Here is a 144179-nt window from a genome sequence, read left to right as displayed (position 1 = left end):
ATTTCTAATCTTAGAGTGCTATGGTCGGAAAAGATGCTTCATATGATTTCAATTTTCTTAAATTTTCCAAGGCTTGATTTGTGAACCAAGATGTGCTCTATCCTGGAGAATGTTCCATGTGCACTTGAGACGAATGTGTATTCTGCTGCTTTCAGGTGGGATGTCCTATAAATATCAATAAAATCTGTCTGGTCTATTGTGTCATTTAAAGCTTGTGTTTCCCTATTTATATTCTGTCTGGATGATCTGTCCATTGGTGTGTTAAAGTCCCCCACTATTATTGTGTTACTGTCGATTTCCCCTTTTATGGCTGTTAGCATTTGCCTTATGTATTGAGGTGCTCCCATGTTAGGTGCATAAGTATTTATAATTGTTATATCTTCTTCTTGGATTGATCCCTTGATCATTATGTAGTGTCCTTCCTTATCTCTTTTTCTTAAACATCTTTATTGGAGTATAATTGCTTTACAATGGTGTGTTAGTTTCTGCTTTATAACAAAGTGAATCAGCTATAAATATACATATGTCCCCATATCTCCTCCCTCTTGCATCTCCCTCCCACCCTCCCTATCCCACCCCTCTAGGTGGACACAAAGCACCGAGCTGATCTCCCTGTGCTATGTGGCTGCTTCTCACTAGCTATCTATTTTACATTTGGTAGTGTATATATGTCCATGCCACTCTCTCACTTCATGCCAGCTTACCCTTCCCCCTCCCCGTGTCCTCAAGTCCATTCTCTACATCTGTGTCTTCCTTATATCTTGTAACAGTCTTTATTTTAAAGTCTATTTTATCTGATATGAGTATTGCTACTCCAGCTTTCTTTTGATTTCCATTTGCATGGAATATCTTTTTCCATCCCCTTACTTTCAGTCTGTGTGTGTCCCTAGATCTGAAGTGGGTCTCTTGTAGACAGCATATATATGGGTCTTATTTTTGTATCCATTCAGCCAGTCTGTGTCTTTTGGTTGGAGCATTTAATCCATTTACATTCAAGGTAATTATCGATATGTATGTTCCTATTACCACTTTCTTAATGGTTTTGGGTTTGTTTTTGTGAGTCTTTTTCTTCTCTTGTGTTTCCCACCAAGAGAAGTTCCTTTAGCATTTGTTGTAAAGCTGGTTTGGTGGTGCTGAATTCTCTTAGCTTTTGCTTGTCTGTAAAGCTTTTGATTTCACCTTCGACTCTGAATGAGTGCTGGGTAGAGTAATCTTGGTTGTAGGTTTTTCCCTTTCATCACTTTAAGTATATCCTGCCACTCCCTTCTGGCCTGCAGAGTTTCTGCTGAAAAATCAGCTGATAACCCTTGTGTGTTATTTGTTGGGGGATTCCCTTGTATGTTATTTGTTGCTTTTCCCTTGCTGCTTTTAATATTTTTTCTTTGAATTTAATTTTTGTTAGTTTGACTAATATGTGTCTTTGTGTGTTTCTCTTAGGGTTTATCCTGTATGGGACTCTCTGTGCTTCTTGGACTTGGGTGGCTATTTCCTTTCCCATGATAGGGAAGTTTTCCACCATAATCTCTTCAAAAATTTTCTCAGACACTTTCTCTTTCTCTTCTTCTTCTGGGACCCCTATAATTTGAACGTTGCTGTGTTTAATGTTGTCCCAGAGGTCTCTGAGACTGTCCTCAATTCTTTTCATTCTTTTTTCTTTATTCTGCTCCTCAGCAGTTATTTCCACCGTTCCATCTTCCAGCTCACTTATTCGTTCTTCTGCCTCAGTTATTCTGCTATTGATTCCTTCTAGTGTATTTTTCATTTCAGTTATTGTGTTGTTCATCACTGTTTGTTTGTTCTTTAGTTCTTCTAGGTGTTTGTTAAACATTTCTTGTATTTTCTCGATCCGTGCCTCCACTCTATTTCTGAGATTTTGGATCATCTTTACTATCACTACTCTAAATTCTTTTTCACGTAGGTTGACTATTTCGTCTTCATTTATTTGGTCTTGTAGGGTTTTACCTTGCTCCTTCATCTGTAACATATTTTTTGTCGTCCTTAAAACTGCAGGGGGACCCAGCCATCAGGGGTCCCCCAGACTTTTGTGGGTTTTACCTCCTGGATCTCTACCAGGTTCTCATAGTGAATGTCAGAGAACAATCCCCTCCTGCTTCCAGCAAGGGGAGGGGAAAAGGAAATACGCTGGAGCATTCTTTTCTCCTTAACAAGCTCTGCCCTCAGGAGAAACTATTTAATAACTAAAGCCTAACTTGCTGGAGTTTTATCAGAGCCTAACTGACCTGGAGAAGGGAAATAAATACAGCCAACTCTAGCCTTCCACCTGGGAAAAGGGAAATACCCAACTCCAGTCCACTCAAGCCATCTTGTCCCACCTAGGGGGGAGGAAGAAAAACCTGAGAAGCACATGTGTAGTTCACAGTCCAGAGGGACAGGTCTCCCTTAAAGTCTGAGATCTGTCAACCCCCAAAAAATGCACAACCTAAAAGGTGAGAATTATGTTTTATTTGGAGGAATTTCTGAGGACTTAAACCCAGAAGACAGCCTCTTAGATAGTTCTGAGGGACTGCTCCAAAGAGGTAAGGGAGGAGCCAGGATATATAGGAGTTTTTGCAGCAAAAACCAGGTAGTTGGAACATCAAAAGATTGCTGTTAATTAAAGAAAACAAGACATCTCAAGTTAATGAATTTAGCACTTTTCTAAGTATAGAAAACTGTAAGAGTCTGGGCTCATTGAAATCATTCCTTTGATACGCACCTTAAGGGCAAGTACCCTGCTTTATTCTATCCTGAATCCCCTCAGGGGACACAGTTGAGGGTGGCTGCAGTGGCTGAAGGCTTGATGGCATCTTTTGTTTACTGATATTGCAGGCAACATTCTTCCACAGATCTAATACAGGACTGTAGAGTCCATCCCCTTCCCCCACACCCTACCACCACACCACTAAAGGCTTATTTACAGCCGTTCCTTTTACACAGTACATCATACCTGCCTATCAAGAAAAAATTACAAGACACTAAAGGGCAAAAAAACACTTTGAAAATATAGAGCAAGAATCATAATCAAACTCAGACATGGCAGGGATGTAGGAATTATCAGGCCAGGAATTTAAAACAACAATGATTAATATGCTAAGAACTCTAATGGATAAAGTAGACAGCATGCAAGAACAGATGGACAATGTAAACAAAGAAAGAACCAAAAAGAAATGCTAGAGATCAAAAACACTAACAAAAATGAAGAATGCTTTTGATGGGCTTATTAGTAGACTAGAAATGGCTGAGAAAAGAATCTCTAAGCTTGAGGATATCTCAATAGAAACCTCCAAAACTGAAAAGCAAGCAGATAAAAGATTGAACCTACCCCCCAATATCCAAGAACTGTGGAACAACTACAAAGGATGTAATATTTGCATAATGAGAATACTGGAAGGAGAAGAAAGAGAGGAAGGAACAGAAGAAATATTTGAAACAATAATTACTGAGAATTTCCCCAAATTCGTATCAGACACCAAACCACAGACCCAGGAAGCTTAGAGAACATCAAACAGGATAAATGCCAAAAAAACTACACCTAAGCATATTATTTTCAAGTTACAGAAAATTAAAGATAAAGAAAAAACTCCTGAAAGAAATCAAAGGGAAAAAAAACACCTTACCCATAAAGGAGCAAAGATAAGATTTATATCCAACTTCTCAGAAACCCTGCAAGCAAGAAGAGAGTGAGTATATTTAAAATGTTGAGTGAAAAAAAAAAAGAAAACCACCAATCTAGAATTCTGTACTCTGCAACAGAATCCTTCAAAAATGAAAGAGAAATAGAGACTTTCTCAAAAAAAAAAAATTGAGGGAATTTGTTGCCAGTACACTTGCCTTGCAAGAAATGTTAAAAGAAGTTCTTTAAAGAAAAGGAAAATTATAGAGGTCAGAAACTCAGATCTATATAAAGAAAGGAAGAGCATCAGAGAAGGAATAATTGAAGGTAAAATTAAAACTTTAATTTTTATTATTCTTAATTGATCTAACATATAATAGTTTGTCCAAAATAATAATAGCAACACTGTATTCAACTATTATGCCTGTGTGTATGTGTGTGTGTGTACAGGCACACCTTGGACATATTGCAGCTTCAATTCCAGACCACAGTAAAGCATATATTGCAATAAAGCTAGTCACACAAATTTTTTGTTTTCCCGGTACATATAAAAGTTATGTTTACACTATAGTGCAGTCTATTAAGTGTGTAATAGCATTATGTCTAAAAAAACAATGTATATACCTTAATTTTAAAATATTTCATTACTAAAAAATGCTAATCATCATCTGAGTCTTCAGCAACTCATTATAGTAACATCAAAGAGTGCTGATCATAGATCATCATAACAAATATAATAACAATGAAAAAACTTGAAATATTTCAAGAATTACCAAAATGTGACACAGAGACACAAAACAAACAAATGCTGTTGAGAAAATGGTGCCATAGACTTGCTCGATGAAGAGTTGCCACAAACCTTCAATTTGTAAAGTACATAATATCTATGAAGTGCAATGAAGTGAGGAGCAATAAAATGAGATATGTATATGCTTATGTATAAGTGAAATAAATGACAGCAATAATACAGAAGACCGGAGGGATGTATTAGGATTATCTTGTTATTATAAGGTATTTGTACTACCTGTGAAGCAGTATAGTCTTATTTTAAAGTGAACTTGGATTCTTCACAAATGTATATTGCAAACTCTAGGGCAACCACTAAAAAAAGTTTTAAAAAAAAGTATAACTGATATGCTTAGAAAGGAGAGAAAATGGAATTATATAAAATGTTCAATTAAAACCATAAAAGGCCAAAAAAGAGGAGAAGACAAAAATAGGAACAAAGAACAAGGATAACAAGTAAAAAACAGTAACAAATATGGTGGATATTAATCCAACTATATCAATAATCACTTTGAATATCAAGAGTCTAAATGCAACAATTAAAAGACAGAGATAGCATGGACTGAAAAAACAAGACCCAACTATATGTTGTCTACAAGAAGCCCACTTTAAATATAAAGACACATATAAATTAAAAGTAAATGGATGGAGAAAGATATACCATGCTAACACTAATCAAAAGAAAGTAGGAGTAGTTATATTAATTTCAGACAGAGCAGACTTCAGACCAAGGAAGGTTATCAGGGATAAAGAAGGGCATTACATAATGATAAAGGGGTTGATTCTCCAAAAAGACATAACAGTCCTTAATGTGTATGTGCTCAAAATCAGAGCATCAAACCAGTGAGGCAAAAACAGATAGAACTGCACAGAGAAATAGATGAACCCATTATCATAGTTGGAGACGTCAACACCCCTGTATCAGAAATAGATCCAGCACGTACATGTAAAAGTATGAAATTAGAACACTCCCTAACACCATACACAAAAATAAACTCAAAATGGATTAAAGACCTATATGTAAGGCCAGACACTATCAAACTCTTAGAGGAAAACATAGGCAGAACCCTCTATGACATAAATCACAGCAAGATCCTTTTTGACCCACCTCCTAGAGAAATGGAAATAAAAACCAAAAAAAAACACATGGGACCTAATGAAACTTAAAAGCTTTTGCACAGCAAAGGAAACCATAAACAAAACGAAAAGACAACCCTCAGAATGGGAGAAAATATTTGCCAGTGAAGCAACTGACAAAGGATTAATCTCCAAAATTTACAAGCAGCTCATACAGCTCAATAACAATAAACAAACAACCCAATCCCAAAATGGGCAGAAGACCTAAATAGACATTTCTCCAAAGAAGATATACAGATTGCCAACAAACACATGAAAGAATGCTCAACATCATTAATCATTAGAGAAATGCAAATCAAAACTACAATGAGATATCATCTCACACTGGTCAGAATGGCCATCATCAAAAAATCTAGAAACAATAAATGCTGGAGAGGGTGTGGAGAAAAGGGAACCCTCTTGCACTGTTGGTGGGAATGTAAATTGATACAGCCACTATGGAGAACAGTATGGAGGTTCCTTAAAAAACTACAAATAGAACTACCATACGACCCAGCAATCCCACTACTGGGCATATACCCAGCGAAAACCGTAATTCAAAAAGAGTCATGTACCACAGTGTTCATTGCAGCTCTATTTACAATAGCCAGGACATGGAAGCAACCTAAGTGTCCATCGACAGATGAATGGATAAAGAAGATGTGGCACGTATATACAATGGAATATTACTCAGCCATCAAAAGAAACGAAATGGAGTTATTTGTAGTGAGGTGGATGGACCTAGAGTCTGTCATACAGAGTGAAGTAAGTCAGAAAGAGAAAAACAAATACCGTATGCTAACACATATATATGGAATCTAAGAAAAAAAAAAAGGTCATGAAGAACCTAGGGGTAAGACGGGAATAAAGACACAGACCTACTAGAGAATGGACTTGAGGTTATGGGGAGGGGGAAGGGTAAGCTGTGACAAAGTGAGAGAGTGGCATGGACATATATACACTACCAAACGTAAAATAGATAGCTAGTGGGAAGCAGCCGCATGGCACAGGGAGATCAGCTAGGTGGTTTGTGACCACCTAGAGGGGTGGGATAGGGAGGGTGGGAGACGCAAGAGGGAAGAGATATGGGAACATATGTATATGTATAACTGATTCACTTTGTTATAAAGCAGAAACTAACACACCATTGTAAAGCAATTATACTCCAATAAAGATGTTTAAAAAAAAAAAGAAATAGATCCAGCAGGCAAAAAATCAGTAAGGACAAAGTTGAACTTAACAACACCATCAACCAGCTAGATATAATGGACATCTATAGACTACTTCATCAAACAACAGCAGAATACACATTATTCCCAAGCTCACATGGAACATTCACCAAGATAGACCACATTCTGGGCCAAAAACCACACCTTAACAAATTTAAAAGAGTAGAAATCATACAATGTATGCGTTCAGACTACAATGGAATTAAGCTAGAAATCAATAACAACAACAACAAAAAGTAGATGGAAAATTCCGAAATACAACCAATTTCCAAATAACACATGGGTCAAAGAAGAAATCTCAATAGAAATTTGAAAATATTTTGAACTAAATTAAAATGAAAACCTAACTTGTCAAAATTTGTAAAGTACAGTAAAAGCAGTGCTTAGAGGGAAAATTACAGCATTGAATGCATATATTAGAAAAGAAAAAAGATGTAAAATCAATAATCTAAGCTTCCACTTTAGCGTACTAGAAAAAGAAAAGCAAATTAAATCCAAAGTTAGCAGAAGGGAAAAAATAATAAGAATTAGAGCAGAGGGACTTCCCTGGTGGCACAGTGGTTAAGAATCAGCCTGCCAATGCAGGGGACACGGGTTCGAGCCCTGGTCTGGGAAGATCCCACGTGCCTTGGAGCAACTAAGCCCATGTGCCACAACTACTGAGCCTGCTCTCTAGAGCCCATGAGCCACAACTACTGAGCTTGCATGCCACAGCTACTGAAGCTTGTGTGCCTAGAGCCTGTACTCCTCAAGAGAAGCCACCGCAATGAGAAGCCCGCACACCACAATGAAGAGTAGCCCCCGCTCGCTGCAACTAGAGAAAGCCCACATGCAGCAACAAAAACCCAACACAGCCAAAAATTAATTAATTAATTAAAAAGTAATTAGAGCAGAAATCAATGAAAATGAAAACAGGAAATCAACAGAGAAAATCACTGAAACCAAAAGCTGGTTCCTTGAAAAGATCAATGAAAGTGATAAGCCTCTAGCCAGGCTAATTTAAAAAAAAGAGAGAAGATGCAAATTACTAATATCTGGAATGAAAGAAAGAACTATAGATCTGATAGTCATTAAAAACGTAACACAGGAAGGCATACCACCAACAACTTTATGCCAACAAATGTGATAACCTAGATGAAGTGAACCAATTCCTTGAAAGATACAATCCACCAAAACTCACGTTAAGAAGAAATAGACGATCTGTGGTGGGAATGTAAATTGATACAGCCACTATGGAGAACAGTATGGAGGTTCCCTAAAAAAACTAAAAATAGAACTATCATATGACCCAGCAATCCCACTACTGGTCATATACCCTGAGAAAACCATAATTCAAAAAGAGTCATGTACCACAGTGTTCATTGCAGCTCTATTTACAATAGCCAGGACATGGAAGCAACCTAAGTGTCCATCGACAGATGAATGGATAAAGAAGATGTGGCACATATATACAATGGAATATTACTCAGCCATAAAAAGAAACAAAATTGAGTTATTTGTAGTGAGGTGGATGGACCTAGAGTCTGTCATACAGAGTGAAGTAAGTCAGAAAGAGAAAAACAAATACCGTATGCTAACACATATATACAGAATCTAAAAAAAAAACAAAAACAACAAGTTTCTGAAGAACCCTAGGGGTAGGACAGGAATAAAGATGCAGACGTAGAGCAAGAAGCAAGAACTATAATCCTGCAGCCTCTTGAACAAAAACCACATTCACAGAAACATAGACAAGACGAAAAGGCAGAGGGCTATGTACCAGATGAAGGAACAAGATAAAACCCCAGAAAAACAACTAAATGAAGTGGAGATAGGCAACCTTCCAGAAAAAGAATTCAGAATAATGATAGTGAAGATGATCCAGGACCTCGGAAAAAGAATGGAGGCAAAGATCGAGAAGATGCAAGAAATATTTAACAAAGACCTAGAAGAATTAAAGAACAAACAAACAGAGATGAACAATACAATAACTGAAATGAAAACTACACTAGAAGGAATCAATAGCAGAATAACTGAGGCAGAAGGGGTGGGGAGGAACAATACAGGGCACGGGGAGCAGGAGGTACAAAGTATTGTAAGATAGGCTCAATATGTATTGTACAACACGGGGAATATAGGGAATATTTTGTAATAATTGTAAATGGAAAGTAACTTTAAAAATTGTAAAAAATAAAATAAACTTTTAATTAAAAAAAAGAAGAAATAGACGATCTGAATAGGCCTATATCTATTAATAAAATTGAACCAATAATTAATAACCTTTCAAAACAGAAAGCACTAGGCCCAGATGAATTCTACCAAATATTTAATACCAATTCTCTACAATCTCTTTCAGAAGATAGAAGCAGAGGAAATACTTCATAATTCATTGTGAGACGAGCGTTACCCTAATACCAAAAGCACACAAAGACATTAGAAGAAAAGTACAGACCAGTATCTCTCATGAGCATAGATGCAAAAATTCTCAACAAAATATTAGCAAATCAAATCCAACAATGCATAAAATGAATTATACACCACAACCAAGTGGGGTTTATCTCAGGTATGCAAAACTGGTTCAACATTCAAAAATCAGTTATTTAACCCATCACATCAATAGGCTAAAGAGGAAAAATCACATGATCATATCAGTAGATGAAGAAAAAGCATTTGACAAAACCCAACACCCATTCATGATAAAAACTCTCAGTAAACTAAGAATAGAGGGGAAATTTCTTCAACTTTTGTAGAAAGCATATCTACAAAAATCTTATAGCTAACATCACACTTAATGGTGAGAAGCTTGGAGCTTTCCCACTAAGAACAGGAACAAGGCAACATGTCCCCCTCACCACTGTTTTTTAACATCATAAACTCTAGCAAATGCAACAAGACAAGAAAAGGAAATAATAGGTATACAGATTGGGAAGGAAGAAATAAATTGTCTTTATTCCAGATGACATGATTGTCTATGTAGAAAATCTGAATGCATAGACTAAAAAAAGAAAAAAAGAACTCCTGGAATTAATAAGCAATTATAGTAGCAAGGTTGCAGGATACAAGGTTAGTATACAAAAGTAGTCAGTTGCTTTCCTATATACCAACAATGAATAAGTGGAATTTAAAATTTAAAATGCAATGTCATTTACATTACCACACCAAAAAATGTAAAACTTAGCTATAAATCTAACAAAATATATACAAGATCTATATAAGGAATACTATAAAACTCTGATGAAAGAAATCAAAGAACTAAATAAATGGAATGATATTCCACGTTCATGTATAGTAAGACTCAATATTGTCAAGATGTCAGTTCTTCCCAAATTGATCTGCAGATTCAATGTAATCCCAATTAAAACCCCAGTAAGTTATTTTGTGGATATCAACAAATTGATTCTAAAGTTTACATGGAGAGGCAAAAGACCCAGAATAGTCAGCACAGTATTGAAGGAGAGAAACAAAGTTAGAGAACTGACAGTACCCAACTTCAAGACTTACTATAAAGTAGTCAAGACAGTGTGGTATTGGTCAAAGAACAGACAAGTAGATCAGTGGAACAGAATAGAGAGCCCAGGAATAGATCCACATAAATATAGTCAGCTGATCTTTGACAAAAGAGCAAAAGGAGTACAATGGAGCAAAAATAGTCTCTTCAACAAATAGTGCTGAAACAAGTGGACATCCACATGCAAAAAAGAAAAAAGAATCTAGACACAGACCTTCAAGAAACTAGCTCAAAATGGATCACAGATCTAAATGTAGAATGTAAAACTATAAAACTCCTAGAATATAACTTAGGAGAAAATCTAGATGATCTTGGATTTGATGGTGACTTTTTAGATACAACACCAAAGGCACAGTTCATAAAAGGAAGGATTAATATACCAGACTTCATTAAAATTAATACTTTTCTGCTCTGCAAAAGACACTGTCAAGAGAATGAAAAGTTGATTCACAGACTCGGAGAAAATATTTGCAAAAGACATATCTGATAAAGGATTGTTATCCAAAATACACAAAGAAGTCTTAAAACTAAATAAGAAAACAAAAAACCTGATTTAAAAAAATGGGCCAAAGACCTTAATAGCCATCTCACCAAAGCAGCTATACAGATAGCAAATAAGCATATGAAAAGATGCAACACATCATATGTCATCAGGGAAATGCAAATTAAAATAATAATGAGATACCGCTACATACCTATTAGAATGGCCAAAATCCAGAACACAGACAACACCAGTTGCTGGCAAGGATGTGGAGCAACAGGCACTCTCAGTCATTGCTGCTGGGAATGCAAAATGGTACAGCCAGTTTGGAAGACAGTTTGGTGGTTTCTTAAAAAACTAAACATACTCTTACCATACAATTCAGCAATCATGCTCCTTGGTATTTACACAAAGAAGCTGAAAACAGGTCCACGTAAAGACCTGCGCACAGATGTTTATAGCAGCTTTATTCATAATTCTGAAAACTTGGAAGCAACCATGATGTCTTTCAGCAGGTAAATAGATAAACTGGTACATTTAGACAATGGGATATTATTTAGTGCTAAAAACAAATAAGCTATCAAGCCATAAGAAGACATGGGAGAATCTTAAATGTATATTACTAAGTGAAAGAAGCCAATCTGAAAAGGCTACATACTGTATGAATCCAACTATACGACATTCCGAAAAAGGCAAAACTATGGAGATGGTAAAAAGATCAGCGGCTGCCTGGGGTTGGGGGTGGGGATGAGGGATGAATAGGTGGACCACAGAGGATTTTTAGGGCAGTGAAAATACTCTTTTTGATACTCTAATGATGGATACATGTCATTATACATTTGTCCAAACCCATGGAATGTACAACACCAAGAGTGAACCCTAATGTAAACTATGGACTTTGGATGATAATCATGTATCAATATAGATTGATTGATTTTAACAAATGTATCACTGTGGTGCAGAGTGTGGATAATGGGGGAGGCTATGCATGTGAGGGGGCAGGAGGTATATAAGAAATCTCTATATCTTCCACTTAGTTTTGCTGTGAACCTGAAACTGCTCTAAAAAATAAAGTCTATTAAAAAATATTCAGAAAATATTTTCTTCAAGCAGTGCACAAAACTGACAGTGCTGAGAAATTAGTGTTCCTGCATCATAATGTCAAAATTTTTTAATGTGAAAAACCTCATTTTTAAACAAAAATTTAAAATAATTTTTCAATAAAATTTTGGATTTACTCTTCTATTGCAGAAGTTTTTTCTACGATAGTGTTATTTAGTTTTGGCCTTAGCTTCAGGAAAATATTGTTGTTGTTTTTTTTTTTTTTTTTTTTTTTTTTTTTTTTTTTTTTTTTGGCTGTGTTGGATCTTCATTGCTGCGCACTGGCTTTCTCTAGTTGCGGTGAGCGGGGGCTACTCTTTGTTACAGTGCACAGGCCTCTCATCGTGGTGGCTTCTCTTATTGTGGAGCACAGGCTCTAGGGTGCGTGGGCTTCAGTAGTTGTGGCACGCGGGCTCAGTAGTTGTGGCTCGCGGGCTCTAGAGCGCAGTCTCAGTAGTTGTGGCGCACGGGCTTAGTTGCTCCGCGGCATGTGGGATCTTCCTGGACCAGGGCTCGAACCCGTGTCCCCTGCGTTGGCAGGCGGATTCGTAACCACTGCGCCACCAGGGAAGGCCCAAAATATTGTTTTTAACATGTGGCCATTTAGCATTTTGCCTAAGTGTATATTCAGTGCACCTCTAGCCACCAAGTAAACAAGAACAGCAGAATCACTAGGAATATTTCACTTAACCCATTGTAAGTTTTCTGATTCATCCAATGGGCACGTATTCTAGCTCCTCCTCAGTTTAGGTGTACCTTCATAACTTAATATCACTTTTAAAAAATCAAAGTCACCATTTTGGGTAGACATTCCCCAACATTTATCAAGTTCAGCACTAACAATCTTATTCAGTAAGTCAATTCATATGGTTACCTGGGCATACCTTCTACAACTAGTTCCTCTTCGGTGGCTGGCTCATCAGGATGTCACACTGTTCAAAGCTAAATCTTTCCTGCTGTTCTTTTTTCATGGCAGATTTGGTTACTGCTTTAAATTTTTTCCAGCCTAAAATTGCTATAGTGTTGCTCTCTACTTTAGAATTTGGGGATCTGATTCATCTGTGTGCTAAAGCAAATCCCAACTTAATTCTCGAGACTTATATTGGCCCTGACAGTGAGTATTCCCTTGGCCTGCCTTCACACTGAAGGGCAGTGGCTTTCTACTCCGGGATGGGTTCTTGTTTGGGTCATCTTTTACTTAGGCTGACTTTTAAAACACATGGCGCTGTACTTTGGCAGACACAGACTAGTTGTGCTCTAAGGACTTGTCAGACCGCATACCCTCAAACCCACAGTTGCTCAACTTATCAAAAGCTCTGCTGAGAGAAATCAAATTTTATGGAGGATTGCCTGAAGGCTATGAAGTCCATCCATTTCTCTGGTCTAAAATTTATCCCTGGATAAAAGTGTACCCCTGAAAACAAGAAAACTGTATCCCTGGACTGAATTGCTTTGGCCCCGACTTAACTGCTTTTTAAAAAATTGAGATATAATTCACATACCATAAAATTCTCCTATTTAAAATGTACAATTTGGGCTTCCCTGGTGGCGCAGTGGTTGACAATCCGCCTGCCAATGCAGGGGACATGGGTTCGAGCCCTGGTCCGGGAAGATCCCACATGCCGCGGAGCAACTAAGCCCGCAAGCCACAACTACTGAGCCTGCACTCTAGAGCCCGTGAGCCACAACTACTGAAGCCCGAGAGCCTAGAGCCCGTGCTCCGCAACAAGAGAAGCCACGGCAATGAGAAGCCCAGGCACCGCAACGAAGAGTAGCCCCCACTCGCCGCAACTAGAGAAATCCCGCGTGCAGCAACAAAGACCCAACAGAGCCAAAAATAAATAAATAAATTTATTATAAAAAATAAAAAATAAATAAAATGTACAATTCAATGTTTTTTTAGTATATTCACAGAGTTGTGTAACCATCACCACAGTTATTCTTTGGAACATTTTCATCACCCCCCTCCAAAAAAAATCCCATACCCATTAGCTGTCACACCCCCTTTCCCCTCACCAACCACCACCATCATCCACTGCAAACCACTTCTCTTTTCTCTTATAGATTTGCCTTTTCTAAATGGTTCATGAATGGAATCATCCAATATGTGGTCTTTTCTGCCTGGAGTCTTTCACTAAGTATATTTTCAAGGTTCATCCATGTTGTAGCATGTATCATTACTTCATTCCTTTTTTTTTTAATAAACCACTTTACTGAGATAATATATCACACAATTCTCTCATTTAAAGTACACAGTTCAATGGTTTATAGTATATCCACAGACTTGTGCAACTTCATTCCTTTTTTATGGATGAATAATATTCCATTTGTGGATATGCCAAATTTTACTCATTCATTCATCAGTTGATGGACACTTGGGTTGCTTCCACTTTCTGACTATTGTGAATAATGCTGCTGTGGAACTACTTTTTTTGGGGGGGGGCCATGCTTTGTGGCTTATGGGATCTTAGTTCCCCTACTAGGGATCGAACCTGGGCCCCTGCAGTGAAAAGAACCAAGTCCTAACCACCGGACAATCAGGGAATTCCCTGGAATTACTTCTAATGAATTGCACTTTAGCATTACACTAGTAGCTTACACTGAGGGATGTCACAAGAAATATACTAGAAATGTGAGATTTTTGACAGTAAGTAAAATTTATTGCCCAGGATCCTATTTATAAGAATTCATAAGAGTTAAGCTTAATCTGAAAAACTGGTTTTGGTTTAGATGCTTAGAGACACTGAATCCTGTAACTATTTTTTCACTCTTGGTGTTCACCTTTAGAAAGCTCGGAAACAAGTTTATGGCCCACTTCTAGCAGGTATAGAGGACCTTGATTTTGTACTTGTAATTGTCTTTTGTCCTGCTTGCTTGCTTATTTTTATATTGTTGTACTATCCTTTTTTGAACAGCATGGGGTATAAACATTAGTGGCCATTTAGCCCCCTCTACAAGTCATGACTGAACAGAAACAAGGCCTTGAATATTGAGAGAAAGCAAACTAGAAGTCATTTGGGCAAGAGGACATTATACACATCCTCTTAAATTTCAATAACTGCCTTCAAGGCAGAGGTGGAAAATCGTAAGTTACAAAGACATAAATTAAAAAATCATTTTACCTTTATCCACATTTTCTAAAATGGGATCCTAGAAATAGTAGAGGTTCTTCAGTTAAATGTTTTCTACCAGAGATTCAAACTACCTACGGAACTCATTTGTTATTTTCATCCATTTCACATATAGGGGTTCCATGTACAATTTCAGTTTACAAAATAGTTCTAAAATGTTTGAAAATCCCTGGGAGTGAGAAAAACAAGAGACAGGGAGTTGGAAAACTTGGGTTTGCCCTTAACTTGCTTTGTTATTCCCTGGGCATGCTTTCTTCTGTGTAGAACGAGGTGAGTTGGATTAGAAATTTCTGAGGTTCTTTCCAGCTCTGCCACTCTATGATAAGTCACAAAAATTAAATAGCTTTCTGAATGCAGCCACACTACCAATTATTTAACAAGGCAAAATCTTATTTAAATAGATTGCATTGATTTAAGTTTGAGGAGTTCTGCCATAGGGGAAGTGAAGAAGCCATCAGTGGTGTTCTTATTGCTTTTTTACTTAAACTCTTGAATTAAAACCGTATGTAGTTTTTAAAACAATGGTAAATTAAGTGGTCTTCCAAAACCGTATACTGTCTGCGTACGATCGGTGAACTACCTAGTCTCTTTATTTTGTACTAGACATATTGTTAACCTTCCTTGTTTCCACGGACCACATAGTCCTAGATTAAAGCTAGGGATAAGTGATTCTTTCTTCCCTCTCCCTCTCATCTTCTCCTCCCCTCCTCCACCCTTCCTCTCTGCTCATTCCTTCCTGTTCAACATTTTGCTATGGAGATTTTCAAACACAGAAGTTGAAAGATTTCTACAATGAACACTCATATACCCACCACCTGGAGACTACAACATTTTAACTACACATATCTATCCATCTAATCCAGCTCATCCATGAATTACTCTTATTTTTGGTACGTTTTGAAATAAGACAGCAGTTCATTTCACACCTAAACACTTCAGTATAAATATTAACTAGAGTTAAATGTTTGTTTATGGTTTTTGTTATTAGGTAAAATATAAATAACGTGAAATGCACAAATCTTAAGTCTAAGCGTTTGAGTCACACAGGACAAAGTTTATCCATCACCACATATTGTTCGCTTGTGTCACTGTCCAGTCAATCCTGGCCTCTACACAGTGGAGACAACCACTGTTACGATTTTTTCCACCATATCTTTTTATTGCTGAGTCATATTTACTGTATAAATATACCTTGGTTTACTTATCCATTTTCCTGTTGATGGAACTTGGGCTATTTCCAGTTTGGGGCTATTATAACTAAAGCTGCTATGAATATTCTTGTTCAAGTCATTTTATAGACATATGCTTTCACTTCTCTTGGGTGAACACCTACGAGTAGAATTGCTGGTTCATAGGGTATGTATGTGTATGTTTAGTTTCCTAAGAAACTGCCAGACTTTTTTCCAAAACAAAATAGCAGTTTCACTTTCTCCACATCCTTGCCAATATTTTATGCCGTCAGTCTTTTTGATTTTGACCATTCTGGTGGGTGTGTAGTGGTATCTCATTCTAATTTGCATTTCCCTCATGACTAATACTATAGAACACGTTTTTCATGGGTTTTTTTTTCCCCACTCGTCTTTCATGGTGAAGTGTGTGTTCAAATTTTTGCCCATTTTTATTGGGTATTTATTTCATTTGAGTTGTCAGGAGTTTTTTTTTTATATATCCTGGATACCAGTCCTTTTTCAGACATATGTTTTGTATTTTCTCCCACTCTATAGCTTGCCTATATATTTTCTTAATGGTGTCATTTCAATAGCACAAATTTTAAATTTTGATGCAGTCTATTTTATCAATTTTTTCTTTGGTAAATATTGTTATCTATGTCCTGAGAAACCTTTGCCTACCACCAAATAACAAAGATATTCCCCTCTGTTTTCTTTCTTTCTTTTTTTTTTTTTAAGATACTGATGATGTATTTTCTTTTTTTTTTTTATAAATTTTATTTATTTATTTATTTTTGGCTGTGTTGGGTCTTTGTTGCCGCGCGCAGGCTTTCTCTAGTTGTGGCAAGCAGGGGTTACTCTTCGTTGTGGTGAGCAGGCTTCTCATTGCGGTGGCTTCTCTTGTTGTGGAGCATGGGCTCTAGGCACACAGGCTTCAGTAGCTGTGGCACACGGGCTCAGTAGTTGTGGCTCGCGGGCTCTAGAGCCCAAGCTCAGTAGTTGTGGTGCATGAGCTTAGTTGCTCCGTAGCATGTGGGATCTTCCTGGACCAGGGATTGAACCTGTGTCCCCTGCACTGGCAGGCGGATTCTTAACCACTTGCCACCAGGGAAGTCCCTCCCCTCTGTCTTCTTTTAGAAGCTTTAGATCTATAATCCATATCAGATTGATTTTGTGCATAGTGTGAGATAAGGGTTGAGGTTAACCAGTTATTCCAACACCATCTTATCCAGTAAGATAGCAGAATATAAAAGTAAGATACAGAAATGAATAGCCTTCATATACACAAGCAATAATAGGGGAGATAATGGTAGAGGAAAACCCCATTCAACTTGCAATAATGAAGATAAAATACTTAGAAATAAACTTAACAAGAAATGTGCAAAACCTATGTGAGGAAAACTTTAAAATGCTCCTGAAAGATACAAAGTAGACTTGAACAAATGGAAAGATACTCCTTGTTCTTGAATAGAACAGCTTAACATTTTAAAGATATCAGTTTTCCTCGTGTTAATTTTTAAATTTAACGCAGTAAAATACTAAAAAGTAGTTGCAAAAAATGACAGAACTTCTCACTGTCAGCCTGGATAACCACATAGGAGTGACATCCTAACCTAGAACAGCTACCCTGGATTATAGAAGAGCAGGAAAAAACCCTCTTATGTAAGCCACTGTATGTAAGCCATTGTTGGATCTTAACAGCAGGGTATCCTGCACCAACTAGTACAGATCAGGTACCTTAAAGCGGCATGCTGCCAAACAAAATAAAGTATTTGGCATTGCCCAATTCAGAGGTGGTCATGGAGAATAAAGAACAAGGAAAAACTTCCAGAAGGAGGATAAGGGAGACAAAGGATAAGGAAATCCCATCCAGAGAGCAGAACGAGAATCTGACCAAAGGACTTCCTCCACTGCCATCCTTCTCTCTTCTGAATGTGGGTCATTGCGGTTATTCTGTCCATGCTGCGCTATTCTATATTGGGTGTTAGAGGATATCCATCTGTATCTGGACCTGATGGAGAAGACTGAGCATAACGCAGAGAAACTAAATTTTGAGTTGCATGTAGTAACTGGATAGGACTTTGGATTGTTTCCCTTGGGGAATGGGGCAAGCACGTCCTAAGAATGGCAAGAGGGATATACACGGATGGCCAGAGGGGAAAGTCTGAGGCAGAGAATGTCAGTGGTCAGCCAAAATCCATTCCTCCCTTCTTCCTGGGCATATGGCTAGGCTACATTTTCCAGCCCCCTTGCAAGTTAGGTGTGGCCATATAACAAAGTTCTCTCCAATGAAATGTGAACAAGAAGTGATGTGTGCGATTTTCAGGCGCACATCCATGATCTTTCCCCACCTCCTGTGGGCTAGAATGGCGATGACCAAACAACCTTGGAAGCCATGTATTAAAGATGTCAGAGTTGCCTGCCATTAGCCTGTGTCTCTCAACAACCACATAGAGAAAAGGCACCTGCCAATTTGGAAGAGCTGTCCTGAATTGCTACCAGCGGGAGAAAATTTATGTATTAAACCAGTGAATTGCTATTGAGTCTCTCCTTGCAACAGCTTAGCCTTCTGAAGTTAATACAGAGGCCACTGGGGCTCTCAGAGCAGACAATTCGTAACAAAAGGCTTTTGAAGGTGCTAAAATCCTAAGAAATGCCAGATAAACCTTTAAATGCTACGGAAGGGCCAGTTAAATGTGTCTACACTTATACTGAAACTTGGTACAAAGGACACTGGTCCCAAGAGATTTAGAATCAGAAAATGAATCTGACCCAAACAGGTTTTGGCAGGCGTGAAATCGAGTGCCACGCTCTGCTCCAAGCTTAATCTGAACACCCCATCCAAACCTCTCTCAACTCACTACCAAAGCCATTTGCAAAGGAGGAGATGATGAAATTGGTTGCTTCACTAACAAGGAAAGCCAGGAAATCACTGGCAAGTTTCCATGTGGCATAAGCCAGACCCTGACAGCTATGGAGGTTGGGGGCTTCACATAACAGTTATAAGTTCAGTTACTATTGCACAGGCTATGGGAAAGCCACATGGGAACACCCTTCTGTCGGTTCCCTGAGAGATGGCTGCCAAAGAAATGCATCCCCAGAACTCCACCAAAAGGGTGCGATTCTCAACCTGCCATCAATGAGTTAGCTTGGGGCACAGAGCAAGAAACTGTGATTTGGAGGAGGAAACAAAGCTCTGTAGATAGGTTAGAGAGAATATTGGTAAGGAAATCCAGCAAAATGAAGGTCACTGGGACATGGAAGAGTTTCATTGGAGTGGTAGGAAGGAAGGCCTGATTGGAGAGCTTTCAAGAGAGAATTGGAGAAGAGGAAGTCCAGACAGCAAAAGGAGAAAAACAGGGCAGTGGCTAAAGGGAGATGTTTAATCCAGGGAATGCTTTTTTCCCTAGTTTTGAAGGTTTGCATGTTGTTAGGAATGATCGAGTTGAGGGGAAAACTGATAACGCAGGGAGGGGAGAGAGGGAAGTCCAGTGTCTTAGATACAGGGACAGTTTATCCACTGTAACAAAAGGAAATGCAGTGTATACAAATAGAGGCAAGTAGCTGGGTACATTTAGTAGCACAAGGATGAAGAGAGGTGGCTTAAGAGCATGCACTGTGGAGTCAGATGATGGGTTCAATCTAAATTCCATCACTTTGGAGTTATGTGCCTTTAGGCAAGTTGATTTAACCTGTGCATCATTTCCTTATCTGTAAAATGTGGATAATATCAACTGGAAATCTGATGCAAGAATTAACTACCAGTGAAGTGCTTTGAATAGTTTGGCATACAGTAAACATCCAACAAATATTGGCTGTTATTTCTTCAAAATTAGTTATAATTTTGCTATAAGTACCGTAAAATTATTTAAAAGCTAACTTGCCAAAGATTCACTAAACTCCTCCCGCCTATCCTGAACTTAAGATGGAAGAGGTAAAATAAAAAGCAAGTAAACTTACTGTAGCTGACCCTCCATTTTATGTTTGCTCGATCAGCCCCAAACTGACTTCTACTGAGGAACCTACTTCTCAGGAATTTAATACAACTACACAACTGAAACTGTAGGAAATGTATTATTTTTCTCAATGGTAGAATAAGGCCTAATGTGACTAATCCATATTAGTATACAAATCAATTTATTACAGCTCATTTAAAGGCACATTACTACTATTATCTTGGATATTTGCCAATTCTGAGAACACTGCATTTAACAATGAAGTGACCAAAGGTACAGCTGTGAATGCCCTTTTTCTTTTTTAAAGCTGATGTGAGGTAGTGGGTGGCCAACTATCTTCCAGTTTTGCCCCACCCACTCCTAAGTGGCTACTAAATAGTTCTTACACCCATGATGGCCACTTTTTAAAAAATTGAAGTACAGGTGACTTACAGTGTTGTCCATGATGGTCATTTATGCTGTCCCCTTTGCCTGGAATTCTTGGCCTTGGTCACCTTGCCCCCATTTCACCTAGCCCACCTTTCAGCTTTTAAAATTCAACTCAAATAGCAGCTTTATTCATAAGTCAAAAAGTGGAAACAACCCAGATGTCCATTAGCTATTGAACAAATAAACTGTTGATACACACAGTATGGATAAACCTCAAAAACAGGCTGAGTGAAAGAAACCTGGCACAAAAGGATATTGTATGATTCCATTCATATCTAGTTCTAGAACAGCCAAATTTTATCTATGGTGGAAAGATAAACAAGAGTTGTTGCAGAGGGGATGAAAGCAGAGATTGATTGTTAAGGAGTACAAATGAACTTTCTGGATTGATGGTAATGTTCAGTATCTTTGATAGGGGTTTGGGTTAAACAGCTGTAAACATTTGTTACAACTCAGCAAATATATACTTACAGTTTGTGTATTTCATCATGTATGAATTTTATACTGAAAGGAAAACATGGTAAATATTAAACTCCTAATGATAAATGCTGGAATATTTAGGGGATAGTGTACCCATGTTTGCAATTTACTTTTAAATTACATGAAAAAGACATATTGATAGATGGATATATGGTAAAGCAAGAATGTAAAATGTGTTCACTGTAAAATTCAGTGTTGCTGCGTGAAATTTTTCATAGTAAACCGCTGAGGGAAAAACTCAAGTGTCAGCCTTATAGGAAGCCTCCCAGAGAACACCCACAGTAAGTGCCCCTCCTCTGGGCTCCCATAACACCCAGTAAAAACACTGAACTTACCCCATTTTATTAGTTCTGCATCTGCACCCCAACGCCCAGCAGAACTGTAATTAACTTGAAAACAAAGTCTGTCTTCTTGGTCTCAGCAGCTAGCACAAGGCTAGGCACACAGTAGACAGTAAGATTTGCTGACCTGAAGTGATGCTTAGTGAACTCATCTCCCAGTTTCCTTATAATCAAAGACCTTGGCTCATTTTCTTTTGCTGAATCATTACAGCTCCCAAAATAATCTATCTGACCTGGAATTCATCCATGTGAATCCTTACAAGTTCCCTTTTTGGCAAGATTTTGAAGACATCCCTTCTGGTTAATCCTACTCCTCTTCCCCAGTCTCTCAACTTAAAAACTATTAACTAGTAACTATCAATGGGCTCAGGGCTCAGATTTAATTTATACTCTTTACAGAAGCCAGCTGGATAGCATATTAAGGACTATGTTGACTCATACTACTCAATTCTATAGCCACCTGGACCCCTTTAAGATGCTCCATTTCCTCACCATGGCACAATGAATATGTGCCATTTTATCTTTATGCAATTATCTATGTAATCCTTATGTATCAAATAGTTTCAATACTGCCAGGACTTAATGCAGCCAGACTGTCTGGGCTTGAGTGCCAACCGCATCACCTACTAGCCATATAACCTTGCCCAAGGTGTTTTAACTTTTTTGTGCTTCATTTTCCTCACTGCCTCCTGATTAAAAAAAAAAAAAAGTCGAGGGGAGGGACAGGGGTGGTGTAGGGGAGGGGGGATGATAATAACATGTTTCACCTGTTGTCATGAGCCTTATTAGTAAGTTACTGCATGTAAACCAAACAGTGCCCAGCTTTTAGCTGTCATTTAGTATGTTCAGTTCCACATCACCAATGGCAGAAGACCGGGCTTATAATATCTACAAAGTAGCCTAAACGACCAGTGTGCCAGTGTTACATTGATATAAATCATTTTTTAAGAGTACAATGCAGGGTGGTGACTATAGTTAATAATACTGTATTGTATATGTGAATGTTGCTAAGAGAGTAGATCTTAAATGTTCTCACCATATACACAAAAAATGGTAATTATATGAGGTGGTAGATGTGTTAACTAATCTTTGTGGTAATAATTTCACAATATATGCATGTATCAAATATTCACGTTGTACACTTTGAACTTACACAATGTTATATGTTAATTACATTTCAATAAAGCTGGGGAAAAAATGGGGAAAAAAAAAGGGTACAATGCAGGGAACTCCCTGGCGGTCCAGTGGTTAGGACTCGGTGCTTTCACTGCCATGGTCTGGGTTCAATCCCTGGCCAGGGAACTAAGACCCCACAAGCTGCGTGGCACGGCCAAAAATTTTTTAAAATATTAAAAAAATTAAAGAGTACAATGCAAATCTTAACACTTTGAAGACTAAGAGTTTTCAATAAGAATTCAATTAGTAAATTCTTTTTCAATTATGGGCTTTCACTCACCTCCAAGCATCAGTCCCTTATCTAAGGGAGGTTTTACACACACACAAACTCTTTCTCTCTCTCACTCTCTAGCTCAGCACACCCTGCTGGTTTCCTTCCTAGCACTTATTACAAGTTTAATTATTTTATTTGATTCTTTCCTTATTTGTTTGCCACACTAGATCTATGAGGGAGGGGCCCTGTCTATCTTGTTCACTACTAGATCTCTAACACATGCCTTAGCATATACCGGGCATACTCAAATGTATCCTGGATGAACAATGCAGATATTTTAAAGAGCGTTTAACTCATACCAGATAAAAATTAAAGTAATAATGGTCACAGGTTTCTATTTTAAAGTAATAACCCAATTAGGGATTTAGTCTCATTTAAAAAAACATACGATTTATTAAAAATATAAAATGGCAATGCTTTCTATAAATTATTCCCACCCAAACATGTTAAAAGATATGATAACAGGTACACTTCCTAAACCATTTATAGCCACCCTCCTCCTTCAATTACAAAAGATAAAACATACAACATACTGTAGGTTTATTTTTATTCAAAAAGTTACTGTCTCAAGACATAAATACAAATCAGAAAACAGTACAATTAGGACAATAGAATGTGGAGGACAACAGGTTAGAGTAATATATAAAACATTTTTAGCTGGTTGAAAACAAAGCTGTAAGAACTGCTTTCACAAAGAAGTACTCCTTTCAAGAGTGAGAAAAAAAATCAACTTAGGTTTAAAATCATATATACAGTCCTCTCAGCAGTTCTAGTAAATGCAGTGGTGTGAAAAACAACATAGGCAATACTTTTTTGCACATAACAATATTTGTTGATGGAAAATCTGTTAGACAAGTCTGATTTCATTTGTTATTAACCATGATTTAATAAAATAATTGTATTTTATCATGATCTTTAGCTAACCTATGGTTTTTGGCTACCACAGCCCAATGCTTGTTGATTTCTGACTCTAAGAACTGGAAGCCTTTTGGTATTCACCCATCTGAAGATATTCTTGTATTGCAAGCATATTAAGGCATGGAATGATTAAAATAATATACCTCAAGAACTGAGAGACGACTGACAAAAGATAGATACACATGTAATATAAGTTAATATTTTGTTTTAAACGATGTCTAGCTGCCTAAGCCTCGCAAAATGAGTTGATGTCAAAATGGCAAGTAGCCACTTTCTGTTTTAAACTAATTTGTGAAAGGACATAAAATGAAGTTTAAAGCTTAGCTTTCAAAGAATATTATGGGTTATGAATTCTATTATCCCATCTAATTTACATACAGAGGAAATGTACTGTAACCTGTTAGAAGTATCTTTAACCTGAAGACTGCTTGCAAAGACAGATAGATAAAACAATATAAAATACAAATTTAAAAATCATTTTAAAGCATGAACACTCATGCTTTTCTATTTTTAAACATTGTTAAACTTTCAATATATTTCTGAAACCTCATAATTTTAAGTTGGAATTTAAAAGTAAGAAAAAACTAAACAAACTGCGCAATTATAAAATCAGCACCAATTTATATATATATATAATTTTATTTAAAATTTAGATCCCTATTCCCACACTCTAATAAGCTGTATAATTTTTGTTTAGAATTTTTCTGCAAACATACTACAATAAGCTTCTTTTATTTGGAGACAAAATACAGTGGCACTACTGGAAGGAATATCACAACATTACATTTTTATCTTAAAGGACAAGCAAACTTTCAGGGTTGATAATGGGATAAGCATGTTTGAGACTGGTTACCTTCTGGCAGTTCACTGCATCTGGGTATTTCTGAAAAGTATAGAGAAGCTCTTGGATTTTAAAAATATCTTAAAATACATTTTAGATGAAAAAATTGTAAAAGTTCTGCTTATAAGTTTACTTTTCTCCACAATTACAATATTTTAAAAGAAAGCTTTGTTGATTGATGTTTCAAGCATTTAAATTTAGAATGCTAAAAACAATTCTATCCTATAATTTCAGGGTAGGGGAATAAATTCATCCTTAACTTTGTTTCTTGGATGTAAACAGAAATCCAGCAGAGGTCATCATTACTTAGTACACCCAGTAAATAAATGTGAGAGGATTCATGTCTGTACCAAATGCCTCTTCAGATTGTTATATTTTCTTTAAAAAAAGCATGAAATAATTGATTCAAAAGCCAACTAACAGCGCATAAATAAAATATTTACTTTCTAAGAAAAACTGTAGCTTATCATCAAATTGTTTACTTGTCCTTTACTTTTTTCAGGCAAACAAAACTGCCCCTCAAATGCACTTGATCTTGGTAAGTATAAGCACGTCATATTCTCCTTAGAGAAAAATCTGTACAGAATTTCACTGTATCTACCACACTTTATTTTAAAATTTCCTCTTCCACTTAGAAAATGACTTCACCACAGATTTAATTGTGTACTGGTATTAAAACATTGACACCCCAAGAACCTAATGAGAGAGAGGAAAAAAAATCTTGTTAAAATTGTCATTCATTTCTTTGTAAAATATATTACATTGATACTTGGTAATATTAAGTTTAATAACATGCTAAAAATCACTTTGAAAAATTCCCCTCTCCTCAGATATATAATTCTAAAATTGTAATTACCATTAACATATAATGAAATAACATCAGGCCTAATCACAATGCTACTTACCTCACGAATATAACTAAAAGCAAAGATCATGTCTCATTTATATGTTTATACACACCCCTAATGCCTAGATAATGCCCTGAACATAGGCACCCGACATCTGTTGAATGAACAAATGAATGTGCTTCTTGACATACACTTCTGGCACAAGATGTATGGCAAACTCAGTCATTTGCACTGTGAAGTGGTTATAGTTTTTAAAAAGGCATTTGAACATGCAGACCAAAAACATCCTAAAACAATATAAATATGTAGAAAACAGGAAGCTTTCTGAGTGAATGAACAGGACTACAAATTTTAAGAAATCAAATAAGTAAGGTAAAATCTGAGCAAACAAAGTTATATTGATGCTTTTCATTACATTTCAGTTGGGAAAAGAATGTTAAGTAAAATCTAATAATTACTTGTCACTAACTTAAAAAAGTAAAAGCAGGTAATAAATGGAGCAACTCCCTCTCGTTCATTAAATAAGATATAACCTTCAGTTGTATATACTAAAAGTTAGGCTCTTCAATTAAAATTCCAGCACTTACTATGACAATTAAGTAATATTTTAAAATACTATAATAAACTAGTATAAAACTGATATTAAAGTCAGAGGTAATGAGCTAAGACTGAGATTACGAAGGGCTATTACTTGTAAATTATTAAACCTCACTTTAACAAAAGTCATAGAACTCATGAATTGTTCTGATCTGAATTGAAGGAATTGTGTATTTTCAGACCAGAAAACAAATATCTATCTCATTGCAGGCTCATTGTAGTAAATTATCAAGTAAAGTGTTTGGAATCCCCAGTAATGAAAGCAATAGAGAATTAATGTACCCCATTTCTTACCTGTCATCCACCAAAACCACCACCACTACTCACCCCTTGCCCGCCCCCACCCAAGTTTCAGGGTTCTCCTTTTTTGGTTAGAGTCAGAATTTGGGTGATTAGAATGTTTCCACCAAAGAGGCCTAGGTGATACGTGATGTTTAAAGATCCCTTCTAGCCATAACTCTGTGACTCTGGGTAAAGGAAGATCTAATGGTGAATGAAAGGATAAAATCTTAATTAGCAATTTTAGTGTAGAGTGTGGCATGAAGATGAACTCAAGTTCTTTCCAAACCAAGTGCCTACCTAGAAATGGCCTAAACAGGTTTTTTTTTGTTTTCTCCTGTGTTTGTACAGACTAGGTTATAAGTAGATTCTTCTATTAGAACAGTTAAATTAGCTCAATTATACCAAACCCTTCTTTTACCAATTTTATACTACAGATAATTCTAATAAGTGTCTCAACACAGAAGAATGATATTAGTGATACTTATTCTCTTTCTGTGCTAACATAAGCTACACCTGTTTCTGGTGTTAACATTAATAACCACTTAATCATATACTTTAAAAGTACCAATAGCAAGCTTTGGTGTGTTGAGACAATACTGGCCCACTAGTAGCAGAAAGCAACCACTGGCACAATGGGATAAACCAATGGTGACACTGTTTCCAAATATGAAACTAAATAAATCATAAATCTAGAATGTTGTATATATGCAACCCCAAACTGATCTGCTCAGAGTTTTCATATTACCACTTCTGAATTACATGGATAACATGTTACAAAAAACACATTTAGGATTTATTTAGTATCTATACTAGGATGCTAGTATCTATAGTAAGATGCTTTGGGTTACTTCACTTAAAATTAGAGAATCTTAGAACTGAGTATAAAAGGATTTAAAGTCCCAATTTTACTATTGTTTTGATGACTCATTTATCATAGGCTTGAGTAAAAACAGACGTAAGCTATTGTAGAAAAGCAAATGCAGATTTTTACATTTAAAAATTTCTATTATTCCACTTCTTAAGTGATTGTTGAGATAATGAGGTAAAGTTTAATGTATACTTTAAAACAAACTAGTATTAACTTAAATATTTATACATGGTCAAAGACAGCTAAAGATACCTGCACTTTTAAAGATATTGAGCACTCAGTTATGTGACTGCTGCCATCATGTGGTAATACTATAAAACTACAGGTACAGACGCATGTGCTCATTTTCCCAATTTTCGGAGAAGCAGCAAAACTATCCTCTTAGTTATAACATATTCAATAAACACAAGAATGCCAAAATTTTTCTATAAATAACAAATAATTATTAGGTCCCTATCTTTGGCCTCACTCAGATTATAGTTTTCCCTAAATGTTAAATGTCAAAAATATACACACATTTACATTGCTGTTCAACAACTGTAGTAACCAGAAGTGAAGAGCACCTTTTTGCAAATCTAGTAAGAGACTAAGGAAACAAATGCCTACAGTTTTCCTGACTTTAGATGAACACATGAAAAAATAAGGAGATCTCTGCCCACATCAATTTTGACTACAGTTAATCATTCCAATTTCTAAAATATTTTTCTTGGTATTTCTTCCACAGTAGAGGCAGCATGAGATTTTTAAATCAAAAGGAAATCAGGTCAAATTACTACTCTGACACTAAAGTTGTATAACTCTGAGCAAGTCACTGAACCACCTCTTCAGTCCAATTTTCTTGAGTGTAAAAGTGGGATCCCACCACCTTTCTTACAAGGTTGCTGATTAGATCAAACTAAATCATGCCTAGCATAGTGTCAGGCACAAAAGTTTTCAAATACTAGCTTCCATCCCTTTTCACCTCAAAGTGATAGTACAGCTGGACTAGAATACAAACCCCTTGAGAGCAGGGGGAGCATCTTATTCATTTTAGTACCAATTTCCAACTCGATAAACTGCGGAATTAATGCATTTCATCATATCTGCTTGAAAAGATCCTCTTTTATTCCTCATCACAATCACTACCTAAATGTTTTATTTAACGAACTGGAAGATACATACTGCTAGATTATAAGGGAAACCACATACTTCAATAGGCACTTAAACTACAGACTTAAGGGTAGGCCTAGGTCACCTAGGTTACTCAAATTACGGTCTTGTTAGAGATGCAGAATGTCAGGCCACACTTCGGACCTACTAAAGCAGAACCTACATTTTAATAAGATCTCCAGATGATTCATATGCACCTTAGAGATTGAGAAACACTGGTTTAAAGGATCCCAAGGTGGCTTGTCCAAAGATTTCTATACCCGCTGATCTATGAAATATTTGTCTTTTAGCTCAAATAGCTGGCCTTATTAATATAAATATGTTAGCATGAGTTAGTTTGTCAAAATTCTTCCAAGAGCTATCTGAAAGCAGATATGAGGCAAGAAGAGGGCAAGGAGAGAATGGCAGAGATAGGGGCACAGAAGGCAGGCCTCAGAGGATGATACAACAGTCACGTGAGGCAGGAGGTGTTAGAAAGAAGGAGCATAAATGGGTAGACACTGAAAAGTGAGATAGAAGGGCACTTAACCGATTTATTAATTTGACAAATAAAACTAAACACCTACTAAGCTAGGCAAAACTCAAAATGAATAAAATCTTCACTGCCTGGAGTTCAGTCTATTGAGTGAAGTGTAATATCTTATTTCACTACACCAATCTGGTAGTTATCAAAATAGAAGTATATACAAAGTGTTATGGGAACTGAGAATAAAGTATCTATCTAAAAAGGTTAGGAAAAACTCCGCAGGTAATGTCCAAACTGACTACTGAAGAAAGAATTCACTACGAGGAAGAGGAAAGGGGCAATTCTGACAGAGAGAAAAGCTTTTACAAGGTCATGGAGTCATGAAAGAGCATAGCGTGTCTGAGAGAAACTATAAGATTTGAACCAAGGCATTCTCAGGGAGAACATGGTAAAAGGGACTGATAGAAGAAACAGAATTGACAATACCTAGCAATAACCAATTATCTCAATCCCCTTATCTTTATTACCAAAGCCTCTGTTCAAGTTCTATTTTTCACCATGCCTTCATATTATGATTATGACTATTATGATTATTTTTCTTCTCATTCATCCTATCCAAGGAAATCTTTCTGAAACACAATTCTGATCATGCCGCTCCCTCATTCAAAATCCTTCAATACGTAACTCAAGCCTACAGGAAAAGTCCAAATTCCTTAACATATCACGTCCCAGTTGGCCAGGGATTCAAAGGCACTTTGAATCTGTTACCACCACTGCATAACCCCTCCCCAACCCTACCCTGAAATCCTTCCTGCCTGCCTCTTTTCCTCCTGTCCAGTTGTTTTTATCCATTCTCAATGTATTGTCCCAGCTCTTCAACCTCAGACTTAGGGACTGCCTATTACTTTTGATTTTATAATCTTGAGGCATATTTAAATTAAACCTACTGATTCATCCATAATTGAAGCTGGATCAAAGAAATCAGGCTTAAGTTCTGTTCTCTCTCGTCTGTTCTTTGATGGTGGCTAAGGGAGAAAAAAGGAAGTTAGTTGACAATTGTCATATCTATAATAAGCCAAACAGTAACTGAAAATATTGAAATTATCATTAAGTGTTCACATGGTCCATGTAATTGCAATTGTACCCTACAATATTTCAAATTCTATATATTCAAACTACAGACTGTTTAAACATGCAAAACCAATTCATTCATGGAAAATTATTCTTAAAGATGAAAACTGGAAAACCAATTTTTTTGTTTTACTTTAAAAATGTCTCTCTCAACTTTCCTTTCAAGATACCGAATTACGCTATTCTGAAGAGAAGCCATATTTAATTATTTCTTCCCTTTAAGGAGAATACACCAAGGTATACTGAGAAATGGAATCAGAAGACCTGGCTTATAATGAATCTCAGCTTTACTGCTTACTAGTTTTGTCTCCTTGGATAGGCTGTCTAAGCTTCAATATCCTCAATGCTTTCAACCTACCTCACAAAGCTGAATGAGCTGTGTGGCAAAATGAAATATGTACAAGCATTCTGTATACAATAAAGCCCTAATTGTATATACGATGTAATTATCAAAGAATATACCCTCATATATATTAAATTTCCAAGTTTAAGTATTTTACTTTATTATCTGATATGGAAGTTGATCTCAATAACAGGGTAGATCATATTAACAATGCATTATTCTGATAATGGTAAAAAGATGGCAAATTATAAGGTGATATTATACTTAGTATACTATTAAGCAAAAAAAATCCTTTAAATCTATGTATTCCTAAATTAATCTGAAAGTTCATCATCTTAAATTAGGTCCTAACACCCCCCACTAACCTCACCCTCTTCCTCAATCCCTTCTCACGTATCTAAACTCCTGGCAACTATTTTATTTAAGAATTTTGCAAAACTTACTTTTCATAGCAAGTATTTCTCTCCTCTAGTAAATATCCAACTTAATTTCCAAAAAATCTAAATAGAAAATCCTACAGAATCATTGTATCTTACCAAGTCTATATCCATGGTGTCGAAATCCATCCCCTCATTAAGATCTTCAATCCTCCCTTCTGAGGACATCATAACATCTTCAACAATTGGCTCCTCATCATCTTCCATTAGGCTTGTACCACGCCGACTAGAGAAATACAAAACAAGGTCAAGATCTGAACCAAAGTTGTGACTATTAATATATTGGCAGCAACTATGTGGCTCTGTCTATTCAAGTGTAATGGAAAATGATGGAATTAAAGGTCAGGGAAAATGATTAGGCATTGATCATGTCATCAATGATGTCAAAACCCCAATGTTCACTTGTCTAAAAATGCTAAGGAGTTATGTTTTTTCGATATTACTTCAATATATTTAGCTTGATAGTTCTGATATCCCATTTAGAAGCTCAATGAGAATTTCCCACATGGGAACAGACAAGATACCTCAAATCCTTTCTGAAAGTAGGCAGGGTACAAATTAATAAACAAGTATAAAACAGAGACCAAAGAAATGGCATTTTCAGAATACATATATTTTCATGAACATATAATGTTAATTTTACCCATCACTCACTCACTCACTCAGTACCTAAAATGTACCAGGCACTCACTCACTCATTCACACAGTGCCTACTATGTGCCAGGCTTCTACTGTGTCCTATGGATGCAAAATAAAAGATGAATAAGACATGGTTCCTGCCCTCAAGGAGCTCACAGTCTACTCTGGGAAACAGAGATAATTAATTATGACAAAGTGTGATAAATATTTCAAGAGAAATATGCCTCTAGTGTTATAAAGATATACTGAAAGAAGAGATTAATTCTCCTTCAGGAAGAAATGAGCAACATTTATGCTGAAACTTGCATTCTGTATCCTATAAAACTCAAAACTGAGACATATATAGAAAAGTAAAATAAAAATTAAGACCAAAAATTCTGTTATCACATTATTAAAAGGAAAAAACTCAAATTTCAAGTTCACAAATTAGCCCAGATCAGCATAAAAGAGTCAACATAATAGTGAAATTGAGGGTGACTTCTTATTCCCCAGTTTGGCTAACATTTCCTTCTTTTCTCACTCATTTAAAGATTCCACCTCAAAAATCAATTATTTATTGAATGCTTGCTTACAATTTACACGATACCATGTTGAGTCTTAAAAGATAAAGATAGCAAGACGTGATGTCTAGTCCAAACTACCTGGACAAATATGTTGACAATGGTCCCTATTTCCCAAGAGTTCTGGATAGTAAGTGACAATTTTACTATATTTGGTGGAGGCAACTGTGAAGGGGATATGTGTGCTTTGGGGACCATATATTATAGAAAAACAGAAATTCATTCAGCACTTCATTTGAAGTATAAGAAAGATATATGTGATACAAACTATGAGAGAGAGAGAGAGAGAGAGAGGGAGGGAGGGAGAATTTGGAAGTGTTTTCAGTTATAGGGCAGATACCATTACAGAACAATTGTTGTAAAACAAAAATATTTTAAAGTCTCAGGCAATAGAACACTTATGGTACAACAACCAAAAGGATCTTCTGGTAATAATTATTTAACTGGGATAATTTCTTAGTCACCTGAGGAAGTTTATCTCTAAGAAGAATTAAAACTAACTACAAACATTGTATCTATATGAGACGATGGATGTTCACTAAACTTATTGTGGTCATCATTTCAGGATGTATGTAAGTTACATCATTATGCTGTGCATCTTAAACTTATACAGTGCTGTATGTCAATTTTATCTCCATAAAACTTGAAGAAAAAAAGTTAATCCATCAATCTACAAACAAAAGAATAATGATAAATGGTACTGAGTAATGAGATGCTGTGGAAGATCTTGGGCACCAGTGGGAAAGTTTTCAGGGGAGACATTAAGGACCAAATGATTGCATGGCAGAATTCTGAAGTGTTTGGACTGGTGACTGGTCAGAAGCTAAGAAATCACTTGTTGAATTCAGCGTGAAATAAGAACATATATTAAAGGGAATGTGGCTATAGAAACAGAATAGGGGACAGAATCAAGGGATAGTATAGAGAATGAACATGTTAGACATACTCGGATCAGAATCTATAGATGTGATAAAGTATACCTTGTCTGTAGAGGTTCTTAACACCACTACAGGTAACTAAAGTGAATTTAAATAGACTACCACTCATGTGGTAAATGATCATTTCTTAAGAAATATAGGTAAAATTCTCATCATTCAAAAACCAATAAAATGAAACAAAATATAAATTTAAAAGAGAAGGTAACAATTATTATCTCCCAGCATTAAAACATATACCACATTATGTTACAAATACAAAGCTTTCAAACTAAAAAACTTAATCAGAATCATCAGATCTTCCCCCTTTGTACCAGTCATCTAAAGACTGCTTATATGCCATTTCTTTTGGAGCCAAAGCTAATAAAGATTTATAAAACTCTCATACAGATTCCAGTAAAAACAAAGTATTTGAAAATTAAACTACAATTTTTTTTTAGCATTGGACATTTACTCATTCAATGAACATTTACTTAGTACTTTTTAATGTGCTGAGCACTAACAGGAAACGAAAGTAGTCCCTATTAAGTGGTACAAACTATTATGTATAAAATAAGCTACAAGGATATATTGTACAACACAGGGAAATGCCAATATTTTATAATAACTATAAATGGAGTATAACCTTAAAACCTGTGAATCACTAAATTGTACACCTGTAACTTATATAATATTGTACATCAACTATACTTCAATTAAAAAAAGAGAAAGAAAGAAAGAGGTCCCTGCCCTTAAGGAGCTCACAGTCTAGAGAAAGGGACAAATTCATAAACAAATTACAATACAATGTGGTAAGTGCTATAAGAAATAGGAGTATACATAGTGTTATGGGAACATAGATGACACCACAGCTTCACATAAGGTGACACCTGAGCTTGTTCTTTTATGATGATTTTACCAGTTGCCAGGGAATAGGATATGATACTAAAATGTAGGCAGGGGCCATATTTAGAAAGATCTTGCATGCCATGAGCTAAGGAGTTTGAACTGTATCTTGCAGGCAATGGGGATCCATGGAAAGGTTTTAAGGAAAAGAGTTACATTATCAGATTTTTATTCTAGAACAGCAATTCTTGATGGCAGTGTGAATGATGGAGTGGTGGTGAGGGGAGTGAGGGAAGGGGTTGGTGAGAGGATAAATGGGAGATTTGAGGGAAGAAAACGAGTTAGAAAGCTAATATAATAGTTCAGGTGAGAGATGAGGGCCTGAACTAAGGTAGGGATCAATTAAGATGCAACAAAACTGAATTTTTAGCTATAGTTCTGTGTACCAAAATAAACAAGGATTCATATTTAAACTTTTCCAACAGATCAACCTACGATCAGTCCTTTAGCTAACTAGTTAATATTTAACTTTAAAAGTTTTTTTTTTCTGTTGGAAAGACCAATTTTTAGTTCCTTGATTATTTCAGCTTAGTTACTCTAGAGAGTTTGCTGAAATTTTTAGATAAGGCACACATTAAAATATGTTAAAATGAATTAGTGAACTTCCTGTACTCAGACAATAAGGCACTCTCACTTACATGGCATGCTGAAGATTAGTTCGCAGTTTAACATAGCTCATTGCTGCTCTCTCCTGCTGTTGCCTTGCTTCCTCTTGTTGTCTTTGAGCTAACATCCATGTTACCTGCGTGCTTCAAGGAGAATTTTATTCTTCTTTTAACTTAACTTTTTTCTATGTAATTAATAAAGTTATAGTACAGAAAATGATCAAATGTACTTACTTATAATCAAGAGGAGTTTGATGATGTTCAGTCTGCATTGGATAGACACTCATGAAACTGTCCTCAGGTCGTAATCTTTTAGGCTCTCTCATAATTGTTGAGGTGAGTTGTGGTGTCTGCATCATAACTGGGGTGTGCAGTGTTTGTTCTCTGCTTAGCCACATACTGTCACTACTACTGCTTTCTTCAGCTGAGAAAGAAAATTAACAGCAATGAAGTTCAGTCACTAATTTTGATTAACCAAGTGTCTGATACAATGTGCTCAGGTCAAAAAACATCTGTTTGCTTTCCACATGCTAGAGCTTGGAACAGAAGGATACAAAGGTATGTAAGGTGCAGTCCCTGCCATGCCTTTACAGCCTAGATGTGGAAAAAGAAAACACAGGCAATTATAACACAGTGTGGTAAGTGCTAAAAGAGAGGGAAGCACAGGTAGAATGGGAACAATGAGAGGGATCAGAGCCAGCTACCCAGAAGTTACTTCTGACTAGAGTAGATACTGTGTGGACTGTGAAGTCTCCTAGGCAGGGGGAAGGACATAAGCAAAAGCACCGAGGCATGAAACAACAATGACTGAACCATACTAATTTGCTGATATTCAGCAATTTTTGACCTGCAAAAATGGTAATTTCATATGGTTCAAACTAAGAGTTTAGTACTCCTGGAGTAGACAGCAAAAGGTAAGGCTGAATAAAGAGACAGGTATCAATTTATGCAAAGTCTTATAAGCTGTGCTAAGGTGACAGGAACTACTGCTGAAGGTTTTACGGGAAGCAATGTGGTGAGTTACATGTTTTAGACAAAGTATGTAGTGGTAGTGTGGAGGGTGGACTTAAGACTATAAAGACTAGTAAGCAAACAGGCCACTTAGGAGGTTAACTGTGTAGACCAGGTGAGTTAGAGGTTCAGAACGTTTTAAAATTTATAGTGGCATGCAGGGAATACATCTTTTAATTCGATAACTTTTCTATTTAAAAAAAGGAAATTTTGGGCTTCCCTGGTGGCGCAATGGTTGAGAATCTGCCTGCCAATGCAGGGGACACGGGTTCGAGCCCTGGTCTGGGAAGATCACACATGCCGCGGAGCAACCAGGCTCGTGAGCCACAACTACTGAGCCTGCGCGTCTGGAGCCTGTGCTCCGCAAGAAGAGAGGCCGCGATAGCGAGTGGCCCCCACTTGCCACAACTAGAGAAAGCCCTAGCACAGAAACGAAGACCCAACACAGCCAAAAATAAAAATAAATAAATAAATTTTAAAAACAAAAACAAACAAACAAACAAAAAACTCCTTTAAAAAAAGGAAATTTTATTTTAACTTGCTATCAAGCCCTAACTATTTTAACTGGTCAGGGACACTGTAAGAGATATTTCTCCACAGACTGGGATGTTGGGACTATATGACCAATCAAGTCCAAATCTAAGTTACAAGTTTAAGTTACAAGTTACAAGTTTACGCATTTATATTATTGGACAAAAAGTACTAAAACCATTAATCCATGTGGCAATTTAACAATATGGCCCCTAAAAAAATAAATAAAATTAAAATATGGCCCCCAAATCTTTGACACTCCTCACATTAACAGGTGGGGGATGATGTCCCATTCCCTTGAATCTGTGCCCTGTGATTGCTTGGTCCATAGAATATGATGGAAGTTATGCTATGCCAATTCCTGGCCTTAAGAAAATGGCAGCTTCCAGAGTTCTTGTCTCTTGAGACAGTTGCTCTTGGAGCCCAGTCACATGCTGTGAGGAAGCCAAATAGCCACATGGAAAGGACATGTTTAAGGTGGTCCTGGCAGACAATCCCGCTGAGGTCCCAGCTGACAGCCAGTATCAGATACATCTGTAAATGCAGATGCCTCCGTATGATTCCAGTCACCAGCCTTTGAGTATTCCTAGTGGAAGCACCAGACATCATGTCCCTGCTATGTCGTAAGTTTTGGGGGTAGTTTGTTACTCAGGAATAACAGCTGGAGCAAATTTTGGCAACTATGCTAATTTGTTTAAAGTTTCCTAAGGAGAGGAAAAAAGTTCCCAGACCCATTGTGAACCAACCCTGGAGTACTAAGAGTCCAAGAGATTCAAGTGTCATAATGTATTCTTAACCCTAAGATTATAGACAGCAACTTGTATTTCTATCAAGTTCTTTATGATTAATGCTCTTCTTCACAGAAATTCAAAAGTTGGGACCTCTCTGAATCTGTTACACCACTTAAACTAGATGATTTGATCTCTTAGGTAATGATTAGCTCTAAAATATTGAGTCCATATCCCTATACATAGAGTATAGTGCAGTGATTTAAAAGCAGGTGCTCTAGGGCTTCCCTGGTGGCGCAGTGGTTGAGAATCTGCCTGCCAATGCAGGGGACACGGGTTCGAGCCCTGGTCTGGGAGGATCCCGCGTGCCGCGGAGTGGCTGGGCCCGTGAGCCACAATTGCTGAGCCTGCGCGTCTGGAGCCTGTGCTCCGCAACGAGAGGCCGCGATGGTGAGAGGCCCGCGCACCGCGATGAAGAGTGGCCCCCGCTTGCCGCAGCTAGAGAGGACCCTCGCACAGAGATGGAGACCCAGCACAGCCATAAATAAATAAATAAAATAAAATAAAATTAAAAAAAAAAAAGCAGGTGCTCTAGAGTGAGACTGCCTGGCTCTGCTACTTAATATCGGTGTGACCTTAGGGAAAAGTTACTTAACTTCTCTGTACCAGCTTTCACATTTGAAAAATGAGTATGTACCTAAAGAGTTGTAAGAACTGCATTTATGTATGTAAAATGCTTAGAACAGTACATGTACACATAATTGGAGGACACATTGTTCAAGATATTATTTAACAACACATATCTCAAATTTAAAAATAAGGTGACCCTTAATGACAATTCAGTCATTAAGGTTTACGGTAATCATAAAGGACAAATATAAAGAGAATAAACTATATTCTTACTGAGTGCAAGCTGCATGCCTTCAACCACTTTCCGTTTTCCTGTAGATGGCTTTGATTTTTTACTCCGCACAGTTGACCCCCGACTGCTGATTCCACTAATGACTGACATGGTGTCATCATCACCACCAGCTAGCAAAGAATTTCGGTATGACATCAGTGGAAGCCACACATCTTCTCTTCGGAGTGACATCTGAAAGGTCATGAACTTTTCCAAGTAAACATACCTTAAAAAGGAGTAGAAACCATTAGCTTTGATACATTAAATTGACATAGCTTTTTTTTTCCTTTTTGTTTATTCCTATAGGCTCACACACTATAATGGAACATACAATGATTTAATGAGAGCTAAATAAAAAGTAAATTAGAATGAAAATAATGGTTGATGGGTCTACATTTCCTCAAAGCATACAGTAACAACTGAAGGATTATTAGTGTTCTCTTTCTCGAGACGTCTCTGTTCTATCCTAACTTTTACAAGTCCTCTGTTAGAAGAACAAACCTGAGTCATATTTCTGGAAAGAGAATTGGATTTAAAAATTACACAACTTGGGTTCTAGTCCCAGTTCTACCAACCCCTAGCTGTGTGAGCACAGGCATATTACTTCACTACTCAATCTAAGACTCATCAGTACATTGATGAACAATTTTGTCTCTATCAAGATTCTCACATTAAATGAAATAATTCATAGCATTTCAGCTTATTACTTGTTGAGCATCTACGTCCCAGGCAATGGGGATAGATACAAAGGTCAATCAGATATGGTCCCTACCTGCACAATATTTTCAGCCTGATGGAAGTCATACATCTACCCTTGGATTCAAGTATCACAAGGATTTTATGACTTATATATAATATAGCAATCAAAAATCAACTAACATTTGTGTGACTACTGTGTGCTAGGCATTTTCCTCTTGGGTTCTTTAACTTTACTCTTACAGTCTTGTGAGGGAGACATTCTCCCCATTTGACAGATAAGGAGAGAAAGGATAAGAAAAGTTAAGTAATATATCCATGGTCATAAAAATGAGAAAGCAGTATAACCATGATTCAAATCCCAGGCTTTTGACACTAAGAGTTCAGTGCTTTATTGTGTAAATTATGCTTCACACAAGTTTCATCAACTAACTGTAAAGTGCAAACCAAATTTTGCTGTCATAATAATGGCTAATTCGAATCAATTCAGAATTACCAGTTTTGAACACCATAAGAGAAAGGATAGGAGAGATGAGTTACAAACATACTGCTTAGTGTTAGTTGTATATATTGTAAATATATTTCAGCTACACACAGTAGTACAGTACTCATCAAAGTGTGGTCTGGAAGTTGGCTATTAGTCTGAGAACTTACCAGCCTGACACAAGATGTGCAGTCTGAGCCAAAATATACTCACTAGTTGAGAGATTTACAACTATGTATCCACCACAAAGCTTAACAGAACATTCCAGATAAGTAGCCTTCCCTGATGCTATTTCCCTTTGTCCTCTTTCCAGCCACAGAGGTTGCCATTAACCTGAACTTGCTATTTTTTGTCCCCATTTGTAATGTTTTAATACCTACTTGTCTGTAAACATCATAGCACCATTTTGTACTTAGCTTTTTGCACTCAACATTATAATTTTAAAATCTAACCATTTTGGAAGAGTGACGTCAGCTAACACTATGGTGGCAATCATTTTCCAATAATGTAAGTGTATCAAATCAACATGTTGTACACCTCAAACTTACATAGTATTATATGTCAACTATATCTCAATGAAGTCAGAAAAAAAAATTTTTTTAAGATGAACGAGACCTGAGGGTCTAATGTATAACATGGTGGCTACAGTTGATGATACTGTGTACTTAAATAGTACCATATAATTGAAATTTGCTAAAAGAGTAGAGCTTAAGTGTTCTGATCAAAAAAATGGTAAATATGTGAGGTGATAAATATGTTAATTAACTTGATTATGGGAATCCTTCCACAATGTATATGAAATCATCATGTTGTACACTTTAAATATATTACAATTTTATGTGTCAATTACAGCTCAATAAACTTGAAAAAATTTTTTAAGATTTTAAAAGCAGATCAATTGGATTGTGTGAATCTTATTTCAATCCCAATTCAATCAAATAAAAGTCATTGATGACATTTGATACTAGAAATTTGAACAATTAAATGGGTTTTTAATGAAATTAAGGAATTGTGTTTACTTTTTAAAAATCTAACCATTTTGACCACTGTATAGTATTCCATTGTATATTAATCTATTGATACCAATTTTCTAGTTGACAGATGTTTAGTCAGTTTTGAGTTTTTCCCTATTCAAACAATGCAACAGTCAAATACTTTAATAGTTATCCTTCTACACATGTGTAAGAGTTCCCCTAGGGTATCTACCTATGAATGGAATTACTGGATCATGAGGTAGGGAGAATCTTAAACTTTACTAGACATTGCCAAATATCTCCAAAGTGGTCTTGTACCAATTTACTCTGCCACCAGCAATGTATAAAAGCCTCTATTGCTCCACATCCTTGGCAATACTTGGTGTTATCAGACGTCTTAAGTTTTGCTAATATGCTAAGTGAGAAATGTTTGTCTTTATTGTTTTAATTTTTATTTCTCTAATTAATAGTGTCAATGCAATTTTGGGGGGGGGCGGGGGGGCGCACTGCACAGCTTGTGGAACCTTAGTCCCCTGACCAGGGATTGAACCCGGACCCTTGGCACTGAAAGCGTGGCGTCCTAACCACTGGACCACCAGGTAATTCCTCAATGCAATTTTTAACTGGGATAAATTTATATATAATAAAATGCACAGAAATTAACAGTAAAGTTGGATCAGTTTTGCAAATGAATGCAGCCATGTAACCCATACACCTATCAAGATACAGGACATTCCCATGACCCTACAGAGTACCCTGTATCCCTTTTCCCATTCAGTCTCCCCAACCCCAAGAAGTTAACCACTATTGTGATTTCTATCACCGTTTTGTCTGCTTTAGAATTTCATATAATATCTATACAATGTTTTCTTTTTAAAGACTTTTTTGACGTGGACCATTTTTAAAGTCTTTATTGAATTTGTTACAATACTGCTTCTTTTTTATGTTTTGGTTTTTTGGCCGCGAGGCATGTGGGATCTTAGCTCCCCAACCAGGGACTGAACCTGCACCCCCGGCAGTGGAAGGTGAAGTCTTAACCACTGGACCACCAGGAAGTCCCCAAGATCTATACAATCTTTAAAAGCAAAATACTGGTGGGCTTTCAGAAGACATTACCTATGAGTTATTCATATTCTTCTGTCTTTTTCTACCTCAAAGCCCGGGGTTGGGGGGTGGGGGTGGAAGAGATGAAAGAAGATTTTGAGACTTTAATTCCATTTGTTGGGCTCTCTTAGAACGTAAGTCACCATTTTAGAAGACCAAACCATAAAAGTATCCTGTTTAAATGGCCTGTTGAGAACAGGACTTGTAGTTAAAGTACAAAGATAAAAGAGGGGGACTTCTACTTTCCAGTGTAGTCACGGCTCAGGACACAGACTAAGATGCTCCTGATGGATCAGCGATATCTGTTAAATGCTCCTTCCTTAGTTAGGCTGAGCCAAGAACTCAAATAGGAATACACAAAGCATTCCAGTTACACCTCTAAAGCCACAACTACACTGTAAGGGGAACTCACAGAATTAAAATGCAGTATTATGCATAAAACAGGTATAATCCTTAAATTATAAAATTTCTGAAGTATAAAGTTTTTTGTGCATTAATGCAATCCTACAAATCTAATCTAATCTGAGAGGGAAACCGAGTATAACAATTAATCTTTAAGAATTCCAAAACAAAATTAAATAGAGTATTTCTAGCAAATACATACACTGTTCTTTTGTCTTGTCGAAGTAGTTTAGAAGAAAATTCACTGAGAATATCAAGAAATGCCAAATTTAAAGGTGGATGGCTCTCTCCTTGTGGATTAGGCTCTTTAAAAGCAAATTCTATGCCATCTCTGCAACAAAAACAACAACAAAAAAAGACAAATATTTAAAGGACTACAATACAAAATTAAATAACTTAGGGAATTTCTCTATACTTTCATCCCACTACTAAGATGTTTCCCTTGTCATGCATTTAATCTGAGGAATAGAGAGAATAAGGAGGCTATAGTGCGAGAATGAGCAAATATATTTACATTTGATGCCACTTTTACTGTTTGTTTTGGGTTTTATTTTTATTTTTTGGCCGGTGGGGGGGGGGGGAGTGGAGGGCATGCTGCGCCACGTAGCTTGCAGGATCTTAGTTCCCCGACCAGGGACTGAACCCTCGCCCCAGCAGTGAAAGCGCCAAGTCCTAACCACTGGACCGCCAGGGAATTCCCAACTGTTACTTTCTTTAAAACAAAACAGACACACACATACACACACCAGCTGGTCTTTATTTAAAATGTGGTTTGGTATATCTACATTCTCTCCTCAGTTCTCTTTTCCATAGAAAATAACCCAAATCCTTTCACATAATGATCAGTACATTTTCTATATTTTTCAAGACACAAAGGAGATCAACTATAACACACAGGATCAACTTAAAAATAATGACTCAAGACTATCTGTAATGACCCACTGAAGAGTAAAGTTTAAAAATTAAACTCCACTCAGGGCCCACTTTATATTTATTTAACAATAAATACCTCTATTAATCAAGACAACTACCCAACATTATATATATATATGAAGTAAATAATATATTACTTCTCAAAATAATTACTACATGTGTGGTCCTTAAATATTACCTAAAATTCTCATCCAAAGTATTAAAAGGCATAAAAAGAAATTTGAGACTTTTAGAGCAAAGTGAAAAGGAGAGAGTAAATTAAAGTTGAGGAAGGTATAGGACTAACAAAGAGCAGAACAATTTCTGAAGGGAGACATTTAACACTTCATAATTAAGTAAGCAACAGGAATTTTAAAAAGACACAAAACAGAGCTTTCAATGAAACAGAGCCCAAGCCTCTTGATTTCTCCAAAGGCAAGGCTCTTTATCCACAATAAAGACATAAAGGGTATTAATAACCACATGTTGGTTATGTTAGAGCTCTAAAATATACTTAAAAGTATAATTGATCACTAAATTACATGCCTAAAATAAAATCAGATGATTTCCAATTTTGATAAGGCAAAGAAAACATGCAGACAAAATAAAGATTGTGGCTCAAAACAAGAGAAAAGGTCACTACAAAATAGAGAACAGAACCAGAAACAGAAAACTTGAAACAAAGAAATCAAATCTCAAAAAATTATCTACCCAGCAAGAGAGATTATGACAAAAACTGTTAAAAGAGATTCTATAATACCTGATGAATATATGTTGCTTTTCTTCACGTAATTTATAAAGATTTCGTATGGTTTTAATTAAAGCAAAGACTTTTCTATAAAAGGTGTTTTAGTCCCAATTCATGTGTTAACAGAGATAGCACTATAACTGGTTCTTAAGAAAGGAGACATGCCACAGATTTGTAAACAATTAATAAAGCATCAGTTGAACTTGGTTATTCTAAACAAAGAAGCAAGATACAAAAAAAACTTCATGATTAACAAACAGAAGAGCTGAATAAAATATTTGGAAATTACTTGTGTAGCATAGCAATGGCCTCTCTCGTTTTCAACTGATCGAGTCCAAAAGTTAAAGCAAAACGTCGAGCAAGTTCTTTTATGCCGCTGAATGTTGAGGATGACCTATCAAAATTATAGCCATTTTCCTGTATCATTTCATTAAAAAGCTGTTTGGAAAGAAAGAAAGCAAGTTAAAGTTTTTTAATAACTATGGATTATTAACATCTAATTTAAAAATACTACATTTTATATTTAAAATATACTTGATGTTCTATAAATAAGGCATTGTACTTCATTCTAAAACATGGATTTTTAAAAACATGATACAAATGACCAAAATTGTAGCACTTCATATATTCAGACTAGAGGTAGTTATTGACATTAGAAACTCCTTAGATTAGTTATGACAGAATTCTTTTCTGCCGGTATTAACTGGATATTAAAATAGCATATAAAAATATAAAGAAAAAGGAAACCAACTAACAACTATGCTCTTATTGACATTTAAATGATGGATGTTCACATCAAGAACTTTCATCATAAAGCAAAACAAAATACAATCTTTCAACTATCAAGCTGCCAAGATTTTTAACAGATAATGGCTACTACTTAAGAATACAGTGCAATGGGCACTGATCTGCTGGGAACATAAACTGAGATAACCTTTCTTTCTACAGAGCAATCTGGCAATGTGTAGTGAAAGCTTTAGAATTTTCATGCCCTTTGAGTAAGTAATTGTTATTATCAGACTTTATCCAAAAGGAATGATAACAGTAATATTTATACACAATACATAAGTACAAAAATGTTTGTCTTAGTGCTATTTATAATGGCAAGAATTGTAAAAAACCTCAACATCAAACGAGAAGAGATCTTGGTTAAATTATAGTCCCTCTATAAAATGGAATACTACACAGTCATTAAAAATGCAGAGGAAAGTATTTAACGGCATGAAAGTGTTCAGGATTTATTAATAGGAAAACTTCAGGATTTCAAGACAATGCACAATATGATTTTTTATTTTTGTAAAATAAGATTTCATGTAGGCATAAATAAGATTAGGAAGGTAAAAATTAAAACATTGTTAAGTGAAAAAAATTAAGGATAAGTTGTATTTTTTCTAGTTTTCCTATAATATTTTCTAAACTTTCTACAGCAAACAGCTATTATTTTACAGCAAAAGTTACTTAAATGCTGCCTTTAAAACCTTTTAAATTCTATTAATTTTAATAAAGAATATCAAAATATGCAAATGAAATTAAGAACTTTCATATCTAGATCTCTAAAAAGCAAGAAAGTTTATCAAAGTGAAATGGGTTGGGTTATGTTCTGCATGCATTTGGTCTCTACAGACAAAAGTATACAAAGCAAATGATTTTTGCCTAATTAAACATGCCTTGACACTGCCAAAATGAAAATGACTGGTGCATTTTGATTATAAGGTTGATAAATGCTCATTAAAATACATGTGCAAATGTACAAAGAATAAAGTAAAATTCACCTGAAACCTACCAAAGCAAGTTAACCACAGCTAACATTTTGGTGATTATTTTTTCCAAATAGGTACACAGAGATGTGCACAATTTTATAGAGATGCTATACTGCAATCTTTTTTTTATTCTCAAACTATATACTGTAGAGATCTTTACAAATTAATGAATACAGACCTACACCAATTTTAAGCGCTACACAACAGCCACTGCAGAGAAATACTACACAATATATTCATCTAATATCCTATTGACAGGCATTTGGATTATTTTCTAATTTCTTGCTATTATAAATAACTTTGCAATGTATAATCTTCTACACTCATTTTTGCAAACTTATCCTATTTACCACTGTGGATGAACTTCTAAAAGTAGAATTGCTGCCTCAAACGGCATACACATTATAAATTTTGACATATATTGCCAAACTGCCTGCCAGGAAGGTTGAACCAATATACCTTGCTGACAGAACCTGTTTCTCCCATACCTTAGGTGGCTATAGGTTTTGCCAATCTTGCCAGTCTCAAAGCAAAAAATGATCTCACTTGTACAATGTCTACTAGTGAGATTGAGTATTTTTCATTTCCACTTTCATGAACTGTCTATTGCATCCTTTGCCCAGTTTTCAACTGTTACCTTGAAAACTATTAAGTGCTTATTTTGTTAGCCTAAACCTGGTACTCTTCATGTCTTACCTGTTGCAAACTGAGAATAAGGGTCTTTGCACACTGAATTTTGTCTATCTGCCTTGTTTTACTCATTGTTTCTTTGATGATATCGCCATAGTCATTATAATACTAGAAAAGAAATTTGTACAGATTAGGTCTTTGTCTCTTAAAACTATTGGACAATAAGACTAATTTTAGGTTAGTCACATAAGCATATCACAAGAATGTTATTTGGCTAGAATTATGCCTTCAAAGACACGAAAGAATGTTACTAAAACTTCATTATAATCTTTAAACACATAATCCCTAACATCAGTAAATTCAGAAACATCAGACAGTTAAGATCTAATCACATTAAGCTCCACAGTTGGTTTTAAGGAGGTATATTGTTTAACAATAATTAAGTTATACAGATTTTCAGAAATAAAACAAAGGACAGAAACAAAGTTCTTGTGCTCTTTGTGAACTATTAAGACAATGAATGTAATCAGTTACGTTCATAACTTATTCATTGCTAATGGCATGTAGTTCACGAGCAGTTTCCAAATTTATTGATTTGGCTTATAGAAACTAACAGCCTGTTAACAACATTTAAAAGAAAACTTACTGTATCTGGCATTTACATTACACACTGCACAGGAATTTTTTTTCTAATTTAAGATCTTGTTTCAAAATGCATACATTAACAACTACCAGAGATAACAGGATAACCATGCCCCTATATGACTAACAAAATTGACTTTAATCTAGAATACCTAAGTCTAAAAGTTTAAAATGTGCAAAATGACTTCAAAAACAACCTTAGTTTAAAAAAAAAAATCTAACAAGTATCAGGCCAAATAACTTAAGTTCCAAAGTACTTTATTAATGGTTCTATCATATAGGAAAGTATTCTGAAGAGAGAATTAACTAGGTTTTGATAAATGTATTACATATTTTATCCTGTAAAAGCAAAAGCTTAAAAAATGTTTACATTTATAATTAGATTTTACTTGAAAAAGGATTACAGAAAAATCATCACACCGTATTTAGTCACATTCTGTTAGTACAATCAACAATATCCTTTCTACTACTACTTAAAAGTTAAAGAATCTCACATATATTTATGACAATTTGTGAATAACCCACTGTGACTCAAATCAGATTTTCAGAGCTTAAGGAACCTTAGCTATCACAGTGGAACAGATGAAGAAACGCAGGACACAAAAGGTATTGAATTACTCGAGGTCACAAGCTGCATAGCAACCAAGCCAAAACTGTATTATCTAGTTCTCTGACTCCTAAACACTTTTTTATGTTACATCAAGCAGGGGAGGGACACCATCCTGCTGTTTTAAACTAAATCACAAAAGCAATTTCTATTAGTGACAGTTAACCTAAGACAAGCTGTTTGCAATATTCCAAACACAAATGAACTCAATAAACCCAAAATGTCCATTAATGGAGGATCGGAGGTATGAGAAAATTTACTGAAAATGTTAAATATTTTAAGAGATTTCTTTTACACTAGAAAAGTAATTTACTATTAAAAAATTCAATGGCAACCAAACATAAAAGCGACGTGAAAATATCTCGCTATCCATTTTTCAACTTTACCTTCATATACTGCTTAAAGATATCTGCAGCTGTATTCATCTCCACCACAGTATATACAATTAGCTTACAAAATGCTGCAAGTAAATTTCTCCTTTTGTGCAGAGCTTCAATTTTACTGGCTTCATCTTCCTGCTGACCATCTGGGGAAAAAGGTTTCCAACGTTAAGCCATCTGTATTTTACTTGAGCCTTATGCGTGTGTGTGTGTGCGCGCGCGTGCGTGTGTATGTGTGTGTGTGTGTGTGTGTGTGTGTATCAAATTCAATATAAAACATCTTTATTTTGGAGAATTTGAAAAATTAGGGAAAAAACATTTAAATAAAATAAAAATTATAATCACTCAATATCTTCATGAATGACCAGCCCACTTATTCCAATACACAAAATTTTTGTGACGTCAAATCAGAAGGCTGTTTAGTGAACATGGAACAGGAACAAGTGGAGTGAGTGAGAGGAACTGATGTTTAGTGAAATCAGGCTAAGCTTGCCTAACACATTAATCTACTTCCCTAGCAGGATAGTTTGACGATGAGACCTGCATATTCAGTATCTGCTGGGTAAGGCTCTTTCTTCCCTAGGGGCAGACAACCTCAGAAATTCTCCTATCCCTTCTAAAGATGACCCCACCCAACCTCAAACCCAACTTTTACTGACAGATACTTCCTTTATACATATTACAGATATTCAGTTAGACTGGCCTAGAAACCATTCTGTCTTTTTAAGGTAACTTCACATATATCTGCTCTGATCCATTATGTGAGATCTTGATATTCAGTTATCAAAGGGACAAAATTATTTCCACATTCACAGTTGAGAAAGCCGGATTACAGCCTCCAAGTATTGCCAAAGGATTTTCAAATTATTTGATACTGTGCATAAAATTGTAATGAAGCCTTTTACATAAAAAGCTATGCAAAGAATTTTCCTCTTGACAAATTTTACAAATGAAATTACTTACATAAAAAATACTGTGTATAAAATAAGAACTCTTTTTAAACAAGTATTTATTTCACCCTGTCTCTGATAATCTTTGATAACTGCTAGTAAGTAAAAACCAAATTTTAAGAATAGGAATTTGTTTAAGACAGACCATCCGAAAAGTTTCTGTTATCAAAAGTGCCTATTCCAGAATGCCAAAGTCATTTGCTTAGACACCTAAAACGTACTGTTCATTCTTTTAAAAGAGTACACTGAACATACAAGCTAACTTTTTCTTAATGACTCTGTGATTATAATGGATTTCTATACAATATTGTTTCCAATCATTGTTTGGTACTGTTCTCAGGAACTAGAGGGATACAGACTTATTCCCCCTACAGACTAAGTTACCCAGGTATTAAGAGTTTTTTGAGCCCTGATTTTTAGGTTTCTTCACTTCTTACTTATCAAAAATTAGCCACCGTTTTCTCTTGTGGGGATTAAAGAATGTTAGAGAAGTGTCTAACACACTGGGCCTTTCACAGTGTCAGTTGCCATTATTATTATGTGTTGCCAGTGCCTCTAGAAGCATTCCCTATTTTATTCTCCCCTTCTAGTCTGATGTGGGCTAACAAATCAAATAACCATGGGTCTACAATACCAGGGGTTAGATGAGTATGAAAAGCAATGGAAACTATCATATGCTGCTGGTGGGAGGATAAAAGAATAAAACCACTTTGGAAAATAATTTGGCAACTTGTGGTCAAGTTTAAGATGCACACAGACTATATAATCTAGCAATGCCACTCAGGTATACAGGCACACCTCGGAGATATTGCAGGTTTGATTAGACCACTGCAATAAAGGGAATACTACAATGAGTCACATGAATTTTTTGGTTTCCCAGTTCATATAAAAGTTCTGTTTACACTATACTGTAGTCTTACTAAGTGTGCAATAGCATTATGTCTAAAAACATGTACATATGTTAATTAAACACTTCATTGCTAAAAAAATGGTAATCATCTAAGCTTTCACGCGAGTTGTAGTAGTAACATCAAAGATCACTGATCACAGATCACCATGACAAATATAATAATAATGGAAAAGTTTGAAATGTTGCAAGAATTACCCAAAAAAAGACACAGAAACATGAAGAGAACAAATGCTGTTGGAAAAATGGCACCCATAGACATGTGTGAAGGGTTGTCACAAACCTTCAATTTGTAAAAATACACAGTATCTACGAAGTGCAATAAAAGGAGGTATGCCTGTACACTAGAAAAGCATTTGCACATGTGCTCAAGGAGATGAGTATAAGAACATTTTTGTAACACTATTTATAATAGGAGAAAAGATGGAAACAACCTAAATGTTCGTCAATATGAAAATGGATAAAGTGTGGTTAATTCATATCACATAATATTCAGCAGTCAGGATGAATAAGCTATAACCACATGTCAATACTGACAAATTTCACAAATAATGTTAACTCAAAAAAGCAAGATGAAAAATAAAATGTTCAACATGATACCATTTATGTGGAAGCTAGCAACAGAAAATAAACTATATATTGTTAAAAGATACATAAATTCCTAGTAAAATAAAATTAAAATGCAAAGGCATGATAAACAGCAAATTCAGGATAGCAGTTATCTCTAGGGAAAAAGAATAATGGGATGGGGAGGGATACAAACAAGGGCTTCTTTTGTATCTATCTATTCCTTTAAAAAACAAATCTGAAACAGAGCAAAATTTGACAAATGCTGGTGGTTGGTATATACAAATGTGTTACATTTTATTCTTTTCCATAGAACTGGAATACATTTCATTTTTAAAGTGGAAATAGAAAAACACGAAGTCCAAGGAGGTAAGACAAAGTGTAATTCCAGGAAGCGCCCAGAAAATTTAGGAGTATTGGCAAGCTTATTCTCATTCCTATTTCCTATGATCTAAATGAAGTTGAGGTAGTCCCCAACTAACAAAAGGGTTATAGACCAAAACCAATTTTGTATCAGTTTTGGGAATATAACTATGTTTTCCTATAGAAGTTTTAAAAACTCCTACTCATCTTTTAGGATCCATTTCTGATGTTAGCTTATTTCAATGGTGTTTTGACTCCTACAGAACAGTTAGAACTTCCTCTACATGCCCACAACACTTTGTACCTACCTCTATTACTTATCAAGTTACATTATAATTACTTGTTTTTAGATACGTCTTTTCCACTTGAATTGAATTCTTAAAGGAAAAGACCATGTCTCATTTTTTTTATATTCATAGCATCTAGTATACTGCCTGCTGATCAATAAATGTCAAATGAATGTTAAAAATAAAGTGTAACTAAACCAAGAGCTGAAAGTGAATGGTGGAAAATTCTAAGTATATAAACTTTAGTACATGGATTTTGATATCTGTTTTGGCTACTTAGGTTTCTCAATTCTGTTCTGGTTAAGTTTTTAATACTTGAGAACAAAGCTCTCTATTGATAAAAAATAAGCTACAAGCCATGTCTAGAATTATATATAGTTAAAGCTCTGCAGTGATGTGTCAGTTTATGTATGGACATACACATACTGATGTTATATATCCTTCAAGTTTAACTTCAAATTGGAAAAAAAAAAAAACACCCCAGAAGAAGTCACCAAATACTGTTTTTCCACGATTTCTTGTTCAAGTAAGGCATCTGTGTATGCAATTAGGGTGCGAAGAGTAACTTAACACTAGGCAAGGCTGGTTTGATTATTTACCTGTAACATTCTATACTGCCCCAGACTTCTACAGAAAAATTATGCTATGAAAGTATACAACAAAAAGGTCATTTATAGAAATACTTTATTCTGCTCTAATTACTTGAATATTGGTATTACCAATGATTAAGGGGAAAGAGAAGTAAATTTTGTTGAGTACCTACCTACTACATGCCCAGGCACTATACTAGTCACTTTGCTCAATTTAATTAACTTGTACAGTTCTGTAAGGTAGCTACAAATTAGAAAAACAAGCTCACAACTAGTGAGAAACAAAGATTTGATTCCAAAGCCTATACTCTGTGATACCACATTGTCTTTACAATGTTACAAGCAATGAACACAAATTGCACTGGAAAATGTACCTGTGTTTCACATTTTAAGAATAAAATATCAAACAGTAGTGTAACACTTTACATTGCTGTTAATTAAATTTGATTTATAGTAGATACACAGATTTAACAAAAAGATGGCAATAAAATTACCTGCACTGTTATTGTCATCATCCTGTTCAATGAAGACATGATCCAGAATAAAGCTGAGCAACTCAGACTGCAATGAAGAATCAGGGGTGTAAACTAATGGCTCTAACATGTCACGCCCTCCTGACATAATCTGATGGCTGAAGATCATCAAAATATCACATAGAATAGTGAAGGCCTAGTATAAAAAAAAATAAAAAAAAAATAAAAAAAAAAGGATAGCATGCCATAAACCAAATTTTCTCACGAACTGCCACAAGTAACTTACATATTTAATGTGGAAATAAAATCCAACTTTCTATATTTGAAACTCACAAGAAAAAGCCATGTCTAGTATTTTCCTAAGATTTTAAAGGTGAAGAGTGTAATTTTTTCAACAATAACTACTGATATTTGCATTGTGATTTACTAACTGCAAGATAATTTCACAAATATTCTTTTTAGTTTTCAGCAATTTTCTTTTAATTTTTTAAGTGATTTGTACAATATGTTAACATCATCAAAACATGCAATCAGGACTCAATCTCAGGTTTTCTGACTCCAAACCCCACCCTTTTACACTACACCACAATGTCTCATGGTATACATTCTCAAATATCAAATAATGTATAAACCTGGTACCATTCTTTTCTTCTATGGAAGAAAAACACTTATACCAAGAAGATGAATATCTCCTAGAAGATCTCTTAGAAGAGAGATCACAAAATCTATAGGACTTTTTAAGCACTCTCATTGTCAGTATATGTGATGATTAAGTAAAAAAAACATAACCAAGTGTGGGTCTGCTTACTAATCATCAGGCAAACCTGACAGTATAATAAACATAAGGCTGAAGTGGGACTTCCCTGGTGGTCCAGTGGCTAAGACTCCATGCTCCCAATGCAGGGGGTCTGGGTTCGATCCCTGGTCAGGGAACTAGATCCTGCATGTCGCAACTAAGAGTTCGTATGCCACAACTAAAGATCCCACGTGACACAACTAAGACCTGGCACAGCTAAATAAATAAACAAACAAACAAACAAATAAATAAAGCAATAAAGCTGAAGTTATATCTTTTTTTTTTGGATGAAGTTATATCTTGAGGAGCTTTATAAAAACTCTGCCAGGAGTTTTAAATAGAGTCAAACACTGGTAAAGGTAGTCAGAAGGTAACTGGAAAAAATTTAATTATTTGTTGGGAAGGGATAAGGAAAACAAAATTTTGTGATCACAAAGTCAACAGAAAATTACATTTAATGGAAGACTACTACTAGAAGGACAGATTATAATATAGAGCTCAAAGCAGATTTTAATAATAGCTTTGCCTTTTTGGAACTAACCACATTTATTTTTTCTCTATGCTTTTACCTCTTCTTTTGGTCTCTTCCTCTCATTTTACTACTATAGTAATAATTTATACCTATCAAGATATCTGAGTTTACAAAAGCTTTTGCAACATACACAGTAAGGATACACAGTGATAAGCATGGTGACATTTACTAATTAGGTGAACTGACAGGTCTTGTGAGCTAACCAGGACATATTCCTGGAAGCTGTTAGGAAGACTAATACACAGGCTATTTAATGACCAAATAATTAATCTCCAAGGCCTGAACAACAGATTATATATAAAGGAGATTACACACAATAACCCATAAGGAATTATGTGCTAACACTGTAAGAAATATGGAATATTAAGCTGAGTATCTTGGTGGCCTACGAAAATATATCAAGTAATACTTCATATATTAAGTTTGGATCAGTGTATACTTCATTGAAATCCTATTCTAAGACATTAACTATAAACTCATTTTACTACCTTCTGAAAGTTTGTCCCTCTTATCTGAATTGTAGAGAAGAAAATGTCCCAAGTCCTTTATTGTTACAGTTCAAAACTAAATAGGCTCTTGGTCCCAGGATCAGAAGTTATTTTACAGATGGGAAAACTACCCATGGCACCAAGTAACAATGTATTTCCAGACTGAGAAGCTTGGCAGCAATGGAATCAAGAGGGCATATGTGGTGGGAAGGTAACACTCTGAAGACGGAAGTGATTAAAATTTTTATTTCAAAGTCCACACAAGAAAAAATAACCCACACAATCGGGATGGGCAGGAATGCCAACATCTGATAATACTCTCAGAGATAACAAAACCAGATGGACCTTTCCTCCCTGAGGCATACCTGTTATACTTGTTGCTTTCAGGAATAATTTATGTAACTGCATACACCTACTTTGTATATATGGGTCTGTTTACCATGTGTGGCATAAAGAAACAATAACACAGAATAACTGCAACATGAGGGTAATCTATAATGCTCCACATGGAATTAATGTTAATCTATTTTTTGAGCATGGTATGTATACAGATACAAGATATTTCTACTTTGCCCAATTTCAGTATTTCTTAAATTTTCTATATTAGTTCAGATATTTATTCAGGGTTGCTTACAAAAGACTGCTATCTATAGTAATTACTAACCTGTTCTTTAACGGTGGTATTCACGTTGGTCAGGTAATGCTGACATATCTGACAGAATACCCTCATCTGTTTCTTTAAACGCAGCAAGTCCTCCTTGAAAAAATTTAACATGAGCATTTTAAAATACTGTATTAAAAACTCATTCAGTATTTAAGATATTTTAAATTACATAAAACATCACCATATATTTAACTATGTTAACTCTGCTTGTACATTAGATTTAAATTCTTTATTATTTATCAAAAAGGAAAACAAAAACCACTTTTAAAATCTCAACAAATTGCAGCCTTAAAAACACCAGGTATATTCATGATAATTAGCTGACATTTAAAAATATTGTTTATATCATCTTTAACTCAGCCTTTTTCAATTTCCATTTCTCTGTTCATTCTGTAATACATTTAATTTACTATGTACTTAATATTGTAGGCCTAGTACTTAAAATCCTCAGACTATTAGTACATGCATATCATTAATGAATATGTAAATACTGGTAGTGTAGTAAATATATGTTTTCACAAAGCTGAGTGTTAGAATATTCACTCAAAGCCAAATATCATCACATAGAAAAAGCATCTGTATATAAGAATAAAATTTTATCCAAAAAAAAAAATACCAGGTATATTAACGGATAATATCCTACGTGATCTGGGTCCTTTAGAATGAGAAAACTTATATGACTATATATGGCTATCCATATAAATCCACTACCTCAGAATGCTTAACAAGTACAGATTTATGTTCCATCCTCGCTTTGTAATTTGATGGGTGGCCGACTGATAAATGGAATAAAATAAATGATAAAAAAGGGACAGCATGTTTCATTTTTCATTTGTAGGATAGTGGTTGTGCTTTTTAAAAACAGAGAGGGACCAAAGAAAAATTAGTTTTGTGGTATTACTCCACTTAAGAAAAAAAAAATTTTAAGTGTCTCATAAACCTACACTAAAAGGATGAATCTTTTTTTTCTTTTTCTAAATTTTTTTTAGAATTTTTTTTCTTTTTCTGAATATTTACACCAGTTAATTTAAAATAGAAAACTACTTTATAAAGATCAGCCACACTAATTTATTTAAGGCATAACCTCTGGCCCGTCTCCTGATACTGGATGCCAAACGATAGAGTATCAGTACACATTTGGTATATGTAATAGACAAGTTAAATAAAAACAGGTTTAACTTAGAGATTCTTTTGGTGAAGAAAACTCAACCAAGCTTCAGTAGAAATAATTTTTGCATTTAATAACCATTTTTACCCTCTTTCCTCTACTAAAAGTATTACCTTTTTTCCCATGTTAATTTTTAACTCAATGCTTTTGATTTAGGTGAGCAATCATATTTGCTAATACAGTCACTGTTCCTGCTACAAGCTTGATATTGAATTAAACTTTTTGGGTGTCTGACAAAAAGTACACTATTTTAACAACAGTACTACATTGTCTTTTCAAGGGGGAAAATATCCATTTGTAGATATAATTGCATCTTGTGCTTAAAAACCTCAAAAAAATTCTAAAATTATTCTGTGATTTTATGCAAAACAAACTGATTATCAAGAGGATTCCTTTTTGAGGAAAATAACTATGAACAGCTAATTCTATAGCTTACAGAAATTACTTAATATTTATAAAAATGTGCCCAAATAATATTTAAGGCAACATCTACTACTACAAGTACGAAGTTTAAGTTTCTAATTTACAAATGAAAAAGGCAGTACTGTTTAGTTCAATTACTAAACACATCAAGGATTACCATTACAGATAAAAATTCGAAAGTTCTATGACCTAGTAGCTGGCACATTACACTCAACCAGAAAGTGATTTATCATGAATTTGGAACATCAGTACAGAGATCCTGAGTATGAATAAGGAGATCCCAAAACAATACAAGGCATAAGATCTAGGGACAGGTGGTTTGTAATAATTAATTTATACAACCCAATAGCTGTATCTGTAAGTTTCAAAGGCTCTTGGTCATGATTTACAAAATCTGTAGTTCTTTATGTACCCAGCACTTTTGAGAATGATATGGAAATCCATAAATTATGCCACGTAGAAATGTGATTTTTAAAATTTAGAATCATACCCTAAACAAAACATATTAATGTTCTTTCACTGAATATACATCAAACTACAAATAACTCTTTTTAAAAGTACACATGCCTAAATAGTAGATTAGAAATAATCAAGATTTTATTGAAATGTCTTATGTTTAAGTTTGCTGAAAAGTTAATGCTATTTAATAAAGACGCCACTGAACCACCACAAACCTTTGTAGAGCTGCTTTCAGTTATCTTTGCAAGCTGCCAAAGGATTACATAGTGAGTGCATTGCAGTGCGTGAATAACAATCTATAAAAGAACAAAGAGAACACAGTTAAATTTTAAAAGTCACAAGTCTTCTTTCTCAAAGTTAAATATGTAACATGTAAATAAATAAAAACCTGTTCAGGCATGTCTCCATTTTCAATTCCGGTTTTCAATAGTTTGTAATTACAAGCAAACAAATCCCACTTTGAAAGATCATGGGCACTGTAAAAAAGAATTAAGTTACATTAAAAAGTTAAGCTTAATCACATTTGTTCTGGACTTGACTGTTAACAGAATACTATTAAAGTAAAATGTAGTAAACTTTCTAACATGCGCCCACAAGAACAACAAAAAAAATGTGTATTTTTAAAGAGTATATTAGTTGATAATTTGTTGTTCCCCAATTCACAACATGACTCTATCAAGTACTTTTTTCCCAAAAGCACAAGAAATCCAGCAAAAAATTTGACACTATAATCCCAAAACATGCAAGTTGGTTCTGATTTTGCTACAGTTTTAAGAAATCAGAAACTTTAAGATTCAACTTACTTATGAAAAGCAGTGATTCTCTTCAATGTTGACAATACCTGATATGCATCATCTTCATCAGGTTCTTCACCCTATGAATGTTAATTATATCATATTAAACATTAATAACCACAAAAGTGAAAAATCTTAGGCTATCACATTGGTGATTTCCACACCTTGAAAATAAAGAATAACCTAATTAAAAACCACAAAATAACTCTGTCATTCAATACTTAGACCTGGCCAAATTTAAAGCAAGGTGGCCAGAATAATAGGTCAACACAGAGTTGTTATAACGGATACATTATACCCAAGAGAGAAAAACTGAATGACATTCTCCTTTTTTCCTTTAAGTGATCTTGACACAAAACAACGAAGACATCTACTCTTTCACCGTAATAAATGCATTGGGACAATAAAGAGAAATATATTAGAGGACAAGCAAGAGATCATAAAAGATAATACCTAAAGGACAAAATCTACTAAGTAAATGAAACATAGTGCTCAAGAAAGATATATCAGACCAATTAAAATTAATTTGGAAAAAATCCTCTGCATAAGGACTAGATATACTAATCCTTTTTCTGGGTATCAACTTTCCAATTTAGAGTAACTTAAGTTTTTGAAAATTTTATGAGTCTCACTATAAGAAACTTACAAATTTTAAAAAATACTATTGAACTTACTGTATTAAACCCCAGGTCTCTCAAAAAAATGCTTGTTTTTCACCATCAATTTTTATACAAGGTAAGTAATTAAACTTAATTAACAAACCATAGCTTGATTTTAAATTAACTTGTCCTAATCAGAATCATATCCGGCTAAGAGTAGAGCCATTACAATTTTTAAGAATGTGATCATTGTACATCAACATATTTGCACAAACCTCCAATTAAGCAAAACATAGTAAGCATGAAATGTTATACACAGAAATAAGAAAGTTTAAGAAGTAACTGCTAAACAAAATAACTGGAAATTACAAAAGTCCATATCATTTTTGCAGCATTAATGACCAAAGTGATGTGGAAAAGGCTAAATGCATTAATTTGAGAATCACAACTTTTTACTTTATGCAAATCAATTAACCTGTTAAGTGTACCTTTCCAGAAAAGATAAAAATCACAATAAAAATGCAAGTGTATTTGACTACCACACTTAAGCCTCTTTGGAAATACAACAGAACAACAAAACAACAAAATCGACAGTGGCTATAATTTATCAAGGCTTTATAATATAAAAGACCATAAATAAACTTCCAAAATGTTAAGAAACACCCCAATTTTTGAGGTTACATGGCCACAGTCTAGCTCAACTTTTCTGTTCTGTTAACACCCTGTTCCCTAACAGCCTCTTGTTCAACTAAACCCTGGAAACTTCCCAGATCATTTCTTTAAATTAAAAAAAGGGGAAAGATGTTAGCTTTGCTTTCACCTTCTCTTAGTCGCAGATTCTTGCCACCTTCCTATTTTGGTGGATGAATAATAGTATCACGATGAATCATAGAACAAAAAGTCTGAATGACTTTTCAACACACTGCTAGGGATTATCACCAAGACTGGTGACTAATTTGGTTCCGGGGGGTGGGGTGGGGGGTGCGCAGCGGGGCACAGCTGACAAAATACTTGTAATATATACCTCTTGCAGAAAATCTTCAAGAAGCCGGTTAAATTTATCAGCCAACTCGTCTATCAGTTGACTTCTTGAAATATCTACTCTGTTGAAAATTGTGAACTCTTCATTACAGAGTGCGTGATAAGTTTTAGAACACGCTTCCAAAACATCAGTATCTGTGTGCTTCTCTACAATATTCCGGATCTGTCGTAATAAGGCATCCAAATGCTGCAAAATCAAAGTTTTCTTCATTAAAACTAAGGTATATATGATAGGCATAAAATGACTACACAACTGGGATGAAAAGCTTCAAACACAGTAACTTTACAACCAGTAGGGCATACATTAAGTTCTTCTAGTCATAATAAATGCACTGACCCACCCAAACTTATTTCCCCAACTTCAACAGGAATAATATTACCTATCTCACAGGGCCTTGGTGAGATGTTAATACACATAAATACATATGTTCCTGGAACACAGTAAATGTATTCAATGGATATTAGCTGCTTTCATTTTGCAATTGTTATTATCCAGTTACCCACCCCTAATCTCCATAAATGATCAGTGATATAGTCACATAATGGCTAGCAATGATGGTACGGATATGGGCATGAATCAAAGGGAAACCTCATTAGTGCCATTCTCTAAATCCACCTTATCTAAAATATATATGGCATACAAGATACAGGTTTCCTTTTACATTAAAAGTTACAAAAACATATTTCAAAAAATATAAATAAACAATATGATGGGGTGAACTAAGTTAACAATTTTTCTTCAACGTTTTTTATACACAGAAACACCATACCTTTTCTAATCGTCCAGTGGTATATATTTCCAAATCAAAGTATTGTGGCAATTGCAACAAGTTAGTCACCTTTTCAGCATCTACAGAGTACTTCGAAATAAAAAAAAAAAGAAAATCATGTCAAAGACATCACAATAATGGTAAGTAAATATTATGATAAGTGCAAAATTCTGTGTGGCACTTCCAAACAAAACTTGTAATTTCTTAGTAACACTCCTGATACTGACACAAACTTACTTTAGCTAATAACTGAGGAAGGGCCACAGCAAAAAGTTCAGTGATTTTTGTCCTGTCATCCAACTGGGTCTTCTTCTCCTTTGCTGTTAGCACCTAAGGTAACACAACAAAGTTTCTAAGTATTTATTAATAAGCCCACTGACACTGTTAGGTGCTCAACTTTAAGTTAAGATATCCAAAATAAGTAATGAAATGACATTTTAAATGATGGATACAAGAATTTCTACTATAAAACTTGAAACCCAAAAGTAACAAAGAGAATAGCTTGCACATTATATTTTTAAAAAATAGCAACACTTTGAATAGGTCTAGAGACAAAATCAATACCCAGTTAGATTAACTAACTCTACCTTTGGATGAAAGGAGAAGCAGTTAGGAAATGTAGTTTAGGAGCTTATATAATAATAGGATTGAGTAGGATTTCAGTCTACTATAAGTTGTGCCATGATCCATGAGTTATGAATTCAACGTAAGTAACGACCAGCAATTAGAAAAACAAGAAAAAAAAACCACGAAAAAAAAATGCATCACATAAGTTGCAGTATTGTTTGATGAAATTGTTTCAGTTATACACAAACACATATATATAGATGTGTACTAGGTCACAAAATAAAAATGTATTTTTGTGCTTCACAAAGTTTGAAAGCCTGTGCAATTTTGGTCTACAATACAAATATATGTGAACTTTGAAATAATGCATTAAAATCAAATCCCAGGAAATAGGAATTTCCCCCATTTTAATGAATGATTATCCTGTTTTCATTTCTAACTTTTATTAAAAGAAAAAGAAAGCAAATCTATAAATAAACCAAAACAGACAAATACACCATTCTAAAATGTTGCACAACATGCGCTCTTAAAGGCAGGGACTGTCAACCACTGTATCTCCTGTAGTTACTGTCAACCACTGCATCTCCTGTAGTTAACTAACAAAGTATCTTATGGAAGGAACATGGATTTTGCAAATTGCTAATGCTTTAAAATTTACTTCTAACACATATTTATAAGCAAAGATCGCCTGAAAAATAAAATTTAAGATTCAAAATTTGATTATATGGTTACAAATAAGAACTTTAAAAAAGATATTGAAAAAGAGACATATAATTTAGAATACTGAAAATATGTTGGCATACCCTTTTTCCTGTCCCTCTCCCCACAGGAGGATGACATTCAGCAGCTTGTCTAATGGTACAAAGCATTATTTCAATCAGAGCACTCTCTTGTCTGTCCGTTAGTGCTGAAAAAAAAAAATCAGAAAGTTAACCTATTTCTTTTCTTTATATGCCATTTATAATATTACATAACAGTTCCTTCTGCCTGTGACAGAATCTGACCTAATGTACTAAAGAAAATCCCATTACTATATCACAAAAAGGATCAGAACAAGTTAAACCTTCCTAAGCATTACAAATCTGTAAAACACTGCTCCACAATTTGAGAAATGAAAATATGAACAGATACAAAAAAATAAAATATAATAAAACAAAATAAGGAATATTGACAGCAACTACATCTTTCTACATAATATTCATGTGTATGAAAACAAAATTATTCAGACTTTGAATCATTATTTTAATGCTAAAAGATAAAGAAATGGAATAAGTAAACTCTATTTTCAAAATTATCTAACAACAAAAATACCATAATTAAACATCCTTACCTTCCTCTCCACTAAGTGGCTCCTCCAGCAACAAGCTATTCATACATTCCCAGTCTTTCAGCAGCTCAGTAGCACAGTCCCACATGCTATCCACAAGGTACGCTGCATGCTCATGTAACTAAAATTTAAAAAGAGCAATGTGCTCTTAGACAAATATCATACTAGCCTTAATCAAAAGAATGGAAGCTTTGTTGGCACCATGTGCAAACTCAAACAACAATTTGTTTTTTGAGGTCAAATGGAAGAAAGGACAGAGAAAAACTGCCTTAGCTTTGCTATGTATAAGTAAACCCTGCTAGGTAGTAACATTTCTCACAATAATCATTAAATCATTCACATGAAAATTATTTTTGAAGAGACTATATGCATGCATATTTAGTACCTGACTCAATACACTCATCCTTCTGTATCTAAAGAGGATTGGTTCCAGGACCCCTCGTCAGATTCTCCGAGGATGCTCAAGTTCCTTATATAAAATGGTGTAGTATCTGCACATAACCTACACTCATCCTTCCATATACTTTAAATCATCTCTAGATTACTTATAATACCTAATACAATGTAAATGCTATGTAAATAGTTGCCAGTATATGGCAAATTCAAGTTTCGCTTCTTGGAACTTTCCGGAATTTTTCAAAAAATATTTTCAACCCACTGTTGGTTGAATCCCCTGTTGGTTGAATCCACAGATGCAGAACCCACAGATATGGGGGGCCAACTGTATTACACGGGTGAACTACTCTCAGTTATAAAATATACTACAAATTTATTGTAACTTAATGGGAGTTGTAACGATTACTTAAAATACAAAATACATGATTACTTATCAATTCAATATATAACTAAATCATTTCTCTTCATTCTGTGAAGCTTAAAAAGGTTCTACAGCTTCCCAACTCATTTTAGGGGACAAGCATTACCATGATACCGAAACCCATCAAAGACATTACAATTAAATATATATATATACCAACACCCCGCATGAACATGGAGGAAATGTTCTCAAAAAATTTGCAAACTAAAACCAGCAATATATAAAAAGTATAACAGATCATGACCAAGTAGGGGTTATCCTAGAAATGCAAGGTTGATTCAACATTCAAAACAACAATCAACATAATTCATCACATTAATGTAATGAAAGATAAAATAATCATCTCAAGGGATGAAGAAAAAAGCATTGGACAGAATTCAACATCCGTTCATGATAAAACGTCTCAGCACCCACACACCTATGGATAATTAATCTTCGACAAAGGAGACAAGAATATACAATGGGGAAGAGACAGTCTCTTCAGCAAGTGGTGTTGGGAAAGCTAGACAGCCACATGTAAATCAATGAAGCTAGAACACACCCTCACACCATACACAAAAATAAACTCAAAATGGCTTAAAGACTTAAATATAAGACAAGACACCATAAAACTCCTAGAAGAGAAACACAGGCAAAACATTCTGACATAAATCGCACCAATGTTTCAGTCTCCTAAGGCAATAGGAATAAAAGTAAAAATAAACAACGGGACCTAATCAAACTTATAAGCTTTTGCAAGCAAAGGAACCCATAAACAAAACAAAAAGACATCCTACAGACTGGGAGAAAATATTAGCAAATGATGCGACTGAAAAGGGCTTAATTTCCAAAATATACAAACAGTTCATACAACTCAATATCAAACAAACAACCCAATCAAAAAATGGGTGGAAGACCTAAATAGACATTTCTCCAAAGAAGACATACAGATGGCCAATAGGCACATGAAAAGATGTTCAACATCGCTAATTATTAGAGAAATGCAAATCAAAACTACAATGAGGTATCCCCTCACATCAGTAAGAATGGCCATCATTAAAAAGTCTACAAATAATAAATGCTGGAGAGGGTGGGGAGAAAAGGGATCCCTCTTAACACTGTTGGTGGGAATGTAAACTGGTGCAGCCACTATGTAAAACAGTATGGAGGTTCCTCAAAAGACTAAAAATAGAGTTGCCATATGATCCAGCAATTCCACTCCTGGGCATATACCCAAACAAAACTATAATTTGAAAAGATACAGGCACCCCTATGTTCATAGCAGCACTATTTACAATAGCAAAGACATGGAAACAACCTAAATGTCCACTGACAGATGAATGGATAAAGAAGATGTGGTATCAACAGATGAATGGATAAAGAAGATGTGGTACATATATACAATGGAATATTACTCAGCCATAAAAAGAAACGAAATTGAGTTATTTGTAGTGAGGTGGATGGACCTAGAGTCTGTCATACAGAGTGAAGTAAGTCAGAAAGAGAAAAACAAATACCGTACGCTAACCACATATATACGGAATCTAAAAAAAAAAAAAACAAAACAGAAGGTCATGAAGAACCTAGAGGCAGGACGGGAATAAAGACGCAGACCTACTAGACAATGGACTTGAGGACACGAGGAGGGGGAAGGGTAAGCTGGGACAAAGTGAGAGAGTGGCAAGGACATATATACACTGCCAAATGTAAAACCGATACCTAGTGGGAAGCAGCCACATAGCACAGGGAATCAGCTCGGTGCTTTGTGACCACGTAGAGGGGGTGTGATAGGGAGGGTGGGAGGGAGGGAGATGCAATAGGGAAGAGGTATGGGGATATATGTATAGCTGATTCACTTTGATATAAAGCAGAAACTAACACACTATTGTAAAGCAATTTAAAGATGTTAAAAAAAAAAAAAAGACTCCACGCTTCCACTGCAGGGGGCATGGGTTCGATCCCTGGTCAGGAAACTAAGATCCTGCAAGCCCCGTGGGGCAGCCCAAAAAAAAAAAAAAAAAAAAAAAGAGAGAAAGATGTGTGTGTGTGTGTGTGTATACACACATATACATACAATGGAATATTACTCAGTCACAAAAAAGAACGACATAATGCCATTTGCAGCAACATGGATGGACCTAGAGATTATCATACTAAGCAAAGTCAGTCAGAAAGAGAAAGACAAATACCATATGATATCACTTATATGTGGAATCTAAAATACGACACAAATGAACGTATCTGTGAAACAAAAACAGACTTACAGATATAGAGAACAGGCTTGTGGTTGCCAAGGGGGAGGGGAGGTGGGGGAGGGGAGGGGAGGGAGGGAAGGACTGGGAGTCTGGGATATTAGCAGATGCAAACTATTATGTATAAAATGGATAAACAACAAGGTCCTACTACAGCAAGGGAACTATATTCAGTATCCTGTGATAAACCATAACAAAAAAATATGAAGAAGAATATACATATGTATAACTGAGTCACTTTGCTGCAGAGGAGAAATTAAACACAACACTATAAATCAACTGTATTTCAGTAAAATTAAAAAAAACTTCTCAGGCTTCCCTGGTGGCGCAGTGGTTGAGAATCTGCCTGCCAATGCAGGGGGCACGGGTTCGAGCCCTGGTCTGGGAAGATCCCACATGCCGCGGAGCAACTAGGCCCGTGAGCCACAACTACTGAGCCTGCGCGTCTGGAGCCTGTGCTCCGCAACAAGAGAGGCCGCGACAGTGAGAGGCCCACGCACCGCGATGAAGAGTGGCCCCCGCTCGCCACAACTAGAGAAAGCCCTCACACAGAAACGAAGACCCAACACAGCCAAAAATAAATAAATAAATAAATAAATAAAACTTCTCAGCAAAAAAAGGTATAGGAGGAAACATCCTCCATATAATAGGTAGCTACACAACACCTATAACTAACAACGTAATTAATGTTGAAATATTGGATGCTTTTCCCCTAAGATCAGGAACAATCCAAAGCTATCCACTCTCACCACTTCTATTCAACATTCTACTGGATGTCCTAGCCAGTACAGTAAGGCTGGGGAAAAAATGGCATAAATGTAGGAAAGGAAGAAGTAAAATCATCATTATTTGCAAATGAGTTGATTGTATATTATAGAAAATACTAAGAATTTTATTAAAAGCTTACTTTAAAAAGTGAATTTAGCAAAATTGCAGATAAGAGGTCAATATGCAAAAACCAATTGTATTTCTATATATAGAAACAATTAGAAAATCTAATTAAAAGGCCCTAACACTGATTAAATAATACACATATACTAAAAATGTATGTTGGGCCCTCTCAAATTCTGGTGAACAGGTAGGTTTTCAACCTAACGGAGACCTAAAAGAGCTGATGTTAAATGTAAATCTGTATCTGCAACAACAATAATAATCACAGGTACCAAATATTGAGAACTAACAAAATGCTAGGTCTGTGCTAATAGTTTTACATGGATTATCTCGGCGTTATCTAAGAAATTATTATCCACATTTTTATAAGGAAAATGGGCTTAGAAAGATTAAGTAACTGAATCAAGGTTATACAAATAATAAGTAGGGAAGCCCAATCGGTAATCAGGTCTTTCTGGCTCTAAAATTCATGCTCTTAGCACTACATATAAATATACTATTTGAGTATCTTACTAACATAGAAAAAAATTTTTTTTGGTGTGGAATTGGTAGAACTCTATTTTATCCAACACTCATTGTGATATTTGGAAGATTTTAAGATTTACATCATTTGAACCCCACCTCCAAATTGCTTTGAACATAAGTATAACATGAACAACATCAACTAACCTCACTTTCCAGAAAGAAAAAAACCAATGTCTTAACAAGGTTGGCATTTGGACCTTGTCGTCCCCTTCTTTTCATCATTCCATCCTCCTCTGGATCTCGACGACTGAAGAGCCTATGATAAATGCAAAATACTTACTTTTAAAACAAACAAAAATTTCCTAATTTAAAAAAACTGTCTGAATTCCATATTTAAGCATTTAACAAAGGAGTACATGGGAGCTGGGTAGGTACAGTATTTTCCAACTTTATACTAAGTAATTGCTATAAACCTTTTTCATTTCACACTTGGTGGTACTTCTAAATCCTTTTAAATTAACTTCTCAAGTTAGTTGCATTGTGAATTATTTCTTTTTAAAACCCTTACTGCATTTTAAGCAAGCATTTCTTTTTATAGAAGTATCACAATGACTAACCTATACCATTTATGCACATAAATCTATAATAAACATTCTTCTCTTTAAAAATGACATCTTTTCCTTCTATCCTTCTTGAACAATTTATCCCAAAGTCTGAACTCAGTGGCCTCTTTCTACGGGTATCATGATCATTCTTCCTTATAAACAACAAAAGTTATCAATGGATAACAATGAATAGAAAACTGTAGTGTAAATGTTTTACATCATGTACTCTTTCTAATAAATGCTTCACCCCAAATGAGCATTTTAATAAAATCTTTAAGATTTTACAATCTTAAAATCTTACAGTTTAGTCCATGTGGTTCAAATTGTTCTCTTTAAAAGCCATTACATAACATTTGCTAAATATTTTTGGTGATTAGATATTCACACTATCTATACTACCTAACCTGAGGTGTTAAACAGCAACATAAAAGTAAGGAGACTAAAGGATTCTTGTGGTTCTTATATCAAACTGTTATCAAAGTACTCGAAGTAAAACCTTTTATTATTTTGAAAAATATTTTTTTGTAATGTAAAAATAGGCTTAAGACCTGTACTGAATAATTTTTAATAAGTTATATTTATATATATTTTAATATAAATTATAACACAATAAATTACTTCCATTAAAGTATACTTTAGAAAAATGAACAACAGAAATACAGATTTACTTTTTGTAGAGAAATTCTCCAGCTGCTACTGCTACTGGCCGATGAGCTGAATAAACCAGATGATAGACATTTTCACAATCTTCTGCAGTAAGAACTTCTTCACTACTCCTAAAAAGAAATAAGCAATAGCAGTTTTCAAAGTAATGTTGTAATTTTAAGCATACTGATTACAAAAATTCATATTCATACATTAAAAAATAGTATACTTTCACTTTTAAACTTGTGTTTAAAAAAAAAAAACCTTCATTAAGAAGTTCTGTTGAAAGAAGAAATCAACCTTATTTGATTATCATCTATCAGTAAAAGCATCCCCTGACAAAACAGCTGAGTATTTTGTTAACACCTACGATCAATGGGAGGTAAAATTAGAGTGAATACCGAGTATAATGAAACATATACTAAGAGAAATAACAATGTGACAAATATGCTAAAGGGAAATGAAGACAAAATAATATAAACTAACGTAGGAAAAAAAGTGGTGGTATGCTAAGAGCTTAGAGTTAATAATCACAGAGAACATTTTGCATGTATTTCATAGTAATATTAAGGAAAGAGACAATATTGCAACATTAAAATATACTAACACCCCAGTTATCTCACAATGAAGAATAATACTTCATTCACCATGTACTAAACATCATATAAGGCAATGCAAAAGCATTTTAGCAAATAATTAAAATTTAAGTGCCAAAGACCTTTACAATGTATCATTAAAAAAATCTTACTAAAATGCAGTGCTCATTTGACTGACCTTATTTTAAAAGAACAAAATAAACCTAACAAAATCTTGGTAAATCAAAGTCATTATTAGGCCCATCAACCACAGTACCCCAGGGTAAACCTTGTTGGGTTCTTCCATAGTGGGACTCTGCATTCGAAGTCCTGACCTCTGGCACCTCTTTCCCTCCTAATATGCTTTTAGTCTACTGTGAGATAAACAATCTAGGTTTTTACCACTATATGTAAATTAGGAATCATAGGACCACCATCAGAGAAAAAAGCCTAAGGATAGTAGATGGTTAGTTCAGGAGCTCAGATCCTTTTTGGTTTTCTGCTGTGCACAAGGTTTCCAGAAGTCTGATGTCTAAGGAAATATTACTTCTTTTTGAGAAAAATGAAACCAAAATGTTAAAAGTTTCAAAAGCACTTTAATTTAAATTAACTCAATGTGTAATACTGGATCATTTTTGGAAAAACCACTTGTGCCATCTTATAATAAAATATATACATATACATATATATTGAATCAAATCTGTGAAACTATAGTAAATGTGTAGTAGTTCACTCATTTGAACCAATAAGGAATGTTCCTGACAAGTTTCAGTTATTAGGTATATACATGGCTGAATCAACAAAAATGGCCATTACCCTTCATTAAAATACCAGAAACAACAAAAAAAGATGTCCACAGGGTATTACGGAGGAAGAGGGGAGAAGCTGTAGAAATATAAGTAGGATACTATTATTTTCTTATTTATTTCAGGATTCTTTCAATATTTTTATAACGTGCATATAATAATTTATAATTTTTAAATCCAATTAAAGAAAAATGCAACAGTATAAGTAGAGCACTATTATTTTCTTATTTACTTCAGGATTCTTTCAATATTTTTATAACATGTGCATATAATTTTTTTTTTTAAGGGAACGCTATTTATTTATTTTGGCTGTGTTGGGTCTTCGTTTCTGTGCGAGGGCTTTTCTCTAGTTGCGGCGAGTGGGGGCCACTCTTCATCACGGTGCGCGGGCCTCTCACTGTCGCGGCCTCTCTTGTTGCGGAGCACAGGCTCCAGACGTGCAGGCTCAGTAGTTGTGGCTCACGGGCCTAGTTGCTCTGCAGCATGTGGGATCTTCCCAGACCAGGGCTCGAACCCGTGTCCCCTGCATTGGCAGGCAGATTCTCAACCACTGCGCCACCAGGGAAGCCCCAATTTATAATTTTTAAATCCAATTAAGAATTAAAGAAAAATGCAATTGTTAAGACTGCTCAAAATCCCCCCAGTTAAGTGAATTCTCAGAAAATGTCAGTGTATCTAGAGCTGCCTTCTTTTTTTTTCTGATTTTTTTAAATTTAATTTTTATTTTATATTGGAGTATAGTAGATTTACTATGTTGTGTTAGTTTCAGGTGTACAGCAAAGTGATTTAGTTATACATATACATATATCTATTCTTTTTCAGATTCTTTTCCCATATAGGTTATTACAGAGTGCTGAGCAAAGTTCCCTGTGCTATACAGTATGTCCTTGTTGATTATCTATTTTATATATAGTAGTGTGTATATATTAATCCCAACCACCTAATTTAAATTTTGAGGTAGAGCTGCCTTCTTTTTAATGACTGCAATGTAGTCCATTTCATATAAATGGGGTTAACAACCATGCTCCTCACAGAGGACTGCTGCATTAAATGAGGTAACCCCTATGAGGTGCTTCTATTAGTTATTATATATCAATTTAATTCTTCCTCTATTAATAATCATCTAGAATATTTCCAAAATTCTATTACAAATAGTACTATGTTAGAGAATGTAAGCATTTTATATTTTGAATAGATACTGCCAAGCTTTGCTCCAAAGAGGTTCTACCAATTCATAGTCCCATCAATAACGTATAAGGGTCTGTTTTTGCATAGCCTTACCAACATAGTGTATTACCAAACACATTTTGTATCTTTGTCAAGAAATAGGTAAAAGATGGTCTCATTTTAATATACATGTCTCTAAGTACGGCTAAACATCTTTTCATATGTTTAAATTTTTATTTTCTTTTCTGTCAATGATGTGGTTCCTAACTTTTGACTCTTTTCCTATTGGGTTTCTGTTCTTGTTATTGATTTATTGAAAGTGACTCCTATGATGCAAATATTTTGCCCAGTCTGTCATTTGTTTTCTGAGTTTGTTTATATTTTATGTCATATACACATTTCTAGTTTTTTTTTCTTCTAGTTTTTCATGTAGTTAAAATTCAGTATTTTTTTTAATGTCTAGGTTTTATGTCATGCTCAGAAAGATATTGCTCAGTTTACATATAGAATATAAATGTTTAATCCTCCCCTAAGTTTTCATCTAGCACTTTAATGGTCTCATTTATCTACATTTAAACATTTCATCCACCTGGAAATCATTTCTATATAAGGTCGAAATATGAATCCAATTTAATTTCCCCCCAAACAGAACCTGTCACAAAACCATTTATTTTCTGATAGGAAACAACCCTTACCCTACACTATGTTCCTGGATGCAGTTAAGTTTGTCTCTATTCTTTATTCAGTGCCACTGATTTCTGTCTATTCACATACCAGTGCCAAAATTTAAAAGTTACTATGGTAGGGGGAGGGAGGGATAAATTAGGAGTTTGGGATTAACATATACACACTGCTATGTATAAGATAGATAACCAGCAAGGACCTACTATATATATGTATAACCGAATCACTTTGCTGTACACCTGAAATTAACACAACACTGTAAATCAACTATACTTCAATTTTTAAAATTAATAATAATAATAAAAGTTACTGTGGTTTTACAATATGACTTAAAATCATACCGGGTAGTCATCTCTCATTAGTTTTTATCAGAATTTTGCTGGCTACTCTTACATGATGACTTTTCCATACATACGAGCGTCAGAATTAGCATGCTATGATTTTTTTTTGAAAAGGCCCTTTTGCAATTATTTGGATCATGTTAACAACCTAAATGTCCATTAATAGATGAATGAATAAATAAAATGTGTTATACATACAATGGAATATACTGAGTCTCCAAAAGGAATAAAATTCTGATACATAACCTAACATGGATGAACTCTGAAGACATTATGCTAAGTGAAATAAGCCTGCTACAAAAGGGCAAATATTGTATAATTCCACTTATATGAGGTACCTAAAATAATCAAATTCAGAGATAAAGAGTAGACAATATGACTTAAAATCACACTTGGCAGTCGTCTACAGAGTATCAGTATGGGAAGATAAAAAAGGTTCTGGAGATGGATAATGGTCATGGCTGCACAACAATATGAATGTACTTAATTCCACTGATCTGTACTCTTAAGTATGTTTAAATGGTAAATCTTATATATATCATCACATCTTTTTAAAATGGAAAAAAGTGAATTCCATCACTTTTACATTTTAACATAATAGAATACGTTTTAAATTCAGATTGTTTACAGATAAGTTTCAGTAAATACTAATTTCTAAAAGTGTGACAAGGGACTTCCCTGGTGGTCCAGTGGTAAAGAATCTACCTTACAATGCAGGGGACACAGGTTTGATCCCTGGTCAGGGAACTAAGATCCCACATGCCAAGGGGCAATGAGCACGCCACAACTACTGAGCTCTCGCACCTCAACTAGAGCCTGCGTGCCGCAAACTACAGAGCCCATGCACTCTGGAACCCGTGCGCCACAACTACAGAGCCCACGCGCCCTGGAGCCTGCACGCCACAACTAGAGAGAGAAAACCCGCATGCCACAATTAAAGAGAAACCCACGCACCACAACGAAAGATCCCGCATGCCTCAACGAAGATCCTGCATGCCGCAACTAAGACCCAACACAGCCAAAAATAAATAAGATAAATAAATAATAAATAAAATCTTAAAAAAAATAGAAGTGTGACAAAATATGATAGGCATATTTAACACATTCAAGTGTTTAACTTTATTTCAAGAGCATCTGAAGACAGTAAAATTCAAAGGAAACTAGTCAAGAGAATGAGAACACATGAATTCCTAGCTCAGAATTTTCTAGTCCAATGGTTCTCTCTTCCTGTTTTCTCAACTTTACATGAAAAAATTAAACTTCTTGCTGTAAAACCCCAAGTTATTAAAATTTACATCTAGATAAATTTAAACCAAGTATTCTAATGTATTATTTAGATAACTAGACATTAGCAATATGCAATAAATACATACTTACTGTTGGACTTCCCTGGTGGCCCAGTGGTTAAGACTCTGCACTCCCAATGCAGGGAGCCCGGGTTCGATCCCTGGTCAGGGAACTAGATCCCACATGCATGTTACAACTAAAAGCCCGCATGCCACAACTAAAAGATCCCACATGCCGCAACTAAGACCCAGGGCAGCCAAATAAATAAATAATTTTTTTTTCTTTTTTTTTTTTTTTCAAAATTAATTTATTTATTTTATTTATCTTTGGCTTCGTTGGGTCTTCATTGCTGCGCGCGGGCTTTCTCTAGTTGCGGCGAGCCTGGGCTACTCTTCATTGCAGTGCGTGGGCTTCTCATTGTGGTGGTTTCTCATTGCGGAGCACGGGCTCTAGGCGCACGGGCTTCGGTAGGTGTGCCACGCAGGCTCAGTAGTTGTGGCTCGCAGGCTCTAGAGCGCAGGCTCAGTAGTTGTGGTGCCCAGGCTTAGTTGCTCCGCGGCATGTGGGATCTTCCTGTACCAGGGCTCAAACCCGTGTCCCCTGCACCGGCAGGCGGGTTCTTAACCACTGCGCCACCAGGGAAGCCCTAAATAAATATTAAAAAAAAAAAAAAAAACATACTTACTGTAAAACAAGAGTGAGTAATTTTATTGCTTGTACTGCAACATCATATTCTTTGTCAAGGGTCATAGACACAATTCTATCCTAAGGACAAAAATAATTAAAATATTCTTAAAGGGAAAGCCAGAAAAAATACTTTCAAATAATAGGTAATTTTTAAATACTTAGAGTAATACTAACCTTGAACCGACTGGTAAATAGCTCCAGTTTGGAATTAAGCTCTTTGTTATAATAAAGCCCTTGTAGAGCAGTGAGACATTTGAGTCTTACCTCACCTTGCTGAATGAAACAAGAGGAGAAAATTTATTAAAACTCTGCATATTTTCAACCTGAACATTCAAGATACTTACAATATTTTCTACTTTAAATATGTTCTATACAATAGCATTTCTTCAGAAACTCTCATCTTTGATAATGCAAAAATAGGAATCAATACATAAACATTTAAAACTAAATACCTTTGGGGTTACTACTGCTGTAGGTCAAATGAAAATTTTTTGAAAAGTTTTTCAGAGCAATACTATTGTGAAAGACAATAGTAGCATATTTCACAGTAAGTTTTCCTTTACAGAAAGTAGTATTTGAAAGGAATATATACAAAGAACTTCAAGGCTTGTGAAGAGGCAGACTAAGAGAAAGGTAGATTAATTAAAAAAAAATAAAAAAGGTCAGAAGCCAAGTTGTAACTTATAATCTGGCTAAGATACATGTTTATCAAGAGAATCAAAATTAAAGAAATTTTAAAATGTATATAGCACTTACATATTAACAGAGTAAGAATTCTTCTTACTGCTCTAAGAAATGTCTCACCACCACCACCATCACCTACATGATCCAATTGTTTCAGTACAAAATTTTCAAGATTGAAGGCTAAATCAGTGGCCAAGATTCAAAAAACTAGGGGACTTTATGTGATAGAGACCATATTTTCATGGAGCGGACAGAAAAGAATAAAGGAGAGAGGGCTATAGGAATGTGCTCCCAGTTATACCTACATGCAGATAAGTCACTATGAATGAGAGCAGCAGATAGCTATGCCTATGTGTAAGAAGAAAAGCAGTCTATAAGGCATATCTTACCTTATCATGCATAGTCCAACCAACATACTTTAAATAACTGTCATTAAGAAAGGCATCACTATACATTTTCATCCAAATGCCAATTTCTTCAATGCAAATAGCTCGGATTTCAGCTATTGCATCCCTGCATGGAGGAAGGAAAATTATGCATATTAGTGCCAGTATACCACAGGACTTGTGGTTTATTTAAGCAGTGCCAAATACTTCATACCTACTATGAATATACCACTACCTTAAGTATTACTGGGGATTTAAAAGCAGAATTGAAGCATGGCCCCCAAATGCCAAGAGCTTACAGTCTAGTTGTCAAAGCATAATTATCACCATATAAATATTTAAAGTTAAATAAACCTACAAACAGAATCCAATCCCCACCTTTTATACCATGCCATACCCCAGCCTTTGTTCACACCTCCTGGGCATGGTGTGTTCAGACAGCAGGAACACTAGTCTGGTTAGAGAGTATTTTCCAGGTGAGAATTAGTTACACCTAATATTGAGGCCAAGCTCAATTTGGATTTGAATGTCAGACTAAATTATTTTGAATTCATCCTGTAGGTAATGGTAAGTCATTCATGGCTTTTGAGCAGAAGAATGATGCAACAAAAGAACATTTTAAGACAACTGCAATAATCTCTAGGCATGAGAATGATGAGGGAACAGACTAAGGTAATGGTGACAACAGAAATAAAAAGGTAAGAATAGACAAAGGGATATTACAAAGGAAGTATTAACCTGATCCAATAACTGCCAAGTTAAGGAAACGACGGAGAAGTTAAATAAACATGCCACCAAAATTTAAAGAATAGGTTACAGCAGAAATGGTGGTAAGATTACCTATTTCTTTCCTCTACTCATTCAAAATAAGGGAAACATCTCACTTAAATCTATCCAGCTTTTCCCACTGAGTCAGGAATCAGAACGTACAGTCTCTACTAACATAGTACCTCCAAAATCAATTAAGTATTTTGTACCCTGACTCCTAATAACAGCAGTAGCCTCCATTTTCTGGGCATCTACAAGTCAAGCACAACATTACCCCATTTTTCAGATAGAAAACAAAGTTGAGAGCAGTTAAGTAACTTGCCTAGAGTGTCTCAATCAGTGGAAGAGCTTAGATTCTAACACTGATCTTACTCTAACATGATTTCCACTAAATTTATATTGCCTAAACCACTAAATATCCACACTTGAACAGAATAAGAGTTACATTAAAAAAAACTGTCCTGACTTACCGGTATCTATGTACAAACACTCCCTTAAATATTGCATTCATCATATTTTCTATTTCATCTTGATTTTCTTGAAGCTGAAAAGAACACATCATTTCTTTTCAATTGTAATGGAAGAGAACCAAAAGGACATCTAAAAGTTGTTACAAGCACAAATGCAGGTTTCTCCAGTGTTTTGGTTATTACACCCAATTCCTTTTTTTTTTTAAACATCTTTATTGGAGTATAATTGCTTTACAATGGTGTGTTAGTTTCTGCTTTATAACAAAAATATGGAACGCTTCACGAATTTGCGTGTCATCCTTGCGCAGGGGCCATGCTAATCTTCTCTGTATCGTTCCAATTTTAGTATATGTGCTGCCGAAGCGAGCACCCAATTCTTAATTCCACTAAACAAAGTGTCCACATACAAAAATTAACAGCTGTTGTCTATCAGGTAGCCACAGTCCCTTGATACTTGGAATATTTGTACTTGGTTTTTAATGTTTGGCTGGTAGACTAATTTTTTAAATGGTCACATATTTTCATTGTATAAATGTACATAAAGAAATCTGTTATGTAGTTTATTATAATACATATCTATTATATAACATATAATCAAGAAAGCATAACAATGCTTCATTATCTTGGTGTTTAGCATCTGAAAAATAAGTCATGTTAACTAGTACCTGCTCAAAGAACAAAAACGATTTGAGTAAAATAACCTGGCAAAAAATTTGTCTCCCTGCTAAATATTTTTGAGGGAAACAAGGCTCACTTGAAATAATCAACTAAATATTTCAAATCTTGGTTGACTTATTTACTCCCACATATTTTCAATTCAGAGCTTGAGAGTTAAGAGAAAATTGTTTCAGAGCTTGAGAATTACAAGGAAAATCTTTCACACGCTAAGTATTAATTAGCTTTTAGATTATGTTCTGTTTCTGTAAAATGTTTTTTTCTTTTCATGAATATAATCTCACATTTCCAAATAATGCTAACAAGGGCATGCACTTGTATGCATTAGCACAGTCAAAGGCACAGGTGGCCTTTCAACATGTTTAAAAACTTAACCCAAGCTAGAAGTATTAATATCTTATATTTGTACAAGAAGTTTAAACTCAAAACCCGTTTTTACCTATATCCACTCATTCTATGTTCAGAATCTTTAGAATCAGGCCATAATTTCATGCATTATGTTCATCTAATAAAGCATCCAATGCAATTTATTAACTAAGTTAAGGGGCAAAAAGGTCAATTCTTCATTTCAACTACAGTTGACCCTTGAACAACGCAGAGGCTAGGGACGCTGACCCTCCACACAGTTGAAAATCCAAATAAAACTTAGAGTCGGCCCTCCGTATATGCAGTTTCTCTGTATCCACAGTTTCTCCACATACAAGGTTCCACAACCAAAGATTCAACCAGCCGTGGATCATGTAAGTACTGTAATATTTACTACTGAAAAAAATCCAAGTATAAATGGATTTGCACAGTTCAAACCTGTATTGTTCAAGGGTCAACCGTACGTGAAAAAGATGAGGAGTTTAGGCATGGTGGAAATGTGGGCAAGATTTTTCTGGCTTTTCTTGAGCAGGGGGCATTTTAAAAAGTTATTGGCTATCTCAGAAATAACCAACTTTTAAATTATAGTTACCACTACCCCCAAAAAAATGTCAAACTCAAGTAAGTAATTTATGGAATACCACGGCAAATATTTTAACTCAACTGCATTACTAATATTTCTGAAACATGAGACTTTGCCTGTTAGAAATAAAAATAAACATCCCCAATATCAGATAGCAAAATATTACATCACCAATGAAGGAGGAATTTAAATCAAAAACACAACATCAAGGGAATTCCCTGGCAGTCCAGTGGTTAGGACTCGGCACTTTCACTGCCAGGGCCTGGGTTCAATCCCTGGTCAGGGAACTAAGATCCCACAAGCTGCGCGGCATGGGGGCAGGGGAGACAACAACAACAATGACCAAAAAACACAACATCGAAAGATTTTATTTATTATTATTTAGCATAAAACTGAAAAAATATATTTTCCTCACTCATAGTTGAATTTGGTGGTCATAATGTTAACCAAGTGCCTCTTACACTACAAAAAAACCAAAAACACAGATTATGACAGCATAAATAGCTTATAAGTTATTTTTCAAAGTGACTTTACATAAGTGAAACCTCATTTCATCCTGACAATAAGCTGAGGGAGGAAGTTAGGAGAGATATTTTCACAGTAGAGATGAATAACACTAAAGCATTAAGCAGTTTGTCAGACTGGCCCAGGACTCCTTATGTGAAGCCTTGAACTCTTAATCCTAGTCCACACAGAAAGAATATATACACAGAAGGTATTGTTGGCATGAATAATCAACAAAAATAAGTTAGATGTATAAACAACCTGAAACATGTTGTTTAAATTTTTCAAAAAAAATTATCTGATGAACTAGCAAAGTTATATCATAATTAATGGTGACCAAGTTAGTTACAGATTAATAGCTTAAATATTCAGTGCAAAAGTGTACGTACCTCTTTCCGCTTCTGTAGCAGGAGTTCTAGCCTCTCATTGGCTCGTTTTCCAATCATTTTATTCCGTTCTGCCTCATATTGTCTTTGTGTATTATCCATATTAATGCTAAGATTTAGTGCCACATTCACCAAAGCTGTCATCAACTTCATAGCTATTTTTAAATGGAAAATGTTGAACTTAGTCTCACAGATACAAAAATTTACAAGTTAAGATCAAATTAAGAGAAATTAAAAACAAGATGGGCTGTTCCGCTTCTAACAGAAAAGAAAAATATAGCTGCTACAAACGACAACAACAATAGTAAAACAACAGCTAATATGTATTGAATACTTACTATATGTCAGTTACCTATGCTAAATACTTCTCATGGATTAACTCCTAATCCTTACAACAGCCCTCAAAGTTAAGTATTATCCTCATTTCATTCACGAAGAACCTGAAGCTCAGGGAGATTAAGAAATTTGCCTCAGACTACACAGTTCATATACATAGTTAAACCAAGATTCAAAACTAGGTAATCTGACTCTAGATTATGCTCAAATCCCACTATACTATGATATATATGTCCCCTACAATGACCTTTTCCAGAGACCACGATTCAACTTCTAAATAAATTTTGATTCATACAGCAGTCATTTAGCTATCCAGTAACCAAAGGGGGAGGAAACTTAAGTGCTTTTTATCAAAGTACAGTGTGTAGAAATGTTGGACAGTTTTATCAGTATTTGATTTCCTTTAATTTTACTCTATTACATATCATCATAAAGACAATGGTGCGATTATGAAGGACAGATCTAGATAAAAAGTCAAAAGTACAAAGAGTAAAATATCACTCAATAAAGTGCTTTTTATCAGAGTTCCTCCAGATCTCTACCTTCTGTTACTGAACTCTTGCTACTGAGACAAGACTCACTGCCTGTGATTTCAAACTTATTAACTGAAATATCTGAACACTTTATGCTTAATATAGCTTAGTCTAGACTATGTCTCAGACCTGGTTCACTGCATGATAGAACACCGCAAAACTAAACCTTAATTTGTGGCTATTGGCTCTCTTTAAAAGAAATTCCCAATCTTCTGCTCTGAGCTATTCCACACCTTCAGCAAACCAGTTTGTCATTCTGATCTAAAATTACCCACCTTACCCCATCATATATGTTTTAATTTACTTTAACTGTTCAAGTTCTTAACATCAAAGCTACCTAAATTCACAGAGCAAGATCACGTTCATATTTTGTGACCTCAAATCTAAAAGCAAAACCTACAGGGAGATTGTATGCATTTTATTTTTTTTTAAATGGAGGGCTGAGCAGAAGTACATCTTTAATCATAGCTTTAATTCTCTGGGGAAATACTGTAAAGGAAAAAAACATCCCCACACTTAGAGAAAGAAAAATTTTTGTAGAAATCAAAATATTCTATCATTAAGGCTTAGAATACTATAGTAACAATTAATGCCTAGTTGATTTATTCAAACTCAAACCAAAAAGCACATATTCAATAATAGTACTTTCAGCACAAAAGAGAAACCAAAACATTTTATCAACATCAACACTAAAAATCACTGTTCTAGAATTAATCATGTGAGCCTTAAAAATATAACTCATTTCATTAAAATTTAAAGATCAAAGAATTTGACTCAGCCTAAAGTTACTCAGAAGCGTAAGAAAAATCAGCTTTTTGTGGTGTGATTAAATAAGCATCATCCTGTAGTGACCATCATACCAGGAGGGACTATGCTAGCAGAGACTATGCATAAAGGTCATTTAGAACTACATATCCAAAATGACTGTTCCCCAAATTTGCTGTCAATACCTTCCTTGATAAAACATATTTCAAGAACCCAACAGATCACTATGCCACAGAAAGGGAAAAGAGGTGGATAGGAAACAAGTAGGTTTACCACAAGAAAATTAATTGTAGTATGCCTTCAGAGAATCAAAACTGAAAATATCACTCCATTCCCAGTAATTCGTGAGGGCTGAAGGAGAGGGGAGAGTGTCCTCTTAGGTGCTACTTAATAAACAAAATTAATTTGTCACCATTATTTCATTTCTTTTAATGAAAATCATTTTCATCTCTAACCTAAGAAAATGCACAGAAAATATTTCTAAATACTGACCTGCCAGGGTGCTTGTGTGTCGAAATGCTCTGACTTGTGAGTCAGACAATCCTGTAAGAAGTGAAATGACCGTATCCATCATGTACTCATCATATATGATACTATATTGACACTGCCGTACTAATACGCCAATGAATTCACAGAAACTGGATTTGAACTTCTTCCACTGAGGACCAGCCATGGTAAGTGGATAATCTCCACTATCCTAAAACAGAAATTTTAAACAGCAATTTCATTTAAAACACATGACTTAATAAACTTTTACTTTTTTTTCAAATACCCTAGGCAGAAGCTAAAAGACTCCTTTATTGGACCTCCCTGGCGGCGCAGTGGTTAAGAATCCAGCGGCCAATGCAGGGGACACAGGTTCGAGCCCTGGTCCGAGAAGATCTCACATGTCACAGAGCAACTAAGCCCGTGCGCCACAACTACTGAGCCTGTGCTCTGGAGCCCGCAAGCCACGACTACTGAGCCCACGCGCCACAACTACTGAAGTCCACATGCCTAGAGCCCATGCTCTGCAACAAGAAGCCACTGCAATGAGAAACCCGCGCACCGCAACGAAGAGTAGCCCCCGCTTGCCGCAACTAGAGAAAGCCCGCGCGCAGCAATGAAGACCCAATGCAGCCAAAAATAAAATATAAATAAATAAACAAATTTATTTTTTAAAGAAAGACTCCTTTATCTCATCTTTCTTCTGTAATAAATCCTCAAAGTAGGCAGAAGAATAATATGCAAAAGTAGAGGTACCTTTGAACACATCTCTTTTATTTAAGATCAAAATGGATGGGACTTTCCTGCTGGTCCAGTGGTAAAGAATCCGCCTTACAATATGCAGGGGACACAGGTTCGATCCCTAGACAGGGAACTGGGATACCATATGCCGCGGGGCAACTAAGCCCGTGAGCCACAACTACTGAACTCGCGCCTCAACTAGAGAGCCCACATGCCACAAACTACAGAGCCCACGTACTCTGGAACCCGTGCTCCACAACTAAAGAGAAGCCTGTGAGCCGCAAGTAAAGATCCCACATGCCTCAACAAAGATCCCTAATGCTGCAACTAAGACCCGATGCAGCCCTAAATAAATAAATAAATAAATAAACAAATAAATAAATAAATAATCTTTAAAGAAAACAAAATGGATATTCTGAATTCACTCTAACCAATGAAAACATATACCAATTACATACCAAAATAAAAAGCCTCTCCCATCAAACAAAACATTATTCTGATAAGCAAAGATACGGTTACTAAATTTCTATAAAACAAAACCAAACCAACATCAAACCAAAGTTATATGTTTTAATGGATTCAAAATGATGAAATCACATTCTCAGCCAGTCTAATGGATTGATGTATGAGTTATAAATAATCGAAGGATTACAATGTATGTTTTCATTAGCTTCAGGACATCAAATAGTCAGCAGATGCAAACAATGAGATAATTTTTTAAAAAATGGAAATGTAGCTAGAATGACCTGGAAAGACAGGTACTCAAGTACTCCTATATATAAGATGGGGCATTCACCAATGAAGATACATTGAGGTCCTCCATAAATCATTAAAAACAAGCAAGTCATAAAGATAAAAACAGAGATCAATACTACACAGAACCTCTAAAAGTAAGAGTTTCTGACAAGAACGTCCTAGAAACTTAAGGTCATTTTATCAATATGGTTTAGTAAAATTTTTAACAATTAAATTTTGTCGTTAGAGCCATACATTTTTAAAAATTTTAAGTCATGCCATAAACAAGTTGAACTATGTCTGATCTGAGAATAAGGTCCTAATACTTCACAAAAAGGTTTTCTTCCACATTTTCTGATGGGCTCATTTAGTGTTATATTGAAAAGTGTCATCTTAATTGCTGTTAGCAACTTGGTTTGCTGATATTTTCAAATCTTATTTCAGGATTCTTGTTTCAAATAGCTGTTTAGAAGAAAGAAAGTTCTCACTAAAACATTTAATATCAGAAGGTTAAAATAATACCATTCCTCATAATTATATCTCAATTACTTAGAGACTGATTAATAGCACTTAGTGATCATCAAAGCCATTTTAACAACTCTTGTCTATCTTTTAGAATGATAGTTGAAAGCTCCTTCATCTGAGCAAGCAAAAAAAAAAAAAAAAAGATCAAATAGAACTCAAATGAGACAAGGCTTTCTACTTGAAAATTCATGGTGAAAAGCTTTAAAGAGTAAAACTACTGGTGCTGGAATACAGCTGTGAACAAAACAAACAAAAATCCCTGCCCTGAAGGAGTTTATATTATAGTAAATCTAAATATGTCTTCATTGGCAACAATACTTCAAAGACATCACTGTGATAAAGGATCAACTAAAGTCTAAGCTACTACTTATTATGGATTTGTATTATTCTTACTACTCATATTTGAAACATAAATAAGACTTTAAACAATTTATATATATACATATATATATATATATATATATATATATGTATGTATTTTCCTTTGCCTAAGCTTCCACCTGGTTCCCCAAGTATTTATCGAATCTTCCTTCTACAACATTCTAAGGTATGTTTGTAGGCACTTAATTTTATTCTTCCTTGAAATTTTAATTTTTTGACAAATAGAAACAGCTACCATTTATTAAGTTCTTACTATATGCCAGGCATTGTAAAATGCTAAGGAATTTTTCAAACATTACTGCATTCAATTTTCATAACAGCCTTATAAGTATTTTTAAATTTACTATTTATTTATAAATTTATTTATTTTATTTATTTATTTTTGGCTGCATTGGGTCTTCGTTGCTACGCGCGGGCTTTCTCTAGTTGCGGCGAGCGGGGGCTACTTTTCCTTGCGGTGCACGGGCTTCTCATTGCGGTGGCTTCTCTTGTTGCAGAGCACGGGCTCTAGGAGCGTGGGCTTCAGTAGTTGTGGCACACGGGCTCAGCAGTTGTGGCTCGTGGGCTCAGTAGTTGTGGCTCACGGGCTCTAGAGTGCAGGCTCAGTAGTTGTGACGCACAGGCTTAGTTGCTCCGCAGCACGTGGGATCTTCCCAGACCAGGGCTCGAACCCGTGTCCCCTGTATTGGCAGGCGGATTCTTAACCAGTGCGCCACCAGAGAAGCCCTTATATGTATTTTTAGCTCCATTTTACAGATGATGAAACTGATGCTAAGACAATTTGCCCAAGGTCACATGGCCATCATTTGATTGGATTTCTACTGCCAAAGCTCTTACCCACAACACTAATATTCAGAATTTAATACTCTGAAGAGTAAATCAAGATCAAGATGCATAAAATTATCATAACATTTAGGGTAATAACTTACCTCATCAAACTCTTCAGTCATTTTTCGAATTATTTCAGAGTTCTGCATATGTCTAAACATTTCTGCTGTGACAACACCTGAAATTTGCAAGTGTAAGAAGTTATGGTAAATTTAAAAAATAACTTCTAAGTCCATCTCTAACACTAAAATGTCTACAATCGCACAATAAGGTGTACTTCAACATCACCTGATCTTTACCATGTTACTCAACCCTATAAAGCACAAATGCCATTCTCAACATATACAAGAAAACAGCCCCACACTTCTGACAGGTATCTTTTTTTCCTAGAACAATCAGCCTTAGCCATTTCTACTTGACTTACTTTACTCATGCCTAGAATGACTAAGACCCTTTAATATAAAGCATATGTCATCAAGCATGAGGCAGCAGCCAGGGTAATATTTAAAACCTTGAGGATGAACCTGAAGAAAATAAGGGAAAGAGTAATAGGTAGACTTCACTTTAGCCAGGTTTCTTTACTAAGTACAACGATATGTAAGGCAACTACATGCCATCATCCCCTCAAAGGGCTTCAAATAAACATAAGTAGTAAGCTGTAGTTCCTGCTCATCCAGAAGCCTGTAATCTAGTTGTAACTTTAAACAAAGAATAATGGGGGGGGGGGAGCAGAGAGAAAGGGAAAAATAAAGTATTAAAGTTAGTACGTAATAAATGCCCAAATGAGTTGAAAAGCCAAGAAAGGCTATAGCTCAGACAAAAGAAAAAGATCTGGATAAGTAGGTGTTTCTTATAAGGACATTTAGAGTTTTAAAGGAGGATGGAAGAGGTGAGAAGAAAGGATGCACATTACAAGAAGTAGTATAACTGTATCACTTTGCTGTACACCTGAAATTAACACAACACTGTAAATCAACTGTATTTCAAAAAAAATGTAGTAAAAGTTAGCCAGGTATAGGTCAAATATCAAAAAAGGGGTTTCTAGGAAAAAGTTATGAGCAGGAGACAATGCAAGAAGAAGTCATACAAGAATTTCCACTGATGGGGTGTCAGATTTTTTTTAAAAAAAGAAAAAATGTAAAAAGTGAATTTCCTAAACCACATTTCTAATGCTAGATTATTTATTCTTTGCCAGTCTAATCACTATGAATACCATAAATATAGTAACATCTAAAAGAATGTCTTGGGGCTTCCCTGGCAGTCCAGTGGTTGAGACTCCACACTCCCAATGCAGAGGGCAAGGGTTCGATCCCTGGTTGGGGAACTAAGATCCTACATGCAGCACGGCACAGCCAAACAAAAAAAATTTTTTAATTTAAAAATAAAAGAATGTCTTGGTACAGGAACATGAGATTTATTATAAAAGTTAGATATATTTCAATTGACCAAGCTCTATTTTATATATGCATGCACAGGTGTGTGTGTGCGTATAAATTTAAAAACAACAATAGAACATCATACTCTCTTTCCAACCCCAAATCTGAAAAGAACAACCGCTCTGTGAGCTCCCTCTCTATGGGCATGCAATCTGAAGACCTTCCAGTAGCGTAACAAAACCAGCAGGAGTAGAATAGGAACTAACAACCATTGAGCCGGCTATGCACCAGCCACTTCAGCCCTGGTAACAAGCCTATATAGGAGGTACTATAATCCTGGCTTTACAGATGAGGAAACCGATGCTAAGGCAAAGAGAAGTTAAATAATTTGTATGAGATTATTAGTCTACAGCTTGCTGCCCAGCCCCAGGTGAGATCAATTTCTACTGGTACTGTGAAAGAGCCCTTACTTACCACATTAAAAAACCAAATGATTGTTTAAAAATATTAACAAATTTGAAAGAAAGCATGATTTCCCTGACTAAAGAAGCACATTCTCGAAAACCTTTCAAGGGGTTTTTAATTTATATCTAGAGCCGTGGATGTATCTCCAGAACCTTCTCATACTTTACACCCAGGTACTGTAAATTTGGCAGTGCTAGAGAAGGACAAATAACTCAATCCCTGAAATAATTTCTACGAAATAAGCATTTATATATAAATAAATCTCAAAGTAAACATACTGCATACATTTTGACAAACTTCTAAAGCTCCTCCTCTCATCTCATAGACCATATAACAGCCATAAACCCAAATATAAGCAGAAAACAAAATAGCTGTCACAAACTCTATGCATATAATAACTCCTGAGGCAGGTGTAAAGAAGCCATCAGGACATCAGGCCAGCTCCCACTGCCTTAAAAGTGTGGGGGACATGAAGCAAGACTGCTTTAAAAACTGGTAAACTGAAAAGTGACAGCTGACCAGGAAAGAAAGAAGGAAACAACACTGGCCACAGAATCACCAACCACAGAGCAGTCTGAAGCCATTCAGTGTAGGGCCAAACATCTCTCCACATACCTCAATACTGCAGAAGGCATAACTACAGTAAAATAACTGACGCTCATAATAACAATCCTAAATCCACAGGAAACGGTACACTGTATATACTTAAGCATGTTTCTAACTCATTTATAAAAGAATTCTACCAAAATATTTTTGAGTATGTTTTGTAAGTACTTAATGACCTTAACTTTGATTACATGGTAAATTCCTCTTTATGGAGCTTCCTTGCTTCTAAAATAAATATTATAGCAGTGTTTAAATCTACCTATGTTTTCAACACCTTCAATTTTTAAAAATTTTCACAACCTTGTTTGTGACAAGGTATGTCCAAATGTTTAATGGGCAAGCTCCTGATTTATAAATACAGTGATGCCAGAAAAGGAATGTATCTGATAAAGGGGAATGCTCTGACTACGGCTTTGTTTTAAAACTGCAATTCAGAAGCCTAGTTAGGAAACTAAAACTGATCAAACTATGGTATAATAGGTAAGACTGAATATAAAAATTAGAATTTCAACTCATTAAATTATTTCTGGCACCTGTTCAGTTGTTCTGCAATCAACCTTCCATTTTCAAAGAATCTAAAGAGAAAGGACATTGCCCTTGATTACATAACACCACAAACAGGTACTTGTACCCTTCTACTCCAGAAAGATGGAATGGACATAGACAAAAAAAAAATAACATCAACATATCTCATTTTCTAAAGAGTTAATCTGGTTCATCATACTGTCATTACTACAACACTTCCTCTGAGCAGATTCAGTAGAATTTTCTAATACTGATTTACAGCTACCTTTAGCTAAGAAGTAAACTAGGCAACTCTCTGCACTCTAAAGACAAGACATTAAAATTTCTCAAAAACGGCCATATTAACGGCATTATGAAGACCACAGACTCAAGAAGTTAATAAATTTGTCTATCAGGCCTCACATATATAACATTTAATATGCAGACTGCACTGAAAGTTGTGATTGACCTCATAAAATGCATCAGTTCTTAAAATGTTACTTGTTTTCCAATTCCAATGACAGGATTTTTAAAGAAGTTTTGTAGAATTAAAGGAGTAGACATAAGTAAATTGTTTCCTGGGATCTCTTTTCAGATTTGTTTATTAAATCAGTCATTCTTTAGCACCTTAATTTTTTAGATCTACTTTTAGGCAATCTTCCCTCCTCCTAACCTCTAATGCCTATGTTTTTGGTGCCATTTTCATTAAAAAATGTAATACCCTTGGAAAACTCTGTAACATTTATTAGCCTGTGCATCTTCTAGAATTTCAAGGATGGGCCAAGTATTAGGGAGACACAGAATAAATCAGAACCTGCCCATGATCTTGACTAACTCATTTACTGATCCAGATCAGGATGTATGACTCCCCAACTTACACAATTTTGTCCCCCTGGCCAAATGTGTGTGCTACATGTTTTTGTCTCAGGGAAGACATTTTATATTTTCCCTACTCTTACTTCAAAATCTTTTAAAATAAAGTATAAACACTTTTAAAAAGACCCCGCTCCCCACTCCAGTTTCTCTACCTTTTAGGAAAAAAAACCTGTAAATGTCACCAATACCTTACTTTACTTACTTACTTACCTACTTACTTGCTGTTATTCATGGCACTTTTTAACTCCCTACACTTTACAATTCCCTGCCACTTGAACCTGTATCTCTTCATTATCTTCCTCCTCCCTTCTTAATCCATTTCTTTGCTCCTAAAACCAGATGCTGAAAGTGGGAAATATATCTAATAAAGTAACATAACAATTATAAATTGCCAAGTTTTTTTTTAAAGTTTTTTTTTGTTATATTTATTTATTTATTTATTTTTTAGAGAGTTCCTGACTTAATTATTTATTTATTTACTTTATTTTTTTGGCTGTGTTGGGTCTTCGTTTCTTTGCGAGGGCTTTCTCTAGTTGTGGCAAGCGGGGGCCACTCTTCATCACGGTGCGCGGGCCTTTCACTGTCGCGGCCTCTCTTGTTGCGGGGCACAGGCTCCAGACGCGCAGGCTCAGTAGTTGTGGCTCACGGGCCTAGTTGCTCCGCAGCATGTGGGATCTTCCCAGACCAGGGCTCGAACCCGTGTCCCCTGCATTGGCAGGCAGATTCTCAACCACTGCGCCACCAGGGAAGCCCAACTGCCAAGTTTTTAGTTAACTTTCACATATGAATATAACAGTCTCAACAGACTTTCTCTCTTTGTTCTTTGCTCTTTTCTCCTTACATACATTTTGTATGGTTATAATGCAAATAACTCAGTATCGTGGCATTAGTTTCCACATAAAGTGCTAATAATCTTTAGATGAAACAAAAAAGAAGAGAACATTTGAGAACATTCTGCTTCCAAAATAAATATATCTTACCTTTACAGCCTGAACACTGAATAAAAAAGTTGATGAGGTCAAGAAGTGCTATATCTCGGTCATGCTTGTATGACTCTATCCAATCATCTACCACCGACTACAGCAGAGGGGGAAAAGAACCATTAGTTTTTCCTAACGTTCTAAGAGTTAATTAAGTCAGATTAAAGCCGTTAAGATTCAACATTAAGTGGTATCACATTATTTCAATAAATACATACACTTGTATACTAAAATGTAAAGTTAAATTTTAACAATAAAATGGAATCAAATTCAGTAAATTAATCACCTGATTGTACATAAATGATCCATCTTCCTTATTTTTGCATTAAAAGGAATCTGAAAACTAAATATGGGACCCAACTCTATAAACTGAAATTTCTTAGTGATATTATAGATATCTTAGAAAATACTGATATTTGACTAAAATATTATACTAAGTAATATCTAAATATTAACACTGCAATGGAATGAAAATTTTACAAAATTTTTAAAAAGAAGTGAATGCCTGGGTCAATGAGGAAATGCAAATAAAATAACACCTTTCCTCAACAGTGAGCACTAATAGTCCCATATTAATAAGAAATAAGCATCAAAAGAAAGTAGGATAGTTCACGGATCTGGAGACTTAATATTGTTAGATGACAGTACCCTCCAAATTGATCTACAGACTCAATGCAATCCCTATCAAAATCTCAGCTGGCTTCTTAGCAGAAATTGAAAAGTTGATCCTAAAATCCTTAGGGTAATGCAAGGTATCCAGAATAGTCAAAACAGTCTTGAAAAAAGAACAAAGTTGAAGGACTCACACTTCATGATTTTAAAACCTACTACAAAGCTACAGTAATCAAGACAGTACAGTACTGGCATAAGGACAGATACATAGATTAATGGAATAAAACTGAGAGTCCAGAAATAAACCCTTAGATTGATGGTCATTTGATTTTTGACAAGGATGCCAACCCAATTCAATAGCGAAAGACTTGTCTTTTCAATAAACGGTGCTGGGACAACTGGATATCTGTATGCAAAAGAATGAAGCTGGACCCTATCTCACATATACACAATCAAAGACCTAAATGTAAGAGTTAAACCTATGAAACACAGAAGTAAATCTTCATAACCATTGAGTTAGGCAAACCCTTCTTATATATTAGACCAAAAGCACAAGAGACAAAAGAAAAAATAAATTTGACTTATTCAAAATTAAAACTTTGTTCTTGAAAGGACTCCATCAAGGAAATGAAAAGACAACCCACAGAAAGGGAGAAAATACTTGCAAATCATGTATCTGATATGGAACTTGTGCCCAGAAAATATAAAGAACTACAATTCAATAATTTTAAAAAGCCAAATAACCCAATTAAAAATATAGGCAAAGGATCGGAATAGACAGTTCTATACAGAAGATATACAAATGGCCCTTAGCACATGCAAAGATGCTCAGTGTAATTGGCCACAAAGGAAATGGAAATCAAAACCACAATAAGATACCACTTCACTCCCACTAAGATGGCTATAATAAAAAGTACAGACAATAATAAATGCTGGCAAGAATTTGGAGAAATGGAATGCTAAAACACTGCTCGTAAAAAAGTAAAATGGTGCTGCCACTTTGTAAAAACAGTTTGGCAGCTCCTCAAAAGGCTAAAGAGTTAAGTGACCCTGGGACTCAACTCCTAGGTATTTATTACCCAAGAGAAATGAAAAAGTTATGTCCAAACAAAAACTTGTACAATAATACTCATAACAGCATTATTCACAACAGCCAAAAAGTGGAAACAAACCACAGGTACATCAAGGGATGAATGGATAAATAAAGCATGGCATATCCATACAATGGAATGTTACTTGGCAATAAAAAAGAATGAAGTTATAATACATGCCACACCATGGATGAACCTTAAAAACATGCTAAGTCAAAGAAGCCACTCAAAAATGACCATATATTTATATGACCTCGTTTATATGAAATGTCCAGAATAGGCAAATTTATAGAAAGTAGATTTATGGTTGCCTAGACCTGGGGGCAGGTGAGGAGAAAGTGACTGCTAATGGGCACGAGGTTTCTTTCTGGGGTATTGAAAAAATTCTAAAATTAGATTGTGGTGATGGCTGCACAACTCTGTGAATGTACCAATACTAAAAATCATTGAATTTACACTTTAAAAGGGTGAATTTTATGGTTTGTGAAGTATATTTCAATATAGCAATTTTAAAAAAAACAGAACTAAAAAATAAAAGCAGCACTGTATTCCTTCGTGGACAAAAGAGGAAACCACAAAACAGATAAAAACAATTTTTAAATAAACAAAATTTTAAAAATTAAGATGATAAATTACAGCTAATATAAAAAACGAAAAGTCAGGAGGGAAAATGTTTTAAGTTATATACCAATAAATACGGAATTTGGGTATGAACTGAATGAATAAAATATGTACAATTTGATGTACAAAAAAGATAATATGATCACATGAAAAAGAAAAGAAAAAGAAAATATTGTTTAAGAATCACCTGGCTCATAGAGATTTACTGGACATATTCTAAAATGTTGCTTAATTTCTAGATTTCAGTCCTTTTCTATATTTTATAGCAGCTTGTGTATGTTAACCAACTCAATTTATGAAAGAAATGTTTCTAAGATGATCCCCAAATATGATATGGGCAGTATCAAGAGAATATATTATGTGATATGGGAGTTTTAAAACATGGCCCCAAGTTGTTTGACATTGCTCCCCAAAAAGAAGTGAGGTCTGTGTCCCCTTCTCCAGAACAGAGTGCAGCAGAAATGATGCTTCCAAGAGTAGGTCATAGAAGGCTATTCAACTTCTGCATTGGGTTCTTGCAGCACTACAGAACTAGACACTTCCTCTCAGGATAGTCTCTCCAAACCCAGAAGCCATACTGTAAGAAGCCAAAGCCACGTGGAAGGACCATTTGTAGGTACTCCAGGTAACAGTTCCAGCTGAGCCCAGCCTTCAAATCACTCCTGACTAGGTACCAAACATGAATAAAGAAGTCTCCAGATGATTATAGTCCCTAACTGTTTTTGTCACCTCCAGGCATTCAAGCTATCTCAGCTGAGACCCCAGGCATCATGGACGGAAGCACAGAAGAGACATCCCTATTTACCTCTGTCTGAATTCTAGATCCACAGAATCACTAAGCATAATAAAATGGTTGTTCTTTTACATCACTGAGTTTGGGGTGGTTTGTTATGCAGCAATAGATAACTAGAACAAGGGCTATTCTCATCAATAAAGATATAAAAATATTTAATGAAATCTTACAAAAAAATCACATCACATCAAAAAGTTATTCATGAAGATCAAGAAGAGTTTATACTAGAGTTTATATAAGGTGCTGTAATAAATACAAATAAAATACAAATAGTAAAACTAATACAAGCTATCACAATGAAATATATTTAAAATTTTTAATCATCAAATAGTATACTAAAAACTCATTGAATAAAATTCAACATCTATTATCTAATAGAACTAGGGGCACATGCATGATTTCTTCTTTCTTAAAATTTAAGAACTATTTTAACACCAACAGCGAGTCTTGTACTTATTCACTCTCACTCATAATCACCGAAATAGGGATATCCTGGGGATACAAAAAAATGAATAATACACAGTCCCCAATCAAGGAATTAACAATCTAGAAGCAAATACAGACATGTGCATAACTATAATACAATATACTAAGTGCTATACTGGAAAGAGAAAAATAAGAAATACATTCAAGGGGAGAAGGAGATAGAGTCCAAAAATGTTTCCCCAAAAAAGAGTGACATTTGAATTAGTCAATCCTGTGATATGGAAGGGAGAAAAATAAGACTATTCCAGGCAGTAAGAAAAACAAAAAGAAAGGTCTAGGGGCAGAGAACATATGGCGGCTAGAGAACAGCAAGTATGCCATAAGGAAATCTGGGCTGGAACTTTTAGATAAGGAAGAACTCTTAGAAGTTTGTAAACAGGAGACTTCCTTGATCAAATTTGGTGTTAGAAAGATAACACAAGTGGGAGTACACAAAACAAACTGGAGGTGGAGAGATGATTCAGGGAAATCAATGGAGAGATACTGCGGATATACTGCTTTTAAGCGGGAAAGCACACTTAGAAATAGAAAAACAAATGGCATAGAGGTACAATCTTAACATATGACAAACCATAAGCAACACAAAAATAAGGAAAATGTTCACTCTTTAAACACTGAGATATGATTAACAAAAAGAAATATAAAGCTAAGCCCTCACATTTTCTATTAAAAAATTCTGATGAGCCAAAAAGTTTAAAAAAAAAAAAAAACAAACCCTACAGACTAGGCAAAAATAGAATAGCCTAATTAGCTGCAGATATAAGTTGAGATTTCTGATGTTAACAAAAATGATAAGATATTAGAAAAAAAATTAATGCATTTAACCACTTAGAACAAAATATTATAGAGAAAAGTATAATATAAATATAAAAAGGAAAGTAATGAAATGGTATACAATTTAACAGAGATAATTTATCCCTTCAATAAAAGTAACCAAAAATGGGAACCAGAGAGGAGGATAATTTTTTAAATTAGGAAATGACTAAATAAACCATAGCACAGTAATATAATAAGACATTATTTCTTTCAAATGTGTACACAAAATAATCATTTAAAACATTAAACAAGAAATAAAATCCACATCCTAATCACAACCATATGAAAGCTAACCATATATGGATAAGTGACAGTGAATTCGAATTTAAGAAAATACGTTGCACTATACAATTGGTGATAGTTCAAAAGCTAACAATTCTTTTTCATTTTACGTGTAAAAAATGTGCCTTATTAGTTCCAATTGATATTTTAAAATTTATTTACAAAACCATACATATTTAGATAAATGCACATTTATAATCAAGATTTACATTTCAGTTATTCATTAATAACAAAAAGTTTAATGGCTAGCCTTTCCTAAACCATCCATGTGCACCTTTTGTTGATGAAAGTTAATTCCATGAAGGAAAAAAACTATTCCCTATAGCTTTTATAAATTAAATAATAATTTCATTAAGCGTGTATATTGAGTATAGTGTTGATTCACTTTTTTAAAACCATATGGGTTTAGCCTCCAGTGTAAAGCTGAAATGCTTCTACTGTCATAAAATTATGAAGAAACAAAATTAGGATGATTTGACATGGATATGACTCCAACTCTGTACTCTTCTGGTAAGAAACAGCACAAGTAATAAAATTTGTAATAGACAACAGTGATCAAAAGAATTCACTAAAGTGGACAGTGATTACATTAGGTCACTCAGCCAAGAATTCTGTATGTGCAAAGAACTTCATGCTTTAACAGCCACTATATAAACTCAAAGGAAATTGAAATGTCACAGTCAGGGTTTACATCAGCATATTTTTTGACATATTTTTTATTATATGCCATTAAAAGAAAATAATGCAGCAGAAAATGACTCAAGACACAGCTTAAAGGTCTTATGTCTGAATAGATCCGTTTTCTGACTAGTTTGTTGCTTTTTTCTAATACGCAGTATTAAAAATTTTTTAAACACAATTAGAAAAATCAGGGATATATTTTATATAACTCACTTAAGTTCAAAATGTACAAATGAACCAGGAAGAACGCAATAAACATTACCTGCATAGCACTCTTGCCCATTTTAACAACTTCAAACAACATCATGTTTTCCACTCCATTCTGCTGGTGATGACCATTCATTCGGTTTGGACCAGAAGGAGGTTTTCCTCCTCCATTTCCACCTTTGCCCTTTTCTCCTGGGCCTTTTTTGCCTTTTTTACAAGTCTGCATAAAAATACAAGTTGCTTAAGTTATATCCTTATCCTTGAGAGTTCAAAATAAAGCTACAGCAGGAGCAGCTGATAGCGTGCCTAACTATAAAACACTTAAACCTGACCTAAAGGGGAGTGCCGTACACATGCGTCATAATAAAATGATATGGTTGTGACAGCTTCTTTGTGGTATCAATTTTTTTAACTTATACTACCGTATACCTCATGTGACACTGCAGTTAGGAGCACAGTCTCTGTAGACTGACAGACTGCATAGGTCCCAAATTTCTATTCCTGTTAGCTGAGTGATCTTGGGCAAGTTACTTAACCACACTGTGCTTCACAGAGATTTTCTAATTTGTAAAGTGAGGATAAAAGTAAAAAAAAAAAAAAAAGTGCCTACTTCATAGGATTGTTGCTTTAAGGTGCAGACTGTAGTGGGCAGCAAGAATAACAGAACTCTATGAAATAAGTAACTCATAATTAGTTCAACATTTTAACTTGATGTCTATTGTTAGTCTTATAAATCATTGCAGTGCACTGACGAAGGAATTCTAAACAGTATGAATAGGTATATCAACCTCTTTCTTGTTCTGGGCCTTCCCTCCAACACTTATTTATCATGAAAGTTCAATTAATGAACACTATGGAAATGAAGCCCCTTTATAAGAAAGTTAACATTGGGTGGAGGGACTTCATAAATCAGCGAAAAGGCTGCCTACATGCCTCAGATATAAAACCCCTCCAACAGCATTTATACCTTATTACTAAAAAAAAAAGTCACTCCCCAACTCGGAGTCCTCATTTCTAAAATGCCAGAGTTGTATCAATATCTTTACAGGTTAGAATAGATGATTTCGAGGGTCTCTTTTAGATCTACACATTTCTATGATCTAGAGCAACAGTCCGCAAACTTTCTGTAAAGTACCAGATAGTAAATATTTTAAGGCTCTGCAGGCCACATACTGTCTTCTGTCACATATTCTTTATTTTTACTATCCTTTAAAACTGTAAATACCATTCTTAACTCGTGGGTAGTACAAAAACAGGCCATAGTTTGCAGATCCCTATCTATAGCCAGATCTACAAATTTATTTCCACTGACTGTATGTTTCTATACTTTGTTCCATAAAGGGTCCTTTCTCCTTCTTCAAGAATCTAAAACCACCCTACTCTTACGAACTACTTCAGGGGCTTCCCTGGTGGCGCAGTGGTTAAGAATCCGCCTGCCAATGCAGGGGACACGGGTTCAATCCCTGGTCCAGGAAGATCCCATATGCTGCGGAGCAACTAAGCCTGTGTGCCACAACTACTGAGCCTGCGCTCTAGAGCCTGCAAGCCACAACTACTGAGCCCACGAGCCACAACTACTGAAGGCCACGTGCCTAGAGCCCGTGCTCCGCAGCAAGAGAAGCCACTGCGATGCCCGCGCACCACAACAAAGAGTAGCCCCTGCTCACCGCAACTAGAGAAAGTCCATGCACAGCAATGAAGACCCAACACAGCCAAAAATAAATAAATAAAATTTATTAAAAAAAAAAAGACTATGAGGTAGTATACTATAGTGGATTAAGAGTATACCACCTTTCAACAGATGTGGGCTCAAATCCTTAACGACTAAGCTTCTCTAGACCTCAGTTTCCTATCTATAAAAATAAAGTTTTCTAATCTACAGTGTTGTTCAAATATTAAACTAGATAACATGTAAAATTATTAGCACAGTGCATGGAACATACATAGTATAGGGTCAAAACATTATTATTGTTATAATAAATCATTGATCTGATGCCTAACACCTCATCGCAGCAGTGGCTACTCTATTCAGATGCCACTAAAGACTTATCCCAGCTTGCAAATTAAAGCCAAAAGCAGAGTTTCGGTTTTGAAAGATGATTGCAGAACAAGGAAAAGTGGTTTTCTAATGAATAAGCATATACTACCCACTAGAATTATGGCCGTCTTTGGATAGTCATGAGTTAACATTTGTATTCATTCACATTCTCTCCCCTCTGCCAAACTACCACTTTTTAAGGGACTAAGAATGCATACGAAATTATGAAACACATGGATTATGTGCACTCTGAAAAGATATTCCAAGGACTAGTTAAATAAATTATGTTCCATACATAAAATGGGATCCTATGACACCATTAAAAATTACAGACAGGAAAAATTCACTGATAGGAAAGCTGCTGACAACATGCCATTAAGTTTTAAAAGCAAATGAAACAGTTTGCACAGTATGATTCCATTCAAGTAAAATTCTATGTGCATTTTTATATATAGGTGTATATATACATGTGTATGTTCATCAAAAATGTTTACATATTTAAAATGGGAAATTTTTACTTTGCTCATTGTATATTTCTGCATTATTTAGACTTTTTAAAAGTAAATGTGGATTGACATATATACACATATGTATAAAATAGATAACTAATAAGAACCTGCTGTATACACAGAGAACTCTACTTCACTTCGCTATACAGTAGAAACTAACACAACATTGTAAAACAACTATACCCCAATAAAAATAAATAAGAGAATCATCAAAAAAAAAAAGACCAAGAAAAAAAAAAGTAAATGTGTCATGAGAAAATATAAATCCAAAATTCATTTTGGCAAAGAAAATGCTGAACAAAAGCAAGTCATCTTTTGCACAATGTATTTACACATGCACGGAGTCAAATGTACTTTCCAAAATAGCAAAATGATTTAACCATTCACTAAGTTACCCACACCTCTCAGGCTACCCACTCATACTCTAAACTTGCATTCTATTGACTCAGAACTTCAGTTTGTTAGTTTTTATCCTTGACATTACTTATAAAGAGTCACTGTCAACAGTAACCCATTAGACTTAAACGCTTGTAGGTTACATTTTTAGGGTGCTTTAGAATAAGAAATTTACTGATTTGCTTTATATTGGACTACTCATGTACAAATAAAAATAAAGCCAACAGAATATCACATTTTGCTTAGCATACTATGCTTTATAAAATAAACTACTAGAAACAATGACGTATTAATTTCAACTTTATAGTAGTAGAAGTGTTCAAAGGCTTGCCATACCAGTCAGGGCAAAAAAGCATTTTTAAAAGACAACAACATCTGAGACATAACTAAAACAACTATATATAGTATATAATTATATTTATTCATATATGTATATTTATGACCGTAAGAACCAAAATAAAGACACATATTCTATACTTACTTTTCCTTTGCCTTGCTTTTGGTTTTTTCCTTCAATGTCTTCAAAATCTGTGTCAGAAGAAAAATGTGTTTCTGACTCCCTATGACAAAAAGATAAGCAATTATTTAAAACCTTCCTTAGAAATGTAGATGGAGTTTCTAAATTTTGCCATATTTTCTAAAAGAAAGGCTTGGTTAACTCATTACAAAACTATATTAGCATTAAATGTAATTAAGATGCTTTCCCAAAGCAACACATTGCAGCATATTACCAAACATTTAAAATTATATAACACAAAAACATTAATCTAAAACACAAATGTCTAAGCATGTTTTTATTTTGTTAATTTTTAACCAAAGCATAAAAAGAAAACCAGGGGCTCTCAAACTTTTAACTCTAGGAACCGTGGTGTTCTATTGGAATGGCTGGTTTCATTTTCTGATTCAAAGACCATGGTGTTCAGGTAAAACTGTATTTTAGCACTAGGTATGGGATAATCTTTATTAGGGAATTTTAGCAATATTAAGGATCTTATGACCTTTCCTATATCACACAAAAATATTCATAATCTAAGTGTAACTATACAAAACATGTATTTCTGAAAGAATATACATAAAACATTTTTACAAACTAAATCATTTGAAACAGGGTAGGGAAGTGTGCTAATTGATCAAAATCCTTTATGAAGCAAAAAGCTGTTAAGCTATAGTCAAGAAAACTGGTTCTAGTTAATACGGTACTAGGAAACTGTGTGATCTTGGACAACTGACAACCACTCTATCTTCTCATCTACAAACAATGTTTATGCAGGAAAGAATGAAATCTCTGAAGTCTCTTTAACCTCTAAAATATAGATTTATAGTTCTAAGAAACTGTCCCTCATTTTGGAGTAGGAGGGGTGCTTTGTATAATCTGGATTTTCTAAGGCAAAATGGAAGTAAACCAATTTAAATACACATGTGTGATGCTTCCTATATATGTAAACATGGGTCTATCTATCTAAATAGTAGTAACAGACCCACACTTAAATGCTTAAGGCAAGGCATACTTAGTATCAATATTTGGGTCACAATGGATTTTAGAACTGAACAACACACGTAAAAGATAAAGGTTTTACCATTTTAAATGTGTAAAACTATTGTCGGTTTTGTTTAAAATAAATAGAACCAAAGTGTAAGACTATCTTTCTAAAGCTAGTCTTCTCTAACTAGATTTCTTCTATTTCCATTTTTATTGCTATAATAACCAGTTGTCCAGAGGCTGTGAGTTAGGAATACTTTATAAATCTAAAATAATGGTTAAGATGCTAGCAGGGGAAAAAAATTACTATTTATAGCACTTACCTACGAAGTTATTTAAACAATGTATTGAAGATAGTGGCAGTCCTAACTATGTCCTATAATGTTGGAGGAAAAGAGCCTGTAATAAACACCATTTCCCATAGTTAATGCACCAAAAACTGAATGACTACTTAATATTAACCTTGAAACTCATGCCTCTTACATCTTAAGAAGACTGTTGTCATCAATAATCTTCCCACATGCCTATATGGCTTTGCAAAAAAAAATCTGAAAATGGTTTTAAACATCCTAGTGTGTAAGTAGTCTTCTTTCTTCCCCAAGATATCTGTGGGACACTAGCTCTCTTAGAGAGCTCAGTAAATGCTCTAAGTCTGCAATCACTAGTCTTTGCCAATATTCTGATGGCCAAAGAGTAATCAAAGGCTCAATTACATTCTTAATCCTCATCTCCAGGCTATCCCAACTAAAAGAATGAGCCACTAGAGGCTTAATTACTAACTGGAAAACCTTCTGAAGAAAACTGAAGTGAGTAAATGGGGTAAGAGCCTAAAATATCCCCAACCAGAGAAGAAATATTCTTGTGAGTCTGTCTTTCTCTAATGCTTCCTTCTGTTTTTAAGATCAAAAGAACAACAACAAAAACCTATCCTAGGTGAAATTAACATATGCTAATATGTTTACGGGGTATACTGGGTTCACCTTTTAGTGGCTGGAAACTTCATGAGCCATCCATCACATGACTGAATCTTCCACTCCTTTCTCTTTACCCTGCCCCCACCTCACATACCCAATCAAATACTGTCTATTCTACCTCCACAACATCGATTCCCTCTTATCCATTATCCTATTTCAGGCCCTAATTACTCGACATATTCTAATGGTCAACAGTCTAGTTTATAACGCAAACCTTTTTAATTACCTCTCCTGTATTAATGTATTTGAGAAATTTCATAAGATAATTTTATAGTAGTCAAACCAAAAATTAATTTTTTTCTCAGACTATCCCATATCTTCCCTCAAACAAAAAGAAAAACAAGAAATTTTCCTCAAGAATCTAAAAGTAGAGTCAATATAAACTGGGATTAAAATCACATTAAAAATCATACTTTGAAATATTGGCAATATCCCAGCAGACCCTTAACACTCTGAAAATAATAAAATTATTTTAAAAATGAAAATCTATAAAACATCAAAAGCAGACACTGGCCACCATTATGTACAAGGATATCTGCTGTTTTCAAAATTTTTAGCAACCAGACTCTGTTTTTAAATCAAGTCTTATAAAGACCCTAGTATGTGTTATATGTGTGCGTAAAGTTAATGGGGTCCACGAGCAGTTTAAAGGTTCACTCTTCACTTAGGTACCTCATGAAACTGGAGCTTAGTATGAAAACCACTACTGCATATAGCAGCTCAAATTCTTTCCTACATCAAAACACCAAAGAGTAATGAGAATAAAAGCTGAATAAGGAGTATAGTAGCTTTTAAGACAAGGGTAAAGAAAATAGCTATGTTGAAGTCACTTTATGGACCAATGAGCATATAATTTGTTTCTGGGGGGTTAAAAAGGAAAGCATGTCCTACCCTCCTACATTCGTTGTAGCCTGTCATTTGATTTTAAACAGAAATCTGACATTACATCCTAAATACTATTGCATGGTATATATTCCTTACTAATGAGAACACTTAACATTTTAAGAATTTCATGACACTCCCTTCAAAACAGTTGCTATTGTAAAACCAAGTATGGACTCAAAGAACTGAACAGCAAAAATAATAAATTTTCCAGGATCTGAATTATAAAATATACTACAAAAAAAGGCATGGAATTACTGTTACAGAACCCAATAGGCATTGATATAGACTATTTCCAAGTATGCATGCTATTTTATACTGAAACATTATATCTTCTCAAACAGAAGTAACTTTAACTGAAGTTAATACAGTTCCCATTTTGTGGAAAAAACAAGTATTTAGAAATTATCATAATATACTTACTGAAGTAGATTAAAATCAGTTGGTATTTCTGGAGCTGCTATCATTTCTTTATCATCTTCTGGAACGCCCCAATGTCAGAAATATATTCATATATTTACGTGGGTAAAATGATGGTTTGCTTCTTTCTTCTAAGACAATTCCTTTAAAAGGGACAGGGGGGCGGGGGGGGGAGAACGCCATATTTAGTATAAACACACCAAAAATATTGGGAAGGGTATCTACCCCAAAACTAAATTTCCAAGTGTCTGCTAATGTGTTTTAGTAAATAAGGATTTCTTTCCCTTGCATTTGACTGCTTTTTCTAGATATGGATTTGTTACAACTGTTGTAGCCCCACGACAGTAACAACAAATACAAAGAAAGAAGCTTCTATTACAATTATTTTTTAAAATTTGTTATGATTCTCCAGCCTGGCTTAAAAAGACAGATGCCCTAACTAGGAACAGAATGTGACTTTTACTCATCCTAAAATCTTTATGACAAGTTTAAACCATAATACAAGACGCCTGAAAATTCTATAGCTTTCTGCTTATGATGTACAGTACAGTTAAAAGGAGCTAATAAAAAAAATCTAAGATATAATTTTAAAATACTTTAAAAACAGGTTCTTCTACCATAGAAGAAACATACGGTCCAAAAGCCTGGCTTATTAATAAATAACTACACTTCATGATAATACCACCTGCGTTGAACAGGAAAGGGGAAAAAATGTTAGCTCTGATCCATTCCCTCAAGGAACTTATAATCAATTTAAATACGAATAATGCCATATGGACAACAGATGAATGCCATTTGTGACCAAAGTAAGTTTGGCCATAGGAAGATGCAGTTCCTAAACAAGAGAGTGACCTAAAAGCAAATGACAAGTCTATAACAAAAAAGAGAAAATAGACTGGGTTTGAAGCTCTGAATCTTATGTATAACTTTCTTTTAAAATTTTATGCTTTTATTTCCAAGCAAATCTCATACTTGGTGGCCACCTAAAGACTAAACATATCCAATTAATAATAAATATTCAAATATCACATAGTGATGAACTTCTAATGATCTCTTCCAGCAGAGTAAACTTTATACAAGAAACTGATCATTCAATTTTTCCATTAAGTTTAAATCTCTAAAAAACATCATAAATGGCTACTAATATATAATTAATATACAAAAGTTGAAAACACTGCATTTGCTTGCTCACTCTAATTAAGCTACTATGAATAGCAAAATAACGAAGAGGAGAAACAAGAATCAGTAATATACAAATTAAGCCCTAATCAAGGGTTGTCTATACCACCACTTTGAGTTTCTTTTTTTCTGAAGAATGCTCATACTGTTAAAATCTTTATTTAGATATCACTGTTAGTATAGTCTTCTCACACTAAATCATGGTCCCAGGATTGTTCCCCTCCAAGACCACTAATTGTTAATTTGGTTTTATTTTATTGTAACCTAAGGAATTATCTAAGTAGTATATCAGAGTTCTGAGACTTGCCATCACATGTAGGATACACTCTAGCCTCCTAAAAGTCCCAACTAATTTAAAAAAGAAAACCGTTTTTTAAAAAGAAAACAATTTTGTTTTTTTAAGTGAGCTGGAGAGGTAGAGAGATAATAAGTTCTAACCAACACATCAGGTCATCTAGATGGCAAGATGGAAATAAAGAGCTTGCTGTGTCTGTCTGCCTACCTGCCCCCTCCCCTCTCTCTCTAAGCATTTTATAAAACCAAACTTGATGCATTCCTTAAATATACAGTTTTTAAGCAGACTTTAAAGATAGTTCATAAATGTATTCTACTAAAGGACATAAAGAATGAATCAGCTCTGAAAAGCAGAGAGCACTAAATAGGTACTATATGATATACTACATTCCTCTAAATAGCACAAAATTAATTTCTAGTGTACAAGAAGTCTTGCCAGGTCAAATTATTTTTCTCAAAGTACGGCTATACTAACATGTACTTGGTAATTAGAATCCAAAGAAAACACAAAAGAAAAACAGAATTTATAAAGATGTGAGTCTCCCAGACAAGGTGTCTGTATTTTAAAAAGAAATATCATGCCAGGGTCTGATAGGTTTAGAAAAAATTATTAAACTAGCCAACTCCCTATCCCAGTGAAACACCTGTTTTTAAAAGTTTCTAAATATTAAAAATCCATCCAACCAAGTAAAAGTATCTACCATGTGCCAAATGCAGCAGTGGGCACTGGGCATACAGTAGTGAACAGGAGAGCAATGATCCTTGCCCTTATGGAACTACCTGTAACAGTAAATGTGAAAATATATTTCTAGGAAAAGGCACCTACCTCTATTGCAACCTATTATTAAACATAATATTAAATTCCATGTATCTTGAGTTTTTACTACTGTAATCATGCTCTAAATAACCAATTTGCCGCCAAAACAGTTCTTCATAGCTCAAAAAAACTATATATATTTAAGTTGTTTTGTAATTTAAAGGGGTAGGGGGAACGATGGATATGTTAGCATTGGTTTGCGTTTTTTTTTCTTCAAGAATATAAACTTTATCTGCAGGAAGAACTTCGAATTTTTCCCTTTTTATTTTAAATGTCTACAGCTATACATAAATACAATTTGCTTCCCCCAAAGATTTTCATTAGAAAATTCACAAACAAGGTCTTTAAATGTACTTAATGCCATTTGACCTAAGTTGGGAATCCCCAAACTGTAAGAATACATAATGCTCAAATAAAAGTATAAGTTTAATAATCAAACTCACCACACCATTTCTGGCCTACTGTATGTAGGTTATTAATTTTTAAGAAATATGCTCAAAGATCACAAGGTGGAGCTCTCACCTAATGTCAAAGAAAAACTCTGAGATTTTTAGCATTTGTACCAATTCTCTATAACTACCATAAGAGAGTTAACATTCCAACAGCTTTGGAGGATAAAGCACAGAAATGAAATTTGCTTTAACTCTCAATCACTATTACCCTTTTGGGAAAAAATATATCCACTAACAACTAGCTTCTGCTTCTCCTTACTGAAAACTAAGCAAACACATTTATCGATAGGTTGAATAACATACTTTAAAGTAAAACCACTTCCTTAGGCTCAAGTGTGTAATACACTGCCATTAAAGATTTATTAAAATTAAAAAGTAATAGGTGATTATATATATTTTAATTCTATACCTTAAATTCAAGTAAACGCTCTCAGCAGTACTGCTTTTGATATAAACAGAGATCTAAAAGCTGAAATTTGATCACCATACTTTTCAAGTTATCTATAATGAATCTATGTTTAGGGCCTGTTACTCAGTTTAGAACCCGAGCTAACTAATTCAATAACAAAAAAACTTTCTTCTTCCACTTCTGAAAACCTGTTGGATACCTACTACTCTAGCACATAAACACAAATATATACTAAATATATATAATTATGCTTGCATCCTTAACTCCAAAAAATGACTTAATTGATTGAAATTATCCACCCACCGCCAAAACAGTAAAAATACACAAAAAACAACCCGTTATTCTTTGATATTGTTTTAAAAACTTAAAGTAATTCTGACTTCTTTTTATAAAGAAATGATTGTTTCGAAGTTCCTTTAATTCAATCCCAAGTGGTTTCAAGATAGAAAATAAAAAGCTACAAAACTAACAAGGTCCCTCAGAACCCACATGTTATTGGGGAGTGGGGGGAGCACTTAAAGTAGCTGGTGTATTAATTCTTTCCCTAAAAATGCAGAAATATTCAACTGCTAAAAGCTAGTAAATTCAGCACATATACCACACGTCACACCCTTATCTTAACACTAGCCCAAAAGGGTTACGTTCTTCTATCTATAAGGATCACATCTTGGAAATGTATATACCCTTCTGAAATGCCACCATCATTATAACGCAAACACTTAAAAATACGAACTACTTAAATGCCCAGCCATGGATTAACTTACGGTACAAAAATGTAATTCATATTCATACACTGAAACTACATATGATGACTGTGTAGCAACATGGGTAAAGTTTGATAAGTTAAAAGCCTTATATTAGGATACAATATTAACCAAAAAACAAAACAAAGGAAAACAGTTAACATATCAGAGTGGTGAAAATGTGGTTGATTTTTAAATTTTTAATTACGATGTTATTGTTAGTAAGAAAAAAAGTAAATTATGAGGGTGGAAATTTATTTTTCAATGTCTTCTCTTAAAATCTGAACTGAGAGGAACTACAAAACTATCTCTGCTGCTAAAACCTGATCTATTCATATTTCAGATACATAATGTCAAAAAGTTAAACATCTACAAAAAGAAACTGAGTTCTATCATAAAATTATCTTTATTATGTTCACCTACTCAAGATTAGCAGGGAACAGAAACTTTCATATGAACTCCTGACAAGACCCAAAGGTATGTTCCTTTTATTGGCTTATCTACTTTCTTAGGAGATAGCAGACAGAAGTCTGTCATTTAGGATGAGACTGTGAAAGAAAAGGGAGACTAGTTCCCGGAGTTATTTAATCAAAACAGGAAAGTCACTATCATTCCATATGTCAAATGATACATGGCAACTTTGAGTACATAGGTAGGGCAAGAAATGAAAAAAGCCTTTAAAAAAGATTTCTCCTTGCTCAAAAAGATATTTTTCCTCCCTCTGTTTATCTCCCTAATTTCTGCTAACAGTCTCCTAAGTAAACGACAGGGTGAAAAGAATGACAAATCAAACAATGATCATGTATATTCAGGCCAGCAACACAATTTTAACCCAGGTGTTTCTTGATAGCATACTCACATTACACCTACCACATAAATCATTTGCAAATATATTTTCCTTTCCACAAACTAGGAAGGAGTCCTAAAGAATTTCTAATGGAAGCACCTGCTCTAGTGCAGGAATAGGTAATCTGGAGAAGGTAGGACTAGAAGAAATCTAAATACGTAAAAGAATTAATAATCCTGTCTACATTTCCTAACTAACCATAGGAGAGGTCAAATATCTGCCCTTACAAACTTAAAAAAATACAGAAGAAAGGGAAGGCCAAAAGTAAAAAAAAAAAACTTTCTAAAATAACTAAGTAGACAAAGTGAACACACCTAATGCCACAACACTTCAAAAACAACTTTTACTTTCAGGAAGAGGGGAAGGAGCAAGCTGGGGCAGTCTACACACATCTGGCATCACTATACACTGCCAGAAACTAAGCCAGATAGAACTGGAAACATCCACCTGTTCCCCTCCTATTTTTAAATGTATGATAGTATATGCTCAGCAATCTTCCTTATTTTCTTGTCTACCCACATTCCCCAAAACTTTCCAAATGTGACTCAAGTACTAACCACAATTAGGATCACCTGGCCCAACCTACTCAGCTTGCCCCAGTTCTCGACCATCAGTTCTGATTTCTGTAGAAAATCTAGCACTCCATCGTTAACTTCACACACACAGAGTGCTACCATTTTGAGGAGGGAGGAAAGGGGGGAGATAAGAAAAGGCTTCTGCCTTATTCCTGCAGACCCACTACTCTATCACTCTGTACTCAGTTGTACCCTGTGCCTTAGTCATCCAAGGATCAATACTCTGCCTTGTTCTTGCGGTAATATATCTACCAGCTCCATCCCAGGAACTGGAATCCTGCCCCTAAACCTACCCTAAAAAGTCTCCCTGTGTCTCTCCAGTTGCCCTAATCCAAATGCCACAATACTGTCCTCCTCTCATCTGTCTACCATACTGACACTGACTGCTGCTAGACACTGGATACCATATCATACCTGATACCATATCATACCTGATACAGTGGAAATATATAAACTATCTAATTCCAAGTCTGCTACTTCCCCAGTTTGCCTAACCAGCTGCTGTTGAATAGACATTATCTGGCCCTATCACAAAATAAATATCAAAACAGGTAAATATTTGTTTTATCATATACTATCACCTCAAAAATCATACCTCAGGACTTTCCTGGTGGTGCAGTGGTTAAGAATCTGCCTGCCAACGAGGGGACACGGGTTCAAGCCCTGGTCCAGGAAGATCCCACATGCCGCGGAGCAACTAAGACCGCGAGCCACAACTACTGAGCCTGCGCTCTAGAGCCCATGAGTCACAACTCCTGAGCCCTTGAGCCACAACTACTGAAGCCCACGCGCCTAGAGCCTACGCTCCGCAACAAGAGAAGCCACGCAATGAGAAGCCCATGCACCACAATGAAGAGTAGCCCCCGCTCGCCGCAACTAGAGAAAGCCCGCGCGCAGCAACAAAGACCCAACGCAGCCAAAAATAAATAAATAAATACATAATCATACCTCAGTCTGCAAGGTCAACAGCTAAATCATGAATCATTTTTTAAAGTACTGTCAATGTTCACTCTTCATCTCACTTATACTTGAATATCATACTCTGAAGTTAGCCTTCTGCAATAATTTAAAGTACGTATGTGCTCCACTGACATAACTTTCTGTATGTTAAGACACGAGTAAACAGCAGCAATTACTACTGGGTGCAGTGGCTTTCGACATTTCAGAGGTGAGACAAAATTAGCTGGTATAAATGAATGTCTAGATCTGAAAATCAAATTTACATCAACGAGCTAATTTCATGTGTTAACACTTGTGTAAATGGTATTCAGCATGATATAAGCACAGTGCATCATTACCATCAAATCCACTACACACTGGGCACCACTGGCTCACTGGCAGATTTCAATCAATAACGGTTATCAAGGCAGATTTCATAACAAAGTTGATGAAGACAGGATAATCCCGCCCAGATTTTGAGGGAAATCCAAATTTTTATTTCATATACTCTGACTGATTACACCAAAAAAACTTTCACATTTATTCAAGGCACTAAAAAGTATCTAAATGAAATCTTGAGTGTTTATTAATAACTCACATGAAGATGGAGACACAATTCAGTTAATAAACAAAGTGTAAAATAAATCATTTTATAGAGGACAGTGGGAAATTTTAATCTAAAATTTAGAACTGCAGTTACTACTACCAAGCACAGTATTTTTTATTCATTTTATTATGGCAGCAAACATAACACACATGCTACATATTTAATACCTTTTTTTTTTTTTTTTTGCTTCACCATGTGGCATGTGGGATCTTAGTTCCCCAACCAGGGATTGAACACGCAACCCCTGCAGTGGAAGCGTGGAGTCTTAACCACTGGACCACCAGGGAGGTCCTATATTTAATATTTCTTGTCTCTTCCACTTCTGATTAGGTAACACTTTATTAAAATACCTAGCATTTGCATCCACTTGATATAAACCACTAACCTTCCTACTAACTAACATCCACAGTACACAATTCACAGGCTTGAATTATATTCATATTAAAGTTCAGAAATCATGTTTTCACAATAAAGTTTATGAACACAGTATAGGTACTTCCAATTTCTCATTTCAAATCTAAAAGGCTGGTAATTCTACACAACGACAATGACAGGAGGGTCACATATATGTTGTACTCCAAAATTATTTTAATTCTCTCTAAACTTAAGCTTTCCTAAATAAAGATTAAAACATGTAAATTACTTTTTAAAAACTAAATCTAAGCCAGATAAAGACACTACAAAGAACGACAGACCAATATCCCTGATGAACACCGATACAAATATCCTCAACAAAATATTAGCAAACCAAATTCAATAGCATATTAAAAGTTATTATACACCATGACCAAAGTAGGGTTTATTCCCGGAATGCAAGGCTGGTTCAGCACATGAAAATCAATTACTGTAATGTACATATTAACAGAATGAAAGGCAAAAACCCCTCATGATCATCTCAACTGATACAGAGAAAGCATTTGATAAGATTCAACACCTTGGGACTTCCCTAGTGGCACAGTGGTTAAGAATCCACCTGCCAATGCAGGGGACACAGGTTCAAGCCCTGGTCCGGGAAGATCCCACATGCCGCAGAGCAACTAAATGCATGTGCCACAACTACCGAGCCTGCGTGCCACAACTACTGAAGCCCACGCACCTAGAGCTCGTGCTCCTCAACAAGAGAAGCCACCACAATGAGAAGCCCACGCACCGCAAGAAGAGTAGCCCCCGCTCGCCGCAACTAGAGAAAGCCCGCGCGCAGCAACGAAGACCCAACACAGCCAAAAATAAATAAATAAATAAAAAGATTCAACACTTTTTCATGATAAAAACACTCAACAAACTAGACAATGAAGGAAAATACCTCAACATAATAAAGGACACTTATGAAAAGCCCGCAGCTAATATCATACCTAAAGGTAAAAGCCTAAAAGCTTTCCCTCTAAGATGAGGAACAAGGCAATGATGCCCTCTCTCTCCACTGCTATTCAACATGGTACTGGAAGTCCTATCCAAAATAATTAGGCAAGAAAAAGAAATAAAACCACCCATATCAGAAAAAAAGAAGCAAAATTATCTCTGTTCACGGATGATACAGTCTTACACGTAGAACACTCTAAAGATTTTACCCTCACCACCAAAAAAACTGTTACAATAAACAAATTCAGCAAATTGCAGGATATAAAGTCAACACACAAAAATCAGTTGTGCTTCTATACACTAAAAACGAACAATCCAAAAAGGAAACCATTCCATTTACAATAGCACCAAAAAGAATATTTAGGAACAAACCTAACCAACGAGGTGGAAGACTCAAACACTGAAATTTATAAAACACTGCTGAATGAAATTAAAGAAGTCACAAATAAATGGAAAGACACTCCATGTTCAGTGATTAGAAGGCTTAATATTAAGATGTCCATACTACCCAAAGCAATATACAGATTCAAAGCAATCCCTATCAAAATCCCAAGAGCCTTTTTGGGCAGAAATAGAAAAATTCCTTATAAAATTCAAGGGACTCCAAATAACCAAAACAGTTTAGGAAAAAAGGAACAGAGTTGGAGGAAACACACTTTCTGACTTCAAAATGTATCACAAAGGTGCAATACTAGCATAAAGACAGACATACAGGGCTTCCCTGGTGGCACAGTGGTTAAGAATCCGCCTGCCAATGCAGGGGACACGGGTTTGATCCCTGGTCCGGGAAGACCCCACATGCCGCGGAGCAACTAAGCCGATGAGCCACAACTACTGAGCCTGTGCTCTAGAGCCCACGAGCCACAACTATGGAGTCGGCGTGCCACAACTACTGAAGCCTGAGCGCCTAGAACCCGTGCTCCACAACAAGAGAAGCCACCACAATGAGAAGCCCGCGCACTGCAATGAAGAGTAGCCCCCGCTCGCCACAACTAAAGAAAGCCCACACGCAGCAACAAAAGACCCAACACAGCCAAAAATAAAATTAATTAATTAATTAATTAAAAAATAAAAAGACAGACATACAGACCAATGAAATAGAATGGAGAGACCAGAAATAAACCCTTGAATACACATTCAAATGATTTTTGACAAAGGTGCCAAGACCACTCCATGGGGTTTCTCTTCAAAAAAACTGCTGCTGTGAAAACTGGATATCCACAAGCAGAAGAAGGAAGTTGGATCATTCATTATCTCACACCATATACAAAAATTAATTCAAAATGGATTAAAGATCTAAATGTAAGACCTAAAACTATAAAACTCATAGAATAAAACTTAGGGGAAGAGCTTCATAACACTGGACGTGGCAATGATTTCTTGGATATGACACCAAAAGCACAAATAGACAAATGGGACTACATCAAAACTTTTACACAACAAAGGACACAACCACCAGAGTGAAAGGCAACCTACAGAATGGGAGAAAAGATTTGCAAATCATACCTGATTAGAGGTTAATATCCAGAATATACAAAGAATTCCTACAACTCAACAACAAAAAAATCAAATAACACAAATTTAAAAAGGGACAAAGCACTTGAATTGAAACCAAATCAAAACTACAATGAAATACCACTTCACACCCTCTGGGATGGCTAGAATAAAAAAGACATAACAACAAGTGCCTGCAAGGATGTGGAAAAAATTGAACACTTGTGCACTGTTGGTAGGACTGTAAAATTGTGCGACTGCACTGGAAAACAGTCTGGAGGTACCTCAAAAATTTTTAAATAGAACTGCCATATAATCCAGCGAATCTCCACTTCCAGGTATATATCCCAAATATTTGAAAGCTGGGTCTCCAAGAGATATCTGCACACCCATATTCATAGCAGTAAATTCACAGTAGCCAAGAGGTGGAAGCAGCCCACATGCCCATTAACAGCTGAATGGATAAACAAAATATGGCATATACATACATTGGAATATTATTCATCCTTAACAAAAAAGGAAGTCCTGTCACATGCTACAACATGGATGAACCTTCAAGACATTATTGTAAATGAAATAAGCCAGTTAGTCACAAGAAACAAATACTGTACGATCCCACTTACATGAAGTATCTAAAGTATCAGATTCATAGAAACAGAAAGTAGAATGGTAGTTACCACATTTTCCGGGGGGCAGGAAAGGGGAAGGTATTTAATGGGTACAGAGTTTCAGAATTGCAAGATGAAAAAGTTATGGAGATCAGTTTCACAGCAATGTCAATTTACTTAACACTGCTGAACTGTCCACCTAAAAATGGTTAAGATGGTAAACTTTACGGGTTTTTTTTACCACAATAAAATAATTTAAATTTAAACCCTTTTATCAAGCAAGTGTCTCTTGTATCAAATACTCACAAGATTTTACCAATCACTTGAGAACACCTTTCTAGTGAACAAGCATACTATACAACATAACTACTGATATCTTTTAAAATGTAATTTTATAAATTAAGACACTGACAATTGATATCTACACTCAGAGTACTGTATTTGTCTCCTATTTATACAGTAAAAAGGAAACAAAGCTTGTATCTTTATGGCAAAACAGTCAAAGAAATATCTAGCTTTAAAAAAAAATCAACTCTACTTAATGCAGTGTGGTGACCTAAATGGGAAGGAAATCAAAAAAAGAGGTGATATATGTATATGTATAGCTGATTCACTTTGCTGTACAGTAGAAACTAACACAACATTGTAAAGCAACTACACTCCAATAAAAATTAATTTTTAAAAAATTGAAGTATTTGGTTGAACAATGTAAGGTAGTCTCAGCTATATCTTTACTCTGGTAAAGAGTTTAGCAGTTTCTTCTAAAAACCATACAGCTCACCACAAAAAAAAGAAATGATAATTATGTAACGGAATAGAAGTGTCAGCTAAAGCTACTGTGGTAATCATACTTGCAATATATAAATGTATCAAATCAGCACACTGTATACCTTAAACTTATTCAACGTTATATATAGATTATTTTGATAAAAATTTTTAAAAATTAAAACCATACACGCATTTGCCATAAAAACCAGCAATCTTACTTGTGAGCATTTATCCCAGAAAACTGAAAATCTATGTCCACACAAAAATGTGTACATGAATGTTCAAAGCAGCTTTATTTGTAATAGCCAAATACTGGAAACAACTCTGTTATAGGTTGAATTGTGTCCCCCCCCCCCAAACTCCTATTTTGAAGTCCTAACCCCCAGTACCTTGAAATATGACTTTATTTGAAGTTAGGTTCTTTACAAAAGTTATCAAGTTAAAATGAGGTCATCAGGATGGGCCCTAATCCAGTATGACTGGTATTCTTATAAAAGGGGGAGCTTGCAGACAGACACACACAGTGAGAATGTCATGTGAAGATGAAGGTGGAGACCTGGGTGATGCTTCTATAAAACAAGAAACCCCAAAGGTTTCCAGCAAGCCACCAGAAGCTAGGGAAGAGGTATGGAATGGATTCTCATTGCCCTCAGGAGGAACCAACTTGGCTGACACCTTGATCTTGGATTTCTAGCCTCCAGAACCGTGAAACAATAAATTTGTTGAAACCGCCTAGTTTGTGGTGCTTTGTAATGGCAGCCCAAGCAAACTAATACAAACCCAAATATCCTTCAACGGGTGAATGGTTAAACAAACCATGGTACGTGGAATATGAGTCATCAATAGAAAGGAATTAACTGTTGGGATGCAATAACTTGCATGAATCTCAAGGGAATTATTTTGAGTGAAAAAAAGTCAATCTCAACAATATATACTGTATGATTTCCACTTATGGAACAGCCTCCAAAATGACAAAATTATGGAGAACAGATTAGTGGTTGCCAGGGATTAGGAACAGAATAGAAGAAGGTGAGAGAGGGGGATGAGTGTAACAATAAAGGAGTAGTATGAGGGATCTTTGTGATGATGGAACAGATCTGTATCTTGATGGTGGTGGTGGTTACATCTATCTATACATGTGTTAAATTGCACAAAATTAAAAACACACAAAGACAGTCACACAAAAAAGAACACATATAACTGCAAAATCTGAATACACTGTGGATTGCACCAATGTCAATTTCCTGGTCTTTATATTGTACTACAATTATGCAAGACGTTTCCATTGGTAGGAACTAAGTGAAGGATATACATGGGACCTCTCTCCTGTTTTTGCAACTTCCTATGAATCAAGTATTAATTATACCAAAATCAAACTTTAAAATGTCTAATCAAAATCCTAGAAAAGTTTTTTTTTCCCCAAAAAAATCAACAAACTGATTCTTAGATGAAAAGGTAAAGGAATCAGAAAAGCCAAAACAATTTTGAAAAAGAACAAATTTGGAGAACTCACACTATACACTGTATCAAGGCTTACTATAAAGCTACAGTAATCAAGACGTTGTAAATGGTGATTATGACAGATCAATGGAATAGAGACCTCAAATAGACCCACACACATATGGTCACTCACTTTTTGACAGAGGCACCAAGGCATTTCAATGAAGAAAGACTGTCTTTTCAAACGACTGTATATCCATTTGCCAAAAAAGCTCCTTAATCCATACCTTGTACCATATGCAAAAATTAACTCAAAATGAATCCTAGACTCAAATGTAAAAACCTTCAACTATAAAATTGGGTGGCTTTTTTAAAAATAGCTTTCTAATATGATTTTTAAAATTTATTTACTTTATTTATTTATTTTTGGCTGCGTTGGGTCTTTGTTGCTGCGCGCGGGCTTTCTCTAGTTGCGGCGAGCAGGGGCTACTCTTCATTGCCGTGCACAGGCTTCTCATTGCGGTGGCTTCTCTTGTTGCAGAGCATGGGCTCTAGGCGCGCGGGCTTCAGTAGTTGTGGCACGTGGGTTCAGTAGTTGTGGCTCGCAGGCTCTAGAGCGCAGGCTCAGTAGTTGTGGCACACGGGCTTAGCTGCTCCATGGCATGTGGGATCTTCCTGGACCAGGGCTTGAACCCGTGTCCCCTGCATTGGCAGGTGGATTCTTAACCACTGCGCCACCAGGGAAGCCCTAAAGTTGGGTGGCTTTATTTGTAATCACCAAAAGGTGGAAAGCAACCCAAATGTCTTCAACTGGTGAATGGATAAGCAAATTATGTTATATCCATACAATGGAACACTACTCAACAGTAAAAAAGGAATAAACTTCAGATATATCGCGTCAGCTGAATCTCAAATGTATTCTGCTAAGTAAAAGCAGCCACACTCAACAGGCTGCTTATTGTATGATTCCATTTATATGACAGTCTGGAAAAGGCAAAAAAACCTATGGATGTTAAATAGATTAGTGGTTGCCAGGGGCTCAGATTGGGGAAAAAGAGCAACACACACCAAGGAGTTTTGGAGGGATTCGGGGGTAGAGATATTGGAACTGTAATATATGTTGCTGTGATAATGGTGATACAACTATATACATTTGCCCAAACTCAAAGAACTGTACACTAAAAAGAGTGACTTGGACTTTATGTAAATGATATCTTAATAAAAAATTTTTAAATCTGTGTCCATCAGTGCTGTCCCCCCCCCACCACCCAAATGCTTTCTTCCAATTAATTTCTTCAATATCTATACTAGAACACCAGAACTATCTGTTTTAACCACTTGAACAATATTTAATTCAATGTTGCTCTGGTCATTTTAGTCAATTAACACATAAGCTGTCCCTCATACCAACTGGTACATGATTGCAGATTTTGACCAAAAGCCATATGCATTTGTAATATTAATAAATAATATTAAAATTGGCCTCCATACACAAAGGTTATACCAATTTGTACTTCCACCAGCAACCAACCTATGTATGGGTGTGTTTCTGGACAGCTAAGAGCACCGTTAAGACTTCCAAATTTTTGCCAATCTGCTAAAATGAAAAATGATAATTCAGGTTATAGGTAGGTGAATCTCCCTACACAAAATTTTACTTCACAAACTCAGAAACCAAACATACATTTTCAATAAATCCCTTGTTATTCAAAACCTGTAAACCAGAAGATTTGGATAATGCAGTATTTGCCCACTAATAAAAATCAGGAACCAAATAGGTCTGGCTAAGAAGCGATACTTGTAGTTTTAATTTGCACTTCTCTAATTTCCTTATACTTAAGAGCCATTCTTACTGTCTTTTCCATAAACTCTCCCTGCTCATGTCATTTGCCCACATTCCTAACGGGCTGATGACCTCTTTCTTGCTGACTTCAAAAAGCAAAACATTCTCTCCACTGCTTCCAAGGAGACAGATCACTTCCTGCTATAATGGCGTCTTTGCGCAATAGTTATTACATACTGCCCTACCATCTCTCCTAACCTGACCTTGTCCACGAGGGCTTTATCTTCCAGCCCGCTCACCTCCTTATCTACTCCCATTGCCACATACAAAGGATGTTATTATCTTTTGCACTTGAGATTTCTCAGATCAGCCATCCCTGGGCTAACTAGCTCACTACTCTCCATGCTTCTTTGATGCACTACCCACCCCCACCCTTACACATTTTTTGTGATTTGCACGTTTTATGTCTCCAAGTATGTAAAAAAGAAAAAAAGGAATTTAGTTGCAGAGGGCTTTTTTCTGTTCTCCTTGTTATTTCTATATTAGACACAAGAAGAAAAACATCCTCACGCCACCATGGTAAGACCAGAAGTCTTACCAAAATACTTAAGTAATGAAATGGTTTCCATAACACATCATTGACTTCCCCTGAACACTCATAAGATTATTTTCTAAAAGATTAAAAGTCTTGCCCAATGTCACACAGCTAGTCAGAAATAAAACTCTGGGCTTGAACCTGCCTTCTGCATGTTTGCTTCACAAATAGATGGGTGCCCTGTTAGGATAATCCACATATCAGCTCTTCAGAACAAATGAGATTATGCTCTTAAAGTCCTGTGAATCAGTCAATTTCAAATATAAGAGAGGTGTTAGTTTCCCTCCTCTATGTTTACATAAATGTCTAAAACTATCACATAGGAAACCCCTGAAATATCTTACACGCCTTGTTCAATACATGCAATAAAAACAATATTTTTTCCTTACACTTGTGTACACAAAATGATCTCTAGCAAATCTTGAGCAGCAGAAAATTCCCAACAGCTACACTTTACCATCAATCTTATAAAGCAAATAGGCACTTATTGTTTGTAATTGTATGTCCCCAAAGGGGAAAAGTAGCTCCACCACCATACTTATAGGCAATCACGTAATAAATAATGGAAAATTCTATCTATAAGAGAGTGCTTCTCTTAAATTCCAGTGGGCATAAGAATCATATAAACGCTTGTTTAAATGCAGGGTCACAGGACCCACAACTAGGGACTCATTCAGTAGACCTGTATACAAGTGTCAGGCATCTTATATTATTCACAAATCCCCTATGTAGGTGGGTCCAATCCCACTTTAAGAAAAGCTGCTGTTAAGTCATGGAATAAGCAACTTCTGATATACAGAATGACCCAGTTTTAGAGACAGAGAAGGCATGAGTAGTTAGGGAAGAAAAGCAAACACACTTCCCCCTTCCTGCTTGGGCCACTTAATCATCTGAACCTTATTTACACAAATGCCAGAAACCCACAGCTCAATGATGCATTTCCCCCAGAATGTCCTTAAGAAGCTTCCTAAAGTCTAAGCCACCAGTGGTCACCATACCACTCGTCTTTCCACAAGAAAGAAATGTGCCTTTCCTAAAAGATACTGCCCAAGTTTAAGCTAACCACGATTGAAATCTCCACGAAGTTTATTCCATATAGACTTCAATTTGCCACTGGAATCTTCTTCTTTCCAATTTCTATCTTCTACAGAAACACCAGGAGCTGCCAGTTTCTAGAAATTCTGAATAACCCAAGACAAAAGTTTACTCAAATGGAAAAAAGCATTAAAGAGTATATTTCTAAAACTGTGAGTTTAAGAAAAATACAAGATAGCCTCTTTGGACACTTGTTATATTTTAACACCACCAAGCCCCTTCGCAATCCTGACCAGATCCTGCAAAGACCACAAATCAATGCTTTTTTCATTAATGAAATTGAACCTACGGCTGCAATCACAATTTTTGTTTCAGTATTCCATGAAAAGTGCTCATTCCCATCTCTGCTTCTCCAACCTATAACCATAACTGCCCCCTTCTACTTAACCTAAAATTGTTCTTTAAGGCCCAATTAAAATCCTAGCACAGTCAGTTCCTGGTATCCTTCCAACTTAGCTATCCCTCCCAACCCTATCCCCTAAATCCATTGCCTAACTGCCCTTTTCTGTTTACCTAGCATTTATTTCAGCCTTTGAACAATAAATTATTCTAATAACCATAATAATTATCCTTATTCTATTAAATTCTCTCTACTCCAGCCCTTAATGAATTGCTCCTTTCAAGTGCAATACACTTATAAATTCACAAAATTAAGAATTTCAATTCAAATATTACTAAGCACCTCTGTACTAGCACTGCGATAGCCCTGATGATAAAAATAACAGGCACAATTTTCAAAATGTAAATAAAAGGGTAAAAATGAATAAAACATGAACTCCATTTAATGACCTTAATGCTGAAGTCTGTAGGGTTGACAGGCACTAATGTCTGCAACTTACTTTGAAATCCATCAAAAAAAAAAAAAAAGGATGATCAATGGATAGAAGGGAGCAATGGTCGGGTGGATATTTGACAAAGCAAATATAGCAAAATGTTAAAGGTAGAATGTAGGTGATGGGTATATGGGTGATTGTTGTACAATTATATATACTGGAAATTTTTCATAATAAAATGTTGGGGGAAATGAATAAAACATAGTCGTCCCCCACCTCATGAGTTTACAATACAGTGAAGGTGTCACATAAGCAATTACAATTGAGTACAATGAAAGTACACTGGGGACTTCCCTGGTGGCACAATGGTTAAGAATCCGCCTGCCAATGCAGGGGACACGGGTTCGAGCCCTGGTCCGGGAAGATCCCACATGCCGCGGAGCAACTAAGCCCATGTGCCACAACTCCTGAGCCTGCGCTCTAGAGCCCGCAAGCCACAACTACCGAGCCCGCGTGCCACAACTACTGAAGCTCGCGTGCCTAGAACCCATGCTCTGCCACAAGAGAAGCCACCACAGGGAGAAGCCCGCGCACTGCAATGAAGAATAGCCCCCACTTGCTGCAACTAGAGAAAGCCCGCGTGCAGCAACGAAGACCCAATGCAGCCAATAAATAAATAAATAAATAAATAAATAAATAAATAAATAAATAAAAAGAAAGTACACTGGCATTGGGAATTCCCTGGCAGTTCTGTGGTTAGGACTCCACACTTTCACTGCCAAGGGCCCAGGTTCAATCCCTGGTTGGGGAACTAAGATCCCACAAGCCATGTGGCATGGCCAAAAAAATAAAATTAAATTAAAATTAAAAAAAGAAAGTACACTGGCATAAATATGCACAGGAAGCCCCAGGGAAGTGGCTCTTAACTGGGTAAGGGGAGCTCGGACATGGTTTCCAGGTGACCCCAATCTAAATCTAGAATGATATGCACAGTATGCTGACAAGTGGATGCAGGAGCATTCTACGCATTAAAAACAGCTCAAGCAAAGAAACATGGAGGCATCAAAACTCGTGGTATGTTATGGCAACTAAGAGCAGTTGGATACTACTGCAATGCATAGGGTGTGGGGTTGGTTTGGAATGCCCTGGTCAACTCCTTCTGAACCTCAATCACTACCCTCCCCTCTGTAAGGCACATTCCCTGAAGTCTCCCAGATAATCACTACCTCTTTCTGTTCCTAATGACCCTGTATTTTTAATGTTTTTGTTTCCTTAATTACCTTCTGTATTGACTGTTGACTCTTTGAGGACAAAAACTGCATCTTATATACAATTCACTCTGAAAAGATACAACTGACCCTTGAACAACACAGGCTTGAACTATGCGGGTCCACTTATATGCAGATTTTTTTTTCAGTAAATACTACAGTACTACATGATCCAGAGTTGGCTGAATCTGCGGGGGCGGAACCACAGATACAGAAGGCTGACCACGGTATTTGAGCATCCGCAGATTTTGGTATCCACAGCAGGTCCTGGAACCAACTCCCCACAGAAACCGAGGGACAACTGTAGAGTAAAGTCTATTCTTTTGACATAAAATATGCCCTCAATCACATCCCCATGAACTTCCCACATGATAACAACAAAAAATATCTAAGCTAATGTATTATAGAGAAATAATTACAATACCACTTTTTCTGGAATAAAAAACACTAAATTATATGTATGTCCTATGCCCAGAAAAATTCTGCATTTTTAAAAGGCACAGGGAGGGACTTCCCTGGTGGCGCAGTGGTTAAGAACCTGCCTGCCAATGCAGGGAACACGGGTTCGATCCCTGGTCCGAGAAGATCCCACATGCCATGGAGCAACTGAGCCCGTGCACCACAACTACTGAGCCTGCACTCCAGAGCCCGTGCGCCACAACTACTGAGCCCGCGCGCCACAACTACTGAAGCCTGCGCACTCTACAGCCCTCGTGTCGCAACTACTGAGCCCACCTGCTGCAACCACTGAAGCCCGCGCACCTAGAGCCCGTGCTCCGCAACGAGAAGCCACTGCAATGAGAAGCCCGCGAACCGCAACGAAGAGCAGCCCCCGCCAGCCACAACTAGAGAAAGCCTGTGCACAGCAACGAAGACCCAATGCAGCCTAAATAAATAAATAAAGTAATTGTTGAAATAAATAAATAAATAAATAAATAAAATACATAAGAGAGACAGACAAACACACAGAGAATCCACCCTTAACTGGAAACAACTGAAAAAGCAGCATTCTGGTAACTTTTCAAACCACCAAGACCATCATACCATTTATCCAGGCAAATTCTTTCTAACAAGCTTGTTTTAAAATCAGAATATAAATGAGAAATGCAAGAATCAATGGTGCACTGTGTCTTGTAGTACTCACAGATAAATGGAAAAAGAGAAGGAATCAAACTAACACCTAAACCAGTCTTTTTTATGGAAGCAATGAAACAGAAAAGAACACACATACCATAAAATATATCAACCGTAAAGTATATGAAGTAATTCTGAAGGCAGAGAGCAGTAAAGTATTTGCTTTGCTGATTGACAAGACAAGAAAAAGTAATGGGCAAAAAAGATTACAATGGATGGTTTCCCTCATAATACTGCAGTGGGACATATATCTGGGGTTTAAGCCCAAGAACTTGAAGATTCTCAAATAAATCCATTAAGGTACAAAAGTAGTTATATAATATATAGGTCTACTTGTGGTGGCTATCACGTTCAAGAACAAGGAGAAGGAAAAAAAAACTAAAATTCCATTGCAAAATGCAATGGGTTGAACGATAATGTGTGCTGAGAGTTTACTAAAAGAATAAAAAGCCAATAGTTGAGATTACTTAAAGTGTCCACAAAGTATAAGAAACATTATACTGGACCCCATCATCTAGGTCAAACCCGCTGAATGTTTTAAGGGCAATCAACGTCCTTCAGTGCACACTACACAGGAAGCATATGACCTTGGTTCCCACAAAATGACACACGAAATTACCTTTAAAACACTTAGAATAATCATATAGCATCCATTACACTAATAAATCACTTTTTCTCATTTTTCTTCCCAGGCTTTGTCCGTATGTGCATGCCTGAATGTCTAGGTGTAAAAATTTTAAAACTATAACCACAGAATGGATGTAACTGTGCATAATTTTTTATCTCTATATGCATTTCTACCATTTCTGTAATATTCGTAATAACTACTACTAATAGTTCCAAGAAATTCCACCACATGTGATGTACTATAACCTACTTATTTATTGTTAGACATTAAGATTGACCCCAGTATTTCATTACAATAACTAATACCGCTTCCTGTATACATACTTTACGTTTAATTATTCCCTATCTTATCATTATTAGATCCAAGTAGATCAACATTTATTTTAGGGCTCTTGGTTAGAGATAAGGTGCATGCCTACAATTTTTTGCTATTTGTAAAGTGAGGAGATTTGCACCTGTACTTTGCGTGGTTCCTGCTTAAGGATTTAAAATGACAGATTTGGGCTTCCCTGGTGGCACAGTGGTTAAGAATCCGCCTGCCAGTGCAGGGGACACGGGTTTGAGCCCTGGTCCGAGAAGATCCCACATGCCACGGAGCAACTAAGCCCATGCGCCACAACTACTGAGCCTGCACTCTAGAGCCCGCGAGCCACAACTACTGAGCCTGCGTGCCACAACTACTGAAACCCGCGTGCCTAGAGCCCGTGCTCCGCAACAAGAGAAGCCACCGCAATGAGAAGCCCATGCACTGCAACGAAGAGTAGCCACCACTCGCTGCAACTAGAGAAAGCCCGCGCGCAGCAACGAAGACCCAACGCAGCCAAAAATAAATAAAAGTAAAATAAATAAATGTATTAAAAAATATATTTAAAAAATAAATAAAATAACAGATTTATCAAGCACTTAGCTTAGTGCCTAGCACCCAATAAAAATCAACAGGTAGTAGTAATAATATTGAAAACTTCATATCCACTAACGTTTAAGATCATTAACAGTTGTTCATATCAATTTGTATGAATGTTAAATAAAACAATGGTAACATTATCGAGCATATTCCATGTGTCAGGAACTTAACATACTACACTATCTTTGATTATTTCAAGGTAGGTAATATCCTGCCCATTTTATAGATGAGGAAACAAAGAAGTTAGGTAATTTCCACAAGGTCACAGTTAATGAGGAAAGAAGTCATAGGATTCCAACTTAAATCTGCTAGGCTCTAAGGCTTATGTTCTTTCCACTATCTCAAGCTGCCTCAAAATACATTTAAATGTTTTTGGAAGCTATTCACCATTGCAAACATAGATGTGAATCAGAAAAATATTAAGAAACCCAAATACCTTTGTTATCAGACAGCCAGTTCATCCAGTAGCATACACATCTCCAAAATCAAAGACAGGGAAGACTAGAAACAATAGAGATCCAATCTGAGGAGAAGACCTGGGTTAGAATCCTGGCACATCAGCTTTGTAATGTTAAATTCATATATATATATATATATATATATATATATACACACACACACACACACACATACACACGTGTGTGTTTACATATATATACACACATATATATATGTGTATATATATGTATGTATGTATATAGTTTAGAATCTTTAAGGCTTCTTCCTGATCTAAAATTCTATGGTTCTAAAGAACACAGAACCAGAACACATAAGATGTATGTTCTAGTGTTTACTAATTCTAGTTGTGTGACCTTGGGCCGTGTTGTTTGGCTCCTCCAAAAGGGTAATTCCTCATTTGTAAAATAGCATGAATACCACAAGACCTCCCTCCCTAAAGGATTATTATGAGAACAAAGTGGAAGTGCTATGTAAACTCTACAATGCACTAAAACTACGATGGAATCATCACTACTATTACATCTGACTAACACACGTAATGACCAGCACACTCAGAATTTGGTATTAGGTAATAGGTTCAACACAGGAGAACACAGTGAAAGCAAACATACCTCCCCCTCCGTCAATCCCCCTACAAGATGGTGGCAAAACGGCAATATAGTTTTCTAACTACTCTTCTCACCTGCTTCAGATTTCTTAACTTTTGCAACTTGTAAAAGAAACTTGTCTAAGTTTGGAAATACACCAAATCAGATGCTTAAGAGTAAAAGCTTGTCTTAACTTGTGAAGATAAAACTGATAAGAAAATATGCTAATAGTCATAGCTCACATGATGAGTTCAGACATAGTTACACACAGCAAAAAATTTACTTAATGATCTTTGGAGACTGGTGCCTTTTTAGCCTTACATCTAATTTCTTGTATTCTATAGTAACACTGACAAGCCTCTCAGATCTTTTTCCCACTTCTCAAACTGATTTAAAAAATAAAAAAACAAAAAACTCTGAGACATTCTTAAGTTCAGAAGTTTAGTTACATTCACAAGTAGGACTGAATTTATTTCTGAATATTTCAATCATATCCAGCTAAATTAGAGAATAATTCATTCATTCAACAAGTATTTCTTAAGGACCTACTATATACCAGGCACTGTTAGAAACACTGCAGTTACAGCATTAAACAGTAAAGCCCCTGTTCCCATGGTGCTTAAATGCCAGTAGGGCAAAGACCACAAAGAAATAAGAAAATACCAAGCAGTGGTAAAGCTACCATGAAAATAAAACAAGGTGATTGGGTTGAGAGGGGAGCAGGGATCCATTCACTACATTTAAACGTAATATAACATGCATGATCATTTTAACTAAAGCTACAAGTAATACATTTTATGTTCCTAACTAAAGTCAGTCCTAATCCCCAAAAAAATGCTTGCAAATTATTCTATATTTCCACTTGCCCTGAACTTCTCTCCCCGGACCTGAACATTTTTTCACTACAAAGCTGCTAATGTATCTTTAATCACTCTAAAGTTAGATAGTCCAGAACATTCTCAGATATCTAAAGAAGAGTATCTTTTACCATTGGTTTCACAATGCCTTGACACTGACAAATTCTCAGTAGGGGAAGTCTATGAACTTACTATCTGGAAGTAGTCTATGGACTGACTACTACATGGCACAACCATTAATGCAATCATGTAATTATTTTTTTTCAAAGAACGACGTCGAACAGCCAATTTCACTTTATCTACCCTGATCATGACTAAGAATAATCATTACTATTAAGAAACAGGCTGAGGGCTTCCGTGGTGACGCAGTGGTTAAGAATCCACCTGCCAATGCAGGGGACACAGGTTCGAGCCCTGGCCCAGGAAGATCCCACGTGCCGCGGAGCAACTAAGCCCGTGCGCCACAACTACTGAGCCTGCACTCTAGAGCCCACGAGCCACAACTACTGAAGCCTGTGCACCTAGAGCCTGTGCTCCGCAACGAGAAGCCACCGCAATGAGAAGCCCACGCACCGCAACAAAAAGTAGCCCCTGCTCGCCACAACTAGAGAAAGCCCGCGTGCAGCAACAAAGACTCAACGCAGCCAAAAATAAATAAACTAATTAATTTTTTTTAAAAAAAGAAAGAAAAACAGGCTGAACTACTAATAAAAACTTAATTTCACTGTCGGCTGCATTGCTAAGAAGATTACCCTGCAGTGAGAAAAAAAATCTGGGCTTTTCCCACTGGTTCTCTCATACTCCGTTTACAAAACACTTGAGCACAGCTCATCCACAAACTGTCCACTGAATGCAACTTAACATTACTGGGCTAGACAAGTGGATGGATAGATTATTGCAGGTTTCCTAAGCAAGTGCTGTTCGTAAATTGAAATGAACTAACACCACGAATAAGGTGAACAGACATTACAAAACAATACACAAATCCAATTTAAAATAATTAGATACTTCTATTGAGACAATACTAAAAACCATCACTACCAGTAATTAACCAGAAAACTACTGTATACTCATAATTAAAAGGCCTTCAGGTTAAACTTAAGTGTTGGCTGTCACATTCAAAACACCTTGCTCAAAAATAAGGGGAAATGTTCATTCTAGCTATTAATCAAAGAAATGCAAATTAAAGGAATCTGAGATACCACTAGCAAAACTGCTTAAAATAACATCTCCAAAGCAGGGATAATGTGGTTACCACACACGACAGCAACGGTGGGACTGTAAGGTAGGTATGACCCTACTGGAAAACAACACACCTTCACTTACAAGGAGCTTCAAAAAGTTCATACTCAATGACAGCATGATCCCACTGCTGGACATAACTAGATAAGGGGAAAAAACAAAGTTACTCATAGAAGCTGTGCCTTCTAAAACAGAGGAGGAAAGAGACAGACAAATGTATAGCAAGGAAAATAATTAGGTAGTTGATGGTATGGCACACACACAAAAAGACAAAAATGTGTAGAGCTAAACTGGTTCTGAGACCCAATTCCAATGTTGTCTTGGGGGCAGGGGTGAGGGGGTGGGGATATCTCATACAGCACCAAGTAATTCTCCAGACATCAGCTGGGAGTTCTGCAATTCAGCTCAATTCTGACACTGTCTACCCAGAGACTGCATCAGATTCCACAGGTTTAAGGGTTCAGTCCTAACAGAACTGCCCCAGCCCAACCCCACTTCAGAGGGAAGTCTCAAGTTCAGGTTGTTACCAGTACTTCTGACCGACTGGCTATAAATTAGAGGTTCCTAACGTGAATGAAAAATGTTGCCTGCCATATCAGCAAACAAAGGACGCTATGGCCAGCAAGCCATCAGCCACTACCACTGCCCCGATGGTGAGCCCTGAGGGAACTCAGGATGGAGACAAACGGGCTTCCCACTGCCAAACCCTCAGCCACAGCAGCCACCCTGCAATGGTGCACCCTGAGGGGACTGAGGATGGGAAAGAACAGGATAGTGTCCCTAGATAAGGTGCCTATCAAAGGAATGACTTCAATGAGCCCAGATTCTTGCATCTTCCCATACAAGAAAAGTGCTAAATTCATTAACTTGAGATGTCTGGTTTTCTTTAACTAACAGTAATCTTTTGATGTTCTAACTACCTGTTTTTTGTTGCAAAACTCCTATTTATCCTGGCTCCTCCCTTACCTCTTTGGAGCAGTCCCTCAGAGCTATCTCAGAGGCTGTCTTGCGGGTTTAAGTCCTCAGAAATTCCTCCAAATAAAACATAATTCTCAACTTTTAGGTTGTGCATTTTTTTTGACACTAAGAACCCCTCCTTGGGTTCAATTAATTTGCTATAGCGGCTCACGAAACTCAGAAACATTTTACTTAGTAGATCACCAGTTCATTGTAAAAGGAACTCAGGAACAGCCAGATGAAAGAGATACAGGGCAAGGTACAGGGAAAGGGCGAGGAAGCTTCCAAGCCCTCTTGGAACTCGCCATTCTCCCCAAACTTCCACAAGTTCACCAAACCAGAAGCTCTCTGAACCCTTTCCTGTCGGGTTTTTATGGAGGCTTCGGGATTGATTAAATCATTGGCCATTGGTGATTGCATTCCATGCCCCCAGAGGTGAGGGTGGGGTGGGGGCTGAAAGTTCTAACCCTCTAACCACAGCTGGCTCCACTAGCAACCAACCAGTCCCCACCCTAAGGTGCTTTCTAAAAGTCACCTTATTGATATAACAAAAGATACCTCTATCACTGTGAACACTGAGGAAATTCGAAGGGTTTGGGGAGCTCTGTGCCAGAAATAGAGAAGACCAAATATATACTGCTTATAAACCACAATAGCACAATAGCCCTACGTCACATCAGAGTCAAAAATATATTCCAGATGCATTAAATTTTTAAATGTGGGGGGGGGGTGAAACAAAAAAATTTCCATGTGGTGGTAGGTTGGCGAGTGAGGTGCTGCAGGGGATATCAGAATATGAAAAAGCATTTGTTGTTTTGTATTCTTTTTACTTTAACAATATATACATTATTACGACCATATAAAATATACACATGGCACTCTGTACTTGCCCTTTTGTAACACTTACCATACTTAATTGTAACTGCTTATTTAATATCTTTTTTCCCTACTAGACTGTAAATTCTGAGGGCAGGGACCAGGCCTGCCTTGTTCACTGATATCCCCAGTGCTTAGCACAGTGCCTGCCACTTATAGACACTCAAATATTTGTGGAGCAATTCTACTTCTCAGTATACACACAAAAGAACTGAAAGTAGAGACTCAAACAGATATTTGTATACCATGTCCATGGCAGCATTATTCACAACAGCCAAAAGGTGGAAGCAACCCAAGTGTCCATCATGGATGAATGAACAAAATGTGGTATATACAGAAATGGAATATTATACATCCTTAAAAGGGAAGAAAATTCTGACACATGTTACAACACGGATGAACCTTGAAAACGTGCTAAGTGAAATAAGCCAGTCACAAAAGGATAAATATCTATGCTTCCTCCTACATGAGGTACCTAGTCAAATACATAGGAACACGAAGCAGAACGCTGGTTACCAGGAACTGTTTGAGGGCACAGGGGAGATAGGGAACTGTTTAATGGGTAGAGAGTTTTATTATGGAATGATGAAAAAGTTCTGGAGATGGATGGTGGTGATGTTTGGACCACTATGTGAATGTACTAATGCCATTAAGCTGTATACTTAAAATGGTAAAATTTTATATTTTACCAAAATTTTAAAAAATAAATAGTTTTGGATTGAAGCAAGTAGAATTATGAGTAGTTTTTTAGACTGATAACAATAATTTCTCTTTGAAATATTATCCCAAGAAGCAGAAAAGTGAGAAAATTTTGTAAGATAGTCACGTCTGGCATTATTTCTACCCAAGATAGTTTTTCCACAAAATTTGAAGAAAAGTGAAGTGGTTGCCTACACACTTATCTCATATAAAAGAACAGAGGAAAAAAAGAAAAGGTTTTCCTTTTCAAAATAGACTCCAGCAAATCCAATCATAATTTTCACAGCTATTTTGAAGAGGACATCAAATTGCAGTATATTATCTAATACCACTCATATTTAAGTACAATCAATTCTTTGATTATCCACAGCTCCATACAAAGTAATTCCAGTAAAATTTTCATTGACTTTTCAGAATACAATAAGCCAGATATGCCCTCCCTTCTTGTCCCAGACCACTTCCCAGCTTAGTCTGGTAACCTGGGACCCAGGGTGGAAGAAGAACCCAACTGCCAAGAGATGCCACAAAGAAAACAATCTACATAAGGATAACCATTGATTATATCAGCTTTAAAGGTAATTTCATCTTGACATAATTGAAACAACAGTTTTTATACTGTATACAATTTAAAAGCATCTCCCAGATGGGAGAACATGCCATCTGGATTCTTTTCAAATTTTAGATGCTTATGGATTTTATGCTACATTTTCCTAGATTTTCTCCTATATCCCTGACCAGTCTATCAATGTTCCTACTTCTTCCTCCTACCCAAATAATAATAAGGTTTTCATTCCCGGCCTTCTGCTCCTCTTTATTTATAACTTCTCCCCTCTAAAGACCAATGTACAGTATGCACAGGGATCCCTAAGGTCTATCTCCTACTCTTATATCTGCTGAACTCCAGTTGCACTAATATCAGCTTAAGATTGAAATATCTAAAAATACAATTTTGTCTTTCTCTCAAAAATCAGCTACCATTTAAATGCAAGAGCATGGTACAGTGTTATCACTACCATGTTCCAACTACATACATTATTGCAACAAATTTTATGAGAAGCAGAAAGAAAGAAAGAGGTATGAATTCCAAGACATCAGAAAATAATGATTTTATGTGCTTTCAAAATATTAACTAAAACAATTATTTAAAGTTTCAGTACATAGCAGTTCTTTTTTTTTTACCATACATACATATTTATGTACATATTATGGCAAAGCTAGGAATCTTCCTGTATGAAGCCAACTCCCTGCTTCACAGCTCCACACTGCGCACATCACAAATACACTATAAATGGTCAATGAACAAATCTTTAGGCAAAATGAGGGGTTGAAAGTTAAGACAGTAAGAAGCTGGAAAGCAGACCTCTACTAAGAGATAAAAGGCTTCACAGAACCTAGAAGATGACCTGAGGGCACATACTCCTCCCGGAATTCAAGGCAATTCATGAGAGCAGACTTCTAAAAACTACAACATGAGACTGCACTGCCTCCCCACTCCCACCCCAAAACAGCCCCAAGCACAATCCTCATCACATCTCTGTTTCGGAAAATGCCCATCTTGGTCCCTTAAGATTAAATCAGTCTAATTCAGGATCAGCTTGCAAGTAAGCCTAGTGGGTCTCGGGATACCACATAATGCATCCACTCAACAAATATTATACAACCTACCTATGTCCCAACCACTGCTCTAGGTGCTGGGGTTAAGGCAATGAACAAGACAAATATTCTTGCCCTCAATGAGTTTACATTCTAAGGTGGGGAAAGAGATAACCCACATAAAGCTATGTTTGTTAATGAAAAGAGCCATGCAGAGAAATAGAGTAAGGAGAAAAGGAAGTGTTGGGGGCAAAAGATATTTTACATGATATGGCCAAGGAATACTTCACTGAAAGGCTAATTACTTGAGTGAGCAAAATGTCCTGAAGAAATGAGCAACCGCACCAGACAGAGGGAACAGTAAATACAACGGCCGAGAGGTGAGAACGTATTTGGGCAAATTACTAAATTTCTTTAGGCCTCAGTTTTCTGTAAAATGAGTACAATATCCCCTATACAATGTAAGATGTAAAAGTAGTATATTACATCAAGTATCTGACATACAGAATGTACTCAATAAATGAAAATATTACAGTTATCTGGGGGGCCTATCATGCCAGCAAAACCCTAGGCATATTGTCTGGCATACAGAAAACACTCAGAAAAGTATTGTTATCTAATCCCCATAATAACATAAGGCATGCAGGATTACCCATTTTATAGCTAGGAAACCTGAGGATCAGAAATTTTCCCAATCCTCTGCTGACCTCTAAAATTCTTATTAGAATGAGCAAACATACTTCACGATTAAAGAGGGGATTTAAAATAAATACACTGCCAAGATGAGGAAACCATTCACATTAATGTCAACAATCAGCAGTATGGTACTGTAGTGCTAAGAACATGGGACACTAATCAGATTGCCTGGGTTCACATCAAGTCTCCACCGCTTTCCTAGGTATGTGTCCTTGTGCAATTTTACCTTTTTGTTTTGCACCTGTTTCCTCACCTGTAAACAGGAAACAATAGCAGTACCTACCTCAGAGAGTTGCTGGGAGCATAAAATGGGTTTATTTTTGAAATCACTTCTATTTCAGTGCCTAGCATATGGAGTTATATAGTATTATTAGTAAAAGCATAAAAGTAAAAAAAGGAAATCATCATCAAAACAGTTCTACTTTCCATGGAGAATTTTAGAAATTGTACAGATACTGGAGATGGAAATGCAACAGAAAAGGGGTGCTGGAGAAAAATGAAAATCAAAACAGAACAGAAGAACATAAAAGTAGCATCATGATGTTATCTGGATTTAGACCAATTTACCTGAACAGATTTTGCTCCCATTAGTCCTTTAGTAGGAACACTACTAGTGAGACATATGCCAACAATGCTTTGGATAACGTTTTGTTTCATAGTTTATTTTATAAGAAGTTTAATTCCTTAAAATTAATTCAGATGTCACTTTATTGGGGATTAAAACAAATTCAATGTAACAAACTTTATCATCTTCCCCCACCCAACCCTCTTCTAAGTGTTATTTGATGCTTATTATAAAATACGAAACATATCACATCTAACTTCAGACTGAGAATAATTTATTCCCTATCAGCTCTTGGTAGAAAATAAGCCTTTCCCCTACCTAATTTCCAAAAGTTTTCTACTTTGAGAAGTCTAACTTCCTCAGTCTCATCAAGTTAGGATGCTTGCCCCATCTTACTCTTCCCCCCCGCCAAAAGTTATCACTACACAAATCTATAAATCATCCCACTGGAAGGCAGTGCATCACTGTGTAAAGAAGTGTGCTGGAATTAGGCAGAATTGGATTCAAAAGTAGGCTCTGCCACTAACTAGCTGAGTGAACTTGGGCAAGTCACTTAACTATTTTGAACCTCAGTAAATGAAAATACCACCAACTACCTCACATGGTTGTTTTAAGAAATAAAAATTAAATGTTAGGGAGACTTGCTGTGTAGTAGATCCTATAAATGGTATCCTGTAGATACACAAAGTTTATCATTAATGCAAAGCCAACTAGAGGAAACTGACTATTTCTCTTCCAACATACAGGTCTTGAAGATGAGATATTAATAATGTAATTATAATGTAGGGTTACTTTTCTAGAAAACCTAAGGTTTTAATTACCATTTCAGAATCTGTATGATACATATTACACAATGAGACAAGAATTCAAAATCAGATAAAAACGTAATTCCTTGTCTGAAAAAGGTTAACTAGTTATAAGACATAAGTTTGGATATTCACCAATATTGTACATGTAAACATTACATATTTATACACACAAATAATTATCTCTCATGTTAGGTTTGCTATTTTTCTGCAGCAACCTGGGTAACTGTTTCAGTCTAACTTCAAAGGTTTAGGAACTAATTCCCTACTAAACGATCTTTTCTAATATAATCCTGTATTGTCCAGATAATCCCTCTGAAATTTTTCAAGTATATTTAGAACACCCAAATATGAATGCAACCACTGAATACTCCTCAATGAATAGTAGCACTTTATGCATTGACATGTAATCAAAACTCAAAAAAGTACATATACTCAAACTGGAAAAATCCATTTGTCATTGACAAATTTGCTTTTCAAAAACATACCTTCAAGCTTCTACTTCCCTGCCAGCCATGGCTACCACCACTTCCTCAATTCTCCTGCCAGGAATAAAGTCTGAGGAATGTCTTTTGGCCTGAATGAGTGGTGGAAACAGGGAGGGACATATCCCAAAGGAAAAATATTATGGCTTTGCTAATATTTCCTACATTTTCTCTACTTCTTTAGCATAGAAAGGAAATTCTCAAAGGTTCATGTTCCCAACTATCTTTAATACTACTTCTTTAAATCACAAAAAAAGGCCTTTTTTAGTAAGAGAATATTAAATGTGTTCTTTGCAGTAACATTCTAATCACCATAAAGTTTGCAAATTAGTTACAAGGCAGGAGATACACTGGTGAGTGTGGAAAAATTCTTGCTTTTGAAAAGAGAAAAACGTTAGAAACCCAGGAAAAGAGGGTATCATATATCCCAATCCTGAAATGGAAATACTACTTTAAATATACCAAACCTACACCATCATATATATGTAGAGAATGAATTTAATGAGTATCATATACTGCTACAAAGACATTTCAAGCTAACACTCCAACAAAGAATCCAAAGTCAGGGACTTCCCTGGTGGCGCAGTGGTTAAGAATCCGCCTGGCAATGCAGGGGACATGGGTTCGAGCCCTGGTCCGGGAAGATCCCACATGCCGTGGAGCAACTAAGCCCATGTGCCACAACTACTGAGCCCGTGTGCCACAACTACTGAAGCCCGTGTGTCTAGAGCCCGTGCTCCACAACAAGAGAAGCCACCGCAATAAGACCCCACACCGCAACAAAAAGTAGCCCCCGCTCGCGACAACTAGAGAAAGTCTGCGTGCCCTGCAACGAAGACCCAATGCAGCCAAAAATAAATTTAAAAAAATTAAAAAAAAAAAAAAAAAAAAAGAATCCAAAGTCAAAAAGCAAAACACAAGCATGGATAAATTTAAGTTCCTATTTAAACGCAAGCATTTACAACTTGAGGTAGAGAAAGACACACAAGAGTCCCATATAACAGAGTGATTGTTGATTGCCTCTTTTTCTTTTACACAGAAGCACAATATCACTTTAGAAGGTCTCAACCTTTGGATAACAGTAACTGGTTACAGGGAATGATCATGGGCTCCTTTAACTTAGCTTATTAACAACCACCGAAGACTGAACTGAAGCATTGCAATGCTACATCAACAGTCCTTAATTGTTATTTTCCCCCAAAGCTTTTCAGAGTAGTCCTTATTTTTAAATACTTGTCACTACTCTTAAATTAAGGACACTATCAAAACTGCATTGATGGCTATTGGTTTTAGCTTAGTATTCTTTAATATACAGTAATCGCAGTACATAATGTTTCCAAAATGGGTTAGTTTTAACCCTTTTGGGGTGATAAAACTCAACTGACAACCTTGACTGAGGGCAGAGACTATGTAGTTTACCACTGTATATCCCACCCCTGAAGGCACTTTAAGTACCAGCTGAAAAAACAACGAATGAACTCTTTTGAGAACTTGAATAAATGCAGTTATACATTTTGTACATTAATTTCACAGGGTTCTCACACCTCCACCCTATCCATGGGCCCCATATTAAAACCCAGCAATAGCCTTTTTTAAAAACTAACTGTATTAATTTCTGTAATAAATCAAATCCACAAAATAACCTTTTGTTTACCAGTCATTATGCGGCCCACAAATTCCTTCCTCTGGTCAGATATGCAGTCCCCGCCTTCCAACTTCACGATGGCTTTAATGAACTAAATAAATGACTTTAAGAATTGAATAGACCTACTTAATAGCCTCTCAGTTGTTTATAAGATAGTGATGCCAACAAAACTTACAAAAGTGAACTAGCTACCGGAAAAAAAAACAAATTCCTCAATGAAATATTAAAATAGCTAAGTATGAAGTCCTCTTAAGATCAGCTGTCTACTACTCACCCTCACTAAAAGAAAAAAAGAGGGAAAAAAATCTTATTTTACAAAATAGTAAAATCTGTGATTATGCTGAAATCATTTCACCAAATGTTTGAATCATTTGGGGGGGGTGTACCACAAACATAAACAGGCTGGGAATACAAAGCAATTGCAAAAGTCACCAAAAATAAAAGAGAACTATTAATTTTACGAAATGACACATCAATCTCCAAAAGACTTAATTTTCAAATTATGGTACAGAATCAGTTTAACTTCGAATAAGTCTCTAAACTAGACCTTTTTCTTTCTTTTCTAATACTACTTCTCCTTAGTCACAAAACTGTGTCTCTTTCAGCTTTCTTCTCAGAAGAAATTTTCCATCTAAGAGCCCCCATGAAATATCATACAATTCACATTTCCTCCTAAGAAACCCGTATAGGGAGTCTAAACAATGTAAGGAAAACAAATACAGATGTAAACAGTAAAAGTAGTTATCATGGAGTTTTCTGCTTTTATTTAGGAGGACCTCACTCAGAGAAGTTGCTTTTCAACATTAAGACATCATCACTTAAGTCTTAAGAATCACTTGAAAAAAGCCAACTGGAAATTCTACTGGGTTTTTAAAAACACTGTATCTTGTCTTTTACTGTCGACCCCATACCAATAAAAACTCCTCCAAAAGAGTAAAAATAAACAAACTCTAAGAATATGGCAGTGTAAAGTAATTTAAATCACGTTCATGCCCAAAGAAATCTCCATAGGGGTTTCGAATCTCTTCCTACCACTTACTAACTGGGCAAGTTACTTGGCCTCCTATGCTTTGGTTTTCTCTTCTAAAAAAGGGGGGGGGGTTTGTTAATTAGGGTCATCATACATCCTAGTTACTCTGGGACAGTCCTAGTTTATACTATTATCCTAGCATGCCATCCAGTTAGTGCCCCCTTTCACTCTCAACAGTATCCTGGTTTGAACAAAAAATCATATGGTCATCCTACTTCAGAGGGTTATGAAGACTAAGTGAGCCAATACACATAAAGCATTTGTAATAGTGTCCGGCACACAGTAAGAGTACAGTTAGTGTCACCTATTGTTAATGTTAGTCACTGTCAAAGACTTCTTATTAAAGGCTTTGAATAATAATGAACAGAGCTCCTACAATATTCTTTTTTACAAATGAAATTATGCATTTAACTTCCCACATTCAATATTCAATTCTTTAAAACAACTAAGTAGCACTAACTGCTTGAAATCAACACTGACCAATTTATCCCACAGAAATGGCAGTATCAGCAACTGCATTCACTTTTTATCAAACGTAAGTTTTAAGTAGAGGCTATATTAGGGTTACTGACAGGAAAGAAATCATGAAAAGTAAAACCTTGTTTGGCACCAAACCAAGTCCCTTAATATTCTAGCAGCCTTTCTCAACCAGGGTTCCTCATGTTATTAACCACAGAACTCAGAAAATGATTTGAGTGACAATTTCCTGAATTCTCCCAAGAACAGTACATAGCTAGTATCTTTCTAGATGCACTGGAGAGAAACTAATTTATTATATACAATGGATGCCTTGGGGCATAATTCTGCGGTAGAACACCAGTGGTATTCTTGGACTACAAAGGGGAAAATATGGATGAAAAGACTCAATATTGAGTCTGAGTAGAAGACAGTATCACCTGGAAAAAATATTTCCTACAGAATGAAGCTTAAGGAAATGATTAACATAAAATATATAAATTTGACTCATGGCTGTGAAAAGCACTAATATTTTTGGTTTTACCCCATCTCCACTAATTTATCTTAGGCCAGCTATACGATATCTAGCATTCCTTCAGATTAGAAAAGTTCTAGTTATAGTTTATGAAAAGCAGGAAGGAGAAAGAGGAAAAGCAAAGAAAGCTGAGACCAAGATTCTGATCACTAATGAACCAAATAATCCAGGGCAGCAATATTAACTATTACCTGATAAAAAATAAGAAGAAGAAATTTTAATTAAGTGAAAAGATGAACTAGAATAGAAAGTAGAAACAGAGAAGGTACTAACACTTAGAAGAAAATATTTTTAAGGTACCATTAAATAACAAAAAAATCCCCCTACAGAACCAGAGCAGTGAATTATGAGAGTCACCTAAATTCTCTTTTCAAATCACTCGATAAACATGCTGAATGATTGGGGAACTATTCTCAGACACATTTAGCTCCATTCTATATAGAGCTTAAATGACAAAAGAAAAAGAAATCAGTGAAACCACTCTATCTACCATAGTATGACCCCCCAAAAATCAAGAATACAATTCAACATATTATCCCATCTAAAAATATATATATATTATTCCACAAACTTTTATATAATGAGCATACTCAAACAAAACTAAAGCTCAGATTTATTTCAACTATTTCAACTATAAGTATAAAACACAATTTAGACCGTTCATCAGGCAGCAACTCATCTAACCCTACATTAAAAATCTGCATTAACCCTGTACTATACGTGAAAAAAATCTTCATTTTGTAACAATGAAAAGATACATGCTTTCTAGTGATAGATATCCCAAGACCTGAGTTAAGAGAAACTACTGAGTTTAACAAAAAAGTACAAAGGTTTTGAGGCCAGACTAATATGGGTGTGAATTCAGGCTGTCAATTATTATCATGTGACAAGTCATTTATTATCTGAGAGCCTCAATTTCCCCATCTGTAAAATGACAACCATCTATCTTGCAAGGTAGCAGAGAAGTTTAAACAATACCTGTTAAAACACACAGTACAGTTATTGGCATTTAAAAGTCACTCAAATGGCAACTAAATTAAGAGTTTCTTAGACTATCTCAGGATTCAACAAGTTATAGGTCAAATCCCACTACAACAAATGTTATTCATGCAAAAGTGTAAATAGGACCTACTTTTTCCCCCTCTAACAACATTCAACAGAATTTGAACAATACTTTTTTTTTTTTTTGCGATCACAAGCTGTTTATATTTACCAGTGTTTGGGTGTTCCTGAAGAATTTAAAGGGATACAGCAGGGAGCCAGTCGCAAAGATTGAACAATATATTTTTATAAAGGAATTTTACCTTTGAGTTGTACATTAGATTATCCAGAGTTTACAGAAATCGCTCTAGTTTGTCTCATCAAGCCTAGTCGTGTATTTTCCAATTAAAATAAAAAAGAACAGACCATCAACATTATTCACCCTCCCCTCATTTGGGGGAGTGGGTGGGGCTTAAAACAATTTCAATAATCTCTAGACTAGACCAACCATATGTAAAGATTTGTTTTCTTCTGGCTAGTACCAAAGATAGAGCTATAGCAAGCGTACATTAAAAATACAGTTCAGGTAGCAGATTACCATAGCTGCTAAAGAGATGCAGTTTTTTTTAAAAATGCACATATACAAAAATTAAGACTCCACCAAGCAACACCACTCATACTGACAAAATATAAAATCTGGTTAAATTAAAGGCAAAGCAGGCAACTCAGGAGACTGAAAAATATCAAGCTGACAATTTTGTTTTCTCACGTATCTTTGGCAAAGAGAACACGCAATAACCGCCACTCATGATAGCCGGAGATATAGGAAATTATTATACAGGAGCAGTACTGAACCACAAATTAAAAGTCCTAAATATGTATCAAATGTAGAAATTACACAAATAAAATACATGTAAAGGACTTTTAAAATAATCTGTATCTTTAAAGTTTCTTCTTTACTCTCTGATAATTAACGGTGTTTCAATATATATACTGACACCCATAGATAACTGGTACTATCCCTTGCCTTTGCTATGCTCCCCAACTCCCAAAATAGGTATAGGATAGTGCTCCACTACACAGTAAACTGTTGTGTTCAAGTCTTCGAATAATCTAATAGCGATGTCAAAGTACTAACACAGACCAGTTTTTTTTTTAACATGTGAGACAAAAATGTCACATTAAAGATATGAACCGTATCCCACTGAGATGTAATAGATCACTGTGTCCATCTAATGTAAATTTTAAGCTCGAAAGTTAACTTGCAGCATCAAAAACTGAAGTCTTCCATCTATTACAAAGAACCCAAAGAAGAATATGCTATTCACTGTTTACTCCCTTCCCACACATGACTGTGGGTGGCATCAGTTAAACATGCAGAGTATTAAGCATTACTTAACTGCCCAAGGTGTATTTTCACATCTAACCCTATATTCCCAAAGGATAGTTTGAGCCTGAGCCTGTCCCCCACCCCAACCCACCCATTTTAATTCATAGGTTCTCAGGAGACCACCGACGTCATTAAGGTTCAAAAAGAAAACAATGAAAAAATAATGTATAATTTAATTTCATTAAAATCTTGAGTATTTGGGCTTTTAAAAAAAATCCTAACTAGACTTCAAAGTTACCAAACTCATAATTTGTTGGTTTAGTAGTTTAGCTCTTGCCTCACAATAAAATAAATCTGAAGTCACAATCCTCAACATTTAAGATTATTCGCATACAAGAGTTCAAAATACATAATCTATCTTCTCTTAACATCCTTCTAAAGCTAAAATGATGAATATGAAATATACAAACAGACTAATATTAACAATTACGAAATGTCTGTCCCCAGCCTAGGGTGGAATTTTTGCTTTGATAATGATTAGGGAACACACTTCGCCAAATACAGAAGTTAAATATCCATTATTTTGGGTTCCCTTTAAAACTCTGACATATGTTCAAAAATACATCTTATAGGGTGAAAAAACCTGCCACTGAACAACACAAAATTGCAGAGAATAAGGCACTTAACTTCAAATGATCTACAAATTCTTTGTAGGAGCAATTTACAAATATACTAATTAAGGAGACCGAGGGTTTTAATGGCAACGCATTTTTACTTTACTGTTGATGGGTAATGGTCAGATGTTCTTAATATAAAACATTAAAATATTTTACATATCAACTTTTAACTATTTACAGCATCAGATGGTTAAAAGTGGGGGGAGGGGAGCTTTAACTCATTTTGTATGTAAACATTCATTTTCAGATCAATTTTTTTAAAAATCACCCCACCCCCACTGCCTGTCTCTGATACCTTAGGATGCTATAGTTATTTCACAGTGGGAAAGAACAGGTAAGAAGTAGATTTCTTTTCCAATCCTCTTCTCTACCCATTCATTAAACACCGAATACTGAAACTGAATTCAACTCCTACCTCGATCTTCTTACCAGGAATGCTCCCTAGGGCACCCGAATCCCTTCCACTGTCACTTATTCCAACTGCCAAAGCCCCTCCTATTAATAGTAAATCCCTTTCATACTGACTCACTGGAACTCCAACTTAATGAAATAGACACCAAGCAGAATTTACAAAATTTGCTAATGGAATTTTCCTATTTTCAAAGGATTAAAAAAGAAACTAAAAGTAGAGCACATTCAGACTAAGTTACAAACATTTAAAGTTCAACCAATTTATAACCATTTATCTTGCTTATTCTATACTGGTTCAATTTAAATATTTTTTGAGTTTGTAAGTCAGACATTGTGTAATTACTTATACACAAGGCCAAGTTTCCCAGGCAAATAATATGTAAATATAAACTTAAGTCATTACACCAAAATTGCAAGACAATCTGAATGTTTTTCTTCCGAATTTTTTCTGTTTAATTATGGAAACGTTCAAGTACACGCAAAAGTAGAGAGAATAGTACAATGAGCTCTCCTGCACTCATCACCCAGCTACAATCATCAACTCAAGGCCACTTTTGTTTCATCTCTACCTCCCACCTCTCCCCCAATTATCTTCAGAAAAGAATTAAGAGGAAGACACTGTGCTCAGTATGTACAGAGAAAAATCCAAAGATAAAAAAGAATCAAAGACTAGCAAGAAGTCAAGAATCTAACAATGTAACTGTACAGCCACCCTATATAACTCCTTGTTAGGTGGTAAATTTTTTTAAGAATTCGGATTTTGTTTAAAAAAGGGAAATACCCATCTTTAAGAATCTAATAAAGCCAATATGATCCCAAGGACATATTTAATATTACATCTAAAAGGGTAAATAAGAATATGTGATGAAAATGAACTTAAGCATTTACAATTAGCTTGCATTCACGTAGCACCTTGGCTCAAAACTAAAAAAAAAAAAAAAAAAAAACTATTTAACATACTGTGTCATAAAATTACAATTCAACCACTTGAAAAACCGCTGAACACTTATGCCTTAACTGGTCCTTCTGATTCCTAATTATAGATTGATATCAGTGTAGAAAAAAACCCAGGCATTTTAACGTAAGTGGTTTAAAATGTTCAAAATTACCCCACCGTTCACTGGAAAACATATGAAATCAAGTCTAAACTACCTGAATTGTATGTCATTAAAGAGAAGTGTATCCACTTTCCAGGGCCGATTTTTTTTTTAATAAGTTCACATATACCCTTAAACGCAACGCGCTAGGCTACAGATAGAATTAGGAGACCGCCTCCTGCTTTTGCTCCTAACCAATACGCAGGGAGAGAAGGTTGGCAGGAAAGTGCTGCGAGGACAGTAACAAACACCAGCAGCTCCCGAGCAGGCCCTGCTAGAGCCAGGAATGACGCACTTCGGTAACCCGACTCTTTCTCCCCTCCACCCCCGCCCCCAGCAGCGGTGCTGACACCGCCAACAGCCCGGAGTAGGAAAAAAGACAACAGAAAAAAGGCAGAGGTTGGACCGCACCAGGTTTCATCAAGAAACCTCGATTATTCCTCTTTCGACACTAACCACTAGGACTAAACAGGAAAAGAAGCTTCGTGCTTAAGCAAGTCCCATCATGGTGGTTTAAGAGTCACTAAATTAAGCTGATAATGAGCCCAATCCACAGAGACAAATACAGGGTGTGGCTGCCGTGAAATACGGCGGTCCGTGGGAGAAAAGGGGTATGGAATTTACACTCCAGTGTGAGGGGAAGATGGGGCTCTACGGGGGGGGGGGGGGGAAGAGAGGGCGGCCCGCGCATTTTAAGGAACCATTTCAAACCAACACGAGCTCTTCGTTTACTTAAATCTAATCGTACACATCAAAAGTTTCTAATAGATATATCACGTAAACTGTAAATAACCATTTAATCAAATACCATGACCCTCAATTAACAAACTACATCCAAGAGAAAGGAGGAAGGGGGGGCGGTAGGCAACAACATATAAAACATTTCTAGGCCACGGAAGAGAAAGTCTCACAAACCAGATGAAACTACTAATGCAATATTAAAAATTAAAGCTGAACACTGCAGCACGAAAAATCACACGATAAAACCCATTACAGTTCATGATTAAAAATAAAATGACATATACACCAAGGGGGAGCAGAAACTAAATGTCGAAAGTACAGCGGTTTATAAAAAAAAACTAAAGGCAAAACAAGACATTCTCGCGACGGGGGAAAAAAGGGCAGAAATCAACAATACGTTTACGAATGTAGGCCAGAAGAAAATGAGAACGGGGCTCAAAGTTTTGCGGAACTACTTGATGCTGTTTCCCACACCTTCTCTCTCCCATGGCCCATCCGACCCTTTCCGTCCTAAAATCGCCGTCCACAGATCACCGGGTACGTGAGAGAAGAAAAAATAAAGTCGACCCCAAGCAAGAATAAAAGTGTGGAGGGAAAAAGCAGAAGCTGCCTACCTGGGGCAAGGATCAGCTCAGTTCGTGCCTTGAGAAAGACAGTGCGGGTGGGGGTGGGAACGAAAAGCAGCACTAAAACTAAAACAAAAGTGGCGCCAAAACCCCCCAACAAACAGCCTTCCACTCCCGCCCTTCCCCCCTCCTCCCATGCCAGGCAGGCAGGGCCCCCTTCGGGGCAAGGTCTGCACGCGGGGGCCAACACCGCCAGACCCCAACCTATTCAGAAAATTGTTGCCCGAAGAAAACTGACCGAAGTCGGGCCTCGGAAGGGATGGAGAGATCGATGCCAATCGCTTTCCCCGGCAGTTCCCCCACCACGCGCTGGAGATGATGGGGCGGGGGAGAAGCAGAGGGGCCCGTCACATGAATGTTGTTCCCTCTCTAGGAAGGGAGGAAGAGAGGGAGGGAGTGGAGGGAGGGAGGAAAGGAAGGAGGGGAAGGGAGAAGGGAGGGGGCACGAGGGAGGGGTGTGATCAGAGTAGATTTTCCCTCGCCTCCCTCGGTCCGAGGCCCAAATATACACAAGCGAGCCTCCTCGCCTCCCCTCCCCCCTAGGTTCCCAGCACCACCATTTTGCTCTCTTCCTTCCCCTCGCCGCGATGCCGCGCTCTCCCCCACCCCAACCGCGGCCGCCCGGCCTTCCTCCCCCACTACGGCTCGCACCCCACCCCACCTCCAGTTCGGGCTCTCCCAGGCTTAAGAGCCTGCCGGAGAAAAGGCACCTAAATCTAACACTACACCGAGAAGCAGAGCCTCCATCTTGCGCTGCTCCGCGTTCTCCATTTTGGGCCACCCATGGGGGGGGGGGTCTCCGTAGAGGCCCCGAGGGAGAGTGGGGCGAGGGAAGGAAGAGAAAACCTTCAGCGAGGGTAGTCGAAAAGAAGAGTCCTGCGGTAGAAAGCCACTCTAGGAGTAGGAGGTAGGGAGGAAGGGGGGCTGGAAGTTCCTTGGTAGTGCTGAGGGAGCCACTTGGGGGAAGAGGGGAGAAAGAAGGGCTGGGGGTTACGCGGGGACGAGGAGGCTTCTCCCCGCCTTCACTTGACCGCCCGCTCCACGGCGGGCCCCGCTGGAGGCAAAGGAAGAAGAGAGGAAATTAAACGGCAGGAGTGCCCAGTCTCTTTCCCTCCCAACTCCTCTCTCGCGCCCTGTTTCAACCACACGCGCCTCACGGTGGGCCCCGCGCCCTCCGGGTGCCCCTCCAAACTTCTAGAAGCTTCGCCTCCGCCATTTTATAACTTACCTCCCCCCTCAGCGTATACAGAGGCAGCAACGATACTGTTCGCCTCCCCCACTCCTCCTTCCTGCTTTCTCAGGCCGGGGGCTTCTTCACCCCTGGGCTGGTACAAGATATTTTTCCCTTCCTCTTCTTTACACCCTCGAATTCTACTCAGGGACGGAAGCTCCCGCGGTTCTAGAGCGGTGGGGGGTTTTGAAAGTGGCGGTCGGATCCGGCGGGTTTTTTTTTTTTTTTTTTTCTCTCTCTCTCTCTTTTTTTTTTTTTTTTTTTTTTTTTTGGTGGCGCTTCGGGATTGTTTGGGGTGTTCGCTCTTCGGCGACTTGGAGGCGAATGGAACGCGCAGGCGCCATCTGTCGGCCGCGAACCCGCGCCCGGCTCCCGTTGGGAGGGAGCGTCATCTAGCGGCAGAGAGTCGCCACTGCAACGCCTGGCCCCCTGCCCTCCCACCCAGCGTCCTCCTCCCAATCTCCAGCCAATCGGGGCCGACTGCCTCCCGGGTTCAGCGTCTCCGACGCCGCCTCCCAACGAGGCGCCCGCAGGGGCGCGCCGCCGAGTGGGGTAAACAAGGTGCCGTGCCCGCGCCTGACTTACTCATTCGTTTAGCAGCGCTTCCGCCGCGCAGCCGGTCGCGCCGCGTTTCCTCTTTCTTTATTGGGGGGGGGGGGTCGAGGGGAGGGCGGTAGGAATGTCCGGAGGAGCCCCTGTGCTGTGGGAAATCGGAAACTGGGCTCGCTGGGGACTCGTGCTTCGGTCCTCTCTGCCCCCCGCGCAGCCCGAGGTGGCAGCCTAGTCGGGCATCACCCTCCGACGTCCACTTCTGTGACAGGCCCCAGCGAGAGGGCCTTCGGCCCTAGATCCCGGACCCTCGCTTCACCGCGCTGCCTACTCCTTCCCACCGAAAGAACTCAACTCGCGTAACTCCGGCACCTGATCCTAAGTGATTTAGGGGGGTTGTTTTTTGAGTTTTTTTGTTTTGTCTTGGTTTGCTTGTTTTTTGCTTCGGGTGTGGAGAGAAAGCGAGCTGATTCTCTACCGGGAAGACCTGGCACTGGAGAAAAAAAAAATTTTTTTTTTTCTTTATAACACTAGTCCCGTCTCCCAGAAAACGTGGTCTGTCTCTCTCCAGGGTCTAGGAGACTTAGGGAACTGGGCTACTAGGCTAGGCCGGGCGCTGTACCAATTTATTCTCCACTCTTGGGGCGGAGGGGAGGAACAGGACGGAGCGAAGTGGAGGGAAATCGAAATTCGGGCAGAAGGAGTCGAGGAGCACCTACCCGGTGCTCCCCGCCTCCCCCGCTTATCCATAGTCTTCCTGGAAGCGTGGGTGGAGGCGGCCTCGCGACTTCGTTAAGAATTTTGGTTCCTTCTTATCCTGCCTCCTCACCCCTCCCTCAAGATGTTTGAAATGCGAAAGGATCCCTTATCGCTCCGTCGACCTCAGTTAACTCTCTTTATCCTTCTTATTTATTTTTCTGTTTGTTTCGAATCCAGTGTCCCGGACCTTTGACCGCCGAAAGCTCTCTACGGGGGGGGGGGGGGGGGCGGGGCTGGAGGATCAACTCGGGGACGGCTTGTCCTCCGAAGCGCCGCTTTTCCTAGGACGGGAAGAAGTGACCTATTACAGTGTTTCCCTTGCTGTTACAAATTTATACAATAGTGTTTAGTTAATAAGAGCTGTTTGTTTCTGTTTCTTTTTTTTTAATTTTTAGTTAAGCTATTTTAATATTAAATTAGATTTCAATTAGAAGGAAAAAATGTATTTAATAACAAGACAAATTTTCCAAATGAGAAATAATGCAAGCCCCGTGTAAATCGTGAATTCACCCGATATCGCTTCTAAAACATTCCTAATGCAATATAATGATTATTTTCAATCCTTAAATTATGTCCTTATCACGCCTGTGTCTTAGGATAGGAGAGAAACTCTGTGTTCACAGGTTTTTAAAATTTTTTCTGCAACTTTAAAAAAGAGTTGTATATTTAATCAACTGAACAATAAAAGTTAAACAGAAACATCTAAATATCAATAACAAGAAATAAAATCTGAGACATTTTTACTTACCTCAGAAACTTTGGGGAGTGGAATACTGTTCAAAATAAATTTCCGTTTCTTTTATAGACCATCTTTGGTAGAATGTTATTCAGTTTTTAACAGATTCAAGTCACAGAATGATGCAGCTAGAACATTAAATAGGGAGTAGTGGAAAATTTACAGTTATATAAGTTAATGCAAAATTCCACTTAAAGTAATAGAAAAATTGGGCTCTGTACCAAATCATTTTACATTAATTTAGTTCAATTGTGCCAATTTAATATCAATTGATATTAAATGATTTCCGTTTTAGTATTAGCTGAAAATTACTGATTTTCTGGTCCAAACATCACATTGATAGTACATGGTACAAATAGTTTTTCATTTATTTTATAAATTAACAACATTCTCAGCTGATTGTCTATGTAGCAACTGAGACTTCTTTAAACAATTTTATACTTTGAACAAAATTGAAAAGTTCCTCTGTTTAGTAAACTTACTTTCATTTTGTAAAAAATACCACTGAAGAAAATTAATAAGTGTAACTGGTGTAACATCAGAAATTTTATAGCAAATATATACCAATATTTGAGAATGTTTCACAGTAGCCCGTCTTTTTTTCTAGAGTTCATTCAAAAAATATTTTTTAAACTGTCAATATGTGCAGACCACAGTGCTGTGTGCCCCAGTCCTATCTGAGAAGTGGAATTTATTTCCTAGGATACTGAAAGACCAAGAGTACACCCTTAGAATTTGAGGACAAAGTGAGAAAATGTCATCAAGTGAAATATGTAACTGATGTAAAATAAGCTTTAATCTTAATTATTTGTAGCATGTCCTTCATGAGATAATATTGTAATGGCAGACGCTTTTGGTGCCTGATAAGAAATACTGAGAAAGTAAAGTTGAATAGTTAGAATATTTGATACTGTGTAAGGGGCAAGACAGTATTTGATGCAAAAATATTTTGTTATTTAGAAATGCGTACCCCACTGTGTAGCAGAGATGATCCGCCAGTCTTACCACAGTCTGAATAAAGCATACCACAATTCTCTTTGCTCTGACTCCATGTAAATGGAGCAAGCTTCTGATTATAATTAAGTTTTCCAGATAGTCTCTTACTTTACGCAGCATACATATATATTTTTTTTACCTTTTTTTTTAAAGTATTTATTTATTTATTTATGGCTGTGTTGGGTCTTCGTTTCTGTGCAAGGGCTTTCTCTAGTTGCGGCAAGTGGGGGCCACTCTTAATCGCGGTGCGCGGGCCTCTCACTATCACGGCCTCTCTTGTTGCGGAGCACAGGCTCCAGACGCGCAGGCTCAGTAATTGTGGCTCACGAGCCCAGCTGCTCCGCGGCACGTGGGATCTTCCCAGACCAGGGCTCGAACCCGTGTCCCCTGCATTGGCAGGCAGACTCTCAACCACTGCGCCACCAGGGAAGCCCTATATTTTTTGTTTTCTAACACCATTCTATATGTTACCTAAAATCCAGAAGCCTAAAGATGAATATGTTTGAGTCCACAGAAATTTAAAATTATGTATATCAAAATACCATAAACAAAGTCAAAAGATAAACTGTAAGTTGTGAGGAAATATTTGCTACATGAATGAAAGAGGCTCATTTCCTTATATACAAAGAACTCTCACAAATCAATAAGATAAAAATACTCCAGTAGAAAACTGAACAAAGGATATAAACTGTCAACTTATTGGACAAGAAATGCACATGGCTAGTAAATATATAAAAAATATAAAATAGTGCTCAACTTCATTCACCACTAAGACATGCAAATTAAATACCACTTTTACCAGATTGGCAAGAGATTAAAAAAATTTTTTTTAATTTATCTATTTATTTATT

The 144179-nt window shown here is 36.1% G+C and overlaps 1 protein-coding gene and 1 non-coding gene across 6 annotated transcripts; both read right to left on the bottom strand.

Moving 5' to 3' along the window:
- Positions 1-23292: 23292 nt before the first annotated feature.
- On the bottom strand, positions 23293-140520 carry STAG2 (stromal antigen 2). 5 transcript variants are annotated; one of them, XM_036839373.1, is made up of 35 exons: positions 139719-139737; positions 139296-139426; positions 99000-99139; positions 95722-95800; positions 92353-92517; positions 86709-86805; positions 82003-82079; positions 78698-78902; positions 76575-76726; positions 74058-74131; positions 72823-72946; positions 71924-72022; positions 71748-71827; positions 66226-66333; positions 65157-65268; positions 60552-60669; positions 60025-60128; positions 58892-58984; positions 58655-58744; positions 57868-58071; positions 56254-56324; positions 55839-55926; positions 55666-55746; positions 53401-53493; positions 50942-51116; positions 46790-46929; positions 45221-45322; positions 43054-43202; positions 41307-41435; positions 37447-37670; positions 34508-34697; positions 34307-34417; positions 30749-30875; positions 29686-29763; positions 23293-25224 (listed from the first exon to the last, which is right to left on the bottom strand). In XM_036839373.1, exons 3-35 carry the CDS (start codon positions 99041-99043, stop codon positions 25201-25203), a joined length of 3807 nt encoding a protein of 1268 aa, XP_036695268.1. In that variant the 5' UTR covers positions 99044-99139; positions 139296-139426; positions 139719-139737; the 3' UTR covers positions 23293-25200. The 5 variants fall into 5 exon arrangements, with proteins under 5 accessions (XP_036695268.1, XP_036695267.1, XP_036695269.1 ...); XM_036839372.1 differs by lacking the exons at positions 139296-139426; positions 139719-139737 and adding an exon at positions 140286-140520; XM_036839374.1 differs by lacking the exon at positions 139719-139737 and having other exon boundaries at positions 139296-139449.
- LOC118889349 lies at positions 74321-74427 on the bottom strand. Its single transcript, XR_005018486.1, has one exon. It is a non-coding gene; the product is annotated as a U6 spliceosomal RNA (small nuclear RNA).
- Positions 140521-144179: the final 3659 nt, after the last annotated feature.

This window comes from Balaenoptera musculus, chromosome X (assembly GCF_009873245.2).
Source record: "Balaenoptera musculus isolate JJ_BM4_2016_0621 chromosome X, mBalMus1.pri.v3, whole genome shotgun sequence".
Lineage (NCBI taxonomy): Eukaryota > Metazoa > Chordata > Mammalia > Artiodactyla > Balaenopteridae > Balaenoptera > Balaenoptera musculus.
The sequence above is the reverse complement of the archived record's forward strand: the minus strand, read 5'-3'. Positions and strand labels throughout refer to the sequence as shown.

What these genes read in the sequence shown, in the direction of transcription:
- STAG2 (XM_036839372.1), bottom strand. Translation starts at nt 99,043, where the DNA reads ATGATAGCAGCTCCAGAAATACCAACTGATTTTAATCTACTTCA. An exon ending in TCAGTGTTCAGGCTGTAAAG is followed by an intron (nt 82,080 to 86,708) that starts GTAAGATATATT and finishes TGCAAATTTCAG; the next exon opens with GTGTTGTCACAGCAGAAATG. An exon ending in TTGAAGATTTTCTGCAAGAG is followed by an intron (nt 56,325 to 57,867) that starts GTATATATTACA and finishes TAACATTCATAG; the next exon opens with GGTGAAGAACCTGATGAAGA.